At 41.0% G+C, this 138,507-nt stretch overlaps 2 protein-coding genes across 3 annotated transcripts; both read right to left on the reverse strand.

Annotated features, from left to right (window-relative positions):
* Positions 1-502: 502 nt before the first annotated feature.
* SLC13A4 (solute carrier family 13 member 4) lies at positions 503-27,244 on the reverse strand. The gene is made up of 16 exons (XM_005440865.3): positions 26,192-27,244; positions 20,057-20,185; positions 17,301-17,437; positions 16,564-16,745; positions 15,751-15,805; positions 14,072-14,111; positions 13,336-13,413; positions 12,027-12,217; positions 10,630-10,749; positions 7,695-7,796; positions 6,465-6,566; positions 5,265-5,362; positions 3,972-4,102; positions 3,002-3,163; positions 1,330-1,467; positions 503-686 (listed from the first exon to the last, which is right to left on the reverse strand). Exons 1-16 carry the CDS (start codon positions 26,288-26,290, stop codon positions 549-551), a joined length of 1,902 nt encoding a protein of 633 aa, XP_005440922.1. The 5' UTR covers positions 26,291-27,244; the 3' UTR covers positions 503-548.
* A 1,233-nt stretch (positions 27,245-28,477) lies between these two features.
* On the reverse strand, positions 28,478-113,783 carry FAM180A (family with sequence similarity 180 member A). 2 transcript variants are annotated; one of them, XM_055712364.1, is made up of 4 exons: positions 113,609-113,783; positions 98,991-99,096; positions 32,339-32,439; positions 28,478-31,371 (listed from the first exon to the last, which is right to left on the reverse strand). In XM_055712364.1, exons 2-4 carry the CDS (start codon positions 99,001-99,003, stop codon positions 31,030-31,032), a joined length of 456 nt encoding a protein of 151 aa, XP_055568339.1. In that variant the 5' UTR covers positions 99,004-99,096; positions 113,609-113,783; the 3' UTR covers positions 28,478-31,029. The 2 variants fall into 2 exon arrangements, with proteins under 2 accessions (XP_055568339.1, XP_005440923.1); XM_005440866.3 differs by lacking the exons at positions 98,991-99,096; positions 113,609-113,783 and adding an exon at positions 56,579-57,015.
* Between the last annotated feature and the right edge of the window lie 24,724 nt (positions 113,784-138,507).

Genomic DNA, 138,507 nt, shown 5'->3' on the forward strand with positions numbered 1-138,507 from the left:
ATGTGGTTAGACAGGAAAGTGTTTTTTTCCAACACAGTGATGAGTCACCTCACAAGAATAATAATTTGCCTTTAAAAGAAGTAGGTTTATAAAACTCTGGGTTTGTGAATAAGACTCACCCTTTATTCACTGTAGGAGTCAATGGTAGGACTGAATACTTGGCTACTGAGTACACCAGTGTGTATATACTTGTCTTCTGCCATTGGCGTCCTATATCCCCTGTTTTACAAGTCCTACATAGTTGTTCTAGGGCATGAAAAAAACATAGGCAGAGAATTTGGAGGAGAGTGTTATTTCAGTTATGGTATCCCAGGGAAAAAATAGAGCAAGACTAATCTCTCCTTTTAACTCTTCTTGATTTTCAGAATGGAAAAGCTTATGCAGAAGACCTCCCTGTGGATTTTCTTCATGGTTTTGCTATGGATCTTGGTTCTACATATACACAAGTTTTCTCCTTTCTTTCGTATGTGCAATGTAGTTTTAATATTTTATCCCAACTTGCTTTGGTCTTGCATTTTTTAATTTTTTTTCTTATCTTTCATGGGAGATTATGTTTGGCTAGTGATGTTGCTGACTGCTGCCCATTCTGGAAAAGTATTCAGCTGGAAGAGTCTAATTCCCCAGGTGTTGATTGCCACCATGACAACAGCCAGGCCGATCAGATTTACGCCCAGGCCGGCTTTCACCTACAAAAGCAAAATGAATCAGAGCACAACCAATGACAACTTGATTAAAACCAGTTAACAGGGAAAAAAGAAGGCAATAGGATGTATGTATACTGACTTACATATGGTGTGATAAATTATGTACACTGATTTCTAGGGCAAAAAAACACACAATGAGTATTATGTATTGGAGTGTACATTGTGGGAACATTCAGGAGTGATAGTCAAAGGCTCTTACAGCTCATTGGAAAACTGCTCAGTTTGTCACTTGAACTTCTCAATCAGATAATCAGAATGGGGAGTTATACCACACACAGCAGGGCAATAACTGCATGACTTACTATGGAGCTATGTGATAAATCTAATTTCTCATCCTCTCCTGTGCTTGTCTTAAGAGGTCAGTGCAAAGAATTGTGTACTCCTGTTCTTTGATACCTCTTCAGACAATTACATTCCTAAAAAACTAAGAATAGAAATGTACATTTCCTCCAGCAGATGTGTGGATGTTCTTAACCTGACAGCTCATTTTTATAACAGCAGTGCAGATCAATATGAGTTTATATTAGCACTAATATCATCATTATTATTATTGGCTGCTGGATGTGAGGACAAGGTTTTGAGGTGACATGAAGCATGGGAGGATATACCCAATCTTAAAACTCACCATATCCTTAATCTGGCAGTGCCCATAACTGAAGACAATGGCATTTGGAGGATTACCCACTGGCAGCATCACCGCAAACGAGATACACATGGTGACAGGAATCAGGGTGTATAAAGGGTTGATAAGCAGGGTTTCTGACTGGAAGGAGAAAGGCAGAGGGGTGTTTCACTTCACAAATAAAAGCTGCTGCTTACAATTAGGATGAAAGGACCCTCTCTGCTCTATGTAAAGATTCTGTGAATCTCCTCTCCCTGATTTCTAAACTTAAGTGTGGAAGTCTTTTGTGGTATTTTTTTAGAGTAGAGCAGTGCTGTAATTTGGAGCTGGTCATGCTCCAGGGATTTCTTTTGAGGCATTTCACACTGAGGGAGGGTGGAGATTGCTACTATTAGACTGCCTTTGCGGTTTCTCCCACTTGTTCTCCATGTCATTGTTTGTGTCTTCTGGAGCTTAACATTGACTGCCATTTCAGTCTCCATCCAAGAAAAGTCACAACAGCTTGACATGAAGAACAAAATTCTTTCAGTTGCTGAGGGTACCGAGACCATTATGTAAAGTCCTCCTGAATGGTGGTTAAGAAAACTAGTTTGTGGTCCAAGCTTGCATGGTGAGAAGGCAGAGATGCTGGAATATTCTTTACAGTGGTCTGGAGAATTATTCTTGCACTGCAGCATTCAGTGGTGGTGAAATTTCGCATTTTGTTTACATTGCTATGGCCTTGTTTTATGTCAGAGAGCAAGGGAAGGGTATTCACAAGGCTAACTTCATTTTGGAAAGGGAAGTGTGTCCAGGATACTTTTACATCAAAAAAGAGAGACTGCCTTAAGATGGAAGTTCAGACTACTGAAGGTAGATTACTGCTCTAAATTTCTCATCAGGAGAGCCTTTTTATGCATGGAGCAGAAGTAGATCTGAACTCATAATCCATACAAATGTAATTACTTATTTTCATCTGACCATATCTTCCTTTTACCTCAGAGCTGCTCACATAATGTACTTTGGGACAGTCCCGTAAAGTTGTTATAATAGAGAAACACAATTAATGACCTGCATTCTTGGTATGAAAAGCTTCACATTACATAAAATAAAAAAGACAGTTTTCTGTAACTGCTATTCCCATACAGAATTCAATTTGTATTTCTTTCCTCTGCCTTTGTCACCAGTCTTCTCATTTTTTTCTGTCCCTTACAAACATCTCTGCTTTCTGTATTGAATGATAGTACACTTACCAGATCACCCCCTTGAACATATTTAAATCTGATATAAAATTCAATCATACAGTCTTTTCTTACAAGTAGTGAGTGGATGACTACTAACTAAGGAGCCATACATTTAAAATAACATTGATGAGAGTATCTCAAGCTTTATGTGGACATCACCTGTCTTGTTGATTGCAATGTCACCTTTTCTTGTACGAAGACTATGAATCCCTCGGTGCAGGAGCTATGTTTTCATTTTCCCTGAAGAGATATTGGATAAATTTCTTGATGCTAAAATGGGCTTTTGGCTGCCCGAGTTTATTATTTTTCCCTGAGCTCAAGACTGCGGGATGGCAGTTTGGGAACTAAGACCAGGTTTCATGTGAACAGAGTGGCAATACCCTGATGTCCTGAAACATTCCCATGAGCCTGTCAGCAAACAAGAAGCTAAAAATGTTGTTGTTTTTACTCACCATGCTGCATAAAATAGGCAGAAAGATAGTTATGGTTGCTGGATTACTAACAAACTCCGTTACCAGGGACACCAAAACGCAGGCCAGCAGAGTTACAGCCCAGTAGGGAAGGCTGCTCAGGGACAGCATTTGGCGTCCAATCCACATAGAGAGACCAGAGGTCTGGGGAAAGGATGGAAGGGCAAGAATTACTTAATGTGTTTGTGAAACAGATTCTTCTCTTTGGGGCAGTTTACATTAGAGAATCCCACCAGCAAAACCCCAAAGTTTAGGTCAATGCTTTCTGCTTTTCCTTTTGTTCAGTAAATTGGATTTCATTTCACTGCGGTGCCTAATAGATAGTTGTCCTTAGTAACAAAGAAATACATCTGGCAGTTAATAACATTAAAAAGGCATCAAAGATGACCTTTCCTCTTTCTTCAGCATGAGAACTGCAGTATAGCAATTTGGTGATGAAGGATTGCACAGTCTGGGTAGAATTCATTTTGAGATTAAAATAAAAAAAATTTAGTTGTCTACATGTAGAAGTCTATAGCAGAGAGAGGTGTGTATTCATGAATTATACTAAGTGTAGATACAGTCAGTAAAGCCTAGCATATGGTTTGGCCAGTCAGCGCTAGGAGCTTGACTCAGTTGCCTAAAGAGGAGCATCCAGTGGCAGCTGGGATGTTCCCCCTCTGCTAGTTGAGAAAGTGTGAGGTCTCCCTCAGATCCTGTGCCATGCCTGCTAGCCTTGCAGGAATATCTAGGTATTCTAAAGTGTCTGAAATGGCAGATGCTTACACAATTGTCCTGAGCCCTAAACATCCTTTTGTTAGTTAGTTGTCCATTGAGTGCAGGGAGTTGGGACTAGGTTATGTATACATTTGAAAGTATCCACATTGTAAATCCAAATTCGGGAGCATACAAAGGGATGAAAGTCCAGATTTATAATTTTTGTCTGAAGGAGGGTAAAAAGCTAAATCAGTACCTTGCATCCAGCTGCTAATGCATAACCTCCTCCAACCAACACTACGATCTCCCATGGCATGGTCTTCTGGAAGTCCTTCCAGGTAATGATGGGATCCAATGTGTTCATGTCTGTTGACTTTTCACCATCTCCTATATCAAAAGAAAGTACATGTGTGACCAGTATCACATTGGCCTTTTTGCAAAGATCTTCACATTTTTCACACTAGTAGGAATAATGTAATATCCATAGTAATTTTGAGAACTGTCTGTGAGAGCGGTGAAGAAGAGGTGTGTGACCTATTTCTCTGTTTAGCTCAGCCTCAGAAAATGCAGCATATTAATTCCAAATGTCCTGACTTTACCTTGGCTGCTCTGTTGATGTGAATAATTATAAATGCCTGTGTTTCATTCTATGGCTTTTTGAGGAATGGTGTGCTCTGTTGTGTATACACATGTGCAAATTACATGTAGACTGCAAAGATGGAGTTAAAATGTGATTATTTTCTCAAAGAAGGGCATTTTCTCTTTCCAGTAGACCATGAGGCTTGAAAAAGTGGATTTATGCCCCTAGGTTTTATCTGAGGACAATATTTTTTATGGATGCCTAAGTATTTTCTTGAAGTAGGAGTTAGAGAGTATAATTTTTCCTAAATGCTGCATAATATATGTCAGTATAAAAAAATAAGCATATCTATACAAATTTGCAATCTCTACGTAAGAGTCTATGCAGGCAATTCTATTTTCATACAGGACTGCTGAAAGCCTGGCACAGCAAACTTACCAATACCACTGAGTGCTACCCAAATGTGAGTGTGAAATACCAATTATTATTAATATCAAGAAGATTGTGCGAGAAGCATTGTGCAAAATTGGAACTTTGTCTGATATTTACTGACCACTTTTATGTTTACTTTAGGACATTATAAATTATTTCTGCTGTGTAAGCAGTGACCAAATTATTTACTAGAGCTTATCTTCAGCTGCTTTTGTAAACATCTGCATTACAGTTCTCAATATGGAACTCCATCTGAACCTTTCCTAAAACTCAGTCTTAAATTTTGATAACTCTGTTAGCACAGAAGAGATGCTGGTCTCAGATACAAGACCTGTTTGTCATCTGCTGGATGTCACTATATGAATAAAAGCAACAGAAGAGTGGACTTGATGCGGGAAGGGCTGGTATCAGAGGGGAAGGTGAACCCTGACCTTCCACAATAAAAATCTCTTCCTGAATATTTTACAGAGAACAGGAAAATGTCATTAAAGTCACTGGAAAATGGGCCAGATCTCTTTCTTGCTGCATCCTACTCACCCTTCCCCCTTTTTCCAAAATATGGCTTTTTTGCTGGAATCAGGAAAAGGAGAAACCCAAGAAATACAGAGACAGTGGCATCAGTCCGGTAACCTTTCCTAGGAAAGAAACAGTGGGATTATCATAAAACCTCACTAAAAGAAACATTTCCAAACAAGGTACATGGCTCCAAGGAAATTGTTGCAGATGAAGTTGTATTTCCTCATCTGAAATCTCACTGACAGCCCACTAGAAAAATATGTCTGCATGTCAAGGATACAAATTGGATTTCCTCCCCCCCCCCCCCCCCCATTTTTTTAAACTGAGTCCTGTGGCTAACTTCAATCACTGCTCAACAATTTTTAACATTCCATTAAAAATAAGAAATGCCTTTCAGTTTACAAATTATTAACTTGGAGGTACAGAAAAATAGTGTGTTTATTAGAAGCAAGAAACAGTAAACATGCTGGGGAAACATCAAACCCAAGTGATCCTTTAGAAGTGAACTGTAGATTGATTGTACATTAAATGTTTAAAATTAATTCTGAAAAACTGTTTTGAGGAGTACCAAACTCTAGAGATCCTCAGGAAATCCCAGTATTAGGAATTGTTTTCTTGTCAAAATTGGTATGTTAAAATAATTTTATGCAGTAGAAATGTTAAGAAAATATAAGTTTAAATAACTTGTTCTTAAATATGCAGTGTGTTATAGTTACTTTTATTTGTTTTGGTGTTATTTAAAATAAAAAATATTTGCTTCAGTCACAATTTTGTGTAATATTTAATGGAAACGGACATTTTCTTGATAAAAATTATCTTCAGAAAAATACACTTTTTGTAAAAAAATATTTTTTCAAAATATATATATATTTAAAATTATTTTCAATTATAGTTCCAGTCTATTCTGGTGACAGCCTCTCTATGAATGCACTAAAATGATGTAACTTCAAAATATGACCCTCCTATTTTTTTTACATTTTAAATACATTTATTTTGTTTTCTCTACTTAATTCACTCTGCTTATTGAAAGGGAATACAATTTTCCACCATGTGAACACGTGTAGTTTAAAAAGAAAAAAATCCTATTTTTAAAATAAAGTCCTAATTTTTCACCACCTTGTTAAAAGTGGCTGATGGTGTATTAAAGCCAAAAATTATTGCAGAAAGTCAGAAGAAGCAAGGCCATATTCTGGTGCAAGTTGTTTAGGGAATTTTACTTACCTCTCAAAAAAAGATGACCATCCTGGTACAAAGCCAGGCTCACGAGTAAACCAAAGCAAGGTCATCAGAATGAAGAAAAATCCAGTCACCATCTCAGGATAGCTAGAAATAAAAGAAAAAATAAAAAAAAAAAAACAAAAACAAACAATCAAACAAACAAAAAGCTAGGAATATAATCCAAGGTTTGTCTGAAAACTCGAGAGCAAGTTCCAGAAGTACAAAAGCAGAAATTTGTTCCAAAAGAAGGATAAAAGCCATACAGAAAATAGAAAGGAAGATTAGTTTGAATTAAAGAATTTTACATTTGGCTGCCGGCTGAGAGCCGTCTAAGCCCAGTAAAAAATTGGCTAAAATTATCCCTCCATATTTGCAGTTCAATCATTCATGTGCAAGTCCTGAATGAAACTTACTATAAATTCTTGGTCTGTATTTGCATTATTATCTGATTAAATGCATTAACAAGGTAAAGCTCATGTTATTATTCTACTGTAAACACTTTCTACTGCATTTTCTAAAAGTGTAGAAAGCCTAAGAGCAAATGACAATGTAAATTAGCACAAATGTTTTAAACACATGGAATAAATATAAGGTGATTTGAGGATACTGAGTTTTCATTTAGGATTGCTTTAAATTAAGCATGTTGTCATATTTAGGCACAGTCTGAACAATAGTCTGGATTCAGAGTTGATCGTATTCAGCCTGTTGATCTGTCAATATTTCAGTTGAACAACACAAACGCGTTTTGGGAAGAACAAGTTTTATGAGGTATCATCCCTTTTGAAAAATTAAAATCTTGCAAAATAATCCTTCCAAGGGACGTATTTTGCCACCATGAATAAAGATTATGGGCAACTGAGAAGGGCAGACAGCTTCTGGCATGGGAGATTGCTGCAAAGCCTTTGCTAACAGTGAACGTCTATCCACCAAAACAAGTGTGTGCTTGAATGGGGGAGGGGGTCCTTTAATAATTTAGTTCAAAGGCAGAGACAAACCTTGACTCAGATGACCTTTGCACCCTGGTATAAACCTGAATCTTTCCATTTATTTCCTTTTGCTTCACAAATAAAAAAAAGTCTGATTTTAGTTCATTTTTGCATTTAGTTCTACTCCTATCCCGGAAAGAAGGGGAAAGAGCTGACAGTTTAAGAACCAAAGGCAACATGGAGGGCAAGATGAGAGGGTGGTCCTGCCTAAACAGGCACATTCCTGAGGAAGGCAGGTATGTTTTACCTAACATTTCCCAGTTTCTTATATTCTTCTTGAATTCTTCTCTCTGACATTTCTTCCCGTTTGGTCTTCTTCTTCTTGCTCACAGAACAGGTCTCTTTAAAACTGAGTAGGTAGCACAGTAAAATTAGGCACAGGCATAAAGTGGGGAAAAAAAAAAAAAGTCATGAAAAATAATAGCCATGAGACAAACTGAAAATTCCAGTTGCCTGGGGGCTGTTGGGAGAAGATGTGACTGGGGCAAGGCCTGATGGCAATGGAAATTACTGCATGTGACCTTTGCACAGTCTAGTTGCCAGATGTGCTGAGAATCAATCCTAGACGTAGTAGGAAGGTCTCCAGGGTGCTCTGGCTAATCACTGAGCCATCTCGAGCTTTGACTGGGCTCCCTTTCTGTAGGCTTCCTCAAACAACTGCTGGTGGCCACATTCTTCTGGTGTCAGAAACCTCCAAAGGCTATGGCTAATTTCTGTCACCGCATGGAAAAACTGTGACAGAGGCCAGCTGTCAACAGATTTTCTTAATGGAGGAACGGCATGCTCCCCAGTTGGATCAGGGCTATCCAAAACATGTGGGACCCAGTCTGGCTTTTGAGCCCAAGTTTGACTTTAAATATTCAGGATTTACAATAAGTAATGGGGGAAAGCTGTGCTGAGGATCCCAATTCCCAATAGCTTTTACAACCTGTCTGCTTCTACTAATAGTAGCTGTTTCTAAACCAGGCACAATCTGTGTAGCACCAAATTGCCTCTGTCAGAGGCCAAGGCAACAAGCCTACTGTTCTGTCTGGGTCAAAAACGCCTGTACTCTTGACACACAAGCACAGTTCATAGCTGAGCGTATTTAAACCTGTTATACATTTGTATGAAAACTAGGTGAAGCCCTTACTTTATTCAGATTGCCTTCATAATATAACAAAACCTGGGCATTCCTAATTAAAATTGAGATACTAGCAAACTCGCTTTTAAATTTTCTTCTTTCTAGTAGCGTTACTTTGCTGTGCTTTGAGCCACAGATCTCTGCCTCTCAGCTTCAGCTGTACGCTCTGTCACACGAAGGTGGGTGGGGTGGGCTGAGAAACCTCTGCAGCTAAGCCAGAGGTTTATAAGCTAATATAAGTTAATATTCTAAGCTAAAATAGGCTGCAGCAGCAGGGAATGAAGTACCATGGGAGCACCATGGCCTGCTTTTATAGTTCCTGCTATTTTAATATCTAATTTGGTATCCTACTACAGCTCCATGCCAAACCATGGAGTACAGTCTCACTCTGTGTATCTGGTTAAGGCCAGATTCTCAAAGGAATTTGCAGAGCTCAGGGTGCAGGCAGGCCCTGTCTGGTAAACAGAAAGTCTTAAACAGGCTTTTCATTTCAGTCATAAATGGATACTTATGTGACACTTGGTTTTAGTGCACTTAGCACCACCCTGCACCTATAAGTATTTAAATTTCCTTGCAGACTTCGCTGTTGGAGTCCAGCAAAACCCACCAGCAGTAATGCAGTTGCTGGAAAAGAGCTATGTGGTTTATAATGGCCAGTTCTACAGTAATGATTCTACACTTAGCTCTGCTTTGCTGGCAAAAATAATTTGGTGGGTCCGTTATCCTTCCCCTTTGACCAAGTTTAGAGCCTAAAAAGCAAGTCTGACATGTTCCAGCTGGGCCAGATAAGAACAGACTGAGGACACTGGGCTTCCTAGAAAAGAACAAGAACATTATGGGAATTCAGTAAACATTTATCCACAGGCATTAGGCAGCTGTTTCAACATGTAAGTATTTACAGGCTTAGGAGGATGTAAAGACAGAGTATTGTAGCCAAGCTCCTAACATAATATATTCTTTAATGAACTGCAGCAAACAGGAGTTAGAGATTAAGGAGGCTTGGAATCAACCAGTACTTCTCAAAAAGTCAATAATGCTTCAGTCTCTGGTATTATTTAGAACAACATTAATCAGCATGAGGTCTTGGATGCAATGAAGAGTTTCAATTATATTTATTTTTTTTAAAAAAGAAAATAAGGTAATTGAAGGTCATGTTAGGGCCTGTTTCAAGATTTTTTTTAGAAAAACCCAACCTTTTAATTTGGAACCAGAAGGCTCAGGAGACTGACTTGGAGAACTCTACATTATTTCTTCAAATCTAATCAAGGTCAGCACCAAGCAGAATTCATTATCAATTTATTCATTGTCTCAGGTGAAATAAATTAGTGATGTCAGTTCATCTTACTTTTAAGAGTAAACTAAATCAAATTAAGACCACTTTAATTCTGAGTATATGTGTCTGCACCACAATTTAATGCAGATTAACTAATCTACTCTAAATGCACACATTTAGTCAATTTTCGTTAACTTTGCTGAGTGCCTCTGCAAAAAGAGTACGTGGTACAAATGAACTGGGAGACTGAGAGTTGTTCCTATTTTGGGGCTAAGAGACTTACTGGTATCAAAAGATATTAATCTCTTAGGCTGTGAGACCTTCCCACTTTAAAGAGAAATATGTATGGAGTCTATTTACCTTTAATTTTAACTGGCCTTATGTTAATTTCATTGAGCTGGGGAAGATCTGAAAAGTAACTTGTTCACTTGCAGTTATTTTTCTATTAAACTTTTAAGCTGTGCTTTTCCAAAAGGACTTCTAGTAAGATTTTTGGTCCACATTGGAATTCTCATGAGAGTACAAAAAAAATCAGTTGAATGCATAGTAAATATTTCCATCAGCAATACCTAGGTACTTCACTCTCAAGCAGCAATACAGTACACTCCTGTCTATGCAGCACAGCTAAACAATCAGATTTCCTCTGTAACTGTTCTGGAAAGAAGAAGGAAGTTGTGCCTTAGTTTTCGTTACTTGCCACTGGAAACATCTTTATGAGACATGTTCTAGAGTAGCCACAGATGCCCTGCTTTTGTAACCCATGCATCTTGAACAACCTCCACTCACTTGCAACCCAAGAACAGCCAATGCATCCAGAACCAAGTCAGGACCAACATGATGAGGGAGATGGGGAAGCTGAATAAAAACCAGGTTCCAAAATTCACCACTTCAGCATTTGGGTAGTGGCTGTAAAGGTAAAAAAGGGTGCACCAGAAGTTAGAACAGTAACTCCAATATGCACAGATGCACACACACACACACATATATATATGTGTGTATATATTTGTCATGACATGATAGAAAAATTGCATCAGGAAGTATTTGCAACAGCTGCATTACATGCACATAGTGAAACCAATTGCCAAAGAATATCAATCATTGACCATGCCTGACCAAGAGATGAGCCATGTAAGACTTCACACCTTTAAGACCAAATGGTCTGGATTACCTAGCCAGCTTCAAAAACCTTTAGAGTTACCAGGAGTGAAATTCTGGCCCTACCTGTGGTTTCTTTAAAGCTCTTTTTAGCGTTAGCAGACTTAAGAATTATTTCACCCAGAGTCTCTTTGTATGTCTTACTGTCGACCACGTGAATAATGACTATAGTCTGCTGGGCTCTGACAAAGATGTCTGATATGTGCTTTTGATACAACTATCATAACAGCAAGATCTTTGGAAATTCTGTAAAATCCAAATCCTTGGATTAAGGATGGCTTCCAAAATCAGTTTTCTTTGCTACCACCATTTCAAAGAAAGAAATGAAGGATACCGTGGCGGCAGTAGATGATCAGAATCAGGTCTGAGCTTGGACACATAGCTGTGCATGAGGATTACCACCAGGCTTCTGACAAAGGTAACATTCATGTTTTTGAAAGCCCTGGGCATATATGATAAAGGGAATGCTTAGCTGACCACAGAGCTGTTTCCCATCTCCTCTGAAGCAAAGATGTAAGGCCATATTTCTAGGTCTATTTATTTTTTGCACTACATGTAGAGCAGCCCAAGTACCGCTAGTGATGCCTCTTGGTTCACCATAAGGACTTGCTTTCTAAGAATCCATAGAACAACTTGAAGCTGATCTTATGACATTTCTTCTCTTATGAGTATTTGTCTTCTTTGCTGTATCTTCATGACTTTAGTGTTTGCTTTTCCAGAGTGCCTGCTGTCTTCATGATAATCAGTGTGTAAAATCAAAAGAAGTTGGTGAAGAAACTCAAATGTTACCACATGCTGAGGAATTTTTATTTTGCATGGGAGAAAGATATTGATATGTATTAACTTATGCTCCCCCTTTCAACCATTAACCATTAGTAACAACATAAGAGTAGAGTAGGAAACAAAATTGCCTTCAGAGACACTGTCTTACAAGGGTTCCTTGAGGTAGTAAATAACCCATGGGGAGCACCACAGAGATTGTAATGACCCAGCCACCATTCTCACACAACTCCAGTAGTATCACTTACTTGTTGAAGTGCTCTAAGAATATGAGGCTGGTGGAGGTCCCTATGATGGTTGTCAGTCCTCCAATGGTTGCCGCGTAGGAGATACTTAGTGAGAGGCATTTACAGACCATGTGGTCATGTCTGGTCTGATACCGGTACTTAGTGCTCAGGCCCAGTTCTGAGGGCTTAGGAGGCAGGACCAGTATCTGAGCCTGTAAGGGAATACATCCACCAAAGAAAGCAGGTGATCAGAACAGAAGCCCAACTTGCCCTAATGCTATGGTGATACTGGTCCCTCAGAAACAACAGGTTTGCATAAGAGGGGGCAGATTTTTCTTCACAGGGATTAACTGGGATCAGAACTAGAAACCTGTCCAGGGGCCTGAAATTGCCTTGTCTGTGGCAGAAATGTAGGACAAACAGTAATCAGACTTCTGGCTATGGTTTGAGCCAGCTCCGGTTCTCACTGGAATCTCAGTAGGATACCAAAAGCCTTAGTGGGCTGCACGGGCAGGATGCCAGCACTGCATCAGTAGGAATCCATAATCCTTGAGGTTTATGAGCAGCTACCAGACAAATGCTTGGTAAATGCTTGGTGGACTTTTTATGCTTACAGTGGCTCAGACCCTCTAATAAGGAATGGAGTGCTAGGGGTCTCAGAAGTAGCACACAAAAAAAAAAAAAAAAAAAAAAAAAAGGAAAAGCTGGGCAACAGGCAAGTGAGAGAAAAAGCAACAGGAAAATACTGTTCCAAAAGAAACTTTCTTAGCAGTGATAGGAAAGTCTCTATGTTGGTAAATCAAGTTCCCGTACTGGAAAAAGAGTACAGTACTTCAAGGCACTTCACATGCAACCCAAGACTATAATTTAGGATCAGGAAAATGCAGCAAGTGGTTCAGATAGATTAGTTAAATTTATTAATTTGGATTTGGGTTTATTTACTAAATTCAGTCATGCTATATGTTCATCATCATTGTGAGGGTACCCTAGCTAAAATCCCTGTAGGTTAACAATGAAGTGAGTATATTAGTTATAAAATAACCACTGAATGTGTATGGGAAATGGGTATATAAAGGAAATCAAGTACCAGGAGCAGCCCACTGGCCTCTTTTGAAAACATGCACTCAGATTCTTTTGAACTGTGAAAAAAAATTGTGTCGATTTTAGCCTAACCTTTCCCAGATTATTATTTTATGCCATAAAGATACTATATAATTGTAGTTCAAACAGCAATCACTTCTTGGATACCTTCAGGCAAGGCAGAAATACCAGTGCAGGTGATGTTCATGTCTGTCTTTTCCCTCACCCCCTGGGTCTAACATCTCCTTACCTGAGGTAGGTGCTGCCCATTGCTCTTAGAATTCATCGTTCCAATTGAGTTGGCTATCATGTGCACACCATTCATACTCTGTAGAGAGGTAAATGCCTTTGGATTAGCCTTTCTTATGTTCCTTGGGGCACTTAGATTAGAATTTATGATACTTTGTAAAGGTCATGGGTAGTGGGATTTTGGGGGGCAGGGGAAACCCCAAACCCCACTAAAATTTCAGCTGTAAACTTTATACTGGAAAAAATAATAACCAACAGCCACCAACCTGATTTTACTTCAAAGTAATCTTAAAAGTCAGATTATAGTAAGTTTAGGTCTTCTCCGTCTGCCAGGTATGAGAATCTAACGGGTCCCTTGCTAGAGGCTATGGCTTTGTGGTATGTGTAGGTTGTTCTAGCAACTAAACTGCAGAAGCTGGCAATACTTGGACTATAAAAGGTCATATCTGAATTTTCTAGAAACCATATGGAATCATTAGTTTACTGACTGGATCTCAGGATCTCCAGCAATACGTACAACAAACACTACAGAGCTAATGTTCCCCAATTTGATTTGTGCAAGCAGTCTGATAGATTAAATACAAAACAGGATGTGCTGCGATATTTACTTTCTGCCAACAATCACTACTTGTTTGAAATAAAGGAAACAGTATTTTGTTGCAGAGCTGTGTGGACTCTGTTGATGGTTCCTGCATTAGAAGACAGTGTAGCTCAGGAGATAGTACCTATGACAATACCTTTGAGTGCATCAAGGAGCTGAAGTCAGTAGTAGTAGCACTAAAAACAAAGAAAGGAAAATATACTTTAAAAATGCCTGTTCACCCAGCTACCTCAATAGGCACACATCATGGGTAGGAGAGGCAAGATCTGCAGGATAACTAGTGCCTACTGAAGTGGTGAAGAATACTATTTATCAGTGTCTTATGTGGTGTCTTGGCCAGATACATGAGTCATCATTACGTTCCACAGCCCTGTCTCTAGCTATGTAGCAATGGGGTTCCATCTCCATGCCAGAAAAAATATGTATTCTAGGTAGTATATACCCCATCCTAGGAATGCACTCAATTCACAGTGCAGTGAATCACCAGGCAATCCAGTACTACTACTGTGTTGTTCTACTCAAGTTCTCTGATCAACTTCTCCAAACTGCTCTTTCTGAGCACCCACCTGTACTACATTAAAGCCTTCACTAAAATCTGTCCTATGTGGCATGTGGGCCATACAAAAAATCCACTAAACTTTTACTTTGACACTGAAAACAGATTTAATTTTAGATGTGCTGCGTTTCTTTTCCTACCAATTTTCAAGCTCTTTTTCAAGTAATGTTATTTTACTAATAGTTCTTTTATGAAATATCCCAAACATACTCTTTGATGGGGCTTGAAGGGATTAATGCACAATGCCAAATCGAAAAATTTATTCTATACTGCACAGAAAATATGGCTGGGATAAAAAGAGGTAACAGAGGGAATATTGGAGAACCCATTAGTCTCTAAACTAATGAGAAAACTATTTAGATCTTGTAAATTAACTTTAAGTTGTCAACAGGTTCTGTTTGATTTTATAGTTTTTATTTTAAATCTGTAAAATTTTTACAGATGTTACAAGAACTTGTTTCTCTTTTATTTAGAACACTTGTGAACAATATAGAAGGAGCTCAGGAAGGCACTGTGCAATTTATTCTCACACCTTGTAAGAAGATGCTCAAGATTTATCCCATAACATAGATTTAGGACAATAACATTGTATATTCTTTTGTGTATCCTGAACTGCAGAAAAATTAGTCCTTTCCTTTTTTTTCTCTTTTCACATTACTAGATTTTACCCCAAATAGAGATCTGGTTGAAACTGTTAGTGTTTCAGGCTTCTGAAGAACTTTGTCTACACTAAAAGAAGTATTTTAGGGTTTTTTTGGGGGGAGGAGGGGGTGTCTTTGGTTGGCTCTCCCTCCCTCTGCCCCTCTGCTCTCAACTGTCGCTTGAATCCAGGAAATTTAGACTTTCCTCAGGAATCCTCTGTACATGTCTTCCCTCTGGATATGTCCTGTGGATACTCCATGTTGTGCTTGGATCCTCTCCATTATTGTTCCTTCAGGGGAACAGAAAGCAAAATCTGTGGGCAGCACTCTCTTACACAGCACAAGCACAGACTTCAAAAGATCTTTCAAACCCTGAGAAATATTTTCTTTCTCTCTAAAATGGCCATAGTGTTAAAAACTATATGAATATTAGGAAGCTTTAGTGAGATCCAGACCATTACATTAATCCCATTTCTTATATAAGCCTTTGTCAGTCACATCTGAAACACTCATTTGTAAGCTTCTGCTTGCCCTTCCTGGCTCTATTCCTGGGTTCATCTCATTGCAACCTGTGTAGGGCTCAAATCTCCAGTCGTGATGTACAGAGTTCATTCTTACTCCTCATTGATGAAGATGAGCTCCAGTGAAGGCTGGCCATTCTTTTCGCTGAGACCTGCAACGAAGGAAGAGAAAGCCGCCCTTGGGATATGAACTGAGCTGATCCCCTGGGACTCACCACTGAACCTGGAGAAATTACTGCAAAAAAAAGCTTGTCCAAACCATCTCAGGTACTGTGTGACCCTTATGCAGCATTTTATTGTAACAGAGTGTCCTGATCACGTGCTTCTGGCAATTAAAATAATACCTACGTATAATAGGCAAGATTAGATGACATCATTTTCTGCCTGGAATTTGTGAGTTGAAAGAAAAGGGAGACTCTTTTCTTCCAAAATCCTTTCTTTCTGGGAAAGAATGAACAAAACAAATCTTAAAGCTCTTATCAATTGTTCTAATTTTTTTTTGTGTGTGTGTGTGTGACACCTGCTCTGACTTGGGCAGCCTGGAAGGGCAGAACGGACAAGAGTGGAATTGTCACAGACCGCATTTTTAGGCCTCTTCTACATTTTTTTGACTTTCTTCTCAGAGGTTTCTTTTCAACCCTGTAAAATCCTATGACCTAAGAATCCAACACACAATCTCCAGTTCATACCCTAATCCAACGTAAAGAGTTTCCCAACTCCAATTGTCCCATCACATCTTGGAGCTTTCGAAAGAAATATCAGAGTACAAAAAGAAAGAGTATGGAGCAGCCTTTTTGGCAGTACAAGTCAGATAGCTCTGACCTCAATAGAATGTGAATAATGTGTATCGTATCAATGAGTCTGGTCACTGATAACTAATGAGAAAAGAATGACCAGTATTGACAAATACCTATTGGCTCCTTTTCTTCAACAGTGGTGCTGCCTGCAGTACTGATGACCTCATGCTCCTCCTCAGCATTCACTAGCTCCTGGAGCACTGCCTCCACGATTGGCATCACCATGGCTGTGGTGGATGTGTTGGAAAGCCACATGGAAAGCACCGTTGTGCAACACATAAAGCAAAGAAGCAACCTGGAGTATAACACAGGGAAATATTCTTGAGGTACTTTAACAAATATTAAAGACCTCCTTGCCTAACATTTTCATTAGTCAACTGATAACTACACAGTCTTTTTCTTTTTGCAGGTGCCAAAATATCATGCTGTGCACAAGGTAAAATGCAGCCTTGTGCTGAGAACTGTCATAAGGCAATGTGTCATTGGAAGCCGTTTGCTGCCCTGTGTAGAAATCAGCATGTGACATAAGAAACAGTGATTTTCAGCATATCCAAGATTTAAGCATCCTTTTGTGTTGGCTAAACAGCACACAAAGAAGGAAAAGAGAGAGTGAAATCAGCATCGGTAAAAAAATTGAAAGCAAAGGAACAACAAGCCAAGGAACAGGAGGTGGCAGAAAGGGGATGAGAAAACTTGTAAGCTTTCAAACTCTGAAAGGAAATATGAGGGGGAAAAAGAGTCCCAAACCAAGCTAGCTTTTGCCCGTGGATGGGAAAGTTGGAGTTGTTATTTGCTTTTTCAGGCTGCTGCTGTCAGCCTCAGGCTACCCCAAAGTCAAAGGTTCACTCACATGCCTGGCTTTGCTCCTGCCATCATGACCATGCGCAGGGCAATTCGCTTGTGAAGATTCCACTTTTCTACAGAAGCTGCCACACAAATCACACCCATGAGGAGCAAAGTTGTGTTCTTGAAATATTCAGCAGCCACCTGCATTAAGGGCAAGAGGGAAACAGCCAGTTAAAACAGCAGTAACCCCTCTACACAGAGAGCATGCTGAATGAGAGGAAATATGGTATTATGGAATTTCTCCCCCTAGAGAATGACATGGAGCTGGAGAAAATGAATAATTCATAAGTCAAAATGTTGTCTTTAATCTCTTCCATGCTGTTTTTACAAATAACAAGGCTCTATACCCACTTGTTAGTACGTTTCTCAGCTTTGAACAGATCAAGAGAAATTTTACTTCACTGCCTGCAGTTAATCAATCATACTGAGCTTGGCCCAGGCTGAAACAGCTACAGAAAAACCTCTGCACTGAAGGCAGCTTATTCATGTGCTTCATCATTCTGGAGATGCTATTCTCTACCTTGTTTATAATTCTTATCTTGTTCAACTGTTGGGCAAAATGTGACATAGCTGGAACCTACAGTTTTAGAAAAAAATCCTTTGTGACATGCTCTCTGAATGCAATAAAGGAAGGTTGGGGTATTGCTGTGATGATCCACAAACACCATGCCAGAACTTTTCAAAATGAACATCCATCTCCATTGGATAAAGAAAATAGAACAAAGTTTAAAAAAAAAGAAAAAAAAGAAAAAAAATACTTTTAATTTAATGGGGGTGAGTGTAAATCATCAGCTGGCTCAAGAAAAAATTCAGACACCACACGTGGTCCTCCAAAGCAGCATTCTTGAATGTGGGGCTTGCTAAGATACAACATGATGTTCTGTGATGTGGCTGCAAAAATAACAGATGAAGCAAACCAAAACATTCACATATATGCACACTTAGAGACTCTCTTGTGTGAAAGCAAACAAAATGGGAGAAAATAGTAGTTTCAAAAAGATGCTTGGAGTCTAGCTAAATTTTTCATTTCATTCTGATGAATCTTTCCAAAGTTGTTGCAGGAATATTTTTCCAAAAACATTGTTTCTTCAGTTTAAAACTGTTCCTCTAACCAAATGTAGGTGCCAGCATTTTAAAACAATTAAAATCATTAGAAGCAGTATTTTTTCCATTGTCCTCAGTTATACCGACGTTTCTCCATAGAAGTGCAAGAATGACACTAATGTTGTTTTGTGAAAGCTGCAGCAAGTTAAGTATTTAATTATATTTATTTAAAAAATCCCCATGGTGACCTAAATAGACTTGGTCTCATAGCTGTGTGCCACAGCTTTTAAACATCACTTTTTTTGGCTCTCTTCACTGATTTCTTTCTCATTAGCTTTCTTTATTTTCCTGCTACCTTGTTAAAAAAAGGTCTTGAACTGAATGAAAGGAATCCATCAAGCCAACAGCACAAAGAATCTGTTGTTTCCTTTATTCCTTTCCCAGACTTTTTTGAGAAATAAGTGAATACTAATATCCTTATTACTACACACGCCCACATATACGACACACTGGCTCATGTTCTTGAGCCCCTGTGAGTTATTTGTAGCTTAAACTGCTAGGCAAGAGCCCTGGACTTTTTTTTGCACTGTAGAACAGCAAACTGGAAATACTGAAGCAGCGTCAGAGTTGTTTATTTTAAAATACAGGGGTTTATTTCTGTACTTAAAGCAAATAATACATTCTTCATGGCAGTCTCACTTTCAAGTCTCACTGTCATCTAAATTGATAATACACTGAATTTCTTTCAGGCTGCCCTTAAATTTTCCTTTTTCAATATGCTGCAGTATTTTGTAATGAAAATGTGTAACTGCTTTACCTTTATGTGAGGAAAAAGAAATCCTGAAAATAATTTACTGTGTTGGTGTGGAAATGAATCTGATTATATTACACAGTTTTCACACCACTGGGAGAAATATGACAAGTCATAAAACTATTGGTTTATGCTTGAGTCTATCCATAGATGGGTATGACCAGTGCTAGATTGTGTTAGAAATTCATTAATTGTATGGTTGCTATATATTCTTCTGTGTTCTTATCTCTATTTCTAATCCTTGTAAATCAAATGCGATGCCCCCTTACCCCCCAAAAAGAGAGAAAAAAGCACGGGGGGGAAAGCTGTAGATGAAATAAAATAAATTCTTGGATGTTATAAAAGAAAGTAACATTAAAAAAACCCTCAAGTAAGTAATTCAGAACTAATCATAGAGACTTTTTTGTATGGCTTCTGCTTTGCCTTAGAACTCATGGCTACAAGGCAGCAGTAAGGTTACAGGTTGGGAAAAAGACTAGACAGCATAACAAAATTATCTAGTCCTATACAATAAATAGTAACTGTTTTTAGCATATGTAGCCTCTTGCCTTACACAACATCTATAATAAATATAATTGGAAGGAAGGAAACTCTACAGTTTATCCCATAGCTGCTATTGACATGGTCCTGGAGGAAGGGAAAAGAGGGATCCTTTGATGCAGTAGGTTTTGGGAATTGGTGACACAGTAGCTGACAGGATGGACATCCCTCTTGGCTAATATAGCCTTTCCTATATCTATCTTCAGTAGAAGAAAGAGCTGGTCAGCCCAAGTTACACATTATAAGGTGTACACTTCTTCCTCCCATACCTCTTAGTCTTTGCTAGTCCACTAAGATTAGTTTTATTCGAGTAATTACCTTAGAGTAAGTATATTAAATCATAACAAAGTACACACTGGTCTGACCTCACTGGACTTCATGACTCCAAAAAGTGGGTATAGGAAAGCAGGAACTAAGGCTCCTGCACCAAGAGGTACCGCTTCAGAGACCCAGTATACAGCTGTCACGATCAGCACGTAGGCGCATGAGGCTTCCTGTAGAGAGAAAGCACAGATGTTATGGGTTCCTGTCCCAACACCTGCTGTGGAAGCCTTGTCAGTATGCCCATAGGACTCATCAGACTGTGGGTGCTTGGACTTAAACTCAACAAGGACTGCATGAGGACCTCCTAAGGTGCAGCTGTTCGGGTGTGAAATCTAGGCCAGTTCCAGAAGATGATACTAATGAAAGGTTTCGCACATAAGCTAGGGCAAAGCACTGGAATAAACATAATGATCAGCAAAATAATGGTTCCAAATGCATTTAGGGATTTGTTTGATGACCATAATCCATGTGTTCAGCCGTGAGTCCTCAGAGTGGGCCTGTGGAGCTGGTATTTCTACAGGGCTTTCTTTCCAACATTGGACAAGAACATGAAGCCATAGTTTTCAGGATCAGATGAGAACGTTCACATTTGCCATAAAATGAATAAAGCTATATTGTGGCTTTTTTTGGGGGAATACTCTGAAAATTTGCTTTTTTTTCAAACACTGCGCAAACCTATTTTTTTTTTCAGTTGAATTTATTTTCTCAAGTAATTTCCACAGACCCTGGCAGACGACCACAGACCTGAAGGGCTTACAGGCAATGGGTTAATGGGGTCAATCAAATACATTTGCTGCTGTCCAAGGCTCTGGTAGAGAAAGCCATGACAACTTCATGAGCATTCATGGAGCTCATATGATGAGGAGAGGTGCTATCTGCTGAATATTTTTACAGGAAAACACAGCTAGTCCACGGAAGTCTTCTGGTCCATATTTTAGATAGAAATGTCTTTATTTATGGCATTCAGTGGAGTTCTCCTTTGGCTCAGTTTGTTATGCTTAGAAACCTGAGGCTATTTCCTGCTAATAATTACAGAAATTACACTCAGGTAAATATTTTTCCTTTCCTTTTATCAAATTTGAAGCTGGCTCCTGTAATGGGGCTAACTGGTAGTCCTGTGGAAGCTAGTGGGTCTGCACTGATTTAGAACAGCTATAAATCTACTCATTCTTCATTATTCACTGGGTCTTCTGTATGAACTTAACAAGCTGCATGGATTCACAGGTCACAAAGGCTATTGTTTAGAAAAATCACTGTTCAAAAATGCTATTTGCATGTGTTAAAATATAATTTCATTACTTTTGTTTCCTGACCGGATGACTCCCAAATTAAGCAACTTTCAAGAAGTCACACAAGCAGTTCCCACAGATCCTTGTGCAAATCAATGATCATGTATTACACTTAATTTTTTTTCAAGCAGTTTTGTGAACAAGGTGGTAAAGTCTGAAGTAAGACTATACAGGGATATGGGTTCAATGGAATGAATAGCTTGTATTTAAATTCATGTTTATACTTGTTCTTTTTACAATACCTCTAATGAAGAGCCACAATCAGCTGTTCCTCTTTTTTAGTACAGCTTATAGTGATGACAGGCAGAACACAGCCCAGAGAAAAAAATACGATAGATTGCTATGTGCCATTTCCTTTACCTGCTTAAAAATTGCAGCCAAGGTTACTCAGAAGCTTGAGTTTAAATTAGCTGCCAGACCTTGCCCTGACTCCTGTTTCAGAAAGTGTAACATTAAACAGTTCTGATTCAAGTAAGCAGGGCCACCAAATAACTGAAATAAGGTTATCAGGAAACATAATTTCCTTGAATCAGATAAATTCCAATTACTTTAGAGACTATAAAGAGTGTCTGAAAAACTATTGGGGCAATTTAGCTCTGGATTGTTCCTTTACAGATGGATAAGTCCTCTGAACCACACAGAAATACACACACTAGTTTCTTTTCCTTTAGTACAATAGAAGAGTGGTTTAGGTTTTAAGATTTCCAGTACAGGTTTCACTAGTCTTCTACCATCAGGTCATTCAGCAAAATATTAAAAGATTTTATTTCAGTTGTAGCTTCAGTGCTACCAAGAGAAAATTATAAGAGAGGCTAGAGGAGGTTGGCATAGAATGGATGAGATCAGAGGCGGTTTTTTAACATTCATGGATTGTGAAGCATGCATTTTATAAAATGGAACTACTATTCTGTTTGAAACTCCAAAGACTGGTATTCAGTTTGTAACAATTTCAAGTGATTACTCAGTAAAAAACCAAATAATTTTGACTTAAAAGTGGAAATAATTTAAAAAGTGGTATGACAGGCATTAGAGATTTTTACAAATCTCTACTAGGAAGACAAAACTATTTTAGATGAGAGTCACAGAACCGATGGATGGGCTCATAAACATTAGCCACCTTGCTGCTCAGTCATCTTTAACTACATGTACTTCATGGTTAATATTCCACAGAGAGCAGAGCATAGGGTCATTTTTGTGACTTAGTGACTGACATATTTTTTTAATTTTTAACTCATTAGTTTCTGCTAACAAACTTCTATGTTTGCATGGGCTCTGTATGACATCCAGCACTTGTCTGAGGTGAAAAATGCCTTTTAATGAAAAAACATTGACTTTCATTTTAAAGCAGTGCAGATGTAAGATACAAGAGATATGTTTTGCCAAAATTAGTAAGATTACTTTCATCCTAACTGGATTACAAACTATTTTCTCACTCCACAAATATACTCCTCTTTAATTTCTTTGACCAAAGATTATTATTTCCTATTGTTCCTTGGTCTGTAGAGTAGACTGATAGTGGAAATGCAGTAGGACAAAAGGAAGTTGCATCTCTATCAAAACATAGCTAAAGCTAAGCTGGTCATTGAGTCTTTGTGTTTCCTATAAACAAAGCTGTAATCAGTTTATAAACAAAACTAAAATAAAGCACATTTTGAAATGGTATAAAACTGAGTAGCAAGTACTAGGAAAGCCAAAGTTTGATAATCTGCACTAAAAGCTTAATCAGCTTGTCTAGCAACTTTATTTTCGAAGTGCTTTAAACCAGCTCATTTCCAAGAGAAACCATATTAATCTCTTCTATTTAATTGAACTGAATTTATATATTTAATTAATGGTTACCAGAGCTACTAAGTACTGGACTGAAGTAGCAACTGTATAATTTTAACTGTTTCACTTCTCACTTCTTACTGTACACCTGAAAATTACTGTTAAACCCAACTCAGGACTTGAAGCAGGGAATAAGGAAACATGTGATGGGTGGAGGGACTACTCCCTATCTTCAGTCAGTCCCTTAGATGAAAAGAGAGGAGCTGAAAGGAAGTCCTGGGTAAAAATAAAATTTCCACAATAAGGGTCATGCATAAAACTTTTGTAACTAAAATGTCTGAGGCTCTCAGAGTGAATAAAAAGAAGAATAAACTTTGCGTTGCAGATTTGACCATTTAAGAATGTGCATTGCATATCTTGCAAGCAGGTACATGGTCAAGCTGTGCAAAGTCTAGTCTTTGTGATCTAGTCTCTGGACTACCATCTTTGAGTTTATGCAATCACACCGTAATTCCCTCCTTTCAGCTTGTGTAAGTAAAACCAGAGGTGAACGAAATTAAACCATCCGTTGCTGTTCAGAGCCTGTTCTGTGCTTTAGGGTCCATTCTGCTCATTTGGTTTGTCAGGCTGTCAACATCACTTGATGCTGCAGGTTTCACAGCTTACAGCAACTCTTGCTGACTTTTGAGGAGTCATCTACATGTCCTTGACTGTGTTCAGTGTGGCCACAGGATGAGCAGTCATGGGAGACCCTGCCCACAGCTGACTGGATTCATCTGACATGCTTAATGGTATTAACAGTGGCTTTATGAAAAAAAGGTGGATAAAGATGAAAAAAAGAGACAAAAATGTTCCTATGTCACTGTTAACAATGAGGGAAGTAAGGACAGAATGAAAAAGATTCATAGTTTGTAAAGCATACAAAGTTCTTTTCTGTCTGTGTCATGACCTGAAAGGCACTTATGCATGCCCCAAAGTTTTGTGCAACCCATAGTTCAGGTATAAACTTTGGAAAGGGGAGAAGAATGAAAGCAAATTTGCTCAGGTTTGAAATTTTACCCAACCGTTTCTTGTCATAAAATAATAGAAAAGAAACTGTGGACATTATTCCCATTAGCCATATCTACAAACAGTTCTGAGTCCTTGTGCTCCCTTTGATCAGTCCTGCTGCTACATATTTAATGCTCCTTTGACATTTCCAGAGTTGTGCTGATATCATCAAAGAAGCTGCAAGATGATTCCCTGCAGAAATGCAAATATAAACAACCTGGTAATTCTGATCTTTATAAGAAAGACAGAAAACTAAAATAATTATCTGATAAATTAAAATATAAGTGAGCAGGCAACAAATTTAATCTTCAGGTTTAAGAAGTAATCATAGTCAATGGGTTGTAGCAAAGTAAATACTACACTAAACCACTTGAATAGTGTATTGTCAACTGAGTTTATTTGGTGTAGATGTCTTCTTAATAGTACTGTAAACATTTGTCCAACTCTGGGTCAGATTTACCATCTGTGGTCATTCATGTATATATAAAGTGGATGTAAAACTGCATCTGAAGGTTTTTCATATGACTTTGCAATAAAGCACACTGAGGTGCAGAGTAATAGCACAGAGGAGCTTGTACTGTATGGTAGCAATTCTTGCAGCAATACTGTCAGTGAACTTCTGTTTCAACATCCATATGATGCTGTTACAATTCCCTTGGCTATTAAAGAGTTTCCTTACTGCATCCTGTTCCTCTGAATCCAGTAGGGAGCAAACAAGAGTGACAAATTTTAGTGCAGTGAATCTCATGTTTCTGAGGAGAGGTTCTCAAGGGACATAGAGCATGCTGCAGTTACAGTGCCTTATGGGCATGTCAGAGAGTATCTGTTCCTATGTCGCCCTTCCAGTGACATTGGGAGAGATTAAACCCTTTTTTTAAAACAAGCCTCTGTGAAATGGTGAGCCCTGCTGTTCCCTGAAGAGCATGTTTGTCTGACATTCATTCCCTTGAGAGAGAGAGGAGAGATGGAAAACTACTATGAGAGGACAGCTGAGATACACGTTGAAGTTCAGAGCAGGAAAACTCATTCAAAGTGCAACATACAATTCAGTGGTGTAGGAATATTTCCTTTCTATGAATCCTGTTTTTCTTTCCAAACAAAATCCTACAGTGTTATTTTTGAAAACTGCTATGCAATTTCTAATCCTTTCCATTTCTATTTGATAAAGTTGTAGTATTCATAAATCCGCTGGTACTAGAAGGAAGAATTAATCTTTAGCAGGGGAAAGACAGAATGGAAATTGCTGCACCAGTTGGCCAGATTTATGTCTAGGATTATGGAAGCACCAGCCACAGAATTTTTATATTGCACAGACACTGCAATTTTTTATAAATTAAACATCACCATCTCTATAAGGTAGGAAAACTGTTATTTGATGGTTTACAACAGCAGATATATGCATAGAGAGGAGTTAACCACAGGGCCAAGGGTACTACTCACTAGCTCCAAAACAGTATCGCAGCTGCATTCACTCCCATGCGCTGGTCTGTGTGTTAAGCACAGGCTATTCCCTCCTTTGTACCGTTGTGTATGTCTCTGAGCCATCACTTACGAGCCACTGCCAGAGCTGCGATGTTTCACTAGAGGTACCTACACTTGCTTTAGAGTAGCCAGCGCCATGTATGGTCCTAACTCCAGCCTCACTGGAATTGCTATCCTATAAACCCACACTAAACTGAAAGTCTCTCCATACATACTTCTTAGTAAAACCTAAAGACACAAAAAGAATTCCTTTTAAAGACCTCTCCTCAAAGAAAGTTTTATGGATATGTTTGTTCCATTCCCCTTTTCACACACATATTATTGTAGAAAAAGGAGAAATACAATATTTCTGCTTTAAAGTAGTGCTTTACAAGCTTCACCTGATTCTTCACCTCTGCTTGTGACATGACTCAAGGTAGTTCTGACTCTTACTGTGAAGACTCAGTGGCCTTCCCAATCCTTCATATCTGAGTTCTTGATTTTTCTAAGAGCTATGCTTATTTAGGTCTTGGCGTTCCTTTTTGTGCACATCATGACTACCTACTGCATTCAGAGGGTTTGCTAAAAAGAAAATGAAAATGTACTTACGCTGCTGGGATATAAGAGTGGCAGAGGAAGCAGCAGAAGTGGAATCAAAACAACGAGCAAGAGATTTCTGGATCGGAGAATCTCCTTCATCATTGCCATACTCTTACTTTCTGGTGGCTTTCTTTTCCTTGGGTATCTTCTCCAGTTCCTCAGATATTACAGCTTCCACTCTACGTGTTTATTCACCTGTTTATCGATTTCCCCAAAAGGTCTTTCACTGCCTCATTTTCTATCCCCACCCAGTCACCTAAAATATTTTTCTCAATTTATTTATTCTTCAATCTGTTTTTTTCAACAAGGTTGTTTTCAATTAAAAAGACATTCAGTTTATGTAGGGCTCACCAGCACATCCAAATTATTATAACACCATAACATGCAGAGGTTTGCAAGTTGGAGCATAGTGATCTTTCGACAATTTTTCTTTTTATTTCAGGATAACAGATGTAGCTGTGTTGCATCCTTATCTCCATGTTTTGGAAAGTTTTTTTCTTCCATCATTTAGCAATGTAGTTCCTGTTTTAATAAACCAGGCGAGGTATGCTTCAGGCTGCTGCTTTTCCTCCTGTTTAGTAGTCTGAATGTCTCAAATGCAGGTTTCTTTTCTGTTGAAAAGTTATTAAAATCAACAGTTTATTGTTCAGTGCACAGAAGCAAATTTGCAGGTATTCCTTCTTTAAAAAAAAAACAACAAAACAAACACAAAAAGCACAAACAAAAAACCACCAAAAAACCCAACCGACAGCTCCTCCAGATTTTGTCTTTTTGCTATAGTTTTGGCTTCTACTTTGTAACTACCTTTACCCTACTTTTGCCCTGAGTTTGGAATTCACAGGGCAGCAATTCCAACACAGATTATACTTGGTCTGAAGACAAAAACTTGTTAAAAAGCTTCGTGCAGCTCTAATTGACCAATGGGGACTGTAGTCAGTAGGAGTTGCTCCACCCATGATCCAAAACCCAGTCAGAACATTTGAGAAAATCAGCAGCCTCCTCTTTCTGACATGCACGCAAACATACAAAAAGACCTTTTTTAAGTTGCTGAACAGTTTGTTATTGTTTCAAGGTCCCAGTAGTGATGATAAATAAATAATCATTGTTTTCTAAACAGTATCTTTTGTTTTTCATGTTTCTTCCTTCCTGATCTGTGAATGTCACTTATTCATAAGGCATACACCGATCTCTGTACTGATCCATTTGCCCACAGTAACCGTACGATTCAGACTCAAACTGAGAATTTTTAGGCTTTCCACTCTAGTCTTCTAGTGGAGAAACATTTCTACAACTCTGCCATTATTAATGCTTTCTGTGGGGCAGAAAGTACTGGAGATTTAGGACTGAATCCCTTGTACGGATTCTGTGCTGCACGACCTGTAGATGGCCATCTGTTTGCCCTGTACCTCATAGGAAGCCACACACCTAGGATCTTCCATGCTCCCAAACCTTGCTCGCCTATCATCTCCTCATACTCTGCTGTCAGACACAAACTGGGCTCCCCAGACTGGACTGCAATGCCTGTGTGACACTGAGCCCTGGAGAACTGGCAAAGGCAGACCTGCAAAGGAGTCCGATATGCAGGGTGAATTCTTCCTGGAATTAGTAATTATCCAAGACTGTGTAATGTTTCTATACCTTGGAACCTCCATCACGCAGCAGAACCTTGGGACCCTTCAGGCAAATTTAGCAATTGGTTCTGGAATCAAAAATATAGCTAATGTGAAGATATGGGGTTAGCCAATACAGTCAGAGGATTTATATCTGTTTTGTCAGTTGTTTCAGAGAAACTAAAATAATGTATAAAATACTCAAAAAATTAAAAATGCTTTATTTTAAATCAAAAAAGTCTATGCTTTATTTCACTTTTTTATGATCTGTAAGGTCAAAGGATTGATAAAAGGTGCTATTTAGGGGCAATGGCTCTTTACCCCATGAGAGATGGACTGTCTATAAACATGATTTAGTTTGAAGTGATGAGATGCAAACTGAGAACTGAGCTAGGGAGCAAGAAACCTATGGCTGCATCTTAAGCAATACTGAGAGAGGAAAGCTGCCCTAAGCCCAAAGAGCTGCCCTGAGGCAGATTGCTCATTTCCACTTGAACTCTGGAAAAAGGAGGCACTCATTCCTATTTATTACCTCCTCCTGCCCATCAGAGGGAAGGTCTGTTCCCTATTCTCTCCTGTACTGTTGCTCCCATGAAGAGTTTTGCAGGCTGAGGTAACCAATTACTCAAGCTACAAGCTGTTAAATAGTAAATCTACTGCTGAAATCAACACAATACAAAAACAATTAGTTTTATGTAGAATATTTTTATTATTACATTGATCGTCTCAGTTAAATTAACCTGGGCAGTCCGAGCACATTCCCAAGGAATAGATCTTTTTCCTACACTACACACAGTAATGGGAGGAGGGAAACAAACTCAGAAAAACTATCTTCTGCTGAGGAGATAAACGTTTCTATTACCAATTTGTAAGGTACAGTAAGGTATATATGCCATAGGGGATGATCCAATATTCAGAATTATCGGTAATTATTTTCCATGGGATACTTATGATTAGTAAACTCTGCCTGCTAAACAGTCCTGTTGTGGGGTGAGGAGTGTGACTAGGAGGCATTTCTCTGGATGGTGACTGCTAACAATACTTGCTTTGGTGCTCTCTGGTTATTTTTGCAGATTTGGCATCACTGGCTGTAAGGGATTTATGAATTGCCCGGGTTCCAGACTATTCCAGCAAGTGCTGCTTCAGGGAGCCAAGGAGAGCTGGAAAGGCAGAAGTGCAGTCCATGGCGTTTCCCCTCCATGTGTTTGTGAAGCATGGCGTAAGAAGAAAACACAAACAGATCATCAGTGTTGATGCTGAAAGCTTAAAGCGCAAGGCTGATTTGTGGGTGCTGAGCTGTGTGTGCACATAGAGGAGACAGAGGTACTTGTGGCTCATAGCTTTGTGGCTGAGCTTCTCAGTTTCATTTGCCGTATGCCGGCCAGTCTTTGAAGATGGCCAAGAAACATCTTCAGGTTTAAAAGTGCACCTACACATATGTGCGTCTCAATGCAAACATGCATGCTCATGCATACACATACAGAAGCTGCTGGGTGAAACAGGGCTGTCTGTGTCTTTTATAGGCCCTTTGCCCAGCTGCTTATGCCATTGTCAGCCTGCCCCTAAAGCTGCTGTCTTCCCACATTCCCACAGGTGATTGCCAAACCCAGTGCACTCTGACTGCTTGCACTATTTGCTGTTTGCTGCAACAAGGTGGTGCTGGATCAATTTTTTCAGGTCCAGTCCTTGGGGTATCCCTGTTAAGGGACACTGAAGAGTTCATTCCTTTTGCTCAAGTGATGCAAAAGAAATTAATCACGATTCAGAAACAGGGTTGGAACCCTCAGTTCACTTTTACACCTTCAGGGATTTGTGATTTGGGCCTGTATCCTTAAGATATGATGCAAGTAGAGAGATAGTGTTGGTATGAAAGGTGAAATAAATGTTCAGATGTTTTTCTGTGCTTTGGAAGTAGAAGCACCTCTAATTACAATAGAGAAACAGAGTTCATATAATTTTTTCACAAAAAATAGAGGAAAATGCTTTAGAATAGTTTGGATCTCTCATTGCTAGTCAGCTATCTGACAAGATATATATATCTCCTTTTTATCTCCGTCTTCTGTCCGTGATTTTTTTCCAGTTTATAATAATCAGTTGCACTATTTCTACAAACAATTTTTGCTGTAAACAAGTACTGCTTTTCCGCTGCTCCAAAATTCATAATTCCCACAACTGGATTGGTGAATGGCCTTTTCTGCTAAGTGGTTGGATGCAATTTTTTCCTGACTGAACAGTTTAGGATTCTTCCATGTACTCAGCACTTAAGTGCACACGCATACATGAACACACACACACATACACACAAGTGGATATATAGTTTGCTATCAAAAATGAGCCACACTGCTAAATTCAGCACCAGTTATGTTTTAATGCACCTTCCTCCCTTGCCTCAGGGGATTCTGAAGTATGGGTTTAGGTGACCTACTAGTTCAAGTGATAGAACCAGGAAAAATGGGTCATCATTAAATTAAACAGGGTCTTTGTCTTGCCTTTGACTTCACTGAGAACAAATCCATGTTCCTGTCAAAAGACAAGGAGCAGAAACACGGTCATGCAAATAATGAAAGAATCATTGCAGACTGTTTGGGAGGGTGGCTCTATGAAGCAGGCAATATGTTCACAGGCATTGTTTACTGCTGGTGTTCACAATGCCCTTTGTCTTCTGCAGATGTTATTGCCATTAAAAACTGGCTCAGCCAAATGAAGTGAATCAGACAGTGCTTATTTACAAGAATACTTGGAATGAATAATAAGTGGCATAATTTCTGAAGACTGAAAGTTATGAAACCTCTTCTACTTATAGAGGACTTTTGCATTTCTGTATAATATTCTTTTACTGGCCAACCAAAATATGAACTTGTTTCCCCAGCTAGGAAAGCAGCATTCTCCAGCACATACACTTAGGTACGTGAGCACAAGGATAGTATACTTATGTATTGCTTATAGGAAACCCACAAGATGACACAAGGGCATATCTGTCTGGCATGTACACCGGACTCCCTACTTTGCCTGTCACAGAATGTGCCTCCAAGTGAGCACAAAAATTGAATTCCCAAGACAACATTTTTTCCCATTTAACATGGAACTATAAAGTGGATTCCACAAGAGGGAGCTAGAAAACAAATAATCTTTTGAAGCAGGCTATTAAAACTCTTTATAGAATAAAGTGGTGGACGTGCTACGTGTCCCTTATCAACCAGAAGAGGTGGCTGAGTTGTCGTTGCATCAAGTCTCCCACTATGATGGCTCTTTGTTGTATGGGAACATCAAGTCGTGCTTCAGCGCTTTGTAAAGATTGACAAAGGATTCAGCCCAAGCGTCTTTCTGGTGCCCCTGGGACTGAGCAGCCCTGTAGGCTGTATAGACCATGGTCAGCACTGTCCTTTCAAAGTCTTCTTTCTTGAGGACCCTTGGGTAGGAAGACAGCCTGCTACTCAGCCTGCGGATCTCTGTGATGCTCTTGGGAATAATCTCATTGCAGATGGTGTCAAACTCAGCAGCCTTCCTCAGTGAAGCAAGCTCCTCATCTTTGATGGAGATCCTCTGACCTTTGTCAATGTCAAGCTCAGCTAAAAGAAACTGGTACAAAATCAGAACACAGAAAGCTATTTATCTTTTCCAAGAGAATCTAGGCAAAGTAAATGTGAATTATCAACATGTCCATAGGTCTTTATTTTAGGTCAAATGGAGACAAAATTCTCATTGCACTGGCTGGAGTGAGGCAGACCAGAAAGGCTCTATGTGAACTTCAGACTCCTGTATTACCCACCTGGGAAACTTAGAGACAGGCTATGGGGAAAGGAGAGAGGAAAAGGAAAAAGCAGGTAGCCTTGTGTTGTCCAAAACAGGCATGGGTTGCTGCTGGTGCCACATGGGAATTAGAGAGGTACAGGCAGCAGCACAGCTGGGAAAAGCTCTTTACCCTGCCAGGGATAGCAGTAGTGGCCTAGCTCTGTGTGACAGACCACAGCAGTGGCTTCCCAGCCTGTCTCCCCTGTTTGGACATCCAATCCCAGTTTCTCAGGGTGTGGGATAGATAGATTTGACCCGTATACCTTCTTCAGGTGGGCAACTCTCCCTTAGCTAACTGTATGACACTGTTCCAGACTATGCATTATATCTGCAGTCTCCACTGCTGTGAAAGTGGGGACCTGAATCATTTTGAAGTGAAACAGTCATGCCCTTGGGACTACTTTGCAATGACTGATACTTGTGCCTTTAATGATCTGAACAAATAATTTGGGACTGAGACTTAGACCAAAGAATTTAAACGCATTGTGTTGTTAGTACGTAACTCTTCTGGATAAGATTGAGCTACAACCCACATTTGAGGTACTGCAGGCAACTGCTGCCTGCTTAAGTGTTGAAAGAGCCAAGTTTGTCATATATATGTCTGTTCCCTGCCTTCTGCTGAGCTATTACATAGCCAGCACTGGTTTTATTGCTGGGATGAGGGAAAGTGTCATGAAGGTGGATAACCCCCATATGGACAGTCACCACAGTCTTGGTTAGGGCTTAAGGTACCATCTGCTCCCATATACCGAACCTCATAAAGCAGGACCACATCTTCCAGCGAGTTTTGTAGCACTGGGTTAAGGAAGCCAGCTGAAGACCTCTTGAATCGCTGAGCAGCTGGGAAAAGCATAGCTGGAAAATAATAATGGGAAAAGAGAAATTCCATAGAGTAGCAAACACTGAAAAGAGGAAGCACTTTTCAATAGTAGATTCAACAAAATTACAGCCTGTTGGAAAGATTTACAGTGCAGTACAACTGTGTAGCATGGACTGCTTAGACAATAATCTACTAGGGATGGAGGTTAACTGTTTGTCCTGTATACAGTGGCTAACACAGAGCGGTTTATAATCCAGGCCTAGTCTGAGGTGCAGCCGCGGTGTAAGGAATAATAATGATAACCATCACATCAACATTGCCTGAAATATTCCTTCTTCTTCTCAAAACATGTATTTTCATTTCATGCTCTGCAAGGGGGAATCAACAGCAACCCTCAAGAAAGCCCACTTTATTCAGGCCATTCTCCCACTGTCACACTTCTAAGACTACATTTCTCCTGGTTTCAGCTGTCTAACAGTTGATCTCCTTAGCTGATTGAGACAACTCCTACAGAGAGTAGGTAATCTCATCTGTCCTGGGCATATATGTCTGGAAGAGTGACTCACCCTTTGGAGATGTCTGTGTCTATTCACTGAGCCTGTTACGAGCTTAGACAAGACAGCTACGTTCAATGAGGTGAATCAAAATTTGTTATGATGTTAATACTTCACAGTGTTACACCTAGAAACAACAAAGTCTGCTATGATCGGGTCTTTATTCACCACTGTGAAATGTAATACAGATATTGTCTCAGGGAAATGAGACAGAAAACATACGTATAGCCCCCGAACTCAGCACCCCAGTGAAGTAGACCGTTTGTGGAATCAATGGCCTGTACAGTCCAGAGTATAGAAAACATCTGATGCTACATTACAGACCACCTAAATGCTTTGAGTTGCTAACTAGATTACTAACCAGGTAACTAAGTACTATTAAAAGGTGTAAGTTCCTTTCAGAGCAGAGGGGGAAAACTCTGGGGTTTTTTAATGTTAAGTGTATATGTTTTAGATGTTGATGTTTAGGTAACCATAGTTTGGATTTGTTGGATTTTTTCTAACATTCAGGAACAGGAAGGGTTTTTCAAAGCTGTGCTTATGTTCCTCATAAACTTAACTTCTCAACTTTAACTGTTGTTTACCAATAGACAAATTTGGAAACCAGTTAAAAAAAAATGAAGAAAACACCTTTTGAGTGGTATTATGATCCCTCCTCCAAAATTTGAAGTTCTGCAATTGAGTAACATTTAATGGAACATACAGCTTACTCTGAATTTCTGAAAAGTTTAATCCCACCTTCTCTGTACCAGATTTTTTTCCATTAAATATTTTTACTAGATCAATTTTGTCTTGTTTTGCCAAAGTTCTTGTGATGGATTTTGCATGCTGCCTGTAGAAAACCTGAATGTCATTTAAAGCTCTCTCTGCTGGGCATGCAATGAAAGTTGGAGCCACTGTAATTATTTTATGGAAAAGTTGTCCCTGCTCCCTGACTATATGGTTCCTCAGACAATTTGCCTCTTTGATTACCCAAGCAGATCACAAATATGCAATTGCTTCTAGACTCTGAAGCCTAAATGCAGTCCTGTTTCCTGGGCCATTGCCAGCTGTTGACTTTGTTAAAGTTTGACTTGTTAATGATATTTAAGTTCTAGTAATGCAAGGAGAAAGAAACCAGACCCTCAGAGATTGTGTTAATTACGACCTTTACTATCTAGCATAAGGAAAATTAATTGGGATAATACTAGGTATGAAGTAATTCACGCCTGACCCAGCAACGTGTGTTTTGGCCTTGAATTAGCTAGGGAATATACAATAGGTAAAACAGTTTGTTAAATTGCAATAAACATACTGCAGCTGGATACTACTAACTGTAAATGTATCCTGCAGGAATGGGCTTCAGGCATTTTGGTAAGACACCTGCAGAGCTTCCTATTGGATCCATGTGAGTTTAGATTAAAACTTGTTTAAATAATAGAATAGTACCTGCAGGTTATGTGACTAAAAGCCTGAGGGAATGAATGCACCAAGTAAAAGAACACAGATGTTGAAAAGGACTTGGTTTCTGCAGTAGCCTTTCTGCAGCGTGATGCCTTTACCGCCCAAGCATTTTGTCTGGCCCAGCTGAGGAGGTGATGAATTTGGGAAAAGTCACATGCTGCCTTCAGATTCTGCTCTGTGGGAGTGTTTGCCTAGCTGACCACTGGCAACTGGGGCTATACCCATTTTCTGTTGTTGCTCCATCACTGATGTTCACCTCTCTCGCTCAGAGCTTTGCTGAGATACACTGGAGATAATCCATCTCTTGCTCTGGGCAATTTGAGAATGCAATTGAGTGCATATGTTGAAACTTCAAGCACTAATTGCTGAGTAATTAAAACTTTTATTACCAAGCAATTAAAACTGTAATTACTAAGCAGCTGGCAGAAATCCAGTCCATAATGATGACAATTCATTTTTATCTTTTAGATGCCCTTTCAGTGGAAAAAGCCTCAGAGTACAGAATACCTCTACATATGCAGATGGTTTACATCTGAAATATTCTCTAAGCCATGGAAAAATGTTGCATCTTGATTCAGTGCTGTCATGCTCACTGTCATCACACCAATTGCTTTTAGCTTTCAGGCCAAATGCAGATTCCCACCATGGAGCTGAACTAGGAGTTATCAGAACCAGCCCATCATCAATCACCCAGAAAAGCCTCAATGAAGGACTTGCACAAAAATGAATGCCATATTATCAATTTAGTATTGACCTACTTGCTGAATCACAGGTAACACCTCAGAAAGCAGCTTGGTTTTTCTACCCAGCTGTTCCCAGTGTAACGTGGATTAGGTTAGGAGATTCAAAGGTGCAAGAGCCTGAACTGCTATACTGTGAAAAAGGACTTTGTATGCGTGTCAGAAGCTTGCCATCCTCTGTAGGGACCAGGCTAGCTCTGACTCCTTGATCTCACTATCTTGTTCCCAAAACACATCAAACTTTGTTACAGTTCTTAGAGACTCTGCTCAGGAACTGTTTTGTATTTGTCATGGTGATCGGATTTTCCTGAGCCACATTTTATTTCAGTCCTTCCCTTTCTCTTCCTGCACAGTAGTCAAATCCTTCCACCATCACTCCCTCCACAGTCCTTTCCATAAATTCGCCAGTTCCTCCAAAACTGTGTGAGCATTTAGAGCAAGCACTCTCTGATTTTCATTACCCTGACTTAATACGCATGTAAGTTAAGCACAAAAGCTAAGACAGAGGAATACTTGCAGCCAGTTTCTGCATTTAGTAATTGCAAATTCCACTTGAAACTTTTGTGCTGACATGACTTCTTCCTGCATTTACTTCCATCTCTGACATGAATTAGCCGGGCAGTAGCAAATATAGCAGAGGAGTGTTACTGTGACTTTCCATCTCTTTACTATTTACTTCCCCAAGGGGTTTCCCTGAAAAGCTGTGAAGCAATTATGTCATAGGAAGATGCATCCAATGTGTGTCATTTATATGTTGATGTTGCAGCCAATGGTTTCAATGGCAATACCCATGAATGTCCAAAAGGCAGAGATCCCTGATCAGTAATGACAGAGACAGCTCAACCCAGTGATCTCTGAAGTCATTTATTGATTTAGTGTTTTTACTTCTCATACAAATGTGTCAAGACATCTCCAATGGAGATGTGGGTGTTTCTGTCCTAGGGACTGAGCAGTCACATAACAAAAAGCTTATGATCCACAGAGGTAGGAAAAACAAGGTTATTGTTATCCTTACTGAAAACATTTTCTATTATATATCTGTGTACTACCAGGCTCATCCTCGTCCAAATTCCTTCTTCAGACAGGCTTTAGGAGTGCTCCTTGATCTGACCTCCCTCGTTGCCCACTGAAGCCTCAGGGCTAGAGGTGGCTGGGAGCACTGTGCCCGAGTGCAGCCACCCGCTCCCAGCCCACCTGCCGACCCTGAACGGCCTCATCCTGTGCCCTGGAGTGCACCACTGCTTGTGCCTGGAGATGGTGGGCAGCCAGAAAGTCTAGTCCAAAGGGCGGCTACAAATGCCTGTCAAAACGTGGTACAGGAGTCCCTGTCTTCTGCACTGCTCACTGCAGGAGCCCGTCCAGTCTCCTATGGCTCTGCTAACTCAACTTGACTTCTCCTTCAGGACTAGCTGGATTTTTAAACAAAAGCTGGAGATATTGGCCTGCTTCTAACAATTCAACTCATGACAGCTTAGAAATTTTACGGTTTAAACATAATGTCGGATCTGAGGCTGACAAGAGCTTTATTTTATAGATGTTTTTATCTTTCTTAAGAACTGTACCAGAATTTTCTGGACCTCGTTAGCCACATGAAAAACATTTGTGATCCTCTTCCAGATTTTCTGTGCAGTTTCACTGGTGAGGGTACAGGTGCTTAGTTTTTCTTTCCAGTTCACATTCCTGCTTCTGATTTCCCACTTGCTACCTTTGATGTGTTTGCTCAATAAGTATGGAGCATAGCTGCAGGAGTGCTCCATTATTTGTGCATCATCAATACCCTTTTCTTCTCCTGTAGAAAGGCATGAAGGCAAGAGCAGGAATCAGGCCCTGTGCAGATCATTGCTCCAAAGCACGTACATCTCCCTGGTGCTCCAGGACATGAACACAGTTTAATTGGGTCATGACTCAGTAAGAATTATTTTGATTGACTTCAGGAGCAAGGAAAAGGGCTATCTCATTGCTTCAGTGGGACTCCTTTCATGAAGGACAGGAGAAGGAAAGGAAAAAGTACTTGTGGGCCAAAACTCCTGACTCCCTGCAAGCAAAGCAAAGGAGTCACCTGTTGGTGTAGGGAAAATCAGTGGCCCAGCTGGAGTTGTCCTGTAATCCAAACTCAGCCAGCAGGCTGCCAGTTGTGTTCTCATGTCTTAGGTTTCTAGGGCCTGAATCAAAAGAAACTCATTAAAATAATTTCTTTGGGCATCACTGTCTTCCTGGGACCAGCCCCCTATTTCTGGGAACACAAGGCAGGGAGCAGTTGCACAAGCAGCAGCAGTTCCTGCTCAGTGATGGACCTAAAAAGGAAAAGTGATCTCTGAAACTCCTTTATGTGTTTGCCAGCAGTCGTAACAGGGATTAACAGGGCTCTGCAAAGTCATATCCACTCAGATCACCACAACTGTCTTTTTACTGCAAGCTCACAACCGCACCTTAATAGTGAGAAACTTCTACAAGCTCAGCAGCACATCCAGCTTGATCTCTCATAGCAAAAGTTTCCCTTTCCTGCTCAAAGCTTTTGAAGTCGAGACTCCTAAGCCTCAACAGAAAGAAGTTATCCTAAGTTATAACGACAGCAATTTCTTCTTATTTGGCTTTATTTTATCGGTAAGCAATAAAATGATTTACTGCTGGATGAACCTATTTTGATGCAGAGACTGCTGGGAAGTTCCTAAAAGTCATTATTGATGTTGTTCTTTGGGCAAATGCCTGAAGAAATGCTCACAAGCAGATTTTCTTTAACGGTGTATGGGAAGCACTGGTTTGAACTCAATCTCTATATTTCTCCTCGAACATGTACTTGCAGAAGAGAAGAGTACATGAGTGTCAAAGTTGACATACCCTTGACAAAGACTTTTAGTTTCATGTTCTTCTTTGATCACCTTACTTATGAGGGTTTACTATCAGACGAGAAGTATATTTTATACATATTTATTTCTGTCAGATGACTCTTTGGTGGGTCCTTATGCTGAGTTACTCCATTGCTAGAGTGACAATTCACTGTCCCCAATTTACTGCCTCAGGCTGTATGAAATACCTGTCCTTACCATCCTGCAGTCAAACTCACTAAATATTTTTCTGCTCTTAGCAACTACCTGCTTTGTGCTTGCAGCAGATCTTGATACCAGAAGCATTGCTTCCCCCAGGGTGAAGTCATGTTGACCTATAAGAGGCATGGTGGGCAGTGAAAGTAGTCATGTAAATCACAAAAAGTGCAGTGATAGTGAGTGGTGATCAGGCTTTATGCATAGTAATCCCATCCTCATTTACTTCTTGTGCTGCACTTGCCTCATCGCCAGAAGGACACACGTTCACCATCTGCAAGGTGCTTGTACTGCCCTGGGCCTGCAGTCGCTGCCAGGGCAGAGCCTGGGCTGTGGCTGGCCCTGCAACGGGGCATGCTCAGGCATAACTCCTCCATGTTTCCTGACCTTTGGCTTTTCTGTGTCAAACTGCTATGTTAGAAATTATTGAACACTTTGCCCTGGCATAGGAGAAATGGAAAGAGCGGGAAGCTGGAGGAAGAATAAGAGGAATAAAATAAGGGAAAACCTCACAAAAGCCTGGAAAAAAGAAGGGGAAAAAAAACCCACTGCAGTGCTATAGGCTAGCTTCGGAAGCCTGTATCTGGAATTGCAGATACTCTCATAAGCAGCTCCCATGACAACAAGTGCAATGCAAAGGCTAGTGCATTCCAACTTTAATACATTTAAATCTCCATTATTGGGAGATTAAATCCCAATGCCCCTTAGGAGAACACAGCAGCAAGAGGGAGAAGACATTTTAATTACAAACCAACATGAACTAGCACATTTTTAAAAGCAGCTACCAAGAGAGTTTGCCTCTTCTTACTTCCAGCTCCTTATCCTAGCTATCTTAGCTCCCAAGACTAAAGTTAATAGTGGCAATGGTCTCTTTTTATTCCTGCCTGTTGGCAAAAAGTGAAAATAGGCATGTTTCTTCTTTAGTTATAAAAAGAATGGTTACAAGAAAAAAGCTCAAACTTGAAAGTATAAGTTTTTTCAATAAGGATGGAGGAAGTACATGTCCCTACAAAAGTTGGCAACAGGCAACACTGTTCTTAAGAAGAAAAAAAATATCAGTTTAAAACTCTTAGAATTAATAGCAGATTGTATCAAATTCCTTAGTTTATCACATAATCATTTTTTTTCAAAGTGGCCTCTTACTAATTTATCTCGTTTTTAAGAAACACACATATTCTCAGTTCTATAAAACAGAACCCACTCCAGCCTACACTTCTGCACCTCATAAATGTCCTGAGATATGTTAGATGAGATTAAGCTGCAACAGAGTTTCTATATAAAAACTAGAGTGGAAATAGCCTTTCTAGCTACTTGGCATGAGTAAGAAAAGTAAAGGTGTATTAGAAAAAAAATCCACCGTTTATATTTACAGAAATAGGTATTGCTAGAGAAGGAAATGGTGCATCTGAGCCTGTGTTTGTGAGAGGTGGAGGGTATTTTTTTCTTTTATGATTTAAGTAAAATGGTTTTAAAGCTATGACTAACATCAGCCAACTAAAATGGTCTGAGAATTTATTCCCTCAGATGGAATTTCCATTATGCAGCATTTTCACCTGTTTGCAGCCTGGAGCAATGTATGCTGTGTTATTTATTCTTCCCTTGGTCATAAGGAGCAGATCCTACCTGGTAATGTTTATGCTCACAAAAAAAGATGCAGTCAGCCAAAAGAAGCCTTTGATGTGCTGGTGTAAAGTTGCCATGGCATGGAGAGAAAAAATGCACACAGAGAAACTGAAGGAAAGAAGTGAAATATACTGTTATCCTTCAGTTTGCTGCTATATTACCAGGAACCGGGGATAGGCTATGGTGAACACTATATGAGTGAAGGGCTGGAATAAAGAAAGGAAATATCAACCCCGTTCCACAGGTTTAACACAGAGGCAATAAGTAATTTTGGTAACACAAGAAATTTCAGGCCGTGTTGGGAAATGAAAGAGTGCTTTACATCTCTGTCTTCATTGCAGGGTCACCTTTGCTTCCATATCTGTGTTGCTCACAACAGCCCTTATGCCAAGGCACAAAGCAATCTTAATTAAGCCCTTTTGAAAATGTTCCTTACAAATGAACAAGTGAAGGGATATAATGACACTCCAGTCTACTTCCATTTCTCCCAGGAAGGAACAGAGAATGAGGGAGTGAGGGAAGGAAGAAATACAGACACGTGTTGGCATTCCGGTGCTGCGCTGTGGGGAAGGACCCTAGGAGCAAAGTGAAGTGGATGACTCTCACATTGAAAAATGGAGTGAGAGCAAAAGAAATAAGGTGTGCTTCGCAGGAAAAGATAGAGCTGCAGCAGCTCCAAGAGGTCTGTGTCTTACGCTATTGCTGCTCAAAACCAGCTCGCTCTCTCCAGTTCTTTGCCCTTTTTATATTAGCAACATAGAGCCCAAAGGGGTGGGCTTGAGCCCTGCACCACCTCCCAGATACATATTTACACAGAGCTGACAAACTACGCATAGAGGAGAGATGTCTAGTAGTTAAGAATGTTTTTTTTTAATTGTGTTGTACTTTCTTTTTCAGCCAGGCTTCCCTGGTTTCTTGGCAGGCAGAGGTGGCTGAGTAGCTGGGGGTTTGCTGAGGCTGACCTAATTGCAGCTGCAGCTGCAAGGGGCAGTCCAGCACACCTGCCACCTGTGGGGCTTTTCTCTCCTTCCCTTTGTGCCAACACCACTTTGTGTGGTCACACAGTGAGCCAAGCCAGGGATCGATCGCGTCATGAATGGAAGGAAAAGCAAACCAAAAAGAATGATAGATTTTAGCTGTCTCACTCTCTATCACAGCTGCTACACCAGCAGCACCCCTTACATGTGAGAAACTCCCAGTGCAAGTGTGGTCCAGCTGCTCTTAAGACATTTGGTGATGATTCCAGTTTTCAGATGACATAAGGATGGACATCAGCCCTGGTTAAGGAAAAGCAGAAGCCCGTCCTCATGCCTACACACCCTTGATCTAGCCACCAAGCTCATGATCTCCTTTCTGTGGATGGCCACCTCGACTAGTGTAGTCTTTGATCCCGCTAGAGGTTAAGATCAGCTGTGGGACCACCAGATGCCAAACACTTCTTTGCACTCTATGCTTACATTACCCTGAACTTTTAACAGAGTATATTCAACTGGCACAAAGAATATCTAAAATTTATTCCAAGACCGGATGGTAAGAAAAGAATCAAAGGTCCAGTTTGAACCACAGACCTAGCAGGGAGCAGTATGAATTTTATTTCATAACCATAAATGACAGCTCAGATTCTTCAGTCCAAGTATTAACTGTTGTCATTGACTAGTTCCATAAAATGTCTATTCAGAGAGTAGAAACAATACCATGTACTTTATCTAAATGACCAACACTATGTAGGTTTAGGAGATCTCTTTGAAATTGTCTTGCCTTTTTATTTGGGACAACGGCAATGGCCCACTACAGGCTAATGAAAGAATTAGCAGATTTCCATCTCATGATGTCTTCCGGTTTGAACGATATGCCTTTTCAGAAAAAATGTGTTAACGAAACACAATGCATTGGATCTGTTGCAAGGGACACTACATGAAATGCTGTTCAGGTGGCCAAATTGAAAAAATACATAGGCATTCTGACTTTAAAATCTATGGCCATATGATCTGCAGATTTCTTGTTATTGCTAATTGAATTGTCCTGTGCTGAATTATCCTATGGGAACTGTCCCCCTGATGTCATGGAGCTGTTAGCTGAGGTGAAGAAAAACAAGAAATTATGAGGACCCTAGAATTATTCACTTAAACCATCTGTGAATAGTTTAAACTGACAAGTAAATTCAAGTGTTTGATGGTGGATCTAGGAACTGTTATTGAACTGATAGCAAACTATTTATTATTTTATTTGTGTATGAACTAATCACCCACATATAGTAGCACACATGCAAAAAAATAAGCTATTCCTCAAATTCACTAAGTATCAATACTGCAGCTCAAAACCGAGGAGAAATAAACAGTATGTTGACCATTTCTTCTCCTTCACATTAGAAAGAACCATAATTGTCTTCCCTTTTCTTTCAAATCCCCATCCAGGTTGAAATAATTTTTTAGGAGGAGAATTTATAAATTCCAGTTTTTTGCTTTCTCTGCTCTGGGATTTCACTTGCTCTTCAAAAACAGGGAAACCCCAGCTGCCTTTCCAGCTGTTCATTGAGCTCCAAATGTCAGTGCACCTGCTGCTGGTTTTCTTAATTACAAGAATATGTGCTGGGTGGAGAAAGTGTCAAAATCAGCCTTGCCCAATAAACAAAAAGCAGGGGTATCCTGGGTCCTTTTTGTGAGGAAATGAGTTGTTTCTGGAGACAATGCCTTTTCAAAACACTGTGTGTTTTCCAGTAGTGATGATAAAGACAAGAAGCCTGAGATGGTGGAGCCTCAGAACTCAAGATGGATTCAGGTATCTTTCTGAACTGAACTGGTACAGCTGTTTTGCCACCTGAGTGGAACATGAAGGGTGAAAGCTGTGCTGTAGCCCTGGGTACAAGGCAGGGGAGCCACATGTCTCTCCTGGAGCAGTGAGTGAGGGTCAGTGTGAGAAGTTGTCTATTCTGTCAAGTTCACACCTGCATGAATGCCTGGGCTCTGATATGTTAATTTCTGCATCTGCATGAAAATAATATTAAAAATTATTGCAACTCAAATATAATCATCCACAAAATCTAATCAGTGGATTTCAATGTGTGCAGACACAATGGTGGCCCAAGACAGTCTTTGTGATATTGCTAGAAACATAGCAAAGAAATCTGAAGGATGAATGCAAAATGGATTATTGATATAGCTGCCTTCCCCACTGTACATACATGCATATGGGATTTCTATTTTGCAAAGCTGTCATTTTTCCACTGTTCCTTGTTATTTCATACTCCTAAAATCTGACTATTCCTAGATCTTTCAGGTTTCACAATCTGCTGAAATAAAACTGAAACTGTTCTATAACTGGATTCACCATTAAATACAGAAATCTCTGCCAGAACTTTGAATATTGCAAATTGCTAAAGGCAGCTGGACACTGTGGGTGAGGTCCAGATGACCTCAGCTGGCACCACCAGCCCCGTGATGTTGCTCTGTGGGCAGCCAGGTCAGAGAGAGCCCTGTGCTGTGAAAGACATGCTTGGGATCAGAGGGAAGAGAAGAAGGTTAGATTCAGGCTTGCAGAAATCTTAAAGCCCACAAAATGACCCAAATATCTTGTTTTCTGAGGAGTGGGACCTGGAAGGCACCAAATGCTGACAGTTGCACCTGAAATTGATGGAAACTCAGCATCAACATCAAAACTAAACATCTGCTGCTGCTGCAGTTCCTGCCCCTGCGGATGCCGTCTCTCACTCTTCAACCCAAGAGGACCCTGCAATTTGATTCAGTGATATTCTTTCTTATCATACATTCTCTTCTCCTGGAGTCTTTTGGGCTGAAGTTGTGAAATAGATTTTGGCTTACAGGAAAATAGTCTAAGTAAATGTTTCAGGAAAATAAATGTTAATGACCTCATGTCCTAAATTTAGGAAGAAAAAATTTGGAGAAAGGGAGGAAGACTTGATTTCCAGTGACAACCTCTAGCATGTTGCTGACTGAAACCAGCTGGGAGTTTATTCTTTGATTTAACTCCTTTGTGCATGGGGACTGGTAAAGAAGACATTATTACTGTGGAGAAGCACTTTAGATAATCTGCTGTGAAGCATTCTAAATTTCAATCTGTTTTTTCCTGGATTGGGCTTTCTTCTTGCTAATTCAAACACTCTCAAGCTTGCATAATGACGCCTGCTTACTTTTTGCCAGCATGTATTCATTCTGTGGGTTGTCATTATAGGCTGCTAATGAAAAATCTTTTGGTCAAGCTGATATCTGTTGTCTTGTGCCTAGAGAAGCATTCCTTGCAAAGGTAGACTTCATCATATGATAATTCTGCATGACAGTTCTTCCTCGGCTTAGTACTGATGATGTCCCAGATAACTTACAGAGATTGTATAGATCTATAGATCTAAGAGAACTTATAGAGATCATCCCGCTATGAACATGTGATTGATAATCATGTCATCTTCATATGACTTCCTTTTGTCATATTAGGGATATTTCATTACTGGGTTTTGCCCTATAGATAAGAGATAATCATTGTCTGGGATACTGGAGCACGCTAATACAACAATCTAACCATTTGGAGGGGTAGACTGACATTTAGTGTGGCCACAAACTAAGGCAGGGACTACTTTTCCCCCTATTTTTACTTCTAAGTGTAATCTTAATTACACTCAGTAATCTTTAAGTTCTGTTTTGACCTCTGAGCAATGTGCAGATATTAAGGATGGAGCAGAATGCAAACCAGCTTGTCATGGCTGAGCTCCTTGGACACACTGGATTAGTAGCTGTCACCCATTGCATTGGGTTACAGTGAGAGGCTGGTGTGAGCACTCTGGTTTGTTGTGAAGGGGACACTCAGAAGGTGATTAATACCTTTGTTTAAATAATGTATGTGCTACTTTGTCAACAAAAGCACACATACGGAAATGCACTGCGTTTTGAAGACGGACAAATAAACCACCATATGTTCAAGTAGCTGTTCCCAGCTGAACTGCAGTGAGAACTAGCACGCTTTTCCACTTCAGTGGGCAGATGTTCAGGGAGTGCTGAGGTCCAGCATTGGGTTCAGCAGCATTCATACACAGAGGCATCAGCGGAGATACAATTGCTTCCTTGACAGTTTATGTCTTGTTTGGCAGCATGAACTCAACAGGAGTGAAAAACTCCTTTGGAACATCATAGATGGGTCTGAAAATCCAGCTAGACATGATGCACACTTCCATCTTTGATCACGTAAATAGAAAGGAGGGAGGGGTATAGAGTATATAAGACATATGATGAGTCGGTTGTATTTACCTCAGTGACAATTTTGTGCAAGTAAAAACGGAGCTCTTTGCCTTGACTGTGATATTTTACTTAAGAGCCCCCATCTTTTCCTTTGGGGATATAGGTGCACATGTTGTTCAGCACTGAAGTTCACCTCAGCTGGACCATGCTGGCCACGAGCAGCATGCACAGAGATTAGGGCTGGTATAACTGGATCCATGCTGAATTGATGGTCTGTGGCACACACAGTTAGTCATTCGGGGTTTGAAGGGCATCCAGAAATTCCCAGTAAATGTCCAACAGCCTGCTTTCTAAATACAATTTCTGGCTAGAAAAGGAGTGTCTTTCTAGGGAAATAGAATTCCTTATAGTATCTCTAACACTTAACTGTTTACCAGGCAGACTCTTTAAAGACAGACTTCATCAGCTGGAGCCCACAGCATTTCCCTGCTGTGATCATGAGAAATATCGCACCATGGCAAGACAAGCCCCTAGTCTGCAATAGTCACCTTGTGACTGTCTCACCTTTCTCAGTTCCATTGCTAAACATCCAAATTCCCCTCTCAGCTCTCTGTGTTCCTGGAGGATTCCCTTCATCCACTGCATGCAGCATTACTCTGACCTCAGCCAAGTAGCTGCTGTCTTCCCTCTGTGTAGCAGGGCTGGTTTTAGGGAGAGGTGGGCACAGTGAGAGGCAAGGACCTGGTACAGAAAGGCAGGAAGGTTAGATAAGGCAGCTAAAAATCCCAGGCCTGGGCCAGAAAGCAGATTTTGGCTGTTCTTGATGGTTGACAGAGGACACCTGGTAACTGTAGTCCATTCATCAAAACTGGGATCCTCTGAGCTGAGCTAGGACGCCGTGCTGCCTGTTTATTTCACCCTGGCTTCTCCCAGGCACTCTGTGTGGAATCAGGGCCAGGTCATCCTTGTCCTTCTGCTGGAGAGCCCAAGACAGCAGTCACACCCTGTCCCTTGCCACTTGAGCCTAATTGGGCCTGATTGTATCTGACTTTTGTCAATTGTACGTAATTCCTGTTATGGGATACCCCAGTGTGGAAAAAATCTTTGGGTACTTTTCTGTCCTTGAATCTTTGTGAGGACCCAGCTGAGCTTTAGATTTGCTAAGGACAAGTCAAGGTAAGTCAGCCTCTTTGAGCTGTTTATTAAAAACTCTAGTAGTAGAAAGCAACAGAAAAAAACAGTATATATGTTTTTATCATTAGACTTACTACCTTCAAAAACTTTCTGCCAAATTGGCATCATAATCCAGAAAACCAGAAGTTGCTGCAACTATGACAAATGAATGGTTTCACTTAACACATGCTGTACTATATTAGGATGTCTACAAGTAGTGTTTAACTGGAAATGGAATTTGTTCAATGCCAAGCCATGAATAATTACAGTAAATAAAAATGACACATGCCTTAAATGTCTTTTATTTTAGGAGAGGTCTTATGACTGAACAGTTCCCTTAGACATAAAATCTGCATTTAATAAAAAAAATTCAATAAACAATTATTTTGTGTTTCCTCAGACCCAGGCATAAACAGAAATGTAACGTCATGGCTGTGAGCATTATGAAAATCAGGGAGGAAACTGAGGGCTGGCAGAACTTGATCCATTCTTCCAGGGACTGACAGGGGGAAACAGGGACTTGTGCAGCTGTGACACTGTTACCATGACTGGCAATAACAGGGAAGCTTGACTAGTATTTATGGGAAATGCTGTAGCCTCATAGCCCTCTAAAAGAGCAAGTTTGTTGCAGTTTCTCTGGAATAAAGCAGGCAGTTTCTTGGGCAGGGGGACGAGTCTTTTTTCTTACCTACATAGTTTAGGAAGCTCAATGGGAAGGGGGTAAAAAAAAAAAAAAAAAAATAGAGAGAGATGTGCAGAGTCCTCAACATATTGCTGATTCAGTAGCAGTAACTTCAACTCCTATACTGTCACCTATGGTGAACTACCTGGACTAATGTATCTCAATATTGTGGTGTACTGAGAGTCTGGTGGGGACCAGGAGCAAACACAACTCCTGCTTACATGCAAAAAAGGCAATGCCAGCTCCAGAGAAATGCAACCAATCCACGAGCCTGAGAAGCAGACAGATAAGATGCAGACCAGCTGTAGACCAAGTTCAAATGGGGCTGCATAACATGCTGACAAGGGTGTGAATGTTACCCTAATCTCAAATGTATGTGTGCTTTAATCTTTCCCATCCACATTTATCACAGTTTCTCTCTCCACACTTTTCCTTTCTCTTTCTTCTTTCCTCTCATTCACCCTACTTCCTTCTATTTGCCATTTTTACCTCTAGCTTCTTCTCTGTTCTTTCCCAACACCTCTGCCTTTTGCCTTCACTGCTCATCTCCCTCTCTGTGGCTCAAATAAACCCTGTCAGATTAGAAAGTCTGTACTCTTTTCAAGACAGCGACCAGAAGCATTGGCTCCATTTGGGGCATGCCACCACCTGCCAAATAGATGGAGATGATGAAATCCTGATGCTCTGGCTAGCAGCAGATGTGCACATCCAGTCCAGTGCAGTTTACTCTCTTCAATATTAGGCAAAACTCCTCCAGCGCCATGGCAGGGGGTGGAGGGGGTCACACAGGCACTGCAGAAGACCTTGTGCATTTGGGTCTCTAACATCAGACTGCAGCATAGCATTGCCCTTCCACTGTCCCATTTCCTGCCAAATAACTTCTGAGCTTTGAACAACTTATTTTTCCCTTTCTCAGCAACTTTTTTTCAGCTACCCACCTGGCTCCTCCTAAGTGGAGAGAGACTCAGTGAGTTCAGAGCTTGGCTCCTGGCTGGTGACCTGTTTCCCTGTGGCTGGGGAGGAATTTCCAGAGGATGAGTGGTATGCGTGTTGATCTCAGGGGAACTGGGGAGCTGCCAAACCTAACTGGCAAACTGGGCCAGGAAAGGCCCCACATGCGCTTTCACCAGAAGAAAGGAATGTTTGTGGAAACTGGGAATAGTGGAGCTTATTTAACTCTGTTCCTCTCCTCCCCACATTCACCTTAGTCTCAAGCTCACCATTGAGGTCACCCTGCCACCGTGATAGCAAGACAAGAGGAGCCAGGTTATTACTGCAGCATGGAGTATCTCAGGGGATATAAAAACAGTTACTGGCTAAGGTTTAGCCACTGAGTAGCAAAGGAGCGCTGTGGCTTCTGGTGCACTCAGGCTGGTTTAATGTCTCTGAATAAGAAAGTATTCTGTGGGAGACATATCATAAAGCTGCCATAGCAACAGCCAAATAAACCAGGATTTTAGGGTAATGAGAGACAAAGGCACAGTAGAGGCATACAGGATCCCTTCCTTGGCTTGCTTTCTTTCCAGTGGGAGAGAAACCCTCATCTGTTACTGTCCCCTTGGGGACTTCTATTTGTCTTCCTGCAAGTGTTATTTGCAGCTTATTCTCAAGGTGGCATTTTTTGTCCTTGTTATGATTCTTTGGTGTGTTTCATCCTCTGCTTCCCACCATCAGCTATCCATGTAGTGACCTGTAGCAGCTTCATTCATGGCAGTGCCATTTTGTTGAAAAACACTTTTATATGTGTTTCAGTTGGAAGATTTTAACAATCAGGGTTACTACAGGAAACCAGATTCCAGATAGTGACTGAGATTGTGTCCACACTCCTGAGAAGGCAAAACTCCCATTGACTTCAGTGGTGACGGTCTGCACACTTCAATGCTTTTAAAGCTAAAGCAGGAAGCAGACTGGTTTGCCCACTTCAAGACACTCACACAGCTCCTAGTTTTGCTCCAACTGGGTCCATGAACCCAGCTAGCTTCTCTGCATTTTGGGTGGACTCAGCTCCCTTTAGCAGAGCCACTGGGGTGCAGAGGGAGAGTGCACAGCTTTGCAGAGCCCCAGTTCAAGGTGGATGCAGGCTGTGCACATGGGCAAATAGCGGTGTTCGTCTTCAGCACCCCAGGCCAGGCCTATGGGTCCTGCCCTGCCTTGAACCCGAGCACAGGCACTGCATGTAAAGTTAATTGCTCCACCACTCAGTGCTTTACCTCAGCAATTTACATCTTGCCTGTCATTATTGGAGTAGTCAGAACCTCCGTGGCTTGATGATGTTCATTAAGACCTGCTGACTTTCCTTTCAGTGACGTTGTACTATTCAGTGCTTCTGACAGGATTTCTTCTGCCTGAGAAGTCATTACGCTCCTGCCTAATCTGGCATGATCCACGCCCAGAAAACAAGAAAAGCAATTTATGCTTCAGAAAGAGAATTTAAAAAAAAAAAAAAAAAAGATCACCACTATTAACAACATACAGGACTATACACACACACACACAGTCATACTGAAGAGATGGGCAAATGATGTAATTACTCTGTGCCTCAAGATAAAAAGGGATGCTAATGTTTCTTCTCCTTAATTACACTGAAATTTCTTCGGAAAAGGAAAGATATTTTTTTTTACTCTTTGTGTTTGCATAATGCCAGGTACCAGAGGGGTTTCTGGACACAGCAGTCGAGTACAAGATACTTAGGATGGAACTCACAGAATGCTCTACAGTCTTTGCTTGTGTACATGAGTTATTTCATTCATAACTGAGCGTCTTCACCTATGGAAGGGAACGTTGCCTTAACAGCATGCATTAAGAGCAGTGAGGCAGTTGTTAAAGGTAAGACCTATTTCCATGTGAAAGTGTAAAGAGGGATTTGAATGGTAGGAGCTGCTTCTGAGCTGGACTTTGGGGCATGAGGACCCTTGTGCAAACTGATCTGGAACCCATGACAGTTCTATACCTGGGACTGAGGCAAATAGAAGTGACATTACAGTGCACAGGAATCCTAAAAAAACTGACCAAAGTAGCAACAAATGTCTTACTGAGTTGCCAGTCCTCAGCACTGGGATGGAAGTGGGTTCGCTGAGAAGATTCTACTGGTGCCACTTTCAGTTCACAGTTCTCACTTAGTCTAGCACATAGGAAAGAGAAAACAGCTTTACCTCATGTGTCTTCCTCTTGCTGCTTACCCAGATTTCCTCAAAATTGTCTAGCTCCTTTCTCTTTTAAAATTTTGATTCTGCCTACCAGTTTATGACTGTAAGCCTTAGTCATTTTTGGCTGCTTCCTGTGGTGAGAAGAACCTCAGAATCACTTAGATCCCTCCTTGCTAACAGCATGACTGCCTTTATAGAGTACAATATCCATCTGTGATCTAAACTAAAATGTGGAAACTTCTGTAATCTATCCTCCCTCTGATCTCATCACAGTTTAACATCATTGCCCTAGAAGAGATTAGAAACCTTGATTTTTTTTAAGCATCCTTTGTAGGTCTTTCAGGTATCCACTGTGAATTCTGATTCAGGGATCATCCTCCATGCAGATTAAATTAACTAAGTCTGCCCCGAAAGGAGTATTTGAGGAATCAGGGCATGCTAGAATGGATTTTGATAACAGCTGCAGCCCTACCCTACTGGATATTTATCCTGTGCAGGTGAAATCCATTCAGTGACCGTTATTTTCTAGCTACCTTTTGCAATACCAAGCAGCTTTCCCAGGTACCAATAACTAATCCCTCTTCAGCCTCTTCTTCGGTCCTCTCTCTGCTCTTCCTGCAATAGCGTTTTGTTTAATAGTTTCAGACTGCCACTACAGCTGATTGCCCAAGGGATCTGCCACAAGGACAGGAAGGCCACATCTGTGCTGCACAGCAAAGCAGAGGGCGGAGATGCCAGAGCCAGAAGCGGTGTATCAGTGTGGCACTGGGTCCAGCCAGGTGATCCCTGTTGAAAGGCAGAGCTCATTCCCTTGGGCACATGCTGTGCACGTGACTATCAGCCTGCTGGGACACCAGCAAGTCCCTGCCTTGTCCTGTGACATGCAAAGCAGGCAAATTGCCTTTGCCCTGGGTCTGTGATCTCAGCTTCACACACAGTTGTGCCATACAAATATCTCAGTTGCCTCCTCAGTTCATTAATTCTCAAATATTTTCCACATCTGCTTGAAAACATATTTTTGCCTTTATTTTTTTCTGATTTCTTAAAAGCCAGAAAATATTCTTCTAATGCCTCTTTCCTACTACTTACAATGTAGGAAAATTTGTTTCTTAAGGATCTGTGTTTAGGTCTGTGATGTACATTTATACTCATCATTTATACTTTGCTCTTTGCAAAGGAATTCAGGAAGTAAAAGCACAGGTATATAAATTGTCTTCTTCAGGTCATACAGCTGCAAAGCTAATTCATAGAATCATTTAGGTTGGAAAAGACCTTTAAGATCAAGTCCAATTGTTAACCCAGGGCTGTCAAGTCCACCACTAAACCATGTCCCTAAGCACCACATTTATACATTTTACATTTTATACATATACATATACATTTTAACACATTTTTGTACACTTCTGGTGATTCCACCACCTCCCTGGCCAGCCTGTTCCAATTCTTCAACACCCTTTCAGTGAAGAAATTATCCCTGATATCCAATCAACACCTACCCTGGCACAACCTGAGGCCATTTCCTCTCGTCCCGTTGCTTGTTACTTAGGAGATGAGACCTACCCCCCACCTGTCTACAACCCCCTTCTAGGTAGCTGTAGCAAGGGATAAAGTTCCAGTTGCCACCCCCCCCGAGCCTTCTTTTCTCCAGGCTAAACAGCCCCAGTTCCCTCAGATGGTCCTATAAGCCTTGTGCTCCAGACCCTTCACCAGCTCTGTTGCCTGTCTCTGGACACGCTCCAGCACCTCAGCGTCCCTCTTGCAGTGCCCAAAACTGAGCACAGCGTTTGACGTGCAGCCTCACCAGTGCCAACTGTCACTTCCCTTGTCCTGCTGGCCATACTACTTCTGGTACAAGCCAAGATGCTGTTTGCCTTCTTGGCCACCTGGGCACACTGCTGGCTCACATTCAGTTGGCCATCAGCCAGCACCCCCAGGTCCTTTTCCTCCAGGCAGCTTTCCAGCCACTCTGCCCCAAGCCTGTAGCATTGCAAGGAGTTGTTGTGACCCAAGTGCAGGACCTGACACCAAGCCATGTTGAACCTCACACAATTGGCCTGAATTCCTCTGAATTTCAGTCTCAGGCTACCCTTCAGGCAGTGCCTTCCTCTCTTATAGGTGCACTTGTGGTACTTGGTGTGGTAATAACTTACATCAGGCAAATAAATCCCCATACCAGGATACTCCAGCCTACAAGCATGCATTCCTAGGAACTGGTACAGACTTATGGAACAGGCTTGGGGTGGGTGGAAAAGACCTCTGCAGCAGATTGATCAAGCCTTTTGGAGCTCCGGTGGAGTCACTGGAATGGATCCAACAAGCATGGAAGTTGGTGCAGTAGAGGCAATTTTCCAAGTGATCATGTGGGAGCCAGAAAAAAGGGAAATATTACATTTTCTGAATAAGAAGAAATGTTCTTTACACAGCCAGGCTTAGACAGGTTTGGCTCAGTTTCATAACATTTCATATCTTTCATTGGTTTATGTGCACTACATATTAAGAATTGGATAAAAATGGCTTTATGGAAATTAAATAAATGTTGCATTTTAAAAAGTTCTTGTGGCCACTCCAGATGATTTAATTACTTTTTACCCTTGGACCAGACCTTTGGAAACCTCAGCATGTCTTAAATAAACCAAACCCATAACCTGGCATACTCAAAGCCTGCTGGGCAAATATGTGTGCATGTGTTTGACCGTTTGTGTTGTAATTCCATGTGTCGATCAGGCCTCATTCTCTTTGCTTGTGCTATCCAAGACAAAAATGTCACATAGGTGTTACTGTCAGCAGTGGAAACCCAGAAGTTGCTCAAGAAGGGAGTGCCTGGCTGTAAGGATGCAATATGAAATGCAGGGAAAGAGAGGCAAATTAGGTCAAAATGTGTGCGGATGCAGTGCATGCCCTAATCACCAAGGCACTCATCTTTCGCCCACACAGCAAGATCATCGGCAGTCTGGTACGTAGCAAATGATCGGAGTATAGAATATGTTAAGCATTGCTTCCTCATAAAAGGACTGTCTAGCCTTCTAGCAACAGCTAGTCTCTCTCTTTTACATTGTTTTCCCTCTCCTGGCACTGAAGAGCTGCCAGCCTGCTGTAGCTAAGCCCACAAGCAGAAGAACCATGCAAAAGTTGCTCATGTAGCAGCTGCTCCATCAAACTCACAAACTCAGTTGCCACAACACTAGAGCAAATACTCAAAGTTTGTACTGTTGTGGGGAAATCAAGGAGGATGGGCCTTCTGTTCTTCCAAGTAATTCCTTCTGCTGAAAGCCTCTAAGGAGAACAAACTGTTCCCCTGATGTTATGGAACAACCATTTGACTTTCACCAAGCACTAGAGACTGAGTACAAAATAATACATTAGACCAGATAGATCTGGATGCAACTGTGATACTGCTTTTGATGTCTGGAAAGCACAGCACAGCTATTTCCCAAAATCATGGAACCTCAGTAGTTCATTCCCTGAACAAGTGAACACCTGTGTAGCAAGCATGCTACTGTCTGTGTGTTGTTTATTTGAATCAGGAAGCCCTTACAACAAATAAACTACAGCCAGCTGAGATAAAACGTGTTAGCAAGGATTGCCTTCGAGTTTCTCCTCGGGGAACAGGCAATTCTTATAACGCACATTCTGCTTTCCAATGTGTTGGCACTGATCAGAACAGTTTGATGAAAGCAACTGGGTGGCAAGAAGTGACACTGTCTCTGGTTACCACAGCTGTATAGTTTTTTTGTTTATTTTTGTCATTAAAGAATAGGATTTGTTCCTTGGTTTCTCTGGCAAACACACCTCTTAAGATCTGGAATTTTTATTTGGGACCTTGAGAAATGAAGGACCCACTTCTACTATTGCATAGAGAATACCACTCAGAGAGACCTAATGTTACCTTTTCTCTCTAGACAGGCACTTCACAAAATCTAACAGAGTAATATTGTACAGCTAAGCCTACAAGAGGCTCAAGAAGAAAACCTGAGATGATGACAAGCAAAATATTTCATCACCACTCAGGATCTTTTCTGTATTATTCTGAACATGGCCATCCTAGGTAGCAAGCTTTGCCTGTGACTTCTGGACCAATGTCTGCAGCTGGATCTAGGCAGGCTGAGCAGTGTGTGATTTTTATTGCAAATGGGTGACGGAGTTAAAAAAGGAAAGAAAATGCACTCAGTTTTCCTGCCAGAAATCTTTTTTTCTCTCCCGCCCCCCGCCCCAGCCCCCCATTCTTTGATGCTAGTAAAAGCAAAGGGAAAAGGGAGGTGGCAGTCTGGAGTTCCCACTCACCAGTCAGCACAAGTGAGTTTACTCCCATCTGACTTTTTCATTGAGCCAAAGCTTAAATACTTGGTTACAAGGGTTGGGCTTGCAAGGCTGCCCCAGTGCTCCCTAGCGGAAAAACAGTAAAAGCTAGACCTTGTTTTATCCAATATTGACTGTTCATTTCTATTGCAAATAACTGTTGATAAATAAAGCAGAACCCTTTGTTCTACTATTTTGTAAACAATCTGGACTACTAGTCAACATGGAAATGATATGCAGATCTGTCTTTCACTTCCATCAGACCAGATGCTGATCTGTCTTTGCTTTTCCATTGCAAAACTCAGATCAGCAGTTGGACAAGACCTAAATTACTGAGGTTTAACCCAGGCAAGGCTCAGTTGTCATTTGTGGAGGGAGGGAAGAGCTCTGAGTGTGCAGAAGGGTGTGTCATGTCTCGGTACTCAAGTTTCCTCTTTGGTTTCTAAGCAATTAAAAAATTAGGACAGTGCTTTGGCCCTCTACATACTGCAGATTAGGATGGGATTGGTTAGGTTGACACACAGATAGCTTAGGGGAGTGGAGGTTCTCTGAAGCTATTGTTGAAGGAGTCATGCCTCTGAAACATATTTGGAGCTAAACAGTCCCAGCAGCTGTGGAGAAGAAATTTGGTTTCCTCCTCAGCAGATGTCTGTATACAATATTTGTGAGAACTGAACTCCTTATCACAACAGGGGATGAATCTTCTCTTCCCTCTGAAGTCTCCAAAAGCAAGCTCTAGAGCTTTCACCTTGAAAACAACCTACTTTCCTAAAAGGCACAACAGAATTCTGATGTTTTCCTTTAAATATTCATGGTGATTAAAATTGGATTTTAATAGTTGCATGAATTCTTTTTAGGAATGTGGTTGTGGTGTTCTCTAATTAAAATCAGTGTGTAAGCAAAAGTGAAGAACATCCTTAAATTACAGAGTGATTATTCCATGGAAATGAACCCCTTTCTTTTCAATTTTCTTTTTTTTTTACATTTCATAAGTAAGGTGACTTCATTCTTCCAAAAGGTAGGGTTGGGTTTTTTTCATATATGCAGATCTAGTTCTGATTTCCTCACCTTTTTATGCGTCATCCCTGGAAAGACAAACTCTTATCTACACAATTAAAGGATTTTATGATGCCAGTCGGTGTCACTACCTCTATTACACAGTAAGTAAGAGAAAAGTTAGGTACATGCAGGTATAATGACCATCCACTATCATCCAAGAGGCTGATGGAAAAGCTGCAGAAAGAACCTGCCATTCTGAGACCCAGGTCCATGCCCTGTCCGTGAGCCCCCACTAACTGTAAGGAATAACTGAGCATTCACACAGCCTTAGCAGAACTGCACAGCTCTTCATTCCTTCGCTCAGCCATTGCCTCCCCTACAAAATCAAAACAAAACCTAAATAGCAGACTAGAAAGGAACCAGCTATAATGAGGAAAACATGGGAGATTGGGGTGCAGAGTGGGGCATCTGAATGCTTGGTTTTCTAACAGACTCTGGTTCCATTAATTCTGTGAATTTCAAAATCAGAACCAAAGAAATCTTTTGGGAGGTGTTTCCTTTCTCCACTTCCAGCAGCTACTGAACCCGTGCCAAATACCAGAGGAGAGAATAAAACAAAAAAGGGAAAGGACATCATCACTAGCTTTTAAGGAAGCATCTCATATGCAATCCAATAGCCCCAAACCATTTCATGTGTTACTGTCACACACTTGAATACCAATATGTCACAACTCTATATTGTTGTATTGGCAGCTGAAGCGTAAAACACCGCAGAGAGCTTTCTCTATGTTGTATGTGCTAGTCTGTCAGGGCAGAGTGGCAGGCATTCCTAGGCACCTTGCACAATTCATTGTTGTGTTTACTATTGCCAGGTATCTGCCCGGTGGAGCAGAAGATTATGTCACGTCACCTGTGACTGCAAAGGCTTTTGCTTTAAGGTTCCATGACCTATAATTGTTGTTAATGCAGGAGAAAAAGGAGAAGGAGAGAGAAAGGAACAAAATGAGAAAAGAATGGAGTTTTGGTTCTTGGGATATTTATATATATATATATATTTGATTATAATAGAATACATATATCATTTTACCTTTATGCACTTATGCATGTGTATTTTTCTATTTGTCTATATAATTATTTAGCTGACCTATTTAATGGAGAAAAAGAATTCCAGAGTTGGGAGGGAAATATTGTATATAAATATATAGGTATATATAGGTATAATGGAACATAATTTCAGACCAGATCTACAAACTCAAGGTTTTCTCTTAAATAATTTTTCATGTTTAAATCTTACCTCTGCTCCATCTGTGGGTCACAGTGGCATGAGCACTGTAATAGAACAGCAGCAGCAGCAAAGTCTTCCAAAGCATCTTTCTCTTTAAAATACGTATGTCTAGCTGTATAGCTGATTTTTAATTTCCTACCTCCTTTCTTTTCAGGAATAAATAAATGGCTTTTCCTTTCCCCCTCCCCCTTTGAAGGAGAACCTGTCTGTTCTTCTGAGTACAGCTGAAGTCAGTGTGCAGCTCCTCTCTCAAACCAAGTCTCCTCGGGATCAGGAAACTTACTTTCACAGACAGACTTTGTTTTTATCCACATCTGGAATGACTCATGGGGCATGTGAGTTTGCTGGCAACTGTGTGAATAAATATCATTACATTTTTGTAGCTGAGTTTCATTTCTTATATGGGCCAGTTGGAATTTATTTTTGTCCAATAAACAGCCACAAGTAACTTCATTAAAGGATCCTAGCTGTGTAGCTACTGCTCTGCAATGCAGGGGGCTATATGCTAACCTGTGTCTAAGGCGAAACCCTCCTCTGGAATGATGTACAGCTGCCCTTGGATGCTTAAGCCAGGGAGAGGGGCATGTGATCTGCAAGAACATTTTGCTACTGTGATTCATATAATCATTCCTTTATTAAGAACATATAATGCTGCGCTTAGACTTCAGTTCTGCAAGGCAAGTCCTGGCCTTTTCCTCCGTTTGGCCAGTGCAGAGAACAGGAGGATCCAAATCCTTAACTGGCTCTTCTCAACGGTACTATGGGGAATGCGAAGAAATCCTAAGGACAATCTACAGTAACCAGGATGAATGCGGAGAGGTAATGCTGAACAAAAAGGCTGCTGATAGACTTCTCCTTGCTGACACTTGCCCCAGGGAAGACAACACTGGAAGCCTTTATCCCAGAGCGACCTGGCATGGAGGAATCTGCAGGTATGTACTGTCCCTGGCACAGTTTCAACAGCCGCAGCAGGGTGTGCTTTGTGGGAATACAGCGCTGGATTAGCAGCAGGTTGCTGTATGTTGGAACAGACCGATGAAATATAGGAACACAAGAAGTATTTAGCAGAATCAAGCAATAGGAGATACTCCATTTGGCTCCTAGAAGTGAATCTAGTCTTTTATTTTCTATCTGAGTGTAAGCCAGGAACAAATCCACAGACATCTATGAATTTACACTGGTGTAAAACTGGCACTTAAGAAAGGACACTCCAGCTCAGAAGGTATAAATAGAAGAATTAAGGGAAAAGACCAAGAGCTGGCATGACAGAGGGCACTATGGCTCAGGATTAATAAGCACTGGCAGGAAGGCATGGAGAAAACCTGTTCAACTCCTGTATGCCTCATGCCAATGTCTGGCCTCAACCTCAGTCCCCTCATTCTTCTCTGTCCCAGCTTCAAGTAACACCAGCTGTAAAGGGAAGGAGGAGGGTCAAATAAGGTTGTCTTGCTTAAGGCGACTCCACTTCTTTTCCTACATGTACAGATTTTCCAGTGCTCAGACTGCCACAGGTTACTCCCACATGAACAGCACATGAATGTAAGACAGTATTTTACATGCCAAGGAGATGACAAAATGTGTAACTCAAGCAAAGGGTGGCTAACTAACTCTCTTGCTGTATACTCTTCTTGTTACCATACATATTAGGGATGGATCTGAATGCAAGGTTAAAGCTAGACGTGGGCTCACTCAAATGTATTTGTGAAGAAATTATAGAGCTGGAGCAAACTAGTTTTGTGTTCCCTAGAGAAGGGGAGAGAGAAAGAGAGATGCTGCAAGAGGATGATTATTCCTACTTAGCTCAGTCACTTATGACAGGATGAGTTGTTTTCTGGAGAAGGTGGATCCAGTCATCAGCATGGCCAATTCTGAGATGATGTGCATCAAGATGATTTGCATCAAGAAGGTGCAAGTTGCACCGTAGTACGGGGATAATGATCTGTCAACCACTGAGGAAAAACCGTTGTTTTATAACTAATACTGGAAAGACTTCAACCAGTAGGGAGAACTTGAGGAAGTACACTTTGATTTAGTAAACCACCTTAGTGAAAGCCCTTTAACAAGCAACCACAGTGGGTATAGAAGGCTTCATTAAGTTAATTGCATCAGCCTAGCTACCCAGCTTGATCACTTTAATGTCAGCAGGGTCTGTGAATGAGATGTTTCAAAGTCAGGTAGACAAGGGAGAAGCAGCACTTAGGAAGCAAGTCGCAGGCTTGAGAAATGAAAGAAAATTATGAGCAACCTGAAGATCTTGTGGGGTAACGAAGGAACACATTTTCATTGTTATTTGGGGAGAGGGCATGGAAACTCTTCTGAGGTGCTGTATCATTTAATTGTTTACATCTAAGGAAACAGCAGCTGATAAAAGAGGATGAAGGAGGCCAGAAGGGCTCTGCCCTCTCTGAACCAGAAATAGAACAACTTTGCAGAAAGAGCCCTGCAAAATGGCTCTGTCTCCTGGCTGCCAGCAACAGACACTTCCTTTGCTTGTTCTTTGTCACTGCTTAATATATCCATCCTAGAAAGGGAGGAGAATACCAGGAATTTCCTTCCTTAATCTGCGCCTCTGCCACCAGCCTCCGGAGCAAGCATCCTAGCAGCAACAGAGGAAGAGTTGCTGAGAGAGACAGAAGAGATGTGTGATAAGACTGGCATACAGGTCAAAGGGATATAAGAGTATGAAATGATCGCTGTTCTCTCCATTTTCAGACCCTGGAGATGTTGCTCTGAAGCTACATTATATGTGATATATTTTATTATTTTTATTTATTTCTCCTTAATCTGAGTCTGACTACAGAATTCTCTTTAGCAGCCTTTTCCTTATCTAAGCTCAAATACAAATGCTCCCCATCTGTGGTTCAAAGCCTCACTCCTCAGTGCAGTCTTCAGTCATCCCGTCTTTGACTGCCTCCTTGTGTGTACCACAACTGTAGGGCAAATTTGACTTTAAGACTTTGAATGATGTACTCATATATATTTTCTTACAGGAAATGCAGCTGCAAATATAACAGATCCATGTAAAATAAATAATGCTTTCCCTGTAGCATCTCCTTAAGAAGTGTAAATGCCCCTTTCCCCCTCTTAAAACTGTAGGTGGTTTTTTTTCTCCCATATGGATTTATATACAGGCAGAGTCATACCCTCCATATTAAAAAGCCTTCCAGATGAAGCCAAGAAATAAATCTCTTAGGCATGCTCAGGGCACTTCAATTATATAGTTTCTATTCATCTCATGACTATATTTTATTAGATAGTTGCTCAATTTCAGCTCAAGACAAATTCTGCCTGTGCTGGAGGTTTGAATCTCTGCAACTATAATGATAGCTGAAGCAGGGTAGAAATCGTCTGTATTTATAAATAATAAACACTCCTAGATTGCTTTGGAAGTATCAAGCAGAGGAGCTTTACAGTGAAGAATTCATCCTGAATATATGTCCGGTAGGAGAGGGTGCCATGCTGTTGAAGCCAGGACGCTGAGAGCTGGTCTGCCGGCTGGTCAATATTCAGGTCTTAAGCCGGTGTAGTGCTAGACAGTGTCACAGTTATGTTAAGGTGACTATTTATGTTTTTCCAGTTGTCATAAATTTGGAGATGCAAGTCCTCCAGTGCTCCTAGATCTGTGAGACCCTTCAGGCACAGAAAGACTCTGGCAGTCTGTTTGAGGTGAAAAGGGACATTTATGCAACTATCAGCAGTATGACTAGATACCAAGGGAGCAGCTTTTCCATTCGATTCCTCCATCCTGATGCTGTCAGTGAGCGTCTGTACATGCTGTTACTCCCACACAGTCTTTTTAAGAAACTTGGAAATAGGGAAGGGAGAAAAGAAGTGGGTGAAGAATGGAACAGAGAAGCTGCCAGCTGCATTTTTGCAGCCCATGCAGAGTGGGAGCAGAGCTGGTTGTGGTACTCCAAAGCAGTCCTTCCTTCCCATCTCAGGTGCTGTCATGGTAAAAGGATTTCAGCAGGCTGGGAGTGTAGAAACTCTGTATTTCACAGGGGATGCTCTGGAGTGACCAGTGCTTCAGGTGAGGTGCCCTTATGTGTCTTCTTTAGTAGCTCATTGTGTGAAATAATTTATAATCTAAAAAGATAATAGAAGGAGAAACAAGGCAACAAGTGATCCAAGATGAGCAGCCTGTGGGTCTTTCAAAAAAAATAATCTCTTTTTCACTGGACAGTACCAGCTCATGGTGTTGGTTCAGCTTTGTCCTTGATGGGCTCCTGCAAACCCAAGGCAGCGTTGCAGTCTGCCCTGACACCTCAGTTGCAGTTAAGAGTCCCTTGCAAATCTTCTGTGAAACACGTATTTTTTAGATTGGCCCTGTTTCAATTAGAAAACAGAGTGTGTGTGTGAAGGAAGTTCCTCTGAACCAGAAAGTCTGTCCTGCAGCCAGAGCCCTGCCCTGCACCGTAGGCAGTGCAGCATCTTCCTGCTAGTGTGCCAGCACAGTGGAACAGCATTCATGCATGACACAGGCATTGGTCTCCTTCCCACCATTGAGACAGATAAGTGGAGACATACGCACGAAGTGACTCACTCACTGAATGACTTGGTGGTAGAGCTGTGGATAGAAACCAAGAGCTGTTCCATTCCTCTGCCCAAAATATAAGGCGCTGGTCTGGCACTTCAGCAGCTCACGCAGCACCAGTGCCATATACCAATAGCTTCCACAAGAAGCCAAGAAATACCCTCATAGCTAGGAGCACAAAGAGAGGAAAAAAAAATAGCTGTAGACAAGCTGCCAGGAGAAGAAACATTGTTTTTTTCAACTCAACTATTGGCATTTGAACCTCATTATCCATAATGACTCTTGCTGGCCCCTCAGCTGAAGTTGCAGCTTCCCGCAGCAACAGTTTGGACAGCAGAATCTCACTGAGCCTGAAAGTGACAGCAGCCAGGATGAACCTTACATAGCCATACAGTGCAATGGAGTTGTAAGTTGGAAGGGACTCTGAGGCAATCTTTTAGCTGTCCTTCTGCCCCAGAGTCTCTTTGCTTCCTTGATCTAGCTGCCTGACCTCACATTCACAAGAGCACTTAGATGCTGAGCTGATACTTTACAGATCCACATTTAAATAACCAACATTTAAATCCAGCTCTGCAGATATCTGAATTCCTTGTGTGCCTAAGTTTCCCCTATGAGTCTCCTTAAAATGCTTGTATCACTGTATCTACCTTGAAAACACTGAGCCACTTACAACCTATTTCATATTTCACACAAAATAATGAGACTTGCGTTAATATTTACAAAAATATATGACTGCACAATGCCCCATCTCAAGTCCCGTGTTGCACATTTCAGTTTTTTTCCACATAATCAGGAAGCAGATGGAATATATATTTTACTCGTTGACTCCAATTGTTTGAGAAGTTGCCTGCATTCTAAAGTGTCCTGGCTCAGATCCTTTCTCTGCCTGAGGAGATGTGAATACCTACCGTAAGAGATGACTCTAAGACCTGAATTACAGGATTTTCTTGGATGGGACTTTTCAACTCATTTGCTGGATCTGTTACTATCTGTGGGTGGTAATTAAATATTTGTTGTGGCAGAGAGAAGGAACGTGAGGATGACCCTTTCACTGTGATCACAGCACTCACACATATGATGCATGTCTTACTACCTACCCATCCTTTTTATATGGAAGTAGGATACATACCATTGATACTTCATTATTCAAAGGCTCATATAAAAGATGAAAGTTCAAGTTGCCTCAGGAATAAGAGGTATTTGAATCCAGGTTCTTGGATCCTGGTCAAGTACACCAACTAATTAACTAAGAAGAGATCCTTCTCATCTTTTAGATAAAGTCAGGGGAGGATTCATGTTTGCAATGAAAACCTGAGCAGAGACAAATAACTCTCACTAGCTTCAAGTTCCAAAAAGACACAAAATTTATTATGCCCCTTTCTCCTTGGTATTTCCTCTTGACTAGTTTAGATAATCTCTGCGTTTCAGCCTGGACTATGTGAGTCATCATCAGACATCAGGCTTTTTCCCCAGGCACTGTACAGATAGCCTAAATACTGAAACTGGGGCTGGGAATGAAGCTTAGAGTGAAGTTAAGCATGCTCACAGTTAAACCCATCAATGCTGAGCCAGGGTGTCTCCTAAATCAAGAATTCACAAAACTGATGTGCTAGTAAGGCTGCTTTGATCAAGTGTGTGCTGCACTACATAAAATATTAAGGTTGTCACATTTTTTCCCCAAGATTTTCAAGACAATATGGAAAGACTTTTTGTTCTGATCCTCAAACATCAGTCAAGGTGGTGCTACTCACACTAAGGAAGGAGCATGGAGATACAGAAGTCAGCAGAAGCTAGCACAGAAAGTCACTTATGGGAGTCTGACTTCTTTTTCTTGTAAAATATAAACTTACAAAATACTGACTTAATTTTCCTTGTGTCTGCTAGGGGAGTTGCTGATGTAAATGATTAGAGCTACACCTACCATAGGGAAGAACTGTGCTGATTTATACCTGCCTATTAGCATGTAGTCTGTGCTGGGTAATGCAGCATAACTCTTTTAAACTTTTCAAAGATTCCGTCAGTTCTGCCTCTTTGCAACCTGTTGGCTGCCAATGTAAGCTCCAGTGGCACAAAGCCAATGCAAACACCAAGGCCATGACTTGCAGTTAAGCAACAGAAAACGGTGTTAGAAGTGCTACTGTAAGATGAGGTCTGAAACGAAGTAGACAAGAATGTTTTGTCATAAATCACTGCTAATATCATAAAGGAAGGTCAGCTATGCAGGGAATTTCCTGCTTTTCAAGCCTAGAAAGTCAATAATGACAGCAGTGAACATTCACAGGGGGAGTTTTATGATTAAATCCTCAGAACAGTAGGAAAAAAGTCTCTTCAGTAAATATAGCCACGAAATGTTAAATCCAAAGCAATACCAGAATTTGACAGCACAAAACTAAGAATAACCGATGCCATCTCCGGAGCTCAAAGAAACACCAAATTATAAACATAAGCTCATTACCACAAGTTATTACCAAGCACAGCCAGACCAGAGCCTTCTACAGATTTTATGGCTTACTTTAGACTGTAGATTCATCAGTTTGTTGAAATTGTGGATGGAAATTGTCCTGGGGTAAAGAGAGAGGCAAAGGCTCTGCCTAATAATTATGAAATTGAGAGATTAGAGACACAGTAAAGATGGATTATGTGGTGATAGTATTAGAGGCTGGGTGTAATGCAGTGGCATTACATAAAGAGTCAAATGGGAATGGGATGAGGCTTGATCATACAAAGAGGATGACAGAAGAGTGGTGGGATTAAAAATGAGTGCCAGATGCAGATGAGGTTATGGCATCAGCATAAAGGCACAGGGAATGAACAGAGATGGACTCTTTTTTTAAAAGGCCTGATGTAAAACTTGAACCAATGGGAAGCACAACATGAAAGTTAGATCCCAGTTGTTCCTGCTCTGAATACTTCTTCCACCTACTGCTTCTTCCAGTTAACACACTGACTTTCCCACTCGTTTACTCCAGTGTAGCACTGATGGGGTTTTTCAAGGGAGTGTGGATAATTTAAAACAGGAGTGAGATGAGAGGACAACTCAACCTATTCCCCCCAGACAGAAGCTGAAGAGTGGTCCAGCTCTTCCTTTCTCCTTGAGCAGCCATGTAAGGAAAGCAATGAGAGATGCAACAGGTGACCTGCAAAGCATAGTCTGAGCCTTAAGATATCCTAGTCTGCAGACTGATCATTCCTCTCTGCAAAATGAGTATTCTCCACCCCATCAAGCTTGTTTACACTGAAAAATAACAAAACAATTGCATTTCTTCTTCAAAATGAAATCCTGCTAGTTTCTAGTTGCCTAAATAAGCCCCTTACACCAGCTTGCAAGTAGCGATGATACAGGGAGCCAAGACATCCTCAAAAACTGGGAGGCTTAATGTGTGCCTGACCCTTCAGATCCACTGAGAATGTACAGGTCTTCACAGATGTAAGACTTACTTTTCCATGCTACCAGCATGCTTGGCTGTCAGACCTCCAAAGAAGCAATTCATAATTTTCTGAAGCAGCAAAGTTTTCCAATATGAGAACAACTTTGTGGCAAAGGTCTTTAAGAGGAATCCAGGGACCATTCCATTCTTTTCTCTGTGTGGTGCAGGCTTCAGGCAACAGGCAAACTTTGAGTAAAACATTGACTTTTCTCTGCCTTGACTCCCTGTGTGCAGAAAAGGGAAAACAATACTGCCCTTGCCCCTCATCTGTTTATCTCTTTTGACTTTAAAACCTCTTGGCCAGAGGCTGTATGTTCCATACTAAGCACACATGAGCATTCACCTCTGTTGAGGCCCTGGGATGCTTTAGGTGTCCAATCAATCCACCAACACCGTGCCTTTGCTTATAGTGAGCCAGGAAGATGAAGGAAGAGAGAAAGCAATTATCACTTTATTTTCGTCAAAGAGGTCACATTCTGATTCAATCCCAAATGACCTAACCAACAGAGATATTTAGCACACAGCTTTGTTTAGCAGTCTTAGGAGACAAAAAAATGACCAAGTGAAAAATCCCACCTTGTTTCGGTGGTGGTGGGGTGTGAGGACACACAAGAGCAGAAGCGGATACCAGCTTCTTACTTCTCCAGGCCTTTCCTTGGTTCCCTGTTGTGAAACAGCAGCTTGATCATAAGAACCGAGACACACAGTTTTGCTGACAGCACAGAAAATAACACACAGGTTGGAGAGGAAAAGGAGGTCAGAGCCAATTAAATCTCCTAGGCTGCACAGACTGAAGTAGCAATCAATACCCTGAACACATGAAGTGTTGGATGATTGTTCATTTGTGAACCAGGATTTTTCTTGGTAAGTAGCTCTAAAGTGAACAGCACCTTAAAGCCCTAGACTTAGGTCCTCAAACTATGGCCTGCGGGCTGGGTACGGCCTCCCAGGGTCCTCAATCTGGCCCCCGGTATTTGCAGAACCCCCCTGCCCCCCCCCGCCCCCGCCGGGGGTTTAGGGGGAGGAACCAAGCAGCCGCAGATGACTGCCTGCCACTGCATCCGCGCGCCGGCCCCCTGGTTAAAAAGTTTGAGGACCCCTGCAATAGACTGTATCTAACACTTCAGGAGGAGAGACAACTCACTGATTTAACTACTCATGCTTATAGCTAATATCTGTCAGGGATGGTAGATTTGTTCAAGGATAAAGGAGCAAAGGTGAGTGTAAACCACAGGTAATGCCCTGGGTTCAAAAGAGCTCTCGCAGCTGCTTTAAACCATTGCAGCTTTCAAGAGGCTTTCTTCCCAGCTATGATCCCTCTCTCCTTGCTCAGGCTCACAGGGCATCCTCTTGCTTTGTGTGTATATACGTGGCAGGGCAGAGGTTGATGCAAACTTCCCAGCCATCCTGCCGGGCTCGAGGACCCGCCTGTTGCTGGGGTATGTCCTCATCCCCAGCTGGCTGCAGCTGCCCAGTGCCTCAGTGCTTGACAACCTAAAATGCTACAGTCTGGTGATGAAACTGGCCCAGGGCCTTTATAAAACTGTTTTCAGTGCTGCCAGTTTCCTAAGGAAAAAAAAACAAACCCAAAAAAATCAACCAAACAAAAAAACCCCACCAAAAAACCAAACAAACAGACTGTGTGAGTGAATAATAACGCACAACAGAGTTCCTTCTCCTCCGGAAAAATAATGGATGCATACAGCAGGCTATTCCCTTGCTGGAGAGGTCCACAACCTCTGAAGTTAATGTATATTCCAGCTAATGGGAATTGTAATCATTGGCACCAGGCCCACATTTAGCTCAGTACCAGCCCTAGCACAAGGGAGGCATTCAGAAGCAGCTCACATCCAAGGGCAGGAGAAATGAGCTGCCAATTGTGTCAGACATGTTGCCTCAGGGGAAAATCTAGCTTGTGGTGGTGCTGCCGCCTGCTACATTTCCCTGATCCCTTTCAGGACAGGCTGCCTCTCTTGTGCCTAGCACCCACAAGCCACCAAAAATTAATAGCACACTGTTCCTATTATCTGCCAAGATTTCTTGATTATGTACGGCACAGTGCACGGGTGACAACACAACCAAATTACCCTTCTCATTGCTAAGAGGGGTGTGGGCTGGTTTCTCTCTGAAATGCTCCCACTTTATTCCTTCCTCAGCTTGCCACAAAAGCTTGAAAGCAAATGTAATGGAAAAGCCAGCAAATTTCACCTCCTTTTTTTCTCCTTGAAGAACTATACATATAAGTGTATATGCATGTGTGTGTGTATGCATATGAAAGGAGGGAGTGCTGCTTAAAGCAGCTCCCTCAGCAAGAGAGAAAGCTGTCTCTTGTACTTGCAAAGCACAGTAGTAGGGAATTGCTTGCACTGCAACAACCTTACCTCTCTGACAAGTATGCACTTGTCATTCGTTGGAAGCTGTACCAGCTGCACCTTGCATCCTGGGCTGTGCTATCAGTGCCAAGAGACCAAGAGTCTAATTAGCTTGACTTGCAGCGAATCTCCAGTGAACTGATGGTACTGGCCACACTGGAGACCTAGCTCGTACCTGTAAGCTGAACAATTCACTATTGCTAAGTTGCTTCGGTGGGGCTTCAGCCATTACTGTTGTCTCCAACTGTTTCTGCCATACACAATAGTAAAAACTGTAACGGAGGCCAGACTGACCCCATTTCTTGTGTGTCACCTAAGATAAAAAAGGCAAAGTGTTTACCGATAATGATGGCTATGCTGCAAAAGAGAGGGAGAAAGAACTGTCTCCCTTTTCTAAACAGCAAAATCAATGAGATTCGGGTAATTCAGAGGTGGTAGGGAACCGCATGATAAGTGTATTTCTTCTTGGAAAACATCAGTTAAATAAAACTTAAATTTTCCAAGGTAGGGGAAAATGTGTGTACCAATTCTGGGAGGAAATGTTTCTAAATCCCAGAGGGAACTATTGGTCAAACCTGAAAGAGCACCTGGTACTCAATGGATGAATGAAATCTTACAGTTCAATGCTATAAGGTATGGAAAACTTGGATTTAAGCTCCTGTAACTTCCTTATGTGAGACAAGAACCTTATCTGTCTATTGCCTACATGAGGAGAGAGTCCTTCAGGCTCCTTCATTGTAAGCACTCTATTTCCTTCAAGCAAACCAATATTAACTGAGGCAGGGATCCCAACTTGGCCTCTCCATATGCCGTGAGCATGTTATAACCCTAGTTAATGCCGTCCTCACTCTTCTTCTTAACAACTAATTACTTACACAAAGTAAAAACACTCCAACAAAAGGATTGAAGTCAAACCTCTCTCTCTCTCTCTCTCTTTTCCTCTCTGAAAGGTGTTGGGTTTGTTTTAACATAGACAGAACATTTTTGACAATGGAAAAAATTTTGCAGGACAGGAAACCTGGTTTCCACTCAATATAAATTGTGCCCCTGTAACAGGCAGTATGATAAGCAGAACTAGGCTTCATAAACCTCATGAGGTGAGGTTTGGGTACTAAAATCCAAACCAAGAATGGCTTGGAGTTAGTACTTCTTTTAGTTGACCTCACAAAGCTCAAAAGAATTATGCAAGCAGTTGAAGAAATGGTTCCAGTTTGACTTCTCTTGGAGCCAAATCATTATGTCAGGCTCCACAGAAAGCAATGGTAGGTTTTCATCTACCGATACAGGTTTCATGAAAATGGTCTTCAAAGAAACATGCAAATGCCTAATGCAAAACAAGATGCCTGTCTGTCTGTCTTTCATATGTTTGTATTCACACAGCTGTGACACCCTGTGTCTAAACCAGGCTTCAGATATTAGATATCACCAAGCAGAATTTAGGTCTCTAGTAATATGGATCTGCTGGGAAGAGCTCAGCATCAAGAGGGTGCATTAGTGTCACCATCCAGAGTGCAGGAAAGACAGATGTATCTGACCTACAGGCTGCAGAGGTTAGGTGCCATCAAGAGTCAGAGAAAAGTACGATGGGAGCTGGGCAAAACTACATGAGACCCATCCCACTGTTTGTACTATGTTTCCACCTGTAGGAGCCCACAGGAAGACAACTATGCAGCACTACTGGCATGGTGAGGTTAACTGATGCAGCAGAGGCTGGAAAGCTCTTACAGTGCTCTCAGGCGTAAGTAAGGTGGTCAGGAGAGCATGTGGAGGTGTAATGGGAGATAAGAAATAACTCCACTGGTGCAGTGCTGCAGGGCAGACACTAAAGGGGAGAAGAGAGCACAGAGGAAGAAATGTGGAAGAGGTAACATCCTGACAAATGCATGTGCAGTTGTAGAATGGAAGCAAAGGTTTGAACCAAACTCCAAAGCATGGCTGGAAATGAGAAAAAATTACATAAAATCCACCTTAGCACAATATTCTGTGGATTTAGTCACAACATGAGTCAAGAGCCTTATAGCCTTAGGATACTGGGCATTCCCAGCCTGATGTTTCCACTGATTACTACAGGAGCTGATTTACCAGGGGCCTTATTGGGCCATGAGCACCCCCATCCCTCCTAGACACCAGGGCAAGTCTCTGCTCCATGTTGGGGGATGAGGACAGTCTCCCCTGCTCTGGCCAGCGTGGCTTCATTCACTCCTGTAGCCTCACTACAACTCTGGTCCCCTAACTGGTCTGTCTTCCTGGCCATTCCACTGGCACGCTGGTGCAGCTGGGAACTGCTTGACCTCACTGGTCTGGAGCTGGTTCCCTTCCAGGACAGATTTCATGCCTTGTGCTAACAAAGGTGTGCAGGGCTGGCTGGATATGGAAAGCATGCATGGCAAATTTTATCTGAAAACAGGTAGGCACAACTACGGTGATAACAAGTGTTGTGAACAGTGTGTGCTACCAGGTTGTTTAGGAACCAAACAGCACTTGAAAAAAGAGTAGGACAAAATGTCCAGACAGTTCTTTTGAGACCACTTCTATGCCCCAGTAATCTCTGAATGTAGAGTCTATATCATTATTAAAGTCATTATTAGGTAACCTTCTTTTGTGACCTGTATAACTACTTGTTCATTAAACTAAAACAACAGGACCAGATGAGTAGAGTGTTCCAAAATTACGTACATTTCCTCTCTAAAAGGTCCCTCTTTCTCCTCACATAATGCTGGCCATTGCTAGCATAGCAGAAGGGAAAGCAAAAATGACCATGTATCTTTAAGGGCTGGATCTAATAGTTATGGAAAGAATAAGAGAAGAAGACAGATTATGTTGAAGCAGATGCTAGTAAGTATCAAAGTGAGATTAAATGTAAATGTTAGCAAACTGGGGACGTAGAAAAAAAAAAGGAATTTAACATAATCCTTTTTGAAATTATAAAAGAAAGATAGCTGATCCCTTCTCCCTCTCTCTTTTTCAGTCACTATCTTCCTCTTTTATTTTTATTTTGACAGTAAGCCTAACGGAAAACACCAACAGCTGAGCTAAGTTTCTGAAACATTGAACAGCAAAGGGAAAAGATGAAGGCAGCTTTACAGATTTTGCAGGTTACTGCCTCTGTGACAATAACCTCTTTTATTCCCTCCACCCCCTCCCTCTGGGGATGTGCATGTCCTGCTGTCTTTAGTTGGAAAGCAGAAAGTAACTTAGCAGATAAATGGGTTCAAGCATGTGTCCCAGGGAGATAATAGCTCTGATGTTATTCTAATTTTCTCCTAGTAAACTAGGGCTTGGTCCTGAAACACCCTTTAAGACGAGGGGACCGTACGTATTTCAGGACTCCCATTTCAATCACAGAATAATACTTGCAAGAGAACTGTTAGGTCTTTATGGATAGCTGAATGGGAAGGAACTTTGGTGCTTGACTGGCAGCAAAGAGATAGGACATTCAGATGCTGAAGTAGAGACTGCTCCCCCCGAAGTGTTGACCCATTAGCAGCCGCAAAGCGGGGAGGATTCACATTCTCTCCAGCCACTATGGTTGCTCCGCCTGTTGTTCTTACCTCTCTCTACCTCGTTGTCCCATAGTCTCCCCTTCAGTGACCCTGTGTCTTGCTTCCTCCTGGTGTCAGCCCCTGGGGCAGGGGGAACAGCAGGAGCAGAGGAGAGTTGGGAGCCAAGCACTGTATGCTAAGTTTGTGGCTTTGAGCAGTTTACCTGTGGTTGTTTACTCTGCCTCTCTCTTTGTCCAAATGCTCTCATTAGTTTACTCCTAATTATAATATCCACAAGTGCCTAGTGTCTGTGGCTCCCTCTGGCTTGCTAAATAGTCTGCTGAGGCATTACTGAATTCCAGGAGAGACAGAAGGTGTGCCAATGCCTTCCCAATGCTTCCTTTCTCTCTTTCTCGTGCACACACATCACCACAGAAAAAGCAGCTGACACCATTGGCAAGAAAAGGTAACCAAAATGTCCAAGACCCCACCCAAGGCTATTGAAGCTACTAGGAAGACGCCCAGCAGGCTCTTTGTCAGACTCACAGTGAGCACATAGTTTTAAAATTAGGTTTCTTGTGACAAGGAAAGGAAAAATGTTTTTTATTTAGCTTGTGGCTCTGTCTTAGCCTAGATCTTCTCTGCATGGTTAACACAGAGGAGCAGCCTCTGTCCTGGATTAGCGGATTTCTGCACCTGGTGGTCATACCCTGAGATCTGCTTGGACTTGGGCTGGCATCTCCTCTCCTTGCTCTGAGGAGAAAGACCTATATGAGTGCAAAAGGACATCTGCGGCCCCTCAAGCCTTTCCCAACAGTTCACTTTCCGCTCCTGTCCCCACAAAGAGCAGAACAGTTTTCTTGCAACCAGCTGGCAAAGCACCCTAGACCACCCCCGATAAGAGACATGGACTTAGGAACATGGGCGCTGCTCAGGGGTGCTGACATCTGTAGTAGGCTAATACAGAATTGCACGCCCAGGACCAGGAGTCACAACAAACAGACCAGCATTTGCTGTGTCCTGGTACACCATGGCCCATCTCAGTGGGTGCAGCTGGGGTATACAGTGGTGGAAGGAGAGTTGTAACCCTTCAGTGGCAGAAGCAGTCTGTATCGAAGACACAGAAGCTCTCTGAAGAAGCTAGCTGGTGCTCTGCAGCCACAGTAACACCTGGAAAGGGAATACAGGGCAAGCGTTCCTGCTATCACCACCATAGGTCAGATGGGAGATCACAAGAAGAAGTTCCACCATGGTTCAGAGGCCCCTTTTTTAAAATGAGGAAAGTTGTATTTAGGAAAGGAAAAAAGCACACTTTGTCTTCCCACACAGAAATTAAATTTTCAGGTTCTCAAACTTGTCATGAAAGCTATGAATCCTATTTAAATGAACCATTCGTTCTTAACAAGGGAGCATTACATAGACTTTTCTTGGGGTTTAGTTAGTTCGTGGTAAGAAAATGACACCATTAATATTTGGTGCCTGTGCTAGCTAGGAAGATATGCTGCCGTTTGATATGAATTGCATTTGGTTTAAATTGTCTTGAGAAAATTGTCACATTCTTTAGAGCCTTATGACCATTAGCTTGGACCTGAAGCTATTTTTGTGTTCAAAATGCCTTGTTGCACAATTTCAGGCAAAGAATTCCTGTTTTCTGGAAGAAAAAATTCAATGTGTGACTGATTGCAAGACTAAAATTCTGCCTACAGGGTAAAAGCCCTTCTAACAGTATCTGTAAATATGTGAGAGTTACATATAAGCAAGAAGAAAGAAAATACTTGCTGAGTACAGATCAGTGTTTGGAGAAGCACTGGAAAGTTAAGAAATAAGAAAGTAATGCACACTGTGAAAAATTCATAGAAGTAAATCTCAAATTGTTTGTTGTAAAGGAACTATTGTAACTCAAGAGAGCATGCACTGCATTGAGAATATATTTCCCAGATGCTTCACTGAGACAGCTCAGCTGGCTGCTACCAAAAAAGGGTGAAATGCTGGTGTTGCTACCTGACTGCCACCTTCAGTAGCTGCTTCCAAGATTTCAGGTCTGACCTTTGCCAGTAGAGACCCGAGTCTTGTAACTCTAGAGGAGGAGGAAACCTCACACAGGAACCCACAGCTTTTGCAACCTCTTCTCCTCCCTCTTAGGGCTTGTGCTGCCTGTATCCATGGAAAGACAGAGGTCATGGGATTGGACCTCGCCCACAGGTGGGCAGACCTCCCAGCTGTCCCTGAGGGTTGCCTGGTGGCCATGGGGCTGTAGCTCCTCCCGTCTCCACCACCAGTAGAGAGGGCTGAGGACCATGAAGCACAGCACAGTTGGGTCTGGTCAATAAAGTCTCTGCTATGCCAGAAAGAGATCTGCTTTCCAGTTACCCAAAAACTGAGAAAAAAAATCACGAACATTTTGTCCTTTTTTCCTGAAGTTTTCACAGCTTGGTGAAATTGAAGAGGTTGGACTTTGAATTTAAGCACAGATAGAGCTGAAGTTCATATTTCATTGGAATGCTGCATTTCTTACTTTCTGATAGTGCCAGACTTTATGACTTCTTTAAAGTTTGTTTCAGGTTTTTTTTACCAATACTTCTTCTAGCTTTTTCTTGAAATAGGCAGAACAAATTCTGTTTCTCCTACCTCAAAGTCTAAGTAAGCTTTAAGACATCAGGTTGAAGCCATGGGGAAAAAAGAGAGAAAAGAAGAAAAGCTATTTGAATTATTATTTTGGATGCTACCATAAACATGCTTTCTGAAAACATGAAATAAAGTTTCAAAAAAGTATTTCTAAAAAAATGCCATAATTAAAATGTGAAATGACTTAATCTGAAACACTTTCTCTGTCATGAAACATGACCTATATGCTGGACATTTGGACCACAAAATATCTGTTCTGCTAAATTTTCTGATTGGTATGATTTTTTTCATAAATGTGTAAAGGAGACAAGAAATTACCCTACACTTCTTGTGGTTGGGTGAAAACAGAAAAAGAAAAAGTGTGGATTTGGTTACAGATGAGGTTTTTTAAGACTTTCAAAGCTTTAATGTGTTCTGAAATAAAAGGAAATAATAAACTTCATCTAAAAATAGCTAAAAAGCAAGCCATTACAAAGAAAACTGAACTTTAAATAATACTCAAGTGTTTCCATTCTTAATTAACTAGTATTGCACTTCCAGCTGACTCATGGCACTTGCAGTTGGACCAAATGTACCCGTTGCTGCAACACTGCCTATTCTAGAATGCCCTCCATACTGCTGTGCGACCACGTATTGGGTGTTCTGGGTACAGCCTGCTGTATGAAATGCCACTGTGCAAGCACCGCCAACAGAGACACACGTTACTTCTGGATTCCCCACTGCTCCCTGAACCTCTCCACAGATGCTGAGAAATTGAGTGGCAGGAGAAGACATCTTTGCGTGGGGACCAGAATTAAAAATGTTACAATGGCCATCTTCATGCTTGGAATTTAACAATTCTATTAAAACATCAAAAGGGACTGTGAACGTCATAAAACCTGAACTATAGCAAAGCATCTGTCATAAATTTGGACCCCATCATGTCCATGTTTGCTCCATCAAGCAAAGGTGCTGTTGACTTACACCTTCGGGCAATTGTCCTGTTTCAGTAAAATTATGCAATTTGTGGTGAATTTGCTAAGTCTGTTCTAAATTGTTCCAAAATTCTTGGAATTCAATGTCGTCATTGTTACAGCTGCCCTGTACATCCTCCAGGTAACCAGAAGTTCTTGCCAAAATGAAGCAGCACTAAAGAGAACAGGAACATATCTACCAGAATATCTCTGGCCATATCTAATTTCATATGTGCCAAACAGGCGTCACCATGAAAAACCTTTCAACCTTTCTGAAAATGAGGAAAATCACTGTTTAAATGGAACTTTAGTCCTATGGGTGTTAATCTGAAATGAAAGGACACCAAGACGCAGAGCAGAGCCATATGAGTGAGTAGGCACAGGTAAGGTGCCCTTCGCAGTAGTGCAGTGAAAAAAAAGACTCAATACCACAAAACCTGCCAACTTCACAGCAATTCATACTCTGTGCCTTTGGCTCTGCCACTGCATGTCTTGCACCAAGCTTGTACCGTTTTTATGGCTATGCAAAGCAAAGCAGGCATTAAGCACAACTATGGTACTTTCAGATGGTGCCACTGAGATTAATTCACCTCATAAAACTATGTCTCATTATCAAGACTGCAGTGCTTTAATCTGAAGCCACCCAGGAAAGGAAAAAAATGATAAACAGCCACATACTTTTTTTTAAAGGAGTATTCTCAATTTTTTCCGTTATCTGTAACCCAAGAGTGCCAAAGGTTTCCTAGAAAAAGGATATCTAAATGAAGTCTCCTGGGGCTGATCCAGGAAGCAACAGTTATAGGGTTTGTCTTAATCACGAGCTCCTGTCGGTGAGCAGAAGTCTGAATCCATGTCGGTTTATTGGATAATTTAGATTTCAAGTGTTTTAAAATTTGCTTTGATTACTGACCCAAATATAAGCAAGTTAAGCTTAGAAATGGTTCAGTACAGAAATGGCAGCCGGCGCTGCATTTGGTGCTTTTCTCCCTTCCACATACACTGTTTAATTTGTAAATGCCTTATGTTTAATCTTTTAAGTTGATTAAGTGCTCTTATAATTAGATTGCATACACACAAAAAGCCTGCATTTTCTTTTTACTTATTGCATTGTAATTACTAACATCATTTTAAGCAGAGAGATTATTTACCATGCATTTATGGTATCCTAGGACTTCTGTGGTAATGTAGGTTGTGTTTTGCACTAAGTAAAAATTTCAACTGAAAGACAAAAAATTTGCTAAGGAAACTTAGTAGCAATCTATCCTCAGTGAAGAAGGTGTACATTTAACACAGATAACCTGTATTGAGGTTACCTGCCAAGTTGGGGGAATAATTATTTTGTGGTGATCAGGGCTCTGGACCGGGACCATAGACATGACTTCATTCACACATCCTCATCCTGGGACTCTTCAACAAGACAGCATAAATACAGCCTCAGAACAGAGCTATGACCACTATGGAAAACCACCTAGGCATGAAGATTTGCAGATAGGCTAGAGCATGGAAAAGGTGGCATACTGACTGGGAAAAGGAGAACAAGGATTAAAACTTTGTGCCTCAGTTGAAAAGATGCTCCAGTATTCATCTACATAATAAGAGCCATTGTGAAACTACATTATTACTGCCTTTGAGGCTCTGAAAAACTTTATGAGAGGCAGTAAACCTGCCTGTGTAAAAAATGAGATGTTTCACTTCTGAGCTAGGACAAAAGGACATTGTATTGATGAGAAGAGCTTTAGTTATGCTGGGCTGAAGACCAAGCCTCATGTTATGCTTTCCATTTTTTAATTCATTCTTCCTGATGAGTACTGGCATTTTGATGCAGTTCCCAGTAAAGGAAAGATCACTTATGGGCCAAAAATGGGTGAAGAGAAATGTTAACAGTTACGGACTCATTAAGTTCTTAGGTTTCCCAGCAAGGGAGTTTGTGTCAAGATCCAGGGTCTCACCCTAGCATGGAACAGCTTGGCTGGCCAGCATTCTAAGGGAGAATATTGTTTTGGATCAAATAGCATCCCCAATGGTTGAATGACACCTTTGAAACCACGTATATAACTTCACTTTACCTTCCAAGGTGCTTTTTGTTTTTCCCTTTTATGAGGTTTACAGCAGCAGATGTTTCTTGGTGCCAGCTCCAACAGTTCTATTTGAGATGTTTAATGCCTTCCCCTAATCCACAAACTGTCAGAGCCTAATGTTCTCCTGATAATCTGGCTTCCCTTAATGTGAAAATAAACCAAAACCAATTCACACGATTTCTGCAGTCTTCATGGTAGTATAAAAAAAACAATACCAGACATCAACACAAATAGGAAATCTCCAATTTAGATGGTTTGAAAGAAAAACACAAGCTACATACTGAACTATTTATTGGTCTGCATTAGCAGAAGAGTGGCTAGCAAGTAGGGGGAAGTGGTTATTTCCTTCTCAGTACCAGTGGGGCCACATCTAACCTGTGTCCTATTTCAGGGCATGCCAGTACAAGAGAAACCAGTAAACTGGAGAGAATCCAGAGGAGGGTCAAGGGGCTGAAGGACATATGATATAAGGAAAGGCTGAGGAAACTGGCCTTGTTCAACCTGCAGAAAAGAAACCTAAATGGGGATCTAAAGAAACTGAAATGAGTCTTCCCTCACCTAGAGGGAGGCTATGGAAAGATGGAGACAACCCGTCAGAGATGTTCAGTGGGAGGCCACAAAGCAGCCATGGACACAAATCGCAGCAAGGGAAATTCTGGTAGGAAACAAGGAAAAAGGTTTTCCCCCAAGCATTGTACAGTACTGGAAGAGGTGCTCAAAAAAGCTGGGGAATCTCCATCTGTGGTAATGTATAAAACTCAACTAGACAAGGTTTTGGAGTTAACTTTGAAGGTATCCCTGTTTTAAGCAAGAGATTGGACTGGATTGGACTAGATGATCTCCCAAGCTCCCTTCCATGCTGTAATTTTCTATGATTCTATGATCTCATTTTTTTAGGTGGAGGCTGTGGAAAGATCCAGCTCAGAGTGTCCAAACTGTCAGGTTACACGTGCATTTTTCCAACTTTTTAGCTGTTGGTGCAGTTGGTAAATCTTTTTTGATTGTACACAATTTTGTATTATAGAAGAATCACATAAGCACAAAGAACAAAAAAATTACTACATTTCCTAGATAAATACTTCCTGCATGGGAAATACCCTTTATATCAAGGTACACCTCAAACAGCTAATAATTCACATTATGTTTCTGAGAAGGGTCTTTCTGAAACATGGGAAACATGGCTTCTGAAACATGGGAAATAGCCACAAATGCAGGAAAACTCATGAGCTATTTAAAGGCACTCTTCTCATGACAGTGTGTAACAGCATTCATAAGGCTGATGGTAAGCACAGAAGTTTTCAATAATTTTCCACAGGGTAAGTCAGTTGCTTCTAGTTATAATTATTCCTACACTAACTGCATTGTGTAGAACTATTCCATGACAGCAAACCTTTACTATCTCTTCCAACCACTCAACAGATGCTTTTTTTCATGGCACAAAATGGCCTTAGTATTTCATGTCAGGGATGGCTGCCTTTTAGTGATAGCAGTAATTGCTGAACACACAGGCATGAAGAGCATTTTCAGAGCTCTCAGACTGTAATAGGACTAGGTTATGACAAAGCGTTACATGTGGACCCTCTTAAGGGGTGTCTCAGATGCTGTAGAATTGGATAGAAATCCAAGATGTAATAGCCAGTTTCATGTGAAGCCATTTTTTTCCCTACAGACCTTCTGTGTTCCAAGACTATTTTTGTTGCCTGCCACATACTGTCATGTTGATAGCCTAACATTTCTTTTATAGTGATGTAAAAGAAACATCATAAATGCAGGAACAGAGAGAATGTTCCCATCACTGCCACAGTTGATAACCTGGGATTAAAGTGATTTATTTCATTTTAAGTCAGAGGGCTTGCTTCTTTTCCTGTGAACTCTGATTCACAGCAGGGTTAAGTATTTCCTGCATCACAACCCTGAGTGTAAGTTACGCGCGGTATGAACAGCTCTGTCAGTCCAGCAGCTCACTCCAGGCTGAAAGGGGAAGAGGACCAGCTTCTGTTACCACTGATTCCAAGCGAGTGACCGTGCTCCCCTTCTTCTGCCCCCTCTGGTGCCTACTGGACCCTTTGATGAGCCAAATGGGATCTCTGGTCCTCTGTGTCACCAGCAGGCATGCAACCTCCCCTGGTGTGGCGTGGGCTTGAGAGTATGCAGCTGGAACCGGGGGTGCAGCTTAGGAGGTGGGGGAGGAGAAGGGAGAGCTTCCCATCACGGTGGTAGGAAGTCATTAGATCAGCTTAAGCCTTAAGTGTGATTTTATCCTCAAAACTCTTATCTTAGCCTGTAAACCATTTGCTGAAAACATCTTACTGCTTTCTGAAGTGATTCAAGTCCCTAAACAATACTGTCTTATAGAAGTATCCTAGTGGGAAAATTTTGCTGACACAAACTCCATAGCAAATTTAGAACAAAATGCAGATGTAGTATGGCAAATACTCTGAAAATGATGTTGCTGTGACAGGGAGGTGGTTATTTGTCTTTCTCTAGTTCTCCCTTGTTTCTGTCATTTAATGGAAAGCAGCTACCGCTGCCCCAGGCCTGCTGTTTTCATGTCTGAAGTGGTAGAATAAAAAACCATGAAAAACCACCTTTTTTTTTGTTGGTTTTTTTTTTTTTTTTTTGGTTGGGTTTTGTGGGTTTTTTTTGTTGTTGATTGGTTGGGTTTGTAAAATGCTTCCCTTTTATTCCCTCTTTTAAAACTCATCTGTATTCCAGGTCTGTTCCTGCTCCCAGATGGTACATTTCACAGGCATGGTTTACTGCCATTTTAAAAAGCCTTTTACTAAGTCAAAACATAACAGGAAAAAAAGATCAGTATATAAAGAGCATAAGTATAAGATTGATTTTTCCTTATATATATCTGCCACTGAAAGGAATAGTGATGGTGAACTTGATAGTAAATGTTTTCAGCAGGAAAGGTCAATGGCAACAATATCAAATTCCCATAAAACCTTTGTTTCTGTAAATGAAGCAATGACGCAGAAGAAGATATGATATATGCTATGTGCTGTCAATCATCTGTAAGCCCCATTGCAATAATAATATTGGCCACCCCTTCTTCTGATCTTGAAGCGGCTATAAGAATGTTTACATGTTGTGCCTGTCCTCTTCAAACAGCATGGAAAATGAAGGCAGTACAAAGCTGGATATAACTGCGTTCTTTACAGGTCCTTGATTTCAAGTAGTTATATAAGCATACACACAATGCTACTCTGCAATTACCTTTTGACTTTTACACTTGGAAGTCCAACACAAGCCTTATACGTGAAACTAGTTATACATCTCCATTCTGTGCATAGAAAGACTGAAGCCTAACCTCTGCGTATTTTATACATATAGATGTAATTCACTGTATTAATTGTTACATAAATCGCTATATTGCTTTATAATCATGTGAGGCTATATATGAAAGTACTTAGTCATTTAGTAATTATTTATTAGGTCATAATCAGTGCCTTGTTGTCTGACACAGACAAATACACTGAAATTAATGGGCTGGACAAGCTTCATTTCACGTGTCTCATGGAGACCTTGTCTTTGCTGCAATACATATTTACATTCAAACTCAGGTGAGGACCTGAGCTCAGAGGGGCTTTTTCCTAGGACTCACATACCTGTTTGAGCGTGTAAGCTGACATTCAAGTGTTGCTGACGCATGTTTTGGTAATTAAGTTACAAACCCTCATAAACTAGTGAACCTAGTCACTCTTGTAATTGAAGTACTGTTAATAAAAATTGCCGTATCTTCCAACTCAAACTAATTTCATGGAGAGCTAACTACAGAGCACTGACTCCATCTGTTACAGAGCAAACTCACTCTGAAAGCTCAGTATCTGGAAAAATAATGCTGGAAAGACACTTGAACATGAACTTAACAAGATTATTTATTTTGGCTGAGCCAATAAATCCAGAAAATATAACCCATAACTGCTTCGTATAAAAAGACACAAAATAATAGTATGTGTATGTACATTTAGGGGAGAGAAAGAGATCAGAGTGACTCTTGCAAGATTAAATTTTTTTCCATAGAGTTGTTAAAGTAGCTGAGGACATAAATATTTTCATTTTCACATCCTGAAAAGAATACTTCTACGCTTCACATAGAAATGGTACTTGATGCTTTACATAAGAATAGCTTCTTGGACAGTGTGAGTGACAGGCGGTCTTACATAAGCAGAGCTGCCCCCTAAGCAGGACATTACTTGTAGTCAACAGACTCATGCGATCTATTTATAAAACAAAATATATCTGCGTTTACCATGATAGACATGGAGTGACTACGGAGTAACCCAGCTGCGACAATTTTTAATACTGTGCATTAGTTTTGGTTGGTAAAGTTATAAAAGACTGAAAGACTCTTCTGTGAATATGTCATTCTGCCTTAATGGAGGATAAGGAAGGCATAAGCTGGAAAAACGTGATGCTGTGGTAAAGTTCTTTCTCGGCAGCTTGGCAAAGGGAGTGTGTGTGTGGATAACTGGAAGATGATAGTCTGTTTTCAGGTAGCAAAATACAGTGAGACATGTGTTCTGTCAGTACTGAAATCAGTCATTAAAAAGGCCATGAGGCTGAGGGGTCTTGCTGAGAGGGTAAGGAGGGCGCAAGATCTGCAGTGATCTGTTGTGACCCAGAGGTAATCTGAAGGAGCTAAGTTCTTCACAAAGCAGGAAATCGCAAGTCCTCAGATCTCAGCTCAGTGTACAGACTGATTAGTTTTAAAGGTTTCATTCTGAATGTTTTAGTCTGGGGAAGCCATTTGCCTACTGAAAATTTCGCTCGGTGCTGTCGGAGGGAAGAGAGTTGCGTTGCTCAGCCTGCAATGGACCTGCTGAGATAACTGCAGCTGGTAGTACAAGGACTGCGATGCACAGGCCTGTTGGAGAGCAAATCATGGTGTCTCCCTTCCACCCACCGTTATTTAAGTGGGGTGAGGGCTAGGAAGGGTGAGCTGGGAAGGCCAGAGTTAGCCAGCCCAGTGTCCATGCTACATTGCACTAATCTCTTTAAATCCTGAAACAATGTGCTTGTATTTAAATTGCAAGCTCCTTAGGAGAGGATTATTCTTCGTTACATTTTCCCTTCCTACTGTTGGGTTTTCACATGATTACAAAAGCATCCCTCCCACCTGCTGCATGTGATTACCAGCCTCAACTGCAGCAGGACAGGAGAGCTTAGCTTGCTCTGCTCCTCAAAAAGCAGCGTTAACAGGATTTAATGTGCCACCTTCGAGGACTCCTGTCCCAAGAGTTCCTTGTTCCAAAGCTGCCATGCTCGGTGCCAGTCGCTGTGCTGCCAGCCGTGCAGGACATCGGTGCCGCCCTGCCAGGGAGCGCACAGGGTGGCTCCCCCTGCTCCTCCTGGGAACTGGTGCAGCAGCGAGGTTTCATCCAGCGGGGTAATAAGCCAGTCCAGGGGCCTGAAACCTCTCTGCCAGGCATGGATTAGGCTGGAAATTAATACTTGAACTTCCTGATTCCTCTTAAAAACAAACAAAAATTCCCTAGCCCACCCACATTTCTCAACAGCCTGCCTTGTGAATGCTCACTGATATTATCTTTATAGCACCTCACCAAGTTACAAAAAAAAAACCAACCCAGCTTCCCCTCGCTGTTACAACTGCTCACTACCAATTCTGTGTATGTCTGTAAATAATGTGAAAGACCTGAGTTCTCAGAGGCTGGTGTTTCTCACTCTCTGCCTACTGAGATCAGGACAATAGAGACTGGATATTAAATGTGGATTGCTAACCTGGCTGTAGCTTAAAAAGCAACAATAGAAAGCAGCCCTTAATGTTAAGTAGGTATCGGCTTATTAACTGCAACTTTGTTATAAACAAAGACAGAAAGATATGAAAAGACTTTTAATAAGGTTCTCAACAATAGCAATTTCTCAGTGACACAAAGTCATGAGAAAATAAACAACTTCACCCCCTCAGGAAGTATAGAGAAAACCAATAAATAATTAACTATAAACCCAACAAAAACATATGTGATAACATTGTCATAAATAAGCCCTGAAGGTGAAGACTGCTGATCTCTTGCATGCATGTTAAAGAGCAACACTTCTGGGAAGAGTCAGGTCTATCGCGCATGAGCTGGGCACTTATTCTGGGCCTGGCTGCAAAGCCCCGTGGTGCCTCAGGCACAACAGCTGCCCCATGACACAGGCAGATCCATGGCACGTGCCCAGCCCCTCACGCAGCAGAAGAGCTTTGCCCTGGCTCACCCAGCCAAAAGTTGAGGGATGAGTAACATGATTTTAATCTGTTAAAAGAAGCAGAAATAATCCTGGGATTCAGAACTGGAGCCTTGTTTCTTCTGGCTGAGGTCTTACATTTTCACACTGGTCCTAAGGTAAATGTGATGAGGTAGTTCTTCCTTTCTAGAGTAACCAGAAGGATTCAGCATTCGCTCTTTTAGGCAGGAAATCCATTTTTCCCTCAGGGCATTCACTTTGCCCCCTTTAACACAGTGGAGGAGTAATGTTTGCTGCCTTTCTCTAGTCCTGCGATAGTTCGGTTATTTCAAGCAAAATCACACCTTCAACAGAAAGTACTGACTAAATCTACTGTGCAGTATATGCCTTAACAGCTACTTGTCAGGACATTCTGTTGGAGCTTCTTCAAACAGGTATCAGATGATCAGTCCATAAGTTTTGGATTTAGGTACCTAAATTTCACTTGACATATGAATGTCCTTTTGCAGCCCTGGACCTTGAAAAATGTGGGGGTTTGTTCCCAGCCAGTAGAGTGGCTTTCAAAAATTATCTTTGGTCTTCCTGTTCCTGTTTACATATCTAAATAACTTTGCAAGTTCAGTCTGAAGTCATGTAAACATCTTTGACGCTCTCATTTGTCACAGAACTCATGACTGTCCAAACATTTGATCTTGCGGACTGAAAAACCAGTGCATTGGCATTGCAACTGAAAATGGGGATTTACACACGCAAAACTATTAAGGAACATTTATAAGATCAGGATACTTGCTTAGGGGTGTGTCTTAGGGTGAGAAGATACAATGTCATCCCTGTGTGACCAAAATAGTTTTTATCACAGCTTGTTTCATTTTTGGTGAAAGGGACAGTGAGTCAAGTCAATAAGCAATAGGGAAGTAATAATAATAATAAATTAATAGTAATTAATAATTAATAATAACAAAGATCATTATCATCTGTTTCTTACAAGTACACAGAAGAGCTGAAGCCAGGCAAGCCTCAGAAAGGCCTTCCAATGTGGCCATATTATTTAAACTACATACTTTATATATGGCCAAGTTATTTAAATTAAAAATGGTTATATGAAACTAGTATTTAGCATCTTATACACTTGGCCTATTCTTTCATCCAACTGAAGTTTGAGCAGGTACATCATGCACCCTGCATCATCTTATGCAGGGATTCTCCAGAAATTACTGAAGTCACACAAGTACTGAAGCCTGGAACAGGCTCTGAAATGGTGTAGTCATAATTTTTAAAAATTCGTTAATAACTTTAAAGAATGACTAATAGAGTGCTAGAGCCTTCTTGTAACAACAGATTCATAGAAATGCAGAAAAATTAAGGTTGGAGATCCTTGGAGATCACCTAGTTCAACCTGCTCAAAGCAGTGGCAGCTACAAGAGCAGGTGGCTCAGGGTCTGGTCCAAACAAGAATGGATACTGCTTCTAGTGTCTCTTAGAGATGTGCTAATCAGAATCATAATCACTGATCATTTTGATTACAGGACATCTCCAAAGTGTTTTTTTGCCATCCCATTTCCCAATACCAGGCCTTCCAGTAGGCTTAGAAAGGCTTTTTGATGAAGTTGGGTTAAATATAAAGAGATTGTCTAGCTAGAAGTTGAGAAACTGACCAAGCTGTCTTGCATTATTTAAATCTCTTGGGCCAAATCCAGAAGCTCTTCCTTGGGCCAGACTCCCTCTGAAGTCAGTCCCAGTTTAAATATGCAGCTTTTTTACAGCTGTCAAATTCTTCCCTTACCCCAGCTCCTGATCTGGACTGGCTCTTGACGTTCGGTCATTCTGACTCTAGTCATTAGTAAGCAAGAGGAATTTTATACCACCTCTTCTCTCCTTCCTGAATATGTCGTGTCAGAGGCACAGTTGTATGCATTTCCCTTTTTAAGTCAGGCTGACCTGAACACTCAGAAATCATGGGAAAAGTAATGAATGAGGAGCTATATGGGGTTGGTCTGGTTTTAAAGGACAGTTGCTCATCAGTGATCTCACTAAGTGTCCAGCCACAGAGTTTCCCTGCTTGTGTCCCTACTAGAGTTTTGCAACATGCACTTCAAAGCAATGCCTCGTGTAGCTTCTTAGTTGCTCCTCCAGAATCTTTCTTTGCTGGCTCCCTCAAAGTTCAGCCATACCTGAGACGCGAGCTCCTGGCCAAACCTCAGCCTCTAAGAAAAGCTATGGAAATGAAAATGTAAAACTTTCAGAGCATCCACTTTCACTGGGGTGATGAGGCAAAGAGGGAGAGTGTTCTCCCATTAGCTTTAATCAACTTAGGGCCTTGTACGGGAACAGTTGCAGCACTGCTGTGCAGCCTTTTTTCTTTCCTCTACTCATCTATAGATGGATTTGACTCAAAGAAACAGCATGTGGAAGAAACGAGGATCCAGAGGAAAAAGGCCTAATCACAAGCAAGAAATTTGGCAGGGACTGTATCTCTTGATAGAACATAAAGAAAATACTATAATCTATAGTATCTAAGAAGGTCTGAGGAATGGCACAGAACAACACTAAATAGCACAAAGGTTTAAATTTGAATATGTGGCATCATAAAATTGTCCATATGACATAAATCCAGATACACTTTTCAGCACAAAACCTACATAACATTCAGTCTTTATGGACGGGTCTTGAGCTTGCTTTCTTTATGGAGGGAACTAAGTGCAGGGAAAAATTTCACTGAACATGATAGCAATATCTGGCAGGACAAAAATCTGTGGGCAGTCTGGCGAACTCCAGCCCAAAAAAAATACTATGGGCTACTTCTTAAAAATGATGTGGTTTAAAGGACAGAGACAGAATTCTGTCTGTGCAATTCATCCAATACACAGTCTAGCACCAACTAGATTCAGGTTCAGAAAACAGATGCCATTACCAGTACAGAGCAGGGAAGAGCTTTCTTATACAATGTACTGTGGCTTACAAAATCTTTTAGGAGTTGGAATAAGGTCACTTGCTTTTTCTTTCTGGAAAATAATAAAAATCATGGAAAATTGCCAGCCAGGGTTTTAGAGTTCTCTCCAGGGACTGGTTTTAAACCATACGATAACTTCTTTCTTTCTTTCTTTCTTCTCCTGGTGGTTGCTCTGGGCACACACCAGACCAAGGCAATCCATAACACACTTTTACTCACTCTCTGGGACCTTAGTTGGCTTCCCTGCACTATGAGCATAGGCTGTGAGGAGGGCCTCAAGTCTCTCTCCTCCACCTCACTGCATGGGTGTGCAAGGAGGAAAACATAATCCACCCCGCATAAAACAGCTGCAATTGCTCTGTTGTGGTTTGGGGTTTTTTGTTTTTTTTGTTTGTCGTGTTGTTGGGGGCTTTTTAAGCAACCTGGTATATGGGCAGAACTTGTCACTAGAAAGAGTAGAGGGGACATTTCCTAGAGAGATGAGGCAGGGAAACGAGATGATCTGCCTTAGAAGCAAGCCTGTTAAGAATCATATGGCTGGGCATTTTCAGGGCCCCAGGGGAAATTAAGCAGTAAATTCAGCTGAAAGTCAGAGAAGGCAAGTATCAGTGAAGTTACGTCAGTTCATCTTGGGAGTCTGGGATAGACTGAAAAAACAAAGAAAAATCATTGAAATAATGCCATATGTGGGTTTGTCAGGAACATTTTGTATATTCTAGATATTTAAAAGAAATTATTTTGTTATAAGAAGCAACCTTCTAACAAGGTATGGGACTAAAACCCTGTCACTAACTTTGGGAAATTAAAATTGGATCAAATTTGGTGGTTTGGCGCTGTCTCAAGTTGAATAGTTTGGACCGGGAAAGGGGCCAGTAGAATGTCTATTGCCAGAAGGAACAAAGAACAAGGGGTACATCATGTAGACCTACTGGTTTATGACAGCTTAAGCTAATGGAAGGAAGAATGGGTTCCCATCCTGTAAATATCCCTTTTGCTCTAAAAAGCTTTCTCTGTGCTCCCCAGCACTACTAGAACTTGTCATGGGCTCCCTAAGTTCAGTGAATGATCATAATATCCTGTACTAGTCAGGCGCTACAGGAATTAAAAATGTTCCTTAGTCAAAACTCATATGTAAATTGTATTTTTGGAAAGGTCAAAAACAACTGGGAGGAATTTAGAGTAAATATGCAAAAATATTATTGACTTTTTTTTTTTTTTTTAATGACAACAGCTAGTCTGTACATAAAAAAGAAACCAAAAAGCCAGGATACAATCCAACATTTCTGCTGAACTGACAAAGAGGCCATTCAGCAGTGGGAGTACACAGTTGTTACCAGCCTGATTAGGCCTTTATTAAAATACAGTCCCCATTACTGGAGTCAATGCTGTCATCAGATGAAGCCCCAGTTAATCAAACTGAAGGCCTGAGCCTTCCCAGGTGAAGCTCACCAGCGGCATGATGTGATCAGCATAGGTTTACATCACCCAGCTTCACATGCCAAAAAGCCAACTGCAACACGGTGCTGATGTTGACTCCTTGCTACTTCTCTCTCTTCTCTATATGAGGGCCAGATCCCAACTTTGTGGCTCAGTTTTCCTTCTGTCTGCTTTACCAAAGCCCTGCTGCACTTTGCCGTGAGGGGCTTGCTGCTAGAAGCTGGCATCCTCCTGTACCAGCAAAAGCAGCAGCTTCATGGTTGCCCTGTGTGTTAAGGTTGCAGCTGTGCGTAGCATGGTGGCCGACACTGGCCCTGCTTTTCCTGCCTGTCAGCCAGCGGGTGAGCCTGCGCACCACAAGGCAGGCTTTGGGCAGCTGCTTTGGCTAAGTTGAGGGGACAGTGTGATAAATGTTTGGCATTCCCTGCTCTTCCTAGCAATCCCAGGCAAAGGAGATACACTGCAAAAAAATAAAAAAATAATCAATCTTCTGGGCTATCTCTGCATGCATCAGCCTGGGGGCAGCATAACTGTGTCAGCACTCTGTCCGGGCTGACTTTGTTGAGTGCTGCATCAGAAAACACACACTAATGTTTACACGAGCAACAGTTTGGCACAGTCAAGGCAGATCAATAGGTTCAAAAATACATTGCTGAGGGCACTCTAACTATACCACATGCAGTTTTACTTTGGACTAGATATAGTCTAGTGTCCTGAACGAAGCATCCCTAATATGAATATGGCCACAGCAAAGTCCTGATTCAACCTGTCAAACTTCAGACATTGAACAGCCACCCTTGATTTTTCTCTCTGAAGCCCCTCTCTATTGACTTCCAGGGAACAGAATGCAGCCAAGCTCCATACTTCAGCATCTGAGCTTTAACTCCAGTGGTAGGAATCTTGCCCCACTCCATGGATACTGCTCCATGCCCCACTCAAAATAGGCTCTGCCAATACTCTGGATGTATCACATGAGCTTGCTGTTGTTTTGACATTTGACCTTCTCCTTATATTGTAACTAACATTCTTAATGTAAAAATAACAAACCAGACTAAAAATTATCTCCCTGCTACATTGGACACTGTTATATCTGAACAGACTGAATAAAAGGAAGCTTTCCAAGCAGCAAAAAAGAAAAAAATTCAGACTTCCTTTTTTGTTGCGTATTAAGACTTCCGAAATTCTTTTTCTTTTTTTTTTTTTAATATTCTTTATTCTTCCACTGTCTAGCATTTTTCAATTCATTTTTCAATTTAAAGCATGTGTGTCCCAAATATATTTTTGTGGTGATGCATCTTGTCCTAACGTGTGGACTTGTTTCTGTTCTGTTGTTTTTTCTCTTTTGTATTCAGGTCAGTGGAATTTTCTTCCATATTTTGCATTATTTAAATGGCTATGGGAAAGTGGAGCAGCTAATGAGACACATCTGACACTTCTTCCTGTCAAAGAGTAAGCCCAGCTGTGAAGCTTAAGCAGCCTGGGCTGGACAGAACTCATTAACCTCATGCTTTAGAAGCTGTGTGCCACAATTATTGAACCAGCTGTGAGCAGAAGGACTAAGAGATGGCTTTGAGCTTCCTCTACAATAGCAGACCCATGGGCAGGCTCCAACAGAGGAGAAAGCACTCACTCCAGCCACTGGGGAGGGAAAGGATGCAGCAGAGCTCTTTTATCTCACAGATCTCTACTACCTATTCTTTTCTTTGGTGGAAGACACCTTTCCCCACCTTTCTTCTTTGTCTCTATGCTCTGTACCACAGATAAACTTTGCTCTTTTCTCATCTTATCTGCCTCTTGATGCCTCTTGCTGTAGAACCCCTAAGCAGCAGCAGCCCATTAATACTCACACCCAATATCTGTTTAAAAAGCATCACCCTTCCAAAGTATATAAATAATCCAAGGATTAGCTGTAGAGAATTTGATCTCTGACCAAGATGTTTGTTGCTATTTGCTAGCTTTCATTTTGGTAATATAACTGGAATCTCTTGGATATGGAGTCTTGCTGGCTTGCTCTTTGCCAAGAATCACAGAGACTGAGGCCCTGGTGATACAAGTTTTGTTCTGCAAGTTCTGATTTTCTCCCTTTCCTTTAATTCTCATTTCCATCTCTTCAGACAAACTTGCATATTCTTTCCTTAAAAGATCACAGATTAGGATGGTATGGGTTAGCTGGGCTATGCTGATTTATTCTGGGTAAGAGCTAGCCTGCTGTGGAAATCTGCATTTTTTGGTAATAAATCACCTGGCTGAGTTTACCTTCTCAATCTTGGAACTGCAAAGCCCAAGTAAGTCTTTAGATCAGGAAGCTGCACTTGTTTATTGAAGGTTTTTGTTCTTCGGTGTTCAGGCTGGAGATTTCCCTTTGGATAGCGATCTCCTGAATATTCCCCCAAATATTTGTTGATGGAGGGACCTGCCCTTCATTTTGCATAACGTATGCAAAATATATGTGGACATAGTTTGATTTTTTCCGCATTTTCCCACAAGATGGCACACTTTTCTTAGGAGAACTGTACAATCCATGCTAAAACACAGAGTGATGCTTTCTGCATATGACAGGAATACAGCAAATAATCTTTGTAGAGGTCCATTGCTTTATTTTGCTCATAATTAGTTGATTTACCCTGGCTAGCTGTCTTAGAGAATCTTGCCTTCTCTCTTAACTTCCTATTCCTCTCCTATCACTTCTTCTCCCAGCCCTCAGAGGACCTGTGTCCATGCCATCACAAGCTAGGCTTCCCACAGGCTTGAACTTCACTGTGTGATGCTTGAAGAACACGTTTTGGGAACTGTGCCCTTTAGGTTGACGACCACTTCATCTTGCAGGTAAAGGACAGACAATTTTGGTGTTCAGTGAGGTGAATACTTTGAGCTCCATGCTGAGCATAGGGAGAAGAGCAGAGACAAGGGTGTTTCTCATCAAAATATGTTTAGAATATTTGGAGTTAGTTTCTGGGGTTTTGGTTTTGGGTTTTTTTGGTGGGTTGTTTTGGTTGTTTTTTTTTTTTTTTTTGGTTTTGTTATGTATACCTTTCGGAACAAAACACAATCAACCTGCTCCATCAGGTTTCACCATTGGAAACTCAGCACTAGAAACTCAGCGGGACATTCCCACTCCTCTCTGGGTGGAAATGTCCCATTCCTTTGCCTCTGATATTCCAGTGCGTTCTGTGTCCCAGACAGAATGACTGTGGGGCATAATCATCTGTTCAGAAATATGTTCTACTTGAACACCTCAAATCCTATTATGTCAGAATTCACATGACTTATTTCTCATGCTTCATTACAGGCCAAGCTCCTTTATCCCACCTTGCAGTTCTTGCAGGTCACTGCAGCTTCATCTCAAAGCAAGCTGCAAGCCAGGGGCCTGCAGCACCATTGGCAGAAGTATGTTCATTTTGAACTGACTTCAAATAAAGTTGCAGCTGAGTTCAGCAAACCAAATCCTAATTTGGGAACATCAACACTATTCATTTCAGTCAAAAATGTTAAACCAAAATATGTCAACTTTCCAAAATATTCTTTTTTAAAAATTGAAAAATATCAGCAGTTCCTCTGGAATGGAAATTGTGATTCACAGTCTAGTCTACCTATAGGCAAAGGGAATCAGTGTGTGAATGAGACAGAAAAAGCAGGGGTGGCTTCTGCAAGAAGGCACTAGAAGCTTCCCCCATGTCTGATAGAGCCAATACCAGCTGGCTCCAAGATGGACCTGCCGCTGGCCAAGGCTGAGCCCATCAGCAGCAGTAGTAGAGCCTCTGGGACAGCATATATAAGAAAGCATAAGACCCCTGCACAACAGCAACTGCAGCCCAAGAGAGGAGTGAGAATACGTGAGAGCAACAGCTCTGCATACACCCAGGTCAGTGCAGAAGGAGGCAGGAGGTGCTCCAGGTGCTGGAGCAGAGATTCCCCTGCAGCCCATGGTGAAGCCCTTGGTGAGGCTGCGCCCCTGCAGTCCATGGAGGTCCACGATAGGGCAGATATCCACCTGTAGTCCATGGAGGAGCCCACACCAGAGCAGAGGGATGTGCCCAAAGGAAACTGTCACCCCATGGGGAGCCCAGGCTGCAGCAGGTTTGCTAGCAGGACCTGTGACCCTATGGGGGACCCATGCTGGATCAGTGTGTGCCTGAGGGACTGCACCCCATGGAAGGGACCCACGCTGGAGAAGTTTGTGAAGAACTGTGGCCCATGGGAAGGACTCATATTGGAGAAGTTCATTGAGGACTGTCTCCCGTGGGAGGGAACCCATGGCGGAGCAGGGGCAGAGTGTGAGGAGCCTTGCCAGTGACAAGGAAGGAGTGGCAGAGACAACGTGTGGTAAACTGACTGCAATCCCTATTCCCCATCCCCCTGCACCACTTGACAGGAGGACACAGAGAATTTGGCAGTAAAGTTGAGCCTGGGAGGAAGGGAGGGGTGGGGGCAGGGTGTTTTGAGATTTAGTTTTATTTCTTATTACCCTACTCTGATTTGATTGGTAATAAATTAAACTAATTTCTCCAAGTTGAGTCTGTTCTGCCCGTGACAGTAACTGGTGACTGATCTCTCCCTGCCCCTATCTCAGCCCACGAGCCTTTTGTTGTACCTTCTGTCCCCTGCCCAGCTGAGGAGGGGAGCGACAGAGCAGCTTTGGTGAGCACTGTGTGTCCAGCCAGGGTCAACCCACCACAAGTGGAGGAGAACAGTGGCTGTGGAGAGGATGAGATGCCATTTTTAATTTTCTTTCAAAGTATCTGAATTAAAGAGAGGTTGTTGCAGAGTTTTTTAAGTGACTTTAAACAATCATTTCTTCCTGCTTTTCATTCTATTCACTTGGGATATAAATGTATTCAAGTCATGGAGAGATAAAAGAATGAATGTGATTGTAGTATCGTGTCTCCTGTCTCTCAAGCACAAGCAGCAAGCTTCCTCCTGAGCAAGGTTATTATTTTCAGGGTGGGGAAAGACAGGGAGACATTTCACTTTTTTGCAGGGGGGGTCTGCCAGGCACACTGAAAGCCCCTGTGCTCCTGTAACCCCTGGACTCCAGCTCTGCACACACTACTAGTCCTTGTCATTTGCCCATGCTGCTACACTGTCACCTCCTTTCTGATTTCCTTCTGTACCTACCCAAGCCCAAGAAAAGAAAGACTGTGTACGACACAGATGATCCTGCAGGAGGGCTAGCAGCAAGACTGGCCTTTGCGGTAGGCAGCACTTGCAGGTGTGAAGACGCTTTGCCATAGCACCTTTTCCCTGGTTATCAGCCTGCCTTCCCAGTGAAACCCTGGCCATCCAAGGTGACTGTGAGAGGCGGCCCGTGAACTCCACCTGAAAGGCTGGTTCCCATCAGGGTCTGGGCAGCAGAGCTGGGCTAGGGGCTCTCTTGACAAACCACTGATGCCAGCTGGACTGGGAGGAGGAAGCAATGGGCTAAATGAGCCAGTGAGTTCAAAAGGAGGAGTGGGGTTAAAGGAGCCACGGCTAACATCTGCCTTCAGGGATGCCAAACACAGAGTTGTAAGATTTCATCCCGCATGGTGGGTAGTAGGGGCTTCGGTTCTTGCAGCCATCAATTGTATCTATGACATTAGATCTGGTAATTTCCCTGCAGCTGGAGGAAGCCAACTGCAGACCACCTTGCTGATTTTAATAACATAGTATAAGAAGGAAATATCTTTGTGATAGGATTATAGATACGAAATGCTTAAACACTCTTCTTCACAAAGAAGAGTGAGCAGCTCCTTGACCTCTGGCCAGTTTGCAGGGTGAAGAGTTAGGTCCATGCTGAGATCTAATTTCCACCACCGAAAGGCACTTAATGAAGTAGACTCTGCCAAGCTGAAGAAATAAGGAGTCTCAAGGCAGTCTCATGGAGCATGAATGGTGCATTGTCAACTTCATAGCATCCAGAGTACTAAATTAAATACTAAATTTCAAGGCAGAAAGGACTATGAAACCTGATTTCAGAGAGTGCAAAACATAATCTAATGTGGTAGCTAAATTAATGACTACATTTTACAGCTGGGAAGACCTCACTGGATAAACTCATTTTATTTGACTTTCCAAGTGCAGGCACTGTTCACTCAGACAAATTATTGGTAGGCCCATTTGGGCAATGCTGTAGTAAAAGATGAGTGGATGCAGTCCATGGATGACCACCTGGCGGCACAGGAACTCCTGTCCCAAGGGAAGAACTGCAGTTCCACAGTCACATCAGCACCTCAGAGGCAAATCAAAAATCACTGGAGCAGTGAAATGTTGATCCACATTTAGAGTACTATGTTACATCACTGATGGTTGTTAATTACTATACATGCTGTGTTTATCTGGAAGGAAGATGTGTTGACATGCACCTTCAAGAAATTTTTGCGAACGCTGGTTGTGCTGAGTCAAGTTGTATAAAGTTGGCATTATATGAAGTTTATTGTTTGGCATTTGGATACTTGGTGAAACAGACAACGCCCAAGTGCCACCCTAATTTTTCCTGTGTGACTCTAACTTTGAGAGGAAGGAGACTAAAATTTTGTCAAATAATAACCATGTCATGACTTTTTGGCTTTGTCATGAACATTAATGGCTAAACAATGTTGTATTTGGCATATAAAACAGTGTTTTCAGACTTACATAGAAAATAGATTATCTAAAAATGGTAATTTAGTCGGATAAATTTAGATCTCAACTAAAGGGTACAGGAATAATGTAAATGCTAATACTTCTCTCTGTGGATTTTACCTTTAAAGTGTACACATTTCTGATTTCTCTTTCCCTCTATAGGCTGAGGAACATGCATTGCCATATAGCTTCTTATTGTTCCCATCAGATGCTCAGTCTGAGAGCTGCTCTGAACTAGGATTATAGTGAAGTTAGGTTTTACATTCAAGAATATGTTCCATCTGGCTGGGTGTTTTTGGTTGAGTTGTTTTTTTTTTCCCCCAAAGTTATCTTTCTAGAACTAATTCAGCCAAAGAGAAAGAAAAAAAAAAAGGTTTTGGTGTAGCAGCAAATCTTTTGCATTGTAACATCCCTAATGTAGTAATATAGACTGCAGCCCAAATGCTAATCCAGTCTTCTACTGTCCCAGTGGGGAAAATCTAGCAATATTACAGAAACCATGGTGAAAATCTTATGGAAGTGAGAATATCTCATGTGCTGGTGAAGATAAAGTTGCTCTGGGCTTTGAAATTCTTGCTCTTTATGATTTTTTATATTAGAAATATCCAGGATAATGCAGCAATTTATCTCTCTCTGGTGCCGTAAAGTGGGATATCAAAATATATCAATATCCTGTCTTCAAATTTCTCATTCCTGAAACTCAGGTCAGCTCTGTCTGTCAGTGAACAACTTTATGTTTCATGACTAGCAATGGTAAAAAACTCCATATTTCTGTTCCATGGTAATTTTGAAATTCTGAGCACACAAAATTACATATTAAAATGAAATACGCTGTGATTTTTCCTATGGCAAAAAATATTTCCTTTAAATTCCAGAGAAATAATACATTTTTATGTTTTGGAATGGAATTGACATCAGGCTTTCTGCTCTCTTGTAGAGCACACACAAAAGCAAAGAGACTAGCTACTGCAGTTTGCCTTTGACATCCCTCTTGAAAAGTCAGGGGCTTCACCTCCAGGGCTGTATTTATCCTATTGTTTCCTTAATGAGAGTTTTTACCACTTGCTTTCCTCTGCTAATATGGTCAAAAACTAATAATGGTGGTGTCAGCAAGAAATAACTAACAGTGTTTTGGGTTTGGGGTTTTTTGATTTTTCCTGGTGAGGGGTTTTGCTTCCAGTAATTGTTTTAAATTTGATAATTGTGCAGTTTCTCATTCACTTAAAAAAAAAATAAGAAAAGCCTGAAGTGTTTTTCATTTTGCATGAATGTGTGGCTTTAGACACTGTCACTTAAAATCAGTATGCTGCAAGAAGAAGGTAGAAAAGGAAATAATGAAATAATCCAGAAAGAGAGATGGATGGCAAGGCATAGTGAAGGCCTTATAATATAAAGTCACATTTATTTTGGGCAGTTATGACTACCCCTTTGCTGAGTAATAGGATAGGAGGGAAAACAGGATTTCTCCAGGCTCCATGGTGTTGACAGGCAGCAGTTACTCTTCTTGGAGATGTATAATCTGGAACTGAAAGCCAGCATTTTCAAGGATATACTTAAAACTGAGCAATTAGGCCCAAGGCAAATTTCTGACTCCTCACTGCTTATTATATATTTATTCAGCTCCTATCTTTCCTTGTGAAAAATCAAAAATATTATTCTTTATTATAATTGCAATAGACCCTTGATTTAATCAGCAACCGCATGGATTACACAAGGACAATGACAATCTTGAAGATATTGAGTATTTTGGCCTCAATCTGACAAAATCATCAAGTGGAATCATTATTTCCAGCATGGAAGTAATTCTTCTGCACATAAGATGTTTGCTGTTTTGGACTAGGCTGCCTTCAGGAAAGAGTGCCAGGCAAGCAAATACAAGGGGAAGAGAATGGGAAGCAAGCCGTGACTGGGAGCACTGCATGAAACAGCAGTCACTGTGGTTTCAGGAATCAGATGGGCCATCTGCCACCAGCCAATGACTAGCATTGTATATGCTACTCTCTAGCATATACAGCTTGCTGTATGATTTTGGAAAGCATGGATTGTTTTGGTAGTTTCTGATCTGCTTCCCAGAAAGCTTATTGCAAATCTGGACACTGGGACTAGACAGGCTTTCGATGCTCTAGGGTAGTGGGGACATCCTCCAAAGGGTGGCACATATGGCACGGGAGCATAAACCTGTGCCTTTACGGACAGGTTACTGGAGGCCAAGTGAAGCATCCTATGGAACCTTAAATGGCAATGGACACGTGTAGGCAACTGAATTGTACCCCTTACTTATTGTTACAGCAGGTAACAAACATGCACCAAATCCTGCTAGGCGCTCCTGGATGCTCAGTCAGTATACGTATTTTCTCATTAATGTCAATTTAGGTAAAAAAACCTGCATTTTAAGAATTCAACACTCACCATCTTCAGAGTGTGTAGGCTAACAGGACATTTTGCTGAATGCCAGCAGATTACATTAAGATCTCTTTAAAGGCAGAGCTGCCTGTTGTGGTAGGTTTTGAGTGAATCTGGTGGATACTCCAGAAGAAATCAAGAAGAATAATCTCTAACTTTGCTGTTGACCTCCTGCATGCCCTCAGACAACTCCAGAAGGGGAATATAAGGTCTTCTTTTCAGGAGGAAAGAGAAGAAAATAAAACCCAAACAACCTTCTTATCTGGACTGTAGGAAGTAACTTGAGATAAAAGTTGAGGTGAAGACAAGTCAATTTATAATTACTGTAGAAATTCATAGGCGGGTTTAAAATATGTCTTCCCCTACCAAGTATCAATGTTTGTTACTAACTCAAATAGCACCCGGAGACAGAACTGACTTTGCAAAGATTTTGTTTACATCAGTTACCACGTTAAGTATCTCATAGGAAAAATATATCTTTTTGTCCCTGCTGAAAATTGAGTAAATGTGCATAAAATGCATTGAGACTAGAAATATTTCTACAGGAAAATTTGCTATGTAGTCTACCTGCAGAAAGCCAACACTAAAAAAGTCTGACATAGGTTGAAATTATTTTTCATCATTTGATATGATTTGAAATTACTTAAGAGCGCTCTGAAATGGCTACACAAAGCTCTTCAGCCTGGTCTTACTGTAAAACACAGCTCTGTACTGGTGCAGACGGACTAGTGAACTGCCAACAAAGTACAAGCACAGGCAGAAGTTGGGCTGAGGACCTGCAGAAAATGACAGTAGGACAATCAAATGTGAGTTATCTGAGGTGTTGCTATTCACAAAGATAAGGGCTTCTGACTTGCTGAGAGCATCTCCCTACAAAGCCACAAATGAGAATGAATAGCATCAGCTCAGCTGGTGTAGCAGAACAAGTTCCTATGCCACAGAGCTGAGAATTTGTGGGTATTTAGTTAGGTTATGAGTCTGCTGGAAAGAGAGAAGATATCACACAACCAGGGCTACAAAGGCAAAGTAAGACTTTTTTCTGTCTGTTTCTAGAGTGTTTCACTGTATAACTTTTATACTTCCACTTTTGAAAGGAGATAGGATCCAACCTGGCTCTGTCAGTGAGCATTAAAAATAACTTGATTCTAACCTCTGCTACTGGTCTGCCTAAAAAATGAGTGACAGATTGACTGTCAGAAGAGAAAAAGAACATAGGACTTTGAACTGCAGCAATGATTACTGGACCAATATTAACTAAAGATGAAGCTAGCGGCACTGAGAAACACAAAGAAAATTGTCAATAGGCTGATGTAAGTATGAATCGTGCCACAGATCCAGTGAGCCTGCTAATAAAGGTACACACAGCTGAGCCACGAATCAATGTACAGTTACTTAAACACAGTAGAATTGAAAACAATTAGCAGACAGAGCCCAGCGTACCCAAGTCATTATGGTAACTTTAAAATATGGGCTTAAATTAAAAGGAAAAATACACAATCACAACTCTCTCTCTCTCTCTCTTTCTTTCTTTCTTTCTCTCTTTCTTTCTTTCGGGAGGGTGAAAGGGCCTTAGTGCATTTTCCATTTCCAAGGCCTGGTTAAGGAAACTCCCTCTTCTACACAGGGTGAAGACCATGAGTGTATTTTCACACTACAGTGGTATCTTGCTATTATGTAGAGTGCCTGCTCATTGAAGAATAGTCAGGGTATGCTACATAAGGTAATTCATATCTCAGTCACACATTTCAGTCCAGTCATCCTGCTCTGGGGTAGACAAAACCAGTCTGATAGAGTAAGCAGCTGCAAAGAAATCCATAGACAGCTCTGTGTGTGCCGTAACAGTTCCCTCTATAGCCTGTGCTGCACTGCTCTGGGTTGTTTTGCTGGGTTGCAGCTTGAGTGGATTTCTGCAGAATTTATCTTGTGACATAGTTATGCAATGGGAGGCCTTTGCATGCCAAACTGTTTTAAGGAGGAGTTCAAACTATTATTTTAATGCTTCTTTCATCATTTTTCCTTATCACCTCAGGTTTGTAGCAAGGCCCAGTGTCCAACAAGATGCATGTCAGAGGAGTGGGACAGCATAAAGGCAGGAAAAACCTATCTTACAGACATTGGTGGAGGGAAATCTGGAGGGAGACAGCTTCCTGGCAGAGTTTACCTTTAAAGAGATTGGAAGTGTTTGATTAGAGGACTGGATGACTGGATCAATATGGTAAAGTCAGCAAGTAAGCACATGAGATGTAAAGGAAGAGCAGCTCAAGATGCATCCTGGGCATTGGAGAGCAGGAAGGTGAGAAGCTTCAGGAAGCTTCCAACTTGCCTTTGCCTTTGCTCACTCCTGTCTCCATCCTGAAAGTTCCAGCTTCCCAGAAACAAATTGCTTATCTGGGACCAATGGGAAGAGGAAACATGTGGGGAAGGTCAGATTCAATGTTGCTGGATCTTCAGAGGGAGGAACCTGGGGACAGAAAGCAAGATGAGAAAGAACATTTGCACTCACAGAGATGCAGTTGCTGGGGCTGGGGCCACAGCGTTTTGGAGGAAGGTGCTGAGAAAGATTGGGTATGGTAGTCCAGAGTGTTACACAGAAGACTGGAGAGAGACCAAGTAACTCTGCGAACCACCGCCATCTTCGTTAAGGCACAGTAGTTCCAGTCACTGTCCCGAACCAACTGCAAGCCTGTACCATGCAACCCAGGGCTGCTGGTCAGTCACCAATTGTCACAGCAGAAGCAGTTGATTTTAAAGCCATGTATGAGTGCAAGAACCTATTTCTTAAGAAGACCTTGGGTATAGCTGTGATTTTTGTTTGTCTCACTCTCAGGAGGCTGCTTATATCTGTCCCTGTTTTGGGGGTTGTTTTGTCCATTTAAGTGTGAGGGAGAGAAAGAAGGCACATTCCCCAACTATTTTCTTCTGCCATTAACTGGTTATACATAAGCTTTGCTTTGTAGCAGTGTTACATTAACACTTGAGGATGCCAAGTCTAAGCAATCTGACCTTCTAAGGGAAGCAATATTTTTTATTGTGGTTGCTGGTGTCTCTGAGTCTTCATGGCAGAGCACAGCAGTGGTTTTGACTAAAGATAAGTATTGCTGCTGTGGGCTGAGAACTGATTAGGTCTTGGGAGAAGCTTAAAAGCTTTTGCTCAAAGTCCATAGAATCAAACAGAAAAATTTCCAGGTGATAGGCACCCACTCCAGGTGTTAGGCGTGCTAACGACATCATCTTCAGATACTCCCTGCCCTGTCCTCGGCTCTTGCAGAGGCTGAAGGTAAAACTACAACAAAGTATTTAGTAGTGAATCAGTTGCTGCTATGTTGCCAAACTGGGATTTCTCCATAGCAAAAATTCATCCTACCTGTACAGGGCATTACTGTGTTACATAGTGACTGGCGAGACCATGTGAACACACATGTGATCTTGTCTCCCCTCTGTCTTCCGGATGGAGCCAAACCAGCGAGGCACTAAGAAAAAAATGGGAGAGAAGTTAACTTCTTTGATGCCTGTGTCTCCTAGGCCAGGACAGAGAAAGCTCATAAGCACCTTTATTGCTCTAAGCTAGGCACAATGGATGCTTTTCTTTCCAAAGCTGTCCAGGCTGAACTGTTCTTTTTTCCTTAATGGAAAGAAAGTGGTGTTCATTGTCAGTGTTGCTCATTGTTACTACTACAAAAGCTCATCTCAGAGCTCTGTCAGCTTTTGCAAGGTTATCACAATCTTTCATGTAACTGGTATTTGGTTGCATAAGGTAGAACTGTCAGAGCTACGGTAGGAAGAGTGAAGTTTTTAAAGCACAGGGTTCCGAGGCATATGTGCTCTTTTGACCTCGTTTACACAGTGTACTCTCACTTAATTAAGTTTATCTGGGTCTAGACAGAATGGTCTAAGACATTACCAGGCTGGAGATTATAAGATGCTGTGAAGGATCACACAAGGGCTTCTGTTTCATTTCAGTGTAATAGCAGGTAGGTTACTAGTAAGGGCAAATCATAACCCAGGTGACTTTGCAGCGAATTGGATTAGAGACATTTGCAGACCTTATTTGTGAAGGAGGAGGAAACTTCATGTTGAGAGGCTAAGGAGCACAGATGGGGTTACTTCTTACACCTCCGCAGCTACTCCTGAAATGACTGTGTTATCACACCCCACCACAAAGCCTACTCAGACAGGAAAGCGACTGCAAATCGCACAGCACCTCCACCACTGGCTGCCTTGAGCTCCTCACATGGTGGGACGATGCTGGGAACTCCCTTTCACTGGCCACCATGTACCATTGACTTTGCACAACCCAGGGGCTTCTGCTCTTAGAAGGGAGTTTGAAAGAAGATTTAGAAACTAATGGAAGTATCGGCAAATCCTTAGAAATGCTGACAGGTGTCTGTCATATTTAAGACATAAAATGCATCTTGCCAGGCTCTTTAAAGTGTTCAAATGTGAACATTTTATATCAAAAAACCTAAAGGAAGAACATTTTGTTTAGAACCGAATGTGTGGGCTGGCACCCAAAAGCTTAGAAATAAATCATTGTACTATTGTTGTAGTTCTCCTCAGACCCAGGAAATTCACATTGTAAACTGTATTTAAAAAGTTAACACAATTTTATATAGAAATACAAGGTTAAGACATTTAAACAACTTTAACACAAACAACTGTATGGAAGTATTATTCAATATATTATTGAGGGAAAATGTATCATTGCCACAGAAATAGCTTCTTGGAAAATATTTTTACCTTCTCTGGAAGCACAAATATTGAACCTCATAATCAGTGGTGTTTTATCACCACTTTGGTGATGAACAATCACCTTAAATTCTGAATGATTCAGTTTTTGTGCCTGTTTCTTACACCAGTCTGACAAAATTGCATGTGCAGAGTGACGGAAACATGGCTTTGTGCAGTTATTGTCTCTAAATTAATCCCTTTATAACCTGGGATATAAAATTTAAATCAAATCCTTTCTGACTTACAGCCATAATAATAAGAGACTCTGCAATCACAGGAAAGTAAACAAATCTGGCCATGATGGTTAAGCAGAGAAACCAAGCTTCCAACTTCAGCTTTGTGGCTCATCTTCATTTCCCAAAACCATTCTAAATACAGAAAAAGGTGTCAAGTTATCAACGGGCTGAAAAATAAGCCCTCAAACCTCCAAGTCAACCTAGCCTAGCCTAACACATTAATAGTTGGGTTTCCTAACGTTGCAGGTTTTGTGACTACACTGGGACAAGAATATAGGACAGACACAAGTTGTGAACACAGTGTGCATTAATGGGAGGCAACATAATTTTTTTAATAATGTACTTAATAGGGCCAGTCTAGTGATGGAATTATAGTGGGCACAAAGAGTTTCTTGCAAGTCTTTACTTTTGACAAGTCAAGTGTTCTCATGAAGACAAATTGTGTTAAGCAGCATGTTCAGCCCACATACTTGTCAGTTGCCTGCGGATATGAAGGCTGGCCTTGATATCCGAATGAGGTCAGGGGAAATTTTCCAACTCATCGCACTATCTTGCTGCTTTAAAAAAAAAAAAAAAAAAGAAAAAAAAGAAGAGAAAAAGAGGCAGACAGAATGTGAGACACAGCAGCGAGTCCCCAACAACTGGGGCCTGTGTGGCTTTGACTTGTGCCAGCAAAGCTCAGATGTGCAGGTCTGAAGAGTCCTTCATGTGCAGCCTGAGTGTTCTGTTAGTGCTGGTGGAGCTACTTTGCAGCCAGCCAGCAATCCCCCTGCAAGCTAGGAACTCACAGAGCAAAATCAAAGATTGCCAGAAGAGACACAGAGCTTTCAGCAGTAACATAAGATTGCCAAGGACATAGCTCTGGATGTCTGGGGTTATTTTAGCAAATGAGTGTCTATAATGTGATGTAGATGTACACACAAAGACACCACAGCCTCAAGAAAAACAGTGTGCCTCATGTATAGCATTATGCATAAGAAAGGTACTATTGCAATTGGTCTGTGTATAGCTGCATAAGACATGATGCAAACTATCATATATGGCTTATAAAATAGCTTAAACTTCATAATCAATGAGAAACACTTTTCCTATTCTTATTCTAACATAATTTGCATTACAATCGAGCAGTGAGGCCTCAATCAGGAAAGTGACCCTGCTGTACCAAGCACCGAACAATCTAGGGGTAATAGCTCTTTTCTGAGTTCAATTTTATGTGCAGTGAAATGTTATAATTAGGACATAGAATCTAATAAATAAACCTATGTTTAGAGAAAACAGTCTAAATGTATTTTCATCAAATGTACAGGAAGCAATAGACTGCTCTTAAAACTTGCTTTTAAAACTCACAAAAGGTAGGCACCAGCTATATTAATCTATTGTCTGTGTAATGAAGCTGTCCAACACATTCTTTGGGAAAATAAACTAGCACTCCCCACTGCAAATCATAACACATTCTTATGTGCAATAACATAGGGACGGCTGAACTGAAAAATGGCTCAGGCACTGAAGTACTGGCCCTTCCCAGCTTCTTCCCTTGTTTCAGAAATCAGATTAGAAACGGCTTGATTTTCCTGAGCTTCAGACAGGTTGCAGGTAGAGAGTTTTTCACTGCTGTTTGTTTGTTTCTTTTTTAATTACTTCTTTTTTTCCTTTCTGTCCTCTTTCTTCAGCACCTCCAGGGCTGCTTGGGCAGAGGGAGGGAAGCAGCATCCTGAGACATTTCTTAGCAAGGAGGGGCTGCGTGCTGGAATTTGGATTGAATGCCTGCATGCAGAAGCTGCTGCTCTGTGTGGGGTTTGGTTTTTTTCTTTCTTTCTGATAGCCAGACCATTTTAATCTTTTCAATGGTAATGATGTGTGTAAGGAATGATTTTGTTGTTTATTGAAGCAGTTAAACCATAATTGCAAGGAGAGGGTAAAGGATATAGCTTTTTCATATACTTCTTGATGTCATTTCTATGCTAATAATACTCAGATTGCTATGTTTGAGAAAGGACAGATAGATAATACACACACACATATGTATATATACACTCTAATATGGGGGAAAAAACACACTAGCAGGGCAGGAAAGGTGACAAAAGAAAAATGCCTGTCTTTGAGAGTAGGAATAGGTAAGACAAAACAAATTACAGGTCTGACTGATTTCTTCCCTGGACACCTGACACGAGAAGATGACTTGGCTATAGCCCAGTTTATAGGACCATTTCATAGTTTGACCACAAGCCAAAAAAGCCTGTTGGGTTTCTGTGCTCCATTTGGTTTGCTGCCACAAAGAAAGAATACAGGAGCCAACAAACATCCAGCAACTGTTCACTTCCTCCTCTGCAGCAGCAAGCAAGGTGCTTCACGGCTGCATCAGCAGATGGGGACTTTTTTGGCACAAACATGAAGAGATACTGGAACAATGGAATAATATTTTCACTGTTTTGCCACACAGGCGTATTTGGAAGCATATGGGGGACATGATCTGGTTATTCCTATGTCTGTGATCTATTACATTATGCAACAGCTGCTAAAGTGAAGGGTGGGATTAATTTTGCTTAGGTCTAGGTGCCTGCCAGGTAGTTACCCTAGACTCTTTTTATATTTGCTGGTCAGAAACTGGCAGTTTTAGTGGGTAAATAGTCTTGTTCTTCTTAAAAGTCCCCTGAAGTTTAAGTGAATTAGTGTCTTTTTCTCTCTCAACCTCACAGGGAGGTTAGATAGAGAGCCCAGACATAAGCGTCTATGCTGTAAACAACATAAATGAAACCCCACATAAGATGTCTGGACCTGATAGAAACGTGATGTGTCAGTAAGGATTACTCCTGAGCCATTGGTAGCCTTGTTTCTGTTGCTCATAGATGGAAGAGTTACAAGTAGTATTTCTCAGGAAGATTTTTCCTGAATCCTGGCAACAACAGCTACCAAAACAAGTTGGAGTTTAATGGGCAATGCTCTCCAATTGCTGGAATAATAATAAAAAATGTCTTGGCTTGCTAAGCTTCTCAAAAAAAAACTTTTCCCATGCAACAAGTCTTTATTCAGATTTGCTGTCACTATGAAGTCAGACTCTCAATGTTCTTATATACAAAGCTGAAGACACATCTAAAGGAGAAAAACCCGTTAATGCTCATACTCAGAATATAGCTCAATCTCCTGACTTAGCTTGCTTTTATGTCTTTTGGGGAGGGGGAGCAGGGGGAGAGCAGCTATGCTAGACTCACATAGAATTCCTATGCATAAATACTATTTCTCCAGGTTACCACCTTAAAGAGTGAGAAGTTATCCCAGTGTCTTCATTTCCATCTTTCAGGGGCATTTTGCTTCCTCTTGAATGCAAATTTATTTCAAAGCCTGTTTCAGCCCTCTCTCCTACCTTGTTCCTTCCCTAATTGTGAGGTCTTGTGGTCTTTTAGGTAGCTGCCAGACATCCCAGAGAAGGGAACAAGATATCTTTATCTGAGAGTGAGTCTGTTATGAATAAAGAAGGACCTCAGAATACCAGGTTTTATTAAAACTAATTAAGTTTTTCAAAGTCAGGCTAATTCCACTTATAAGCTTACATTATAACATTTTGCAAGACACATGTCACAAGAGTTTTCTTCCATCACCGGCAGTTCCTGGTTGCAGGTCAGCAGGGGTTTTATATTGCTAACATGTGACATGTTTATGTACACTGCTTTTTTTGAATCACCACATCACACAGAACTGGGCCAAACTCAGTGTTAGTTCATATGTAAAAATGCACATATTCCATACAGACTTGAAAAAGTACCTAAGAAGATAAAGTCCCAGAATGTTCAGAATATAATTTCATTCTGTAATAATTTTTAAAGATTTTTTTTTCCCTTTTCCCTGAGGTGCAGGGAAAGAGCTGCCCAGGTGTAATGATCACTTTGTTTCTACTTCAACACTTTGATGGCTTTTTTTTATCCACCTCACAAATGATGTCAACAGGGTCACCTGTATTTGACCATTAGAGGGAATGCATGTCCTTAGCTGCATCCTACACTTTACTGAAAGCGTAGGCCTCCTCATCAGGCTGCAAAGGATGAGTTCAGTAGGACCATCCTTTTCCTGATGTCACGGAAAGAAAGGTCAGTGTCAGCAATTTCTGATTAAGTTTACAATGTGAGGAAAGGAGATTAGCAAGATTGAGCTTTGTCACCTCTTGCTTTTTGGTTCAAGTCTTCAGTGAATGAAAAATCATCTGTGCCTAATTAGAATTCATGACTGTCAGAAGGTATTTCAAAGAGACGGTAACCTTTGCCTGGCTCAGGCTGAGGTAAGTGTTGAAAATCCACCTCTTCTTACAGCCAGTTCAGCAAAGACAAATGAATGTTGATGAGACTGGAAGCTTATTTGTCCAGAGAAAGGAGAAACTCTTCCCTGGAATTTAACAACAGTCAAGGATTCTAAAGGATGCCGTGGTTTTTGACTACCACTTCTCTACTACCTTCCATGAATAGCACACGGAAATAGTATAGAGAAAGCTTTCACTAAGGACAGCTAGAAGTCTAGGCCTTGTTTTATTTAGTTTTATTTTGCTGTTACCAGGGACAGAAGCCCTGGTTATTTCATTCAGGAAGGTGCCACACATTTTTTGAGGAGTGTGAAAAGTCAGATAAATCCCTTAAAGAAATAAGGTTTATAAAAACAATGAAAAAAATATCAACAATATTAAGTCTGTAAAAATCAAGCTCATTTCTCATAATCAGGGGTATAATAGTAATAGAAAGTAAATCTCAAAACAACATTTCTAGGGCAAATGTGATATACAGGAAGAGTGGGAATGGAAGCCAGCCTATCTGAAATATTCTGCATGGTACTCAAGGGATTACATAGTAAATTGCACAGCACAAGACTGTTTCTGTTATGTTACTGTACTTTACGTTTGTTAGGTATTGAGTGTGATTGAAGGCAAGTTCATTGCCCCAGAAGAACAGAGGAATTGAAAAAAAAGAGGCAGGATTCTCCTTTTCTTGAAAGAGGACTTATTTCCTGTCTGTAATGTGAACAACCAAGGAAAAAGAGAAACTTGAAAAGAGGAAGCCAACACCTAGTTCAAGCTACTGTTGTAACCTGTTAGTTATTTGTACATTTTTACTTACAGCAAACCAGACCAAACCTCAGAGAATAAACTCTTAAGTATTTATTATGGGCCTCTTCCTTCTCTCTACCCTCCATGAGGAGTTAGAAGGACTTCCTTTCAGAGAACAAGAGAAAAAGAGCAAGCAATTATTCTCCTGAATGGCTCTCCACATTCAGCTGTCTGAAAGGGCACAACCCTTCACTTGGTTGCTATTACATTACCTCAGTATTTCTACTTTGAATTAGACATAGCATTGCATCTAAACCCAAACCTTTGAACAGTATCTTTGAAAGTAATGAAAAAAATCAGTAGTGTGACAGTGCATGCCCTTTACTGCTATTTTGCAGTTCTTTGGAGTCCATTGTTCCCAAATGACCTATTTATCTTCTTTGAACTAAGAATGTGTACAAGATATGGCAGGGTGGTGGCCTGATGGGAATGCTGATCTCCGAGAACAGAACTTTATTCCTCTGAGCTAACAAGAGTATTTGTAGCTGCCTGTCTCCATGACTCATGCAGTGATAGTAAGTTATTCCCCTCTGGGAGCCAGAAGCTACCAGCTCATCTGTTTTACTGCATGCAGTAACTCACTTGCACTCTCTGGAAAGCCTTCTTACATAAATAGCTATGTGGACAAAGGTCCCATTTCAGGATTCTACCTTGTTTTCAATGAGATATTTCATATTTAAAGTTCAATATTTGCTAAAGCTCCTAGTAAAATAAGATTTAAAGAGAAAGCCTGCCCTGTCCATCACCCATTTGTTGTTGACTCCACACCTCCACTGGTCCTCATACCCCTAGCGATACTACCTCAGCAATGCTATCAATATAGTTTCCTGCTGTATTTTGTGGGTGGTATGGACTCTCCCACACAGAGCTCTGTGTGCAGTTAGTAGAATGGCAAAACAAGAGGAAAGCAGCGCAGGTAAAGACTTCAAAGCTCAATCATTTCCTCATTTTTCTGTTCTAGCAAATGACTGGTTTCAGTGAGTTGTCTCTGTAAGGCAGAAAAGGAGCCAGCATAGAAGGCTGTGGTGGTTGCATGGTTCACTTACATCAGCAGGAAATACAAGCACATCAGGCAAGGTACCTCACTATCCTTTCCCAGACGTTTAGGGTAAACCCAAGACAAATACAGAGGAAAGCTTTGTCTCTAAAGTCTTCCTGTTCTTGCCACTACAACTAGCAAGGCAAAACCAGTATTCACCTCCTCACTGCTCCATTTATTACGTGGGGACATAACAAGGCATCAGACATACAGAACAGCGCCAAGTACCTCGATTGTTCGTAGCGTGGGTGACAAGTACAGCAGCCATCTTCCCTGGGATGGTGTGCAATCATCGAAAATTAGGGCTGTAAGGGACCTCGGTCTAAGTAACTAGCTTATTCATCTGCCCCAAGGCGGGATCTACTGTGCTACTGCAATGTTGACAGATGTTTATCTAACTGATTATTAAAAACTACAGGTAATGGGCATGCCACAACAATCAGACAAATTATTCTTATGTTTTACTATACCCTTAGCAACATTTTTAGCAATACATTTTGCCAGAAGCTTTATCACCATCTTTCACTCTAAGCAGTCTTGTTAAGATATCCTAGTCATTCTCAGGAAATGTAATTTCATTTCCCTTTTATCACTTCTGGAAAATTTTAACTTTATTTCAGCCAGGCATGGAGATACCAGGAGGCTCTGCTGGGTTCCTCAAAGGTCCTTTTTTCTTGTTTGGGAAGGAGTTTGCCTTAGAGAGTACCAGAAGAGGGTGGGTGGTACTCTGACTTACTAGTTTCAGCTACTTACTGATAAATGTAGAGAGGGTTTTTTTATTATTATTATGTTAAAGGTTTTCTTTGCAAAATATCTCAACTATTCTTTAAATGAAAAAATTGCCCTATGCTTCTAGAGAACAGAGGCTTTAGAAAGGGGCTTGTATCTCAAGCAGAAATCTACAATCAATATTAACACAGATACACAGCACCCTCAGCAGCAAAATACAGGCAAGAAACATACTCTTTGCAAAATCCCTTTTTGAGCAGTTAGCCTTTGTGTTTCTGAAAGCAGGTGCTACAGACACAGATACAGTGCTTATTAATTGGGTGAAAAGCTCTCTGTCTTTCTGGGGGACATAAGTCGTTGGTGAATTACGTCCTTGTTGCTTCCTAACTGGTTTCTAGTTAGCTTCCAGCTGGAGCACAGAAGGTAGCCACCCCCTGCCCCACTGCCTTCCTGGGGAGGGTGCGTTGGCTCACTGGTACAAGATTTTTCTATGTAGACAGTAGAAATAGGGACAAACTTAAGGTGGCTAACCACACAGTCACACAGTGATGGCATGTTCAGCGTGAGCTCTGACAACACTGTACTTCCTCAGATCCATTCAAATGAATGAATGCCTTAAAGTTATGATCTCATTTTATATCTGCTTTTATACCATACGCCTTCTGTAATTCATGAACTTGTCCCTATAACAAGCCTATAATACTTGACTTCATAACTGTGTAAGCCTATAAAATTTGGCTTTCTAGGAGATGTAAGACAGAGATCAATATAAAACACACAATTTCAGGGGACACCATGATCCCACCCTCTGACTATGATGTTTTGTAGAGGCAATAGGTGAAGAAATGCCATCCTTTAGGTTCTAATTCAGAAAGTACCAAAGCATGTCTGAGAGCACTGGACTTTTTTTTTTTCCCCTCAAACCTCCCCTTGCAATTAAATATATTTTTATTTTAAAATTTTACCTCTTGTATTGGGAAAGTTGTTGATTCTCATTGCAGGGAGAAGGAGAAACATAAATAAGACATGGAAAATCAAACAAAAGTGTTACCTGTGGGATCCTGTGGGATCTGTGATGGCCAATAAAGTAATTAATAGCACAGTTGTTGGCAATCAGTCAGAATTAGTTTGCAATGACCCCTGCAAGCAGAAGTATAGACAAGGCAGGCAGGAAAAGGACAGAAATCAGAGGTTTTCAGGTGTCAGTGGAAAATAAATTGGTTGGTTCTGCCCCTTTACACTAAGTTGTTGAGTAGGTGTATCTTATGCTTCCCAGCCAGCCACGCAGGCTTGCAGGAAAACAATGATTTAGGGACTTCCCATTTTCCCTCATCAAAATTCTAATCTTCAGAACAACAATTTTGCTGCAAAAGCCACAAGAATGGAACAGAGAAAACAGCTGGTTAGAGATCCAGACTGTTGAAAACCACCTGTGTGAAAATGTGCACATATGGGTACCTCCTCATTTTTTATTCAGTATGTGAAAAAACATTCATCACTCATTGCCACCAGAAGTATAGTGTGACACATCTTTCGATTAGTCTCCTGGGCCAAAAGGGTAAGGGAGGCAGCATGTTCTTTAACACTGCACCTATTGATTAAATCTTGCATTCTGACCAGGAAAAATTGGTTGAAACAAAAACGTCTTAGGGATGCAACCTTAATTAGTAACTCAAATTACACTGACCAGTGAAAACCACAGTTTTTTGGAAAATCTTGGTATGAGCTTAGATTGAGCTAGAATCAGGCTAATATGTCAAGGTGGCATTTGCCATGCTGTGTGCTGCCTTCCAGGAGCTGTCTTAATCTTGGAAGGCAAAGAGCTGACCACTGTAAACATAAAATTGGTGGAAAAGGAAACATCTAATGGTATCAAAACCACTCACAGAACAAGTACAGAAGCAGTATCCTGTTCATTTAAGTAAACCCTTATAAAGATGTTAAGTAAATCCTTATAAAGATGTTCATACTTCTCAGCATGAAAACAAAGCTTTCCATGGAACAGCAAGAGTTGAGCAGGTTTGGAGAGATCAAAGGTAAGGGTGCTAACTAGTTGCGATAGCTGGTAGTGTGAGGTGGTATGTGTTTTTACTAGGCAATGAACTGAAACTAGCATTTCCTTTGGTGAATCACTGAACTAGACATAGGTTCAAAGTAGTGACACAGAAGTAAAATTGTCTAAGCATATTAAAAGTCCTAAAGCTGTTACCTGGACTTCAGCATCCCTGCCCACCACTGAAAGAGACTTGAAGAAAACCAAAGATGTTTGGTCTGCTGGATGAGGTTATTTCCATCTTAAGGTTCATACTAATTTTGTTTGGTTTGCTACCCTTTGTACCAATCCTGCTGTCCAGAAAAAATACCCAATACAATAAAAATCCAGCCTTTTCACCACGCATTTAGGCATACAACAGTTATCTCCAAAGATAGCTATGAGACATGCAATATTCTGAGCTCAGCACATGCTTGGGGAGAGGGAATGTATCTGTCCTCATCAGTGACTAATAGGAGGTGAAAGAGGAGGGGAGGCTGACTGTGACTTTACAGGTGTCAATCTTTTCTGCCCTCCAGAAAAAAAATCCCAAACCTTTTGTTTACTTACTCTTTTACTCTGTTAGTGGAGATGTGAAGAAAGATGATAAAAATGTAAACTGGTAAATAATTCAAAAGGAAAACATTTCCACTCCAAGAAATAAAATTCATAGAGTTTTAAGACCAAAAGAAAAATCTGTGGTAATATAATCTGATCCTTACCATCACTCTCTTCTGTAACAATTTTTGTTAAGGCCGAAGCAAGTACATCCTTCCAAAAATCTGTGCATACTTGCTTTGAATATTTCTAGTTTACAGGGTATCCACTCCAATCAACAGATAAGATATTTCAATGACCAGTCATTCCCAGCAATAAAATCAGTATGCTATCACTGTCCTGAACTTGCCTAAATTTAATTCCCAGATACTGTTACAGTGATGTTGGCTGCTATGCATTATGTTCCTGACTGGAAGAAAACTAAGAGATAAACAAGTGAGTAAGCAGTTTCTGTAAGTCAGTATGAACCAAACCCAAAAAATGTTCCAAGGAAAAAAGCAAGCAAAATGCTGGTAATGAACTAACAAATCAAAGTGACATTCCAGTTTAGCTCTATCAGGACAAAACAACTGATGCTCTGAGGCTGCCTATGACTCTGGGTACCCACCATTAATCTTAGAAGACAGGTGCCTATCAGCCTCGGGAACAGCAGCTCAAAGTGAAAGATTCTGGGGTACAAGGTGGCTGTCTAGGGAACACATCCTACCTTCCTTGGCATGCTGAATAGCTGACCACTGATAGCACCTGACTGAGGTTAGAGCTACTAATGAAACAGTTCCTGTCCTGCTTCCAGGACTGGGTAAAACAAGAGACTGCCTGTCTGTTCAAAGTGCAAGAACAGGGCTTTGAGTTACAGAAAAAAGGCTGAAAGGCAACAGAAACTGTAAACTTTCATCATTTTTCTATGTCATGTAGCATTGTTGTGTTTCTAAATCAGCATTTAGTGTCCAAATTTCAGAGGCACTTTAAAAAAAATATTAAGTGGGTAATCTAATGGTCAGAGTAAAAAAGATCATGAACTATCTCTTATAATAATTCCAATAAGTGAAATCTTAATAAAAAAACAGGTAATTATATTAAACTTCTATATATATTGTGTTACATATTTCAAGTCAGGAAAAAGCAGTACCATTTTTCTAAAGATTAGTTTTGCAATAGAATAAATATAAGTTTGGCTCACAAGTTGAGAATTAACTGCACAGAATAAAACATCATGAATTTAAAATGAAGATAAAGTAAATGTACTCAGCCCAGGAAATCACTTTCAGCTTAAATAATAATAGTGCCAGATCTGATTGCATTTATAGCTGTATTCTCTGTCCATTGTTGGCAGCTCTTCAACTTTTATGGCAAGATGAATAACAATGAAGCTTTTCATTTATTTTCCATTTGTGGGAATGGAGTAAATAGAGTAACATACAACCCTTCCTTAAATTAATAGCAGTTTTCTTATTAATTGAGAAGCAACATTTGAAAACACGATCAAAGTGCATGTCAAGACTCAGAACATAAAGGACAAAAAGAAGCTTCAACTTCTTGTTACAGAGTAGATGAAAAGACAAGCAAAGATACAGTGGGACTGACTCACGCCTGTCATGGGTGAGAAAGAGCAAACAACCACCCATAGTAGATCTGGATATTGGCTTCTGTTTAAGAAGGAACTAATTATTTCACACAGTTACAGTCTCTGACCAGTGCTATCTATCTTCCCTAGGTCTTGACTTCTCTCTGTAGATGGGAAATCCCTCCTGGCTTGGGAAGGTCAGGCTGCAAGTCAGGCTGGCTCCTGCTGAGCAGCTGCTTGCAGTTGTCAGTCTGCAGCCTTACGTTGGTTCCTGGGCACCCCCTGACATTTGCCTCTATATCTCCCCCCATTTCCAAGATCTTCCTTCAGCTGGGGTGTTTGGACATTCACACACACACACACAATTATCTGCTGCCTTTAAAACCCCTGCCCTGCATTCACAAGGGTTTTTTTGCCTACCACAATGACTATTTATTTAATGGTTGTGATTGGACATATTACTAAGCTACAAAAGAACCTTGGAGATTTTCAGGAGCATCTAATGGCCCTAAAAACATCCATGAATTTCCTACAGCAGAGATATTCTTCATCAGAAAAAACCTGCCTCGACTTAATAATCAATACTGGATGACTTGGAACAAATTGAGAAACCAAACAGTGAAAAACTACACAGATCAAAGGATATTTATTCAAGAGCTTAAAGCAATTCAGCTATGGAACTGCCATGATGTGTGATCTACAGCTTAGCACCAATGAAGTGCTAAAGGAATGGAAGGTGGTAGTATGGCACCGATCTTTAACAAGGACTCCCTGTCTCTGGTGAAAATCACAGAAAAAAGTCCCAGCCAAAGGGAATGAATAGTAAATAAGATATATGTATCAACATGACTTTTGTTCAGGGAAGTCATCAATCATGTGGACAGATACAATGCTCAAGTGGTCAGTCTGTCACCTTCAGAAAAGGTGGCAATGGTGCTTATTGGTTTGGAAGGAAAGATTCCCTCAAGGACTGGTCACTGCTCAAAAAGTAGGAAAGGGAGCACTGAACTATATACAGTTTGCACAGCGGAAAGGCAGTTGTCATGATCCTCCTAGGTTCAAGTACTGGCATCTGTGTTCTTCAACATATAAAAAAAGAACATGAAAAAGGCTAAAAAGTGACATGGCAAAGTTTTCAGATGATACAGCAGTTTCTGGATACCAAGATCTAGTGTGACTTACAGCTCTGGCTCCCACAGAGCCAGTGAACTGCCACAGAAGGGTGCATGACATTGAACGACCAAGCCATAAAATGGCCAATGACACTCAAGGACAATAAGTGTAAAGCAATGTACATGTGGAAAAAAAATCCCCAAACCCCACAAAGCTGTACAGACTTTTTAATAAACTGTAAGTTAGTTATTTCCATTCAGGAAAGAGCTCTTCCACCCACTGTAAATGCTGCTCTGGGAATACCAGATGATTTTCCAGTAGGTGTCAAACAGGCAAATATAGATGGTTTAGCCAAATAAATGTCTCAGTGTTGACACAACCGGGAGGACTCACTCCCCACTGCCTCCCCTTCTTAGTTCTTTCCTTAATTCCTCCTCCTATCCAGACTTCTCTGATCTTTCCTCCCACATCCACTGACCCCAAGTGCACGACCCCTCTGTCTGGCTCTGTGACCCAACCGAGCTTAAGGCAAATGAGCTCAACTCACCGAAGACAAAAGCAAGCACCTCTTCTTCTTAAGTGACTTTTCTGCCATTTCAGTGAATTGGCTTATTGTGTGTCTGAACCAGCACCAGAAATGCGCAGGCAAGCTGTGGTTTATGAATCCAGGACACGGGGGTGCAGAAGCTGGAAGAAGGAGCAGGACCTTTCCCTCTTAGCAGTAGTGAGCTGTTATCTTGGCTTAAGCTGTATCATAAAACCATAAACTGGGGCTCATTTCTAAGCATCTGCTGCTGGCCCTGGACAGCAAATTACCTAAATTAATCTTTATTTTGATGCTGCCCTGACATTCTTATATTCAATGAATTAGACTTTGAGAGCAATATGGATGCTTACCTTCAAGCAGTGTAGATAATTCTGTGCTCACTGTGCCAGAACTTCAGTAGTCTTCTCCCATTAAGTAATGGTTACGGTAGTAGATCTTCCAGCTCTTCTCCCTGGAAATCATGAGGAAATTTATCTACATAAGTCTATAATAAACGTTTTATATATACACAGAGATATTTTTGGATCTCACAATTCTCTCCTTGCTTTGAAGTGGAATTCATCCATCTTTATTGGTGGTGGTGTTTTGTTTTTTTTTTTCCCCTGGGCACAGAAATAAACATGTTGCTATAGCCCGGGCAGAAAAGTTACAGCTGAACTCATTCTGCCGTTTTGGAAATAAGATTATTTCACCATTTTTGTGAAGTCCTATTTGTTGCGAAACTCTGAAATGCTTTACAGATTAATTACATGCTCTGAGTCATCCTTTTATAAAGCTACCACAAAATGGCATCCAAGCAGTACTCAGAGATTAATCCATTTTAACTTTTGAAATCTTACAGCTTGAAAACCGATGACTCTGCCTGGAGACGGTCTTGACCTGAGCTGTTTCTCTGCCCTAACTTGATGTCAAATCTAAACATGGAAGTATGGTGGCCAATCAGTCAAAAAGCTCATCAACTTGGGATGAAGACAAGGTCAGCAAAAGAATGCCTTGTTCACAGATGTTACATTCTTTTTCTTTCAGGACGCATAAGCACAGCAAAAAAGACTTCAATGTTTAAACTTTAGAAAGGCCAAGAAATAGTCTCTGCTCATGCAAACTCATGTTTTTAATAAGCCACCCTGCATTACTGTTACTGTGATAGACAGCAAAACTCACAAGGTCCATGCACAGGGCAGCTAATGAAGCACAAGAAATGTGAACATATCCAACACTGAGATTTTCAATTGCTTACTCTAAAGAAAAATGAAACATTTAGCAGATCTGCTAGCTCATCTGTTGTTAATTAACATATGTTAAAGTCAATAAAATTTGTCCCACATTGCAAACATTGGCTTTGGTAGCTTTGTACTTGTGTGTAATTTTTGTACCATTTCTTTGCTCTGGCATAGCTATAGCCCTACTGATCAAAATATCAAGAAGCTATATCTTTATGCTTGCTGGTACAGCTTGGCATAGCACTGGCCAAAAACATTCTAAGCTGTGTCACACTTCTCTTCCAGCAGCAGAGCTGCACCTAGGTTAAGTGCAAATATAGCAAGGCCTATGTGCACCATTTGATTTTGGTGTGAACAGGAGGCCAGTGAAGTCAGGATGCCAGCCTGTCTTAGATGGGTTAGCTGCTGGTATTTAAATGAACATTACAACTCACTGTGGTAACCCTCAGAGAAAAATGTCAGCCATAGCCAGCTAACAGATTTGTCAAACATTCTTCATCTTCCTGGTCTAAGGGGAACTATGGAAGTGTATTATTATAAACATTTGCATTTAATACATTACATCATTGTGGAAAATTTGTCATGAATAAATATAAATTCAAGCACAAACTCTATTCTTCTAGTTTATAGTGAGAAAATCTCACAATCCTGTATTTACTTTTTCACATACCCTCACCCTGCAGAAGCACAGGCAGCCAGCTTGGGAAGCCACGGTAATCTGCTGTTAAAAAATATGAGGGAGGGAGGCAGCTCAAAACCAGTCCCCGGTGTACATGGCTGGAGCTGAGACGGTGCAGTTCTGCCCTGGATCCCACCTTCTGAATGGCTGAACATGAGCCAGCAGTGTGCCCAGGTGGCCAAGAAGGCCAACAGCATCCTGATTTCTATCAGAACTAGTGTGGCCAGCAGGACTAGGGAAGTGATTGTCACCAGTACTCGGCACTGGTGAGACCACACCTCGAATGCTTGTGTTCAGGGACATTGAGGTGCTGGAGTGTGTCCAGAGACGGGCAATGAAGCTGCTGAAGGCTCTGGAGCACAAGTGTTATGAGGAGCATCTGAGGAAACTGGGGTTGTTTAGCTTGAAGAAAAGAAGGCACGTGGGGGACCTAATTGCTCTCTATAGCTACCTCAAAGGAGGCTGTAGACAGGCAGGGGGTAGTTCTCTTCTCCTAAGCAGTAAGTGATAGGAGGAGAGAAAATGGCCTCAAGTTGCACCAGGGAGGTTTAGATTGGATATCAGGAAAAATTTCTTCACTGAAAGCGCTGTCAAGCACTGGAACAGGCTGCCCAGGGAGGTGGTGGAATCACCATGCCTGGAAGCGTATAAAAAATGTGTAGATGTGTGGTCTTGGGGACATGGTTTAGTGGTGGACTTGGCAGCCCTGGGTTAATGGTTGGACTTGGTGATCTCAGGGTCTTTTCCAACCTAAATGATTCTATGATTCCATGCTTGTGTTTGATCCTGGCCAGACTGCTGCCTTTCTCTGGCCTCTGTTTTCTCTCACGTCTTCTGCTTCCCTTCAGTATGCAAGGTATACAATCAAAGTTGAATAAGTTAAGCACAAAGATTCCTCTGAAAGTCCATTTGGGCATTTAGTTCTATATAAATGCAAAGTGAATTTTAGGTCAAGGATTCGCAGATTCACAACCAGGCACTACCTAGGGTAAACCCAGCCTTAAAATGACTTGTCAAAGTCATAGAAAACAGTTTGTATAACAGCATAGCATTGCTTAAGAGAGATAAGTGATTTAATTGTTAGATAACTGATTTAATTCCCATTTCCAGTTCATTCTCAATTTAATGAAACTTCACGAATTAGAACTTTAAAAAAGGGCATATGTGTAATCTGTCAGTTCAGCATATGGATGCTGGGGGAAGGAAAGCTATTTTGTATGTCTATAAAGTTGGAAGTTATGAAAGGTGTGTATGAATTGTTGGTCTAAACAGAACATAAGCTGTTGGGCTGATGGTGGGTTGCATGGGGGCTATATCCAGAAGTGAGTGGGAAGATTCAGTACCCAGCTCCAGTGCTGAGATACCACAACTGATGTACAGCCAGAGTGATCAAAGGACAATGGCAGGGAACAGTTGAAGAGAAAATGTTGCCCACTGATACAGAAAACATTGATTCTTCCCTCCCACCAGCTTAAGGTACATAAAATAATCAATTTTCTGGCTTACGGAAGCCTGGAGGGAAAGAATGATCTTCTGTGTGCTTTTTAATAGCAGCAGTATTGTAGCTTTGATGGCCAGAGAAAGTGAGGCTTGGAGCAGAGCTAATATCATTCATCAGAGCAGATGATACAAAACATTTTCAAGCATGGAGTGACCTGCAGAGTCTCAGAATTTGACAGCACACTCGATTTTTCTGAATATATCAGCAAGGCTAGTAAAAGATGCCGCCACTTCCTACCAATCTTGCTTTCCTGGAAATAGTGTTCTGTAGCTATCTACAAAAGGATTTACAACACAAATTAGCAAAAGAGTGAAGCCTGGGGAAGTTCCTTTACCACTAGTGAATAGCATAAGAGAAAGAAAATCCACTGCTGGTGGGCACATTGACTTTTCTCTTCTTAGCAGTGTTTAAGGAACATGCCTTTTATAGTTTCACTCCCTCAATTACCATTGGATTCAGTGGATGTGACCCTAGCTTGACAGAAAGCATAATTTTATTTAGTATAAAGCAGAAGTGAAAGTCAGAAGGAAGAGAAATGGACTCTTAAATGAAATAAGAGACCCCAGCCAGCGCTAAGTCCCTCTCTCTAGGTGTCACTAGAGCTATGGCAGTTTGTCATGTCAATATGATTCTTCTTTCTGCAGACATTGCTTTACAAAACTAATTAAAAAACATAGTGGTTAATACTAACAGCAGTCATTATAATTCTTCTGTGAAAGCAGCTGCACAACATTTACCACGTTGGCTGTATGAAATGACTTCCCACTGGGACAGGGAGACTAATGGCTGAGATCAGAAGGTAAACCTAGGATACTAGCCAGCCAACAAGGGGAACAAAAGGTCAGAAAAAAAAAAGTTAAAAAGCAAATAATTGGTATAAGCACAAAGACAATTTGCCTGTTTTATTGCCTCCTGATCCCGTTTCTTTTCAACAAAAGCACAAGGCCACATGCTACATCAATGCAGATGTATCACATTCAGGAGTATGTTTATTCCCTTGATCACAGCCCTTTCTCTTGTTGAAATTCATGCTATGAAGGTGGCCCTGAGAAACCTCTGACAAAGCCCTCCCTACACAAGCACAGTGCAATAAGAAACCAAATTCAGGTTCTTATGACCGATTTTCCTTCAACCTCTATCATCTTTGAAAGAGATATCAGAGTAGCTAAAGTTAATTGCTAATCTCAAGAACCTTCTGAAAGTAGACTCTAAAACTTGTCTTTCCAAAACAGTCCTAATCTTTGAAAATTGCTATCAAAATCTGCAGTGAAACAGCCATCCATCCACTTTCAGCTCTTGTCACAGTAACTCAGAAAGATACATAGCCATGCTGACATGTGGTGAAAACAAGCCAGGTTTCAAAGGCGGCCATCTGCATGCAAAACTTGCTCCGTTTTCATTGTCTGAAATAATGCCTGTTTCTATTTTCTTGGTTGTTTTTTGTGTGCGCCTATGTGTGGCTTGTAATAGCACTTGCTTGAAATGGGCGTAGAAGAAATGATATCTCAAGCATAAGGCTGGAATAATGCCACTGAGCATGTCCACCCCTTCTGCCCCAAAAGGGAAACTTCTTAACAATGTGGTCGTTGCCAGGAAAGTGTATTTTAGGACTTGGTGTTTTCTGTACATTAAAATAAGCTTTTATATGCTGATTTCATCCAGCTTCTGTTCCCTGCCTCCTGCTTCTATCTTGTCTGCTGTTCTTATGCCTCCATCTCCTCCTCTTTTTTGTTCCATACAAGACTAGTTTTTCCTGACTATTTTCTCTAGATCTCTTGGGATGAATCTGCTTCTAAAATTTTCTGAAAATAATTTATCAAAAATTTTTAATTCTACCTTTAAAACTAGTTCTTGATGCTGGCAGAGAAGGTCTCCAAATACCTGTTTTAAAGAAATAGGGATAAGTGGAAAAGTTATTAAAAACAATGGCAAATCAATGCCAGTGTTCTCTGTCAGGAAGAGGGTTGCTGCAGAGATGCAAGAATTGCCATTTTAAGGGACAACTTGCATTGCATTTTTGGTAAGAAAAAGAACCACAACTGTCATAGCATGACTGCAGTAACTTCAAAGCAAGCCAAAAGCTGAATTATTGTAATTTAGTCCCATGAAAAAATCATTTGAGAATCACCCTCACTGTGCACAACCCAGATGTCCTATGTCTCTTCCACAACAAAATGTAAGTGCTCTATTATTAGTAAAGTGCAGCAGCACCCTCTAACAGAGCTGGGAGAGGAGTGCTGGCAGGGTTAGAGAGGTCTGTAGCTGAACACATTTGCTAGCTCATCAACGAGCCTGGCCAGGACTTGCACAGCTTTGGGGACTAGCAGCCTGAAGGGACAAGCTCCATAAAGTTGCAACAACAAAGCTGTTCTGTGCGTATTTAAGCAAAAGTCTTCCTCTGAGGCATAGTCTGAGAGCTCCCCACGGAAAACTTATTTACATATTTAAGTGATACATCACTTGGTTATGTGCACACCTCCCAGGACTGTAAATCTGGTAGCTAGACTAAATCTGTGATCCTGCTGTGGCCTTTAAGCTTCTTCCCTGTTACAGGCAGAGAAAAATTTGAATAGATAAACCCTATTAAAAGTGACTATTTTTTCTTACTGCTGAAGAAGAAGCAGTAGCAAGATGAGCTGTAATTTTTCATCCAGATGGTGGAGAAGTTTGTGACTGTTTTTAGCTCTTGGACCACAGACCACAGACTTTGAAGACTTGCAGTCCCACATACCTCTCTCTCTCAAAAATGAAGAAAAAAATGTGTTCTGTTTTCTAGTCAGAGAGGCTGGTTTTGGTCATTGAAGCAGCACAAGTCTCTGAGACAGCTCAAGTCCAGTCAATTAGAGATCTGGGGAATCAATGGAAAGACTTTCACTATCAAGCGGTACGGAATGGAAAGACAATGTATCCATGAAAGCATAGGACTCAGATCTTTTAGGAAAGGTGTCTGGATATCTGCGCTACACAGGCCTCATGCTGCATTGGAATGAAGGACTCTGACACATCTGTATGGGATTTATGGGAGAGGAAATGCATGAGGTAAAAGAATAGTCACGGCAGTTTATCAGCAGTATTCTACAGAAGTGTACTTCTAGCAAAAGAATAGGAGCAGGCTCTTACCCCCACACCATCTGCAGGAACAAAGTTTTACCAAAATACTCTTTTTCTCATGTGACTAAAATGGAAACCTGGACAGCTTTAATTCAAATGCAGGCTCAGAGATGTGGCTGACAAGCATGAGTGCTGTGGTCCTCAATGCTGCAACATCAGAGAGTCTGGCCACAGCAAAAGCAAGCTGTAACACTTGCACAATGCAACAAGACTGCACCAGCTGCTTCCTTGTGCACAGAGAAGTTTTTAGGCTGAAGCCCTTTTGGTGGAAAACCTCAATAGCTCCAAAATGCTGAAGGAGTTTCACAGACCCTTTGTGGGACTGTACAAACACCTCTGCAGACCTTGCTGAGAGAACGCTGCCCTGTGGAAGCAGATGTCTTCTTGTACTTCAGAACAAAAGCAGAGGACAACAAGCCCTGCACGAAGCCATTAGCATTCAGTGCCGGGCCCTGCTGCTGCTCCAGAGTTCAGAGGGGAAGATCATGCACCTTTCTTATTGCTGATGACTTGTTTCCAGCAGGGATAGTGCTGTTGATAAATTACTCAATATCACTGTCCAAACCCCCACGCTGTATCTTCCTGCTCAGGGCTCCTTCTCTCCTCATATATGTGCAGCTGCTGGGACACCGGGTGAGTGAGCTGATAAAATGACCAGATATCCGCAAGATGGGGGAGAGCAGGTAGAATTGTAAACAGCAGCAGGCACAGAGAGGAGACATAAAGATGTAAACAAGTAGCTTTTGTTTCCAGCTACTAGCGATGTCAAGTTATTCCGGCAAGACCAAAACTGCAGCTAAGGCAGGCTGTAGCACAGGGGAGCCGTTATTACTGGAGAAAAGGGCAATTGGCACCAGCAGCCTGTGAGCACTTCTGTGAGGTAACTGAGGGTCAGCTGGTACGGATTTCACCTGGTGACTTGACTGGAGAGAGAGAGAGAGAATGCCAAACGCAGCATGAAAGCAGCGGAGCAAAGCCGGGAGGCTGCAAGGCCAGCGCCCACCCGAGCCCCCTTGGGCGCCAGGTTGTAGCTCTCCGGGGCCTGGCTTCCCTCCCTTTCTGCCTTCCTGCGTGTCTGTCCTCACTTATTCACAACAAAGCACCAGGTGTTTGGCGAGGAAGAAGCAGTTACCCTGGAGAACATAATCAAAGATAGAGCTATGAAGAGCAGGCCTGGGGAAAAAAAAAAAAAAAAAAGAATGAAGGAGGTAAAGAGACTGAAAGGGAGGGATGCGGGGAGGAATAAAAGTACTTCAAAACACAAAGTATCTGTTCATCCAGCAAGAACGTACGTCATCTTCTGTCTGTAGTACCAAGCTCTCCCCTGGGAGGTATAACAAGATAACTCCCAGCTCTGTCCTTGGCAAATCACTTTGTTTTGCTGTGTCTCCATTTGCTAACTGGAGATGGCCGCTGGCACAAGATGGCCACTGGCACACTCCTTTCATCATGGGATTTGATTTACCTGGTCAGGCTGTGAACGTTTAGGCACAGGGACACCCGCGCTCTGGTTCTGCTCATGAACCATGTCTAGCAACAGCTGGGGGCCTGTGCCTCCACGAGAGCGCCCGGGAGCTGCTGAAACAAAGTCAGCGCATGCATTGGTTTCAATGCCCTCATTCCCTTTGGCAGCAGCAGCAGCAGCAGGTCCAGCAGGTGTGTTGCTGAGGCTGAGCATCCTCTGAAGCTGTAAATACCAAAGCAGAGGAGGAAACGTGTTTAGGGGTAAATGAACTTACATCCTCACAAGTTGTTAGCAGAGAAGGAAGGAAGGAAGAACGAACAAGCAGATCAACAGGAACTGAAGTGGATGAGGTACTAAGAATCTTCCAAGGACATGCAGACCTAGACCCAGAAAAATGTTTGGGGTACCAAAAAGTAACTTTGTGATGCTCCCAGAGCACCTCTGAACTAGGTGCCCAGACTTCTTGTACAGACCCTGGTGAGCTCAGTAGTTCTCTATAATTCTTCTCTTTAAGGCACTGTAAAGTGGAGGTTAGTATCATTATTTCCAGTTATTTCCATTATTTCCACATGAGGAGACTGAGGCAGGAGGAGGAGAGATGACCAGGCCAAATATACAGCCTGATCCAGCTACAGGCTTGCTCAAGCTGCTTCTGATCTCTCATGCAAAGAAAGGAGAGAACCACGCTGTTCAGGGTTAGGCAAGCAGAACCCAAACTCCCTTTCGTTGGTTCATCTGCAACAGAAACCGCAATGTCATCAGTACTGTTAATCTTTTCTGAAATGGTTTGAAGGGATGCGTAAAATGTTTTCTATAATTGAGAGCATTAAAAAAGGAAAAAAGAATAAGATCTCGGCCATACAAATTTCCAGCCAGGTCAGAAACAGAGAGAGCTAATGCTTCTACATCAGCTGAGAAGGGGCTGAGTACAATCCTGCTAAGAGATAGTCTTGTTATGATATTTAATTTAATGATTTCAAAGAGAACTGGAAGGTAAAGGTTTTTTTTTCATTTAGTCCATGGCTTTATTTTGCAGCAATGCTGTGAATGTAGGAATCCCCAAGCTTGTCCTGATCTCCCTGGAGAGCTATGGCTTAGAGGTTAGAGATGGAAAGCTTACAGATGGAGGGCTGCTTGATGCAAACTGTTCTTTCACCACACTCTGGGTGTTGCTGGTCTCTATTGTAGTCGTTGTTTGGTTTCACCTACCCCTTATCAGAAAAGCATTATCTGCTCTGGAAGTACATGTAGATGTATAAACAGGATCAGAGTTCTCAAAAACAATGTTATTATTTTTTCCCAGTATGCAAGCTGAAAAAAAACACATTTCTGACTTCTAGTCAGCTGATTCAGAATGGGAGACAGGCTTTAATTAGAACATTAAACCTTCAAAACCACCATAACATCAATGTCATATCATTGCCTAGGATATTTTCCACAATGACACATGGTTTTGAAGTTAGGTATATTTATATATACACTTTTTTTCTTAGGTGTTCACTATCTACACATTGTATATATTGCCAGAAAAAACATTAATTAGCAAATATGCAAATGCTGAAAAATGAGTGGAAAATGAGGATGTGATTGCTAGGGCTCCAGTGCTGAAAGCAAAGCTGGAAGAGAGATATCAGTTTCCACATAATTTCCAGGTAATGTTAAGGGTGCAGGAGAGGGTATCTTACGTGAAAGGACTCAGGAGCAGCAGCAGTGGGTAGGATGCTGGAGAAGCAATGAGGTTGCCTCTTCTAAAACCTCTTGACCTAAATCACAATTGTTTTAACACCTGTAACGGATTCTGCAGTTGGGACAGGAATGAACAGCCTACTCAGTATTTACATCCCCTGAAGGAACTAGTGCAAACAACTCATTTTAATGTGGTTTCACCTATAAATGTATAACCTTGGACCAGGATGTTACATACATAACATCACTCCCAGGGAAAGATGTTGTGATATTGACATGCTAATTCTGGTGTCCTGCCACAGAGGTGCTGAACCCATTTTTTAGGAAAACAAAGGGAAAGGTAATTGCACAATATGCAAAGTCTTTTGTAATTTTCTTTAAAGGCTAAAGAATCCCCAGGGTTTTATTTGAGCAGGGAGACAATGGGCAAAGCCATTTGAAATGCACAGAAGTATCAGTGCAGAATGGGAAATGAACTAACAGCAGCTATAGGTCAGCGAAGGTTGCAACAGGAAAAAAAAAGGAAAACCCAGATAATTATCCTTTCTTTCCTAATTAACCCTTGCTTTCAGTTTCTGCCCAGCTTCCCAGCCCTGAGGGAGAATCTGTTTGCAAGACATATGCCAGGTGATCCACTTCAAGGTGTCCCATCACTTCTAAAGTGCAAGCAAATTGCCTGAACTTGAGAGTAAGTTGGCAACTACCACAAAATCTGCTGTCACATGTTATTTTTAGATTGAAGAAATGAGATATGTGACCACAAAGGAAACCCCACCTGTATGCTTTACTTCTAAGGCTGAGGAGACTTTTTTTCTCTTAAAAGGTGCCACTCCCCTATATAAGATAATTTTAACAGGCTTTTGGAAAGTCAAGCTGCCCTCTGCAAGCCTGTGCAAACTCTCTACTGAGTAATACTGAAACTTGAGTTTAGAAGCTAGGTCTCACTGATCTTCATAAAAGACCACCTATTTTTTTGTGCTTTTCTATGCTTTTTAACAGACTTCTATTTTTCTCTGACCTTTAAATGGTCTTAACCACATCATTGAGTTTTTTACTTACATGGAAGAGAAATTCTTCTCTGGCATTCTCTAAAAAACATCAAAGCTTTCTCCAGAAAAAGTAACAGGCATACGTGACTCATAATTTACCAAATCTATGTTAGGGAGGAACCAGCTATCCTGCAGGGAAAGGAGCAGTCATAGGTTGATATAATCTCCACTTATTCCAGTCAGTGCATAAAAACTTCCAGCACCAACAGGGGTAGATCCTGAATGAGAAGAAAAAAGAGGTTTTGTGTTGCAGCCAGCCCCTGACTTCATCACATGGAAATAATTCTTACGTGTCACAGATCATCAGAAAGAATAACTTGAACAAGTCATGAAGCAATTAATGCTACAAGCTCTTTACAGCTGTCTAATTCTCCACCATTCCTCCCAGCCAAAGCCTCCTGCAAAAATTTAAAATTCTTTGCCATAGCTTAGACAGTATTCTACAGAGCAGAAAGAATGATGGGAAAATTAAATCCACACATTAGAATAAAGTGTTTCCTTGCTCAAGGAAGATGTGTTACATCCACAGCTGAAGAACAAGCAATTGATCACCGTGTGTCACAGGACAGGATGGAGCTGCTAAATTAGTATTGAGCTGGAGTGTTCCTTCTCCTGCTAGGAAGCAAAACTGCATTTCACAGATGTCATTTATAATGAGAGACAAGATTTGTATTCATCTGCAGGTTAGGTCTTTAATGAGATTCACTTTCCTCGTCTATAAGTCACAATGAAATGAGTAGAGCTCTCCAGCAGCCGGTATATTAGCTCCCCAGCCACGGACCTTCCGAATGCCAAATGCGAAGTGCATGGAAGAGCACCCACTTGCTTTCCCTCATCATCACTGATTCACTTGGGATATGGCACAAATTGTCATCCACAGGACCATGATGGTGTGGAACTAGTGTGTGACCAAAAAGAGCTGCTGCAGAGCAAGGATTCTGCCAGAGGGTCTGTGCCTTAGAAGAGGCAAGTGTTCCACTTGCCTGAAATCTTCACTAAAGAAATAAATGGTGTTATTCAAAATGCTGCCCTAGGAAGGGCCTTTCCTGAAACTAAGGTGCTCTTTGCAAATAAACGTTTGTGCAAAATAAAATGAGATTAAAAAGCATAAAATGCAAAAAACCCCAGCCCTGATCTAGACCATGTAGCTGTGGTTGTATGACCTAGTACAGGACTGTGTGAGATAACTTTCTCCCACTGCTCCAGACGGATTATTTTAGGCAAAACTACAAAATAATGCAATATGAAGCTCAATTCAAGTTGCACCTTAATCCTTATCTTCTCTAGTCTTGGAGTTATTTAACAGTGTTCTTCAGTGCTGTCTTTAGGGGCTCTGGTTGAGTATCTAAATGTCATGCCTGTTTGCTCAATCGAAGTATGGTCTCTAATCCACACTTACCCTGCAACCACTTTAATAATAGCACTTAAATAATTCATTGTGCACCTGCACAAAGGCTCCACACGATCCATTTCGGAGGTGTCACCCAGAGTCACACGGTCCAACCCACCCCTTTGCAACAGCCCTGGTGTCTGGGCCATCCGGAGCCAACAGTGTTGCCCGGCGTCCTCAAAAAGTCAAGAGTTTTCACAGGCCTAGCTGCTCAGCAGCTTTATAGTCTTCTCAATCTGTCACACAAGCATCAATATCTGACCAGAGAAGGGAGCAGGATTAGGCAACTTGGGGCAGGGAAAGGAGCAAAATTATTGGAGCCCTAAACAAGACTATTTTAAGGTTTTACCTCAGAAAGTTCTGCCTCTTTCCATTTCATCCTTTTGTGATACCTTCTGAAGCTCCTAGCTGTGACTGATTCATGGAAAGGGGCAGGCAGGTTACCTAAAATGTTTTGAAACTGTCTTTTAAGTCATTCACATGTATTTAATATTGTAACTGATGACAATGGCTTCTCTTAAAAGGAGCTTTATCCACTCTTCCAAAAAGCAAAGGAGACAGCAAAATGAAGCTGGTTAATTTTTAAATAACTCTTTTTTTTTTTTTTCCCCCCCATAGCTGTTTGCTGCTTATTTCTAGCGTTGGCTGAAATAAGAAGTGCTGAAATACATACAAAATAAGCTACACTATTTCTAGCCAAGCCAAAAATACCTGGAAACCAAAGCTTACCGAGCAACGCTGTTCTCAGTATATTCAGATGAAGATTAAAATCAGATTCAGCTTTTGGGAACCTTACTCAAATGAAATCTCCAAACATAACAATGTTCACTCATTGTCAGGTATTCTACTCCAAACAATGGCAGTGGTGAAACTTCATGAAAGAGCAACCCAAGATCCACCTTGCATAGAAAAATAACTGGCACTGCAAATATAGAGACTCTTCTCCAGATCAAATATGAGTTGCTTTAAATGTAACTTATTAATACAGGCCACGTGTTTTTTTACACAGCTAACAGAGTTGTAGAAACAAAGTAAAATATTGAAGTCAGGTTTTGTTTTCCTTACTTTGGTAATATGGGTATGAGATCTCTCAGACACTTTGGGAAGCGATCCCATCTTCTTTCACCTACAGGAATAAAAATAATTAAAGGAACATCCAGAGAAACATTAATAATAATAATAATAATAACAACAACAACAATAATATATTTTCAACATTGCATCTTTTTAAAAACAAGAAATCCTAGAGCTTTGAGGTATTTTAAGGTTTCCTCTTGCCTTCTCCCCCTAGCCACTTGTTTCTTTTAATCTTAGTTATATTAAAAAATGTCCATTTCAGCAGGTAGGACAGTTTACTGTCCCCTAAAGCCCATTACCCAAGTGACCTTTTTGGCCTTGAGGTACAGGAGTTCCCTTCTTCAGTTTCAGTCTTCTTTGATGTCTTTTAGTGCCCCCACAGAGGCCTTCTGCAAAAACAAACTACATATGTCCAAGCTAATGGGAAGCAAAAAAGTTGGGATAAACAAGGTACCTATGGTACCTTTGAGATTTTCCCTGTGTGTTTGTAAGAGGGCTCTCTAGAAATGAAAGGGCATATTTCACAACTGAAACAGAACCGCCACTTCAGACCCATCAGACATTAAATATCACAGCATTAACTCTTCATTATGGAACAGTTCAATAAAATACAAACCCAAGAATACTGGAAGAAACATTCTCTTACACAGATCGACCGCTGATGGACAGTTCTGCTGTCAAAGCCCCAAATGCTCTCAGCTCACTGAAGACTATATGTGTGATGTAGGGCCTCATAACCATTTTCCCCACATTATGGGAAATGGGTGTCCTATTTTTCTCTTTTCCTCTCCTTTTTTTCCCCTGTCTCTCCATTGATCCTCATCACTCTTGTCAGCCTCAGAATGAAGAGATCTGTAACTAAGTGCTAGATGATTCAGATCATTCGCTGACAATTCAGATCACGTCAGGTGAGGCATATAGAACATGTACATTAAAAAGCTGCATTTCATCACATCAAGAGATTTCAGTTGTCACAGGCAAGCACAGAACAGAAGATCATCATTCTAGGAATATGTTATAGTGATGATGCTGTTAGGTGTTGAAACAAGGGCTTTACATGTTATGGGTTGACAAGCAAGATGAGAAGACATTTAAAATTAAGTACAGTTAAAAATCTTGCAGAGTCCAAGCTTTATCATGTTTCCAGGTATTTTTAAAGCTGTAATTATTTATATTTTTCTTTTGTAACTTCATGAAAACCTAGTAAGTATAGAAGAAAAGGTGTGGATTTGCTTGTGACACAATAAAGTTAAGAATTAACTGATATTTTGTTGCAAGTACAGGAGAAATGATCTTTCTGATTATTCACAGCTCATCTTTTTCTCCCTAATAAAGTAGGAATAGGTCAAGGAAACAACTTTTATGTGAGGATATATTTATTTGTAACCAGGGTTGCTCTTCAGGTTTTTGTTTTGTCTTATTATTTAAGAAACAAAATATCCAGAAACCTTCTGGACTGCTTGTACCCCACTGTCTCGCCTCTTCAGCAGACATTGGGGTGGTTGAAGTCTCCCACAAGGGCCAGGGTTTCAATCATGAGGCTTCTTCCAATTAGCTGAAGAAGGTCTCACCTAATTCTTCCTGATCGGATGGGCTGCCACAGACACCCGCCACAACATTGCCCATGTTGATCTCTAATCCTGACCCATAAGCTCTTGCCTGGCTCATCACCCTTCCTATGGCAGACATGCACGCATTCCCACACCCTCTCACATAAAAGGCAACTCCTCCCTTCACCGTGCTGGTCTGTGCTTCTGAAAAAGCCAGTACCCATCCATTGCAGCACATCCCTGTGATCCCAGTGAGATCATAGCTCTGCAACTGCTCGCAGACATCTAGTTCCTCTTGTTCGCTCCCCACGCTGCCTGGAGTTCCTCTGGACTTCCTGGGTTTAATTCCCAGCACTAATACCTCTGCAAATACTTTGCGTCCCCAGTCTCTGAAATGTGTGTATTGTATGTTTGCTATTCTCCTGGGAGTACCTGGATAGCTAACAAGGAAATAGAGTGGCCACATGCACCTTCCCATGCACCAGTGCAATGGTCTTGCAGTTACAGAAACGTACCTGCTGCACATTATTGCATGCCTGTTCCAGCTGAGCTGTGATTTCCCAAAGAGCTTTAAATAGATGCTTTTGCAAGACTCTTCTGCATCTGCCTTTTTGCCTCCTTTTGCATTTTTACGTGGGTCTTGGAACGTAATCTTTGAAAAGACATTGTATAACCCCTTAAATAAATCTCAGGTCGCTTTACAGAGTTAGGCAGATGACTGCAGTCAGCCAAGCCACTGTGATTTGCCAAAGCCCTGTTGAACGGCTGAGCTATAAAAACAGACTACAGGTGGGGTCCTGGCCCCTTGTGCTTGCAAAGTGCTGTTTAACGTCATTGCTGTGATTGTTTAACCTGTAAAATGGACAACCTAGATTAAAACTGGATGTACATTTGACTGACTCGTTAAGCACAATTGCACCACTACAGCCCATTTACAGAGGACTGCTTTCTCAGCTTTAACAGTAGGATAGTTCTCTAATGACCTTATTATTGCCTGCATTTGACTTGAAGACCTGAAAGGGAAGTATACCATCCTACATCACATGAAGGAAAATTAAGATAATCAGGAAGAATCCTACGAATTATTTCTTTCCCGTGTGTGTATGAATTCAAACTATAAATGGATGAAATGTTAGCACTCCCTCAAAATGCAACATATAATCTGAATTATTCTATGGGTCTGAGGGACCCCAGGAAATCTAGTCCAACCTCCATAAGAAATTCCAAACTGCAAACTGATGCAGATACAGCTTTGCAACCAAGAGGGATGCGATCTCTAATGGATGTATTTGGCCATTGAAGCTGATGAAGTAAATCTTGCCATCTTTTGCTGGTTTTTTGTTTGTTTGTTTGTTTGGGGTGTGTGTGTGTGTCTCTCTGTGTGCAGATTTCATATTGTAGCTGTATTCACTCTTGCAGCATTTTTCTAGTAGTCCTGATAATGTAGACATGTCCTGCAGCCAAAATTACCATCTGGTTTCACATTTGAAAAATTTAAAGTTTACATGCAGACCATGATGGGTTTTTTTCTCATCATTTGTCACAAATAAAAAGACAATAATATTATTAGATTTGTACCTTAAGCGCAAACAAATAATAGAAGATAAATTATCCTGAAATTATAGTTTTTGGAAGTCATGGAACAATAGCCTCATAGTAAAGAGGAAAAAGTCTATTACTTACAACGCAAATGTGTTTATCAAGGGATACTACAATACCTCAGGCTGTGTAATTTCAAATTAATGGTGCCTGTAAACACAATTATCTTGATTTTTTTTTTTTTTATTATTGCTGAAGTCATATACAGCTGTGAAGCATCACCAGAAGTGGTACTCTGCAGAGAAATCTCTGATTAAGAAGCTGGAGAATTTTGCAACTTCAATTAACTAAGATGAATGGGGGAAATCTGTAAAGCCAGTTGCAAGTGGTTTGTTTTGTATAAAACCCATTTTTCTGGGAGTAAAGATCTATTAATCAGCAATGCTACATCATGAAGGAAACTAAAATCTATTTTAAAAGGCATGGGGGGGGGGGGGGGGGGGGAGTAGCCTCATATAGACCTGTATAATTACAGAAGCACAGCCTTAGTACTTTGGATGCAGTTAAACATGAAACCAGTAAAAAGAGACAATTTTTAAGTGGGAAAGGAAATAAACTGTACTGGTGTAAGTTATTTTCACATTGAAGTACTAGCATAGCTAGTGTGAACAAAAATAAAAAAAAAATCACAATTTTATCTGAATTAATTACACCAGCATGTAGCCTGTGCCTACATAAGGCATCAGAACTGAACTTTGATAGATGGAACAGCTTTGCGATTTTGACATTGTTCAACATCCAACATGGCTCTCAGTAATTTATTTTTTTTTCAGATCGTTTGCAATCTCTTTCTCATAGACTGAGCTGTCAGTGACTCTAGGATTCTACAGAGTAGTGTCTGAGGAACAATACAAAGAGTTGCAGGTGATGCATTCTTGGAAGAAAGAAAGAAAGAAAAACACAATCCCCAAGGTTTTTTTGTAATTTACTTTTTAAAATTTCAAGCCTTTGTGATTTTTCTTTCCAAAGTCCATTATTTTTTCCAGCAAGCTGTACAGAGAGGTTGCCTTCCATAAGCCAAATATCTGATAAAACCACATATGAAGTACACTGAATGACAGTTCCAGAGGATGCCAAAGCCAAATTAATCCTTTAAATTGCCCAGAAAGACAACCTAACTAATCATTCTCAATATGAGTAAAAAATTTTAAATCCATATAAATTCCATAAATGTATTCCTTTTATGCATTTTTTTTGTTAGATGTGCATTTTAATGCCTTTTAGATACACTTATCTTTATTAAATATACACATCTCAGGTAGATGAAACCACAACATTGCAACCCTAGAAGGGGTTTGGAAAAAGCGATCTAAGACCTCACCTTGTCCCAGAGGTTCACATGAGTAATTTCTGATCAATAAATAAATAAATTCCTCGTATCTGTGATGGTGGCAAAGCACTGGAACAGGTTGCCCAGAGAAGTTGTGGAAGCCCCATCCCTGGAAATGCTCAAGGACAGGTTGGATGGGACATCGAGCAACCTGGTCTAGTGGAAAGTGTCCCTGCCCATGGCAGGGGGGTTGGAAGTAGCTGATCTTTAAGGCCCCTTTCAACCCAAACTAGTCTATTATTCTATGATCTCCTTTTATAAGCGTTTAGTGATAGACTCCATAGACTTTCTCAAAAATCAGTTTCAGAACTTCATTATTTCTTGATGTCAGACTCCTCACTGTAGTTTATACCCATTTTATCTTGCCTACCACAGCCATGGAGAAAGACATCTTCCCTTCCTCTTTGCAAGTGTTATACATATCAGAACATCTGTTACTGAGTCTGTTTTCGGGACCTTTGATCACTCTTGCTGCTCTCCTCTGTCTGTGGGAAGAATGTTCAGTGTTTATCTTACTGAAATTAAGGACTTTCGATCTCTCAGAGAGATTTGAAGTAGCAGTAGAGGTAAAACATTAGCTTGCTATAGCCTTTTCCACCTCTTTGCTGCATGTCACAGAAGAAAAGAGATGTCATTCTTTGGCTGGGGCTTCTGGACCTCATGGTAAGACATTAAATAGGTTTGGTAGCAGTAAGCTCTGGTGAAGCTTCAGACTGAGAATTTGGAGATGTGAATTTTTCTATTTCTGTCCTTTACCATGATGCTTTTATCTCAACATGTCTGCTTCCTCTGTAAAACCTCCCACATGCAAAACGATGTGCAAGAACCAGACATTACTAATTACATTTTTCAGCTGTTTGCCCATGCTGTCTATGTAGTGTTGAACTCCAGCAAAGATTACACATAATTCAAAGTGTTTGCTCGAATTCTAAAGGACTGTCTGGTACACTCACAGACTGATGATAAATAATTGAAATACAAGACAGTCTGATGGCTTGTCACAGGCTGTTTGAAGCATCAGGCTCCTGGCAAACCTTGGATTTTCAGTTGAAGCTCACCCAGTTCCTGGGCCTGCATTGTTAACTATCCATCCAAACTTAGTTTAGACTGAGATGAAGTTGTGTATCGAAGTTGCCTTAACAGCAGCTGGTAATTTGTTGTTTGTTACAGAGGCAGGGCAGGAAATCGATTAATTCATTCAGAAAAGGAATCAATTTCTCCCCTAAGCATATGTTTACCCTTGTAAAGAGCAGTTTATAGAGTAGGATGCCTCACAAGGACTTTGGGGAAAAATAGAACTTCTGGCTAGACTCTAATTGCCTTTCTATTTACATGTTTGGGATACTTGCGTCCTCTGTTTCCTTTAAAGTTAGAGTCCAGAGCTCTGAAGGACTGTAAAGTTACAAGATAATTACTGTTAAGGGACTATGCTTTCTAAAAAAAAAAAAGCCCATATTATTTCTTTGCTATTGCCCCCCTGTCCCCAATATCCAGATGATTTTAAATAGAGAAACTTGGAGATAGTAAATGTTTAAACTTTCCAAAGGCTTTTTACAACCTCCTTCACAAGAAGCTATTGAAGAAACCTGGCAACCAGCAGGGGAAAAGTCATGGCACAGTTTAAAAACTGACCGAGAGAGAATTAGACACAAGTAGCAATTTCTCACTGTTGACAGAGGTTAATACTAGAGTGACCTAGGGACAAGCCTTAGGACTGGACCAAGGATATTCAACCCACGTATTAATACAACTGAAAGGGACGGTGAACAAGGTGACTATATCCCCTTGATTATTCTAGATTCTTGCGGCCAGTGAGGATTACAAGAAACTTTGGAAAGACTTAGCAAGCCTGGGGAATGTGCCAGATGTAATGGATCCACAGATAGCTATGTACAATTTTTGTCACTGCTGTAAATTAAGAAAGAAAAATTCGCTTCTTCTCTGTAAGAACAGCTAAAATATTGCCTCAGGCTTATAATATTTTTTTTTATTACTGTTAGGCTATGTTTTCTGCTGTTTCAGCTCTCTTCAGGACCAGATAAGCATTAGTGCTAATGCAGAAAAAGTGACTGGGGCTCAGCCCAAGGGGGGAACATCTGCTCTTTCAGCATTTGCTACTTCAACCGCTTCATCAAACTGCAGCATAAATGTTTTGTCCAAAGAGAAAAAAAAAAAAAAAACCCAAATCTGTCACATCAGAAAATCTGCTCTCCTGAATCTGGAGACCACTTAATCATTTGGAGCAGCCTTCTTCTCAGCAGGGGAAAACAATGAACAGCAATAATCTACCGGCTGTCCACTGTGTCTTTCTGTACTGTGGATATCTGTAGTTCTCCCACTACTGCTGCAATGACAGCAACACACTTGTAAAAGCCCTGACAGCTGTTGTGTAAGGATCCTTTACACCAGACCCAATACATTACCCTTTGGATAGACATTTTCTTCTTCCTCTGCTGTAGTTCACAGCAGCTCATCAACCAAGGCCTGCAAGATTATATACTAAAAATGTGTTTAACAGTGCTGAAAGCAAACCTAGAGGTGACAGCTGTGAAAAATTAAGTCATTTGCAAGCCAACCTACACAGGCACTCCTGCCACTGCCAGCTAGAAGACTGGGAGCTGCCTCAAGGACAGGACCCTAGCAGGAGAGCCCAAGCTTTGTCACGCCAGATTAACTAACCTTCAGCCAAATAGATTCGTACTTCCCAGCCTCTGTTGTGATTGCTTATTACAAAATGGAAATAGTTTAGTGCTTGTTTATTTTTTTCAAATATACATTTATCTTTGTTATTTCTGTATTAAAGATCACTGGATTGGTTGACTGGTTCTGAAACTTTTCTCTATAAGGAATCTACATGAAAACAGAAGAAAGTTTCACAACTTCTAACCAGCTATAAACAAACAAATGGAACTTGGTCATTCCCGATGAGAAGAGAAATACAGCCTGAAAGTGCAGAAAGCCTGTGGAAGATAGTGTTGGGTAACTGTTGTTCATTTACATACTGCCAATTTTAAACACACTTTTGCATTTACAAAGGGCTGCTGTGTTTGTCTATTTCAGGAATAAATATTACAACTGCTTTCCTGTGCTTTTTGCAACACTATTTCACAATGCTATTTCAACCCTGCATAATATAGTGGTTTTACAAGTCAAGATTAAATAATAGCACCATTTAGAAAGCAAAGATTGAGCCAAAGAACTTCAAAGCTGCAACATTCACTTATTCAGCTTTCATGTATTTAAAATTGCAACTAAAATAAAACAAAACCAAAATTAAATGAAAAAGCATAATTCATTCATTTGAAAATAGGTTCTAATTAATAACCTGAAGTTTAGATTTCTTTTGCTTGCTCCCAAATTTCAGCATAAAAAAAAATCCAAACCTTTTCAGCTCTCACCTTACTATACTGAGCTAATGCCTTCTGGTGCAGAAACTATTGGACTGTGTCAACCTGAAGTTCATTAGTGAATGCATTAACAGACACTCATTGCTTTCCTTTCCTATGCAGTAAAAACTCTTTCTGCTGCCCTGGTCATAAAGATAGATTTGCTGTAAGAATCATGGATATGAATGCTGGCCCTGTTTTGCCACTCTGTATTCCGCCTCCCCCCGCCCCAAGTGTTGTTGCAATGCATACTTCCCATTATTTTTTGCTCTTTTTGTTGCGTGGTATATTTCCTGCTTTGCCCCTCTTACTATTACCTTTAGAGACCTTCACTGCAGCTGTTACTTTCCAGTGTCATTTCCTCCAAATTCATCAATTCATAATCAAAGAGAAAGAAATTATTTAGATCCTTTCCCCAAGATGATCATGTTTATTTCTGCGTTGCCAGTTCTCACTGAGTCTGAGTGAGACTTCATTTCATTCAAACCTACATTTTTCTTCCTTGACTAGCAGGTACAATGAATACTGCTGAACGACTGCAGTCTCGGTACGATCCTTAGTTCTGGAAGGACATTTACTCTCAGTGACAAGAGTCACAAGTCATGAAAAAGTGATATTCGGTCTAGCCACCACCTACAATGTGAAGCTACTTTGACAGTATAGCCACATGCATTGCAGGTGATCCTGCATACTTCTTCAACATCTTCTGTTTGAAAATTCCTCCCTGCTGCTGCTCTGCTGTTTCACCACATTTTACTTTACAGACGATTGCCATTTCTCAGCATGCGAGCAGAACAAATTCAGAATACATCAACTTGGTAACAATACCCTATGCAGCTGTGCTACACAGCTTAACAGTGAACAGTACACAAGTTAACTCATGAGTACTTCCTACTTTCAATCATCTCTGTCCAGAGGGCAATTATAACTGCCAAGGTCAAATCCAATGTTTTCAAGGAGTCACTTGCTAAACCATGAGACTGAAGGATGTACGTATTTTCTGGGGATTTAGTTTATATGTTGGAGAATCAAAAATAAACTCCTCCTCCCTCTCCCCATACACTTTTAAACTATGTTGTATTTTCCGGAGTTCCTTAACTGCAAGATTAATTTGTTACAGGAACAACACTCAAAGCTCAATTTTAGCTTTTGTAAGCTTTGTTTAGCTAAACACTGCAGATGAAAACAGTGAAACTATTTAACTAACACTCTTCCTAATATTTTCCCGTAATTTTTCTGAAGAAAGGGAAGCACTATATCTCACATAGAAATAGAACAGAAAAGATCAAAGTTTTTGAGAAGACCTGGGCTCCTGTAGATACTTGGCCTAACAATAGCAATGGTACTACATGGAAATATTTGCCTGAAGACACTGTGGAAAACAGAGAACAGACAAACCCTTGAGGTCTCATCTCTCATGTTTCTCTGGTGTAGTCACCTAACTTTGGGGAAACTGCTTTGAAGATGGTACTAGTACTGGCATAGATATGGAGACAATGAGAGCCTCTATATGCTACTGAATCAAAACACAGATAAGAAGCCGAGCAAGTTGCAGTTCTCAGCTTGGTGGACAAGATATTAATCTCCCAACTATCTCAGACAGGAACACAGAGGTCATTTTTGCTCTTAGTTTTTGTGGTTGTGGGTTGTTTTTTTTTTTGTTTTGGTTTGGGGTTTTTTTGTATGTTTGTTTTGTCTTTTTTTTTGTTTTGCCTTTGCAAAGGAAGTGGAAGATTCCCATGGCTATTTCCATACCTGCTTATTACCTGCCACTCAAAGCCACCAAGCACTTTCATTTAACTCATTACAAAGAAAGTGTTTGGATCAAATTGCTCCAAATTCTTCAATTCTCAAGAGGAAATTCTTATATACAAGGTATCAGTTGTGATAACAAAGATGCCTGATATGATCTATTTATGTAGAATTCAACTGGCAGTAAAATTTCATCAGTTCTTGTTATACTAACCCACCAAAGATGTACTGATACAGGTATCAATTTTTAATTACAAAATTGTATCCAAGTCCAGGGATCAGGGAAAGTCCTACCTCCGATTACCTGGTGATCAATAGTCTATAAGTAAGATAAATTACCTTCTTTCTTCCTCCCTCTCTCTGAAAAGAAAGCAATGTAACACTAAAAATATTTTTTTAAAAAACATTTACTTCTATGCTAGATTTTCTCTGCCTGTGTACAAATACATGTTTCCCCCAGGCTATAAGGGATTATTCTATTTTAATTGAAAAGCATACAAAGCATACATCCCAGCTTTAAAACAGAGAACTGAGAGACAGGATATTAAATTCTTCTAGCATCATAAGTAGACAATTCTGTGAATACAAGGAAAAAGCTGACTGTATTTCTTAATATTACAAAAGAAAGCCTGAAGAAATTCCAACTGCCAATAATGTGTCAAAAAGTGACAATGTTTCTTACTATTAACTTGTCAAGAAATAATTTTAGTGTAGTTTCAAAACCTCTCTAAGTCAAGCTTTATATTTTTATTTAGTCAAATACCTTAATAGATCGACTCCCTTAGTAGCTGTTAGGCTTTATCAATGCTGCTCTTACACTGAATAAAAAAGAAACTTGCTACCCTGTCAGTATGCATCCACAGCAAGTTATCATTGTTTTTATTATTAGAACTGCTGTCAAGAATGATAAAGGCAACTTTAGACTTCTGTGTTCCACTGTTGTAAAGCTGATGGGTGAAACCAGAACATTTGAACAAATATTCTAACTCTTCAGGAAATGAGTGAGACATGACCGATTGGTAGGTGCATCTTAGCACAAATGCCCACTTCCTTGCAATGGTTTTAGTTTCCTTGGGAGAAGATCCAGTAGAATATACTTTTTTCTGTATAAAGTTTACACTAGCAGATCAAGCTCACGTTACCTCTTTCAAAACAATATTTTTTTTGCTCTGGTAAGTTGTCACTACATGAAAAGTAAAGCAATCTGGCTGAAACCTTTTTTTAAAAGGTGACAGTTTTCTGTCTAGATAGCCAAGAAATTATTGATGGGTTTTCACAGCCACCAGTGGGAAAAATGCATTTGGAAGTCCACAATGTGTCGCAGCTGCTCTCTGCAGCAAAAATGCTTGTGCATGCAGCAGGCAGCTCTGCATCAACACGGGCCTCTGCTTAATAGCAACACTCAGTAGAGCAGCATTTCTCAGTCCAAATGACACCTAAGCTTTTCTGAAAAAAAAAAAAAAAAAATCATACAGCATGCTGCACCTATAATTTCAGAGCAGGAAGGCAATAAACAGCTTCAGTATGAACACACAAAAGTATTACAGAACATTGTAAGTCAAACTATTAATGATAAGAGAAGCCAACAAGTTTCAGTCATTGGGATTATGGATTATCTCTCAAACGTGCACACAAATCTTATTCATTAAAATACCAAATGCTTGGGGAAACAGGATGGTTTGTACAACACAAAAATTGAATGTAATACCTTTCTTTGCCTTATCACCTCAACAACTATTGCATTCCACCCCCCACTCCCCAGCGTGAAGCTCAGGTGTTTACAAACTTGACTTATAACTGTTATTAAAGGGTTTTGTATCCAATGGAAATTTTGAAGAAATGAGCTTGAAATAGAAAATGGTCTATGAAAAACTACTCAGTCACTATGGGGATCTTATTTTTATATTCTTCACTTGCTTGCCTTGTTTGTTGGTAAAAAAACTAAAATACGGCAAAGCCTACCTCAGCTCCTCTCTGGCTGCTAGGTCTAACTTTTTACCCTTCTGCATTACAGAGGGTCTTTTAAATCCTGATTTTCACTGTACCATTTTGTCTAGTTTAATTAAAGTAAGGCGTCTGTTGCTGAATCACCCTGCTATTAAAATGTTGACTCTTGGAGATGTGCATTTGCCCAGGAGTATTTTGAATTATGCTGTATCACAACTAACAAGAAAATTGGAGTTGCAAGGCCAACCACACTGTAAAAAGCAGTAGGACCACAACACACACTATGTCTTCTGTTTCTGCCAGCAGTATGATGTGTTAACAATCAACAGTTCAGTATGTAAATTAAGTACCTTGCAGGTTTAAGAAAATTATCTTGCTTCCAAGGTTGAAACAAAATAGGGTCATTTACATTTTTCCTACCATCAGCATTATGACAGCAGCAGTCAAAAGGATGTCAAGAACCCAAACAACGTGCAGGTTAAAAGACTTGTGTTACATCCACGTTAT

The sequence above is a fragment of the Falco cherrug genome, chromosome 5 (assembly GCF_023634085.1).
Source record: "Falco cherrug isolate bFalChe1 chromosome 5, bFalChe1.pri, whole genome shotgun sequence".
Taxonomy (NCBI): domain Eukaryota; kingdom Metazoa; phylum Chordata; class Aves; order Falconiformes; family Falconidae; genus Falco; species Falco cherrug.

Bases quoted from the DNA above. Each gene is read 5' to 3' on its own strand.
- SLC13A4 (XM_005440865.3), bottom strand. From the start codon at position 26,290: ATGGCAATGATGAAGGAGATTCTCCGATCCAGAAATCTCTTGCTCGTT. The intron at 7,797-10,629 runs GTGAGTGGAGGT...CTACCTACTCAG, and splicing joins TGGCTGTTCTTGGGTTGCAA to TTTTAAAGAGACCTGTTCTG. The intron at 1,468-3,001 runs GTGAGTAAAAAC...TTCTCCTTCCAG, and splicing joins TGCCTATTTTATGCAGCATG to TCAGAAACCCTGCTTATCAA.
- FAM180A (XM_005440866.3), bottom strand. From the start codon at position 56,654: ATGCTTTGGAAGACTTTGCTGCTGCTGCTGTTCTATTACAGTGCTCAT. The intron at 32,440-56,578 runs GTAAGATTTAAA...ATTATTTTCCAG, and splicing joins GACCCACAGATGGAGCAGAG to CTATGCTTTTCCCAGCTGCT. The intron at 31,372-32,338 runs GTTCGGTATATG...ATTTTGTACCAG, and splicing joins ATGTGGTCCTGCTTTATGAG to TTTCTTTTAGCTGAGCTTGA.